The 131,681-nt window shown below is 40.9% G+C and overlaps 1 protein-coding gene and 1 long non-coding RNA gene across 8 annotated transcripts; one reads left to right on the top strand and one right to left on the bottom strand.

Annotated features, from left to right (window-relative positions):
- Nucleotides 1–14,792: 14,792 nt before the first annotated feature.
- Nucleotides 14,793–123,683, top strand: LOC128114775 (uncharacterized). 7 transcript variants are annotated; one of them, XR_008219900.1, is made up of 6 exons: nt 14,793–15,044; nt 108,543–108,696; nt 109,405–109,656; nt 119,035–119,201; nt 119,684–119,796; nt 122,323–123,683. It is a non-coding gene; the product is annotated as an uncharacterized LOC128114775 (long non-coding RNA). The 7 variants fall into 7 exon arrangements; XR_008219899.1 differs by having other exon boundaries at nt 118,869–119,050; XR_008219894.1 differs by having other exon boundaries at nt 118,869–119,201.
- LOC128114774 (serine/Arginine-related protein 53-like) lies at nt 55,982–67,592 on the bottom strand. The gene is given in 1 exon segment (XM_052745001.1): nt 55,982–67,592. A coding segment is annotated over 1 exon segment (1,005 nt). The 5' UTR covers nt 67,057–67,592; the 3' UTR covers nt 55,982–66,051.
- Nucleotides 123,684–131,681: the final 7,998 nt, after the last annotated feature.

Here is a 131,681-nt window from a genome sequence, read left to right as displayed (position 1 = left end):
TCACTGATAGAAAAACTCTTAAAAAGAACAACACAGCTTATTATCTGTGAAACAAGCTGGGATTTTCTGCCCTCCAGACAGCAACTTTCCACTCTTCCCTAGGTCCTGGCTGAAGTCTGAAAGTCCTGGATACAGAGCAGTAGGAGAACACATGGAGGCTCCTATGAAGTAGGAAAGCACATGGGCTTCCCTCCTGGATCTCCTATAGTAGAGCCGAAGTCTTGGAGCACAGAAAAAGGCAGAGTTTCAACTCCTACTTGTGCTCAGCAAGAGGCTTTTGCAGAACCCTGTACCCACACAATGAAACCTGGGCAGGTAGGCTGCTGTGTTAAGAGACATTGCACAAAATCTTGAAAAGTACAGCGTGAAGGATGCAGAGTATTTCCAGTCTGCGTCTACACAGATCAAAGGAAGCCTGCCATGCAGGTGTGTGAAGGAAGGGAGCAGAGCAAAGCAAGCCTTACTGGTTTTAAAACATGAGAAACTGAATGAAAAGGAGGTTGAAAGATGGTTCAGCTACTACAGAGTGCACACTGTTCTTTGAGAGGACCTGAGTTCTGTCCCCAATACCTGTGGCAAAAGGCTCACACCCACCTATAACTCCAACTCCAAAGGGTCCAAGGTCTCTCACCTCTTAAGGTATCTGTACTCATGTGAAAATACAGAGAGAGAGAGAGAGAGAGAGAGAGAGAGAGAGAGAGAGAGAGAATAGATGAACAGGAAGAAAAAAAGCATTCTATTCCCAAATGCTTTGTAGGTATATAGTATACTTCTATGATGTGTCTGTCTCTTTTGTCTGCTCTTACTTTTAATGGCTATTTTTTTCAAGACAGTGGGAATTACTCTTCAAATAGTGTGGAAATTTTGATAAGTATTGATCTCAAAGCATTTTATAACTTTGCAAAATAACTATATTGAAATGTTTTAAAAATAATTTTCACATGTGTCATACCTTTTTGAGGACATGATGTCATATTCACAGCTAAACATTATATATATATATTTGGTTATTATATATATATATATATATATATATATATATATATATATATATATATATATATGGTTTCTTGAGATAGGGTTTCTCTGTGTACCTCTGTTTGTCCTAGAACTTACTTTATAAACCAAGCTGTTCTCAAACTCACAAGATCTGTCTGACTCTGCCTCCCAAGTCCTGGGATTACAGGCTTGCGTCACCATTGCCTGGCTAAAGATTATTTTTTAAGAATCCAAAAGCCTGATGTTACACATAACACACATGACATAGAGAAGAGACAAAAACTTTAACCGGCCAAATTGCTCAAGGAGATGCGGGCATATGACCTTAATAAAATCACATCTTATCTTTTTTACCTACCGTGTGTTTCATGTTACCTTACAGTGTGCTATCAATGGTGTTTTTTCCACCCAGTTCTCCAACCTGTGAGACCATTAAGACTGAGTGGTACCTGCGAAAGCAGAATCTCTGCTTCAAAATCTCAGGCTGTTTTGATCCTGAACCACCTCACCACGGCCCAACAGCAGCTCTCAGGATCTGACAACATGCTGCGTTTGGCTGTATTGGAGGTTTTATGCAGAGTAGCAGAGTAGCGTCTGAGGGGTCAGGGCTTGCCCATAGCTATGGTCTTTTCTCTGCCTACAAACAACCTCCCTGTTTCTTATGCTTAATGCCCAAATCCCCTGATTTTCTGAGCTTCTGCTTCCCTTCCTAGCTTTCTATATAAATTTTTAGAAGGAAGAAAGGAAGCAGTTTCGGTAAGGTAAGGACCAGATGGACCTAGAGATCCACCCAGAGGGGGAACATAGTTTAATGCCACAGGGGGATAGTGTTTGAATCCCATGGTACGTGTAGGCTGCCTATTATGTAGGCTCACACAGCCCAGAGTCTCCACACAACTACCCCACTTGCAACAGAGTATGGAATAAGTCCTCAGCAAATAACATCCATTGGTGAGGTTCTATCTATATGGGAGAAATGCCCAGTTCAACCAGCAGTGGAATGTCCCAGGTCAGATTCCAGACAACACCTTAGAGGTAAATCTTCCACTAAATATTCCCTTCAAGGCCTCCATGGGGAAAGATGAATAGTGCTCTGAGAGTGTAGACACCACACATGAGCTCACCATAAGGTACCCCTCACCCACGTCTCTCCAGACAACAGTCAGTCTTTGCAACCCAGATGTTAGCTCCTTGCTCTCTTTGACACTCTTGTGTGGATTTCTATTCTTTGACCCTTGAGTCTTTGACTGAGCCCAAGATTCTGGGTATGATTTTCTTAAGCAAAATGATCATTTGCAGCCAGGGGGGGGGGCCTTGTCGATGGCTTTCTTAGGCCAATCTCTCTGAACATGACTGAAACCTGGTATTTCCATCTTCCATATGTCTACCTGGAGACTGCCTTCTGTGGCTTTAAAGCTAGAGATCTTCCTAGGGATGCTCAGAGGGCTCCCTGTTCTGTGTTTCCCTAGCTCCATAGATATCAGTCCTTTTTTATTCTTATTTCATTATATTATAAAAACTCATTGGCATTTAGTCCCTTTCCTAAACCACATGCCACATGAAAATGGAGAAAAAGTGGAAGTGTTTCTTCTAGCTCTAGAAATAGATGTGTAGGTACCGATTATTGCAATTAAATACATGTTTACTTAATGACTGTGTGAATGGTGGAAAACTACACTGCCTGATTTGCAAACTTTATGTGACCAGTTCATATCCCTCCCTCCTTATCCTATCAACTAACAGCACAAATATTGCTTTAAACTTGATTTACCATCTTGGCTAACTTTGGAAGCTATTCATTAAACTGAATATAGATGTAAATTCCAAATTTGGCACCCCAGTCACTTTAAGCATCTGAATTTAACTTAATTGCTGCCAGTTGCCGGGCGGTGGTGGCACATGCCTTTAATCCCAGCACTCGGGAGGCAGAGCCAGGCGGATCTTTATGAGTTTGAGGCCAACCTGCTCTGCAGAGCGAGATCCAGGATAGGCACAAAGCTACACAGAGAAATCCTGTCTCGAAAACAAACAAACAAACAAACAAACTTAATTGCTGCCCATTGAATGATCATGTCATAACACAGTGAACCAATTCATAAAGAAAGTGTATTAGGTGTTTACTATACTTACAAGACAGTTTATCTGAAAGAATTAATTAATAAATTAATGAAAGATGTAAACTTGATAATAAAGTGCACATACTGGAAACTGGTGAAGATAAATAATTTATTTGCATAGACTTTTATTGCTGTTTGAAAGGAAAGAGATTCCTATTCATGTATAAGATACTAAGGAGTTCTTTGAGAAAGCTTTCTTCTTTTTTAAAATAATTTATTTTTGAGAGTTTCATACAATGTTTTATTCATATTCACTCTATTCCCCAACTCTTCCCAGATTCACCACCTCCCTCTTCATCCATGCAACTTTGTGTCATTATTTTTAAGCCATCAAGACCAGTTTGTTCTGTCCAAATATTCTTGGATGTGTGGCTATCCACTGGAGTGTGTTTAACTTACCAGAGGCTATACACATTCCTAGAGAAAACTGATTCTCTCTTTCCCAGCAGGCAACAATTGACAATACCTTCTCAGCTCAGGGTTGTCCAGCTCCCTTGTCCATTTTGCGACTTGACTTGACTGGAGCTCACATGGGTCTTGTGCATGCTGTCCCAACTGCTCTGTGTTCATGTGTGCAGTTGCCTCAATCCAGAAAACACTGCTTCCTTCTAGCCATGCACCACCTTTGGCTCCTATGCTCTTTCTTCTTCCTCCTCTGAAATGATCCTAGCCTGAACCTTGAGAGGATGGACTATGGTGTATATGTTCCATTTATGTCTGATCATTCTGCAGTTGCTCATTCCTTTGCATTTTAGCCAGTTCTGGGTCTCTGTGTTGTCATTTACTTTAAGTGAAACTTCACAAATGACAGTGGAGAGATGCCTTCATCTACGAGTGGGATGATAAGTCATTAGGAGTTGATTTAATTATGTGTCCATTTAGCAAAATGATAATAGATTCCCAACGGCAGCATATAACCTGACCTGTCTAGCCACAGGTTTTTGGTCCGATAATGACACTAGGTATGGGTTTCATCTTGCAGAGCTGCCTTAAATATACTCAGAAAGTGGTTGATTTCTCCCACGATGTTCATGCCACTATTTCACAGGTGGGCGTGTTTTTCTTGACCACTCTAGCTTGCTGTAGCTTGCAGGACTCACAACTAGGTAAGACTGATGATTACTTTTCTTTAGCACAATAAAATTGAGCCAATGGGGATGAGGATCCAGGTCAATATCAGCTTGATTCCTCCATATTCTACGACTCAAGAATGTAGTATCTTCAATAGTAGGGTCTTATCAAGTTCTGGAGGGTAACCAGGAGCACTGAAAATAGCCTTACTATTTGGGAATCTGTGGAACCTCACTGGTCAATTCCAAAATAAGTATCCATTCCTGGCACTCAGCTTTTCATTTGTTAGTCTCTGATGTCTAGTAAGGGTCTAGTTAGTGTCTAGCAACATGTCTAGTAAGGTCTAGTAAGATGTCTAGTTAGCTCCATTATATAGAAATTCTATTTTAATTCATTTTATGTATGTCTATCCTACTACTGGAAAAGCTTCTGTGTGTGTGTGTGTGTGTGTGTGTGTGTGTGTGTGTGTGTGTGTGTGTAAAAGTAGTTGATTTCTATAAGACTTCTTCAAATAGAAAGAAGTTTATTTTCATAGTTGAAGAAATAAAACTGCCATGAAATATCATGCTATTTCATAGCTCTGCCTGCTTTTTTATAATTTCACGCTTTCTCTTTGTCTTCTAGTCATGTTCTTTGCAATACTAGGGGTATCCTTGGCAAGAGAGAGTGATGCTATAAGCTGTTGATCAGGACATGTGCGTGAATTCTGTTTTTCTTTTCAAGGGCTAAAAGCTTCACTGGATGTTCTCTTCCCCAAAGGCAGATAACAGTGGCTTGACAGCTGTTAATAAGTAACCGTGTCAAAGGTACCCCAGCTGAGGTGGTTAGAAGACATTGGGGTGTGAAATCAACATTGTCCTTTGCTCTTCATGCTTTCCATGCCAAGGACCTCCTTGCAAAGATTATTTCAAAACAACTTGGGAGATGGCTCAGTGGGTAAAGGGCTTGTCCTGAAACCTTGAGGACCTGAATTCAGATCCCCAGAAACCTGGTCAACCTGGGTGTGGTGGTACTCATCTACATACTTGCAGTGAGATGGGAAGTGGATACAGGAGAATCCCTGGAAACTCACAGACTAGGTAACCTGCCATCTATAGTAGCAAATGAGGACCAAAATAGGTATAATGCAAAGACTAACCCCCCACAATACAATATTGCTTGCCCTCTGAGCTCCTCCTGCATCCCATGAAATCTCTCTCTCTCTCTCTCTCTCTCTCTCTCTCTCTCTCTCTTTCACACACACACACACACACACACACACACACGATTTTACACACACACACACACACACACACACACACACACACACACACACACACGATTTTAAAAGGTTATTTTAAAGAATTCTTCAGCCAACCCTGCAAGAAAGACCTTTGTCTTTCTTTCTGTTTTGTGCATATTCCACACTGCATATTCTTGATCTGGCAGCAAAAATATTTTAACCACAGTCTCATGAACTTGTTTACACATATCTTTTTTCTTTTAACACGGGGTTTCCTCTTTGTAGCCCTGGCTGTCTGGAACTCACTCTGTAGACCAATCTGGCCTCAAATTCAGAGATCTACCTGCCTCTGCCTTCATAGTGCTAGGGTTAAAGGCGTGCATACATGTCTTTTTAAAAATAATTTTTGTGTGTTTTTAGTGCAATAAAAGAATAAACTTCACTCTTTTTATGAAACTGACATGATACTGCACTAAGGAGGCATCTGATTCCAAACTTAAAATTGTTTATTATTTTTGTGTATGTTTGATGTATATACATGGGCATGCATCATAGCACATGTCTCGTAGAGGTCAGTGGACACCTTGGGGCAGTCAGCTCTCTGCTCCAGGAACTGAACTCGGGTTTTGGGACTTACATCATCTGGTGACAAGAACCACCCATTGATCTATCCTGCTGGTCCTCTGATTTTGTTCTTTTTTATTTGTAAAACCATGCTTTCTATTTATGTAGCAATAAACTTACATATTAAATAACTTTATGATAGAATGGTGTCAAACAATTGCAAACATAAGGAAAAAGGGGGGATTTTTCACATTAAAGTCCATCCCTCCTCAAAAAAATTTTAAATCAATCTTTCTAAATGGGTCAGTGACACAGATGCATGTCGGATCTAATTACTATGGGTCAATGGAATTAAAAAGAATTTAGTTCTTAAAAAAATCAAAATGTTTCTTCAATTTCGTAAGTCTTTGTTATCTTATATCTTGTTTTTAATTTAAAGTTCCCATGACCCCTCTAGAAGCAGAAGTCACGGGTGGAGAATGGGATGCCCAGAGTGGAGCGACTCCTCAGAGGGCGACACCAACCACAACTCCAAGCAGAACTCTCAAGCTCTTAGTCTCAGCCCACTACCGTGACCCTAAATCATCTCATATTGTATCTATGAGCATTTTAATTGATGAAAAGCACGGACAAAATCCCCAAGGAATTGAAATCCGCCCTTGAAAGAACAAAACCCACTTCTATCCTGCCGCATTTTTCTTCAGGTCCTTGCATTCCCTATCAGTTAGATTTAGTAACAGGGTCTGTCTTTTCTCCAGAGCATGTGAGTGGAAGTTTTAAAAATAGTTTGGATCAGAAACATCGTTTGCAAAAGAAGAAACTGAGGAAGGGAGTGACTTAGCAGTTTTCTTGGGACACTCATGACTAAGCACAGGCTCACGTGGCCTTTGGAATTTAATTTATTCCGGAGAAGGGCCAAGTTCCAGACTATGCAACTCGCACATGAGAAAGCCACCCAAACAAGACTACTTTCCTGAATTTTAAATAGAAGATTTAAACTGCTTGCAAGTAAGCACAAAACTCCAAGTTTCACGATGTAAGAGCCTTCATCAGAGGAGCAAAATTGACAGAAAATGAAGAGAATGGGCACACACACACAAAGAAGAAACAAAACCTCACTTTTTTAGTAATATTAAAGTTACATTGTACGATGCTTTGTATGCAGTGCAAGATGAAGTAATTTTTTACCTTATGTATATATTTCTTAGTCACTGTTACCAACACTTAATGAAACTATTATTAGATAAGAATATTTTCCTTTTGGAAGTTTTAAAGTTTTAAGTTCAATAATGTATTTTAAAATAGATGTGATCCAGACTCTTCCATGAGTCTTAGAAACATGCATCTAAATACCACAGGTCTGAACAAACCAATCCCAGTGAGTGAGTTTGTTACATGGAAACACTGTACATTTGAATGGGAGGTGATGACTGGGTTATATTTTGAATTCTAGGTTGTCGCTTACCAATAGAAACATGAGCAACGTTTTACCAGGACTGGACACCTGAAGGGTCCCAAAGAAGTGTGGCCTTAGCAATTCAAGTCCCAGGACAGACAGAAGGCTAGCACACACAGAAATAAGTATTAACTTATTTGGATTGGAAATATAACAGATCCTGAAACTCCAGGCTTAGCCAGGAGAGCAGAAAAACAAGATGAAAGAATAGAGTGCCCAGCACAAAGGAAGGGTCGCAGGCTCTTAATGGAAGGCACTGCATGAGCAGGTTGTGAGCAGGGCTGGAAGGGGGATGGACAGTCTTCTAATGTCCCGGGCTTTCATAGAGTACACTGAAGCTCTTACCAGCAGAGAAGCAGCTCTCTAGTACTTTGGCTTTCTAGATTTCCAAGTATATGGATCACATTGCCTTTTTTTTCTATTTTTATGTTGAACTTTACATACATGGGAGTATGTTTGTGTATCTGCTGCAAATCCAACCGAAAACAGCTTAGAACGTTTACATAAAGAGAGAAAAGATACAAAGTTTCAAGGGCTTTTTAGTCGCTCCCACTGAATGTTACTATTCACCCACAAAGGGACTTCCCTTTCCCTTGCTAACATTTGTTATGATTCAGTATATGTGATTTTTATATTCTCAGTGTTGGTTCGTAACAATAACCTAAATATATATATATATATATATATATATATATGTGTGTGTGTGTGTGTGTGTGTGTGTGTGTGTGTGTGTGTGTGTACACACGTAGATATGTGTGTATGTTTAAGTTTTTAAAAGTAGAAATTAAGCATCATGAAAAGACAAATACTTTTGTATAGAAATAATGTAACCAAATTGGGACAAATGCACAGAATACATACAAAAGAGAACTGGACTCCATAATTGGGGGTCTACTATGCATCTCTTCTTCCCCAATTTAAGAAAAGACATAAAATATGTTTTTAGAGCACTGATCTATCTATAAATTCAAAACTGTCAAGGTTTAATATAATTTTATACTATATGATGACTTGAAAGGAAATGGCTGTATATATACACATCCCCAAATACATTACTGAAGGCAGTATTAGTAATGGAAAGATTCTCTACCAAGAATTCTTTCTTTCCAGAATGATATGGACGAATTAACACCATAAGCTTAAAGTGGTAATTTTATGTTAATCATTTCTACATTGCAAAAGGCATCAATACTTTGGGGCATCGAGTGTGTGTACTCGTAAGTGTATGCGCATTTGTCTGTGCATGCATGCATGTGTGCGTGTGTGTGCACTCACATGTGTATACACATAAATATTCTTTGTATGTGTGCTTTTCATATATAGGCTAGGTTCATCTTAGCAAAATCCAAATGAAGAATTAAATGTCCTTGACATTCCATCTAATAGACAGTGGGTGGCACCATCTTAAGCAACACATGATGGAGGTTTGAATCTGGCAGTATTTTCTTTATTTGGGCTACAAACTCTACCCCAATTTGAAGGACTTTCCACATTAGTAATTAATAGGGCCCCATTATGCTAACTATCATCCAACTTAGGACATCTTACAGGAAAGATAAGAGATGAATAATTTGAAGTAATTTTCTTGTAATCATGCCAATCACTTGAGCAAAGTAGTTATTAAAGGAAACGGTATTATGATGAATTATAGGACATCTCACATTGAATACCTTTTCTTATCAGCTCCTTATAGTCTGTGATGCTTGAAAAAGGGCAAACAAGTCGAAGTCTATTCCGAATAACACTCCTGTTACTGTAAATAGAGGTTTGTTTAGTAAACCCTGCATTTTAATGAGGCATAAAAGGCAATCTTTACCTTACTTTCTGCCCATCTCTTTGAGAAGAACCGAGTTCATGGACTTTGCTCTCCCTTGGAAGGAAGGCATATCAAGCATGAATCACCTTTGATGACAAGAAACCCTTCCAGTTCAGATCTGCTGAAGTGATTAGACATTATTTATCTAATTAAATGTTCAAAACACATCATTATTGAAAGGAATAAATTTAGTACATTTGTTGAGCGGTGTTAACTGAAATGTAACTGCACATCATTTGACTTTTTAACATTTTATTATATCTATTAAGTCTTTCTGTGCTTAATTAAATCAACTTATTTTTTACAGTTAATTTAACATGATTTCATTTTCGTTACGGAGTCTGAATCAGATATTACAGAGAAAGCCAACTGTATACACAAATTAAGCTTTGATTCCTCAGGTGTTCCCCTGCATCTCATTCAAGTCTGCTGGCTCAGGATGTGTGCCACGATTTCAGACTGATAGTATTTTTCACACAGAGGAAGTCCCATTCCCCATCTTTGACATTGCTATTTTTTTTTAAGTGCAGACATTTTTATGAGTCGAGAACAATTATATTTACCCTTTTCTGCACCCTAGGTCACGGCCACCATGATCCACATCAGGGAGCCACGTTTTTAATACCTAACGAAAGCAAATAAAAAGACGAATGCAAAAAGCGTGAACATGGCTTCCTGCCTCGCTGGCCGCTAGACTTTTTAATTGTTCCTCTCAGAACAATGGTGTCTAAAAAAAAAATCAATGCTGCGGTTCCTCACAAGGAGTAAGTAATGGAACAAGGGCTGGCCAACAGGAAGCACAGGATACACCACTCCATTCTGACTACTGTATCCAAATGAACACCCATCTGTGATCACATTAAACAGTATTCTTCTTGTCCCCGGAACCCTAAACTATGAAATGGGGGTGAGGAGGGGAGCAAGATTGAGGCCATAATGATTGGTGTCAATCAAGTCCCGTGGATAGTGACATACGGGGTGGAAGGCAGCATTTTGGAACATTTAAATCTGCACTTAGAATCTCAGATGGAGGTTATGGCCGGAAATAAGCGGGGAAGGAACATTCAAAGGTTGTAAATTCTAATTAAGCATTTACGTCAGCTTGCAAAGCTTCTTAGTTTTCCCCAAATGTTGGGCTGCTTCGTATTCTTTCAGCCTTCTACCAAGAACACTAAAAAAGAAGGCTTTTGAACTCTCATCCAACTACCGGGATGGAGAGTTTAAAAGGCAACCAGAGACAAGATTAGGGATTCTCTATCCCTCACCAGAGAACAAGTGGGGGGGAAAAGGAAAAGTTTTTGTTTTTGTTTTTTTTTGTTTTTTTTTTTTTTTTAAAGCCAGAAAGTGAGCTTGTGCTTGCCTAGTTACCCTCCCCCACCACTGCAAGGCCTGGGGACATCACCAGCCATGAATCCCTCCCTGGGCTCCCGGTGCCTACTCTGGGTTTACCCCATGACCACTTGGACTGGCTTTGATTCCCCAGGGTAAGTGTTCATGATCACAAATTTGGCCAAAAGATTTTTCATTACCCTCCAACATTTCTTTTCACCTCCAACCTCTAGGCAGGACCCTGGCTTTCCCTTTGGAGCCAGGAATATAAAGACATGGGGCCATTGGGCTGACCCAGAGGGCCCTGCTGTCAATCACAGCCTCGCCCTCTCCCCCGCCTTTCACACCAGGCAGCTGGACCCATCGCTGTCAACCAGGTAACAACCCCCAGACAATAGCGGCCTGAAAGCCTGGTCTAGACACTCTTTTAGCCACTTATTCGCTGCTCTTGGCAGCTGTTGAAGCATAAATAAGCAGTTTGTAATCAGAAAGCTGACATCATCGCAGCGCGGCTGAGAGGAGAGATTGTTCCTGGGCACTGAGCGGGTTTTTTTTTTTTTTTTTTTTTTTTTTTTTTTTTTGTGTGTGTGTGTGTGTGTGTGTGTGTGTGTGTGAGACAACAGATTCTGGGGTGGGGATGCAGATTTGTGCCATGCTAAGCTGGTCTTTCTTTGATTTACAGAAGACAATTGGATCAGGTCCCCAGCTCCAGGGAACACCAGAATTATTTTGTTCATGTTCAGCTCCTGATGGCCAGTCATATCGAATAATAAACCGGGTACAAGTGGCACATGAGCTCGACAAAGGTGGAGACATGGCGGGGTGGGTTAAAAACTTAGACAACGTCCATGGGGTAACTCATCAGCCTCTGGTGAGGGACTGTGTGATATGGTTTTGGTAGGGGACCAAGGGGCGGGTGGCTACTGCATGAGCTTCTGCCGCCTCTGTGAGATGAATGGTTTCATGAAAGGCAACAGAGAAACCGGCATGCTTATTTCTGCTTCCTGTGTGCGAGTGTGCCCGTGTGTGGTTCAACATCAAGTCTGCCATTCAAAGTGACTGGCAGCTACACTCAAGAAAGGCAGTAGGTATGAGCCATCCACCAGAAACATTGGCTCCCCATCACCTCTACAGCAGAATAGAACCTCTTGTAGATTTTCCTGCTTTCCCCAGGACTGGCTTTGCCACTAGAACTAGGAGAGGTAGTTTATGTGATTCACTTATCATAACCGATGTCTTATAATTGTTTCGAGCTTGCTCCCAAAGGAGGGAGAACTTCTCAGGTTTCCTTTAGCACCACGGTTCTGATTGCTCTGATGTCTGCTAGCGACACCTGACTCAAACCCTGTTGGTCCATAGTGGCCTAATCCGTGCCAGGACGCTACAGACCTTCCCACCTGAATAGCCCATTCAGGTAGTTTTGCCCATCTCCAATTTCCACTACCAAAAAAAAAGAAAAAAAAAAGCCAGTTCTACAAAAATATTGCCTTCCTGTCCCCCCGAGGGCTTCTGGTATTACTTTGTTCTAAGTAGCTCATGATTTAGAATACAAAGGCATTTCCAGAGTGCATGTTTAACAAAATGACATAGCAGATAATTGAAATTTATTTGCAATTTTCAAACTACAATAAACACAAGTCTCCCTTTCTTTCATTAATAATCGCACGGCTAATGCATAGCAATCCCTCTGCAGCTTTTACAAGCAAACTTGAGCTGCTGTGCTGTAATAGCTGAAAAAGTTAATGTAGCTTGAACGAGGTTTCTAATTGTCCCTGTCTCTGTCATATTTGTCTACTTGAATGGTCCTAAATACCACAGCGATTAATTACTACAGAGCAGGTATTACAAGATGTTATCATCTTTCCCCAACCGTCTGGGTGAATGGAGAGAAGGGGAGATTGTTACAGTGTTTCATCTTTGCTCTTCCTGTAAGACACTTTAACCAGAAGATTTAACGTGTCAAAGTTAACAGCGTTTCCTAGCAGATATTCACATTCTAATTAAAGATTAAGAACGTAGTACATTACACTGTGATTTGTCATACATGGCTTGTTAAATAGGAAACCTACCGGGATTCCCTAACATTTTATAAACATTATTCAGGGCTTTTAATGTGGGCAAAGTGAAAGATTGTTCAACTGCATTGCAGCATGGAAAGCAGGTCACCCTCGGTCCCACCCCCCACCCAGCTCCCAATAAATAACAAAATGAGACAACTTGGGCTGTTGGGAGGCTGGTTTGCAGTAGAGGTTCTGTTCAAGCCATGAATCACCTCTGGTTAGCATTGGGCGGTAAAGGGAAGATCTTTATTATTAACCCTAGGCTTCTTTTTTTCTTGTCCTTTTTTTCTCCTTTCTTTTTCTTTCTTTCTTTTTTTTTCACTTCTGCATTTGGCTGTCAGCTAGTGGAGGAAGGTAAGAGTCTTTGTTTGAATTGGAGTGCCAAAGGACAGAATAAAGATGAAACAGTATTTCAATAAGCAGCCAGAGCCTTTAGCTGCTTCTAGGAGCCCTGGTCGCACCAGTTCCAGTACTAGTGGCACAGGACTGGTTCGCATTCGATGATTGCCTGAGGAATAAATTAATGAGGTTACTGAGATACTGAACATTTGCATATTCACGGATGCTTATTAGGTAGAAAGTGAGTGCCAGGTGCACCGAATTTGGGGGTAGGAGATTTGCTAAGAAGTCACATCTTTTTCTCCTCCTCAGAAACGGGGTGTCCTGACAGTAAAAACAATACTCAGGCAGAACTCTTGCTTAATGAACATCTGAGTCATTATAGCGCCAAGGCAAGGCAAAGAGGGTCAGTCTAGCTTGCAAGCCCCAAGAAAACCAACATACTGCCCTAGTTATAGAGAGATCTGGATGCAATAGTTCAGGGCCATAAAGGGAACAAATCCCACTTGCTCTCTCTGGATTTTAGGCTTTAATTATGCTGGTGGTGTGCTCAGCCGAACACAGGATGCCATGGTACCTAATGCAAAATGATCAATTGAAGGAGACCTTTACATTTGTAAACATTATTATTGACTGGTTGCCAATCTAAGTTGGAACAGGTGAAAGCTTTTCTAAGAAAATTACATGCAGACCCAAATAGGGGGGATGGATCTGGGCTGTTTCACTAAAGGGTGTGGGTCTCCCCATTTCCTCTGCTAGTGGCTGCTGCCAGGATGGGGAGAAAGCATATTGTTTAAGGCATTTGTATCTCACTGTGGAGCTAAGTTTCTGTGCAGCTGTGGGTCGTAACTTGGAGACTTCCTCAGAGCTGAAGGGCAGATGACATACTCCTCAGGTCCCCAGGACTATTATAACACAGAATAGTGACTGCCCATGCTTTTCAGAGCACTGCACAGTGGGAAAGACTGTCCCACGTTTTTAATATTTTACTTCCATTTTATACAGATAGATATTTTTTCTTTCAAATGTACTTTCATTTTATCTTTCAAGAAAATAACTGACAGCTTTCAGCCTCAAGGAGCTGATCTATAGAAATGAAAGTGTAATAAGTATTTTTTTTTAATAATGATGGATATTTAGTACCAAGTCGCATTCTGCACTCTTATTTCATAGGACCTCTTGGAGCTTTTCCCATTCCTGGCCAAGGCAGGCAGGAACCCCATGTTAGAAACAGTTTGTGTACACACGGCAAAGTGCACATGCATAATAAACAGAAACCCACAGACTCCACAATGGGTGTCCTCTACACAGCTTAGAGTCTTTTGACTTAATTTAAAAATATTATTGCCAACATCTATGGCTCTTTTAAAAAAGAATTTCTCCCCTTATTTACAAATAGTCTCTTAATATGAATTATTTAAGTGCCTTCCCAGGGAAAAATCAAAGAGGCTCTTAGTGCCTGTTTCAGTGCTGCTTAAAACTTAAGCTTTTAATTTATTTTATCAAGGCTCAGAGGGTATAGTAATCGTCAGAACAAGCCCCTCCACCCTCCTCAAAATAATCTGCACATGTTTGAAAGATTCAATTTCTTTTTCTCATACAAATTTTGATATGCTCACAAATATACAGAAATCAATTATTTCAAGGTGCCACAATTGTATCCAGGAAACTACATATTCTCATAAACTAAAGGAATATAGATGTACTAATATGCATCAATAATATCACTTAAGGATTTTTGAAAGTGTATTTCACCTTGAAAGGACCTGCTTGAAGCCTACACAGCAGCGAAATCACTGGAGTCCAGGGTTTTTGTCACACACACACACACACACACACACACACACACACACACACACAGCACAGATTTTTTTGATTATGTAGATTTCTTTTCCTACTGCAGTTTCATATGCAAAGCATGCATCAGCCACATCCATGCTATCTCCTAAAGCAGTCATTCTGAAACCCAATCTGGGGACAGTGCAGACTAAATAAAATTTCATTTTGATTTGGCCTCCCGCTGCGAATGGGACTGCTTTGTCTCAGCCGACAGAACCAGCAAGCCAGAAAGGTATGTGGCGCTTTGCATGGCTGGTGGTGTGTCTGGAGGCTCAGGATCGCCTCTGTGCCTGGCTCTCACACTTCCTGCGCCTCTTTCTCTCTCTCACTCTCTCTCCCTTCCATTTGCTCTCAAGCTGAGTGCTGTGTGCCTTCTACCTGCGGGGCAGAACGGGGGCTAACCCGAACCAATTGTTGACTTTGGCATATGCTTAATTGCTCCTGTGGCTGTTTGCAACCCCCCTACCCCACCCCCCACTGTCTTTGTTATTATGAGGCTTTGTTTTTTTGGTTTGGGGTTTTGGTTTTTTGTTTTTTCTTTTTTCTTTTTTTTTTTTTTTTACTTTCCTCCTCTGTCTCTATTTTGGTTTTTGTTTTGTTTTGCTTTTCTCACTACATTGGCTCTCCATGTTTCCTCAAGGTGTTGAATACTAAAATACTGACTGAAAGGGAAATTGTTTAAGGGCTGCTCTGATGCTCCAGAGGTTTTACTGGAAAATTTGTCATGCTGGATTTTTATTGTAAATTTGAAGACGCGTTTAACAGCTTTGAAGGACTTTAGCTTTCATGGCCCTTTTGAGTCGCCTTGGCAGAAAAGCAATCGCCCATTTTAGAAAAAGAGGGAGAATATAAAATAAGGACTATCTTCCGAGGGGACTGGATTGTTTACCATTTTGGTAGGCTTTTTTTCCTCCAATGCATTGTGGTGCTGGCCCGCGTCGCTGCTCAATATGGCTCTCTTTTGAACAATGACCTTCACTTGGAGTCATCTCAGGAGAGGCTGCTGTGTCAAAGCTCTTCTTAAACTTGTCCCACCTTTCGAAGCCTTGATTGGCGATCAAGGGACAACCTGCTGTGATGTTCTCAGAGGCTTGCGACACAATGGCAAAGTGCCAGGGGGCTGGCAGTCCTGGGAACTCAGTTTTCAAGTCTGTCCGAAATGTCTCCTTGGAACTGTCACTGCCCTTGACCAATTCATAAGGTGTTGTGAGCGAAAGATGTGTTTCTCCCTGGTTTACATATTGGCATATCATTAATCTAAATTAGATTATAGCAAACTGGTTAAAATGGATATAGAGTAAATGAAAAATAAATTGCCTAAGAGGAGAGCAGGGAGTAACTTCATTCAGACTCAGGAGTTCTGCATAAGTAATTCCACCTAGGAGATGGATGAATGGGTAGAAATACTAAACAGCTTCACAGGGACTTTACTCCCTCCCCCAAAGCAAACACAAAATAGATCATGTCATATAACTTGGTACAGGGTCAGAAATGAATTTTCAGAAATCTCAAATATTGCAGCCTTCTGCCCAAGGGCACTTCCTGATGTGTCGAGGACATTCAGTGGTGAGCTCTTTGCCCCTGCAGAACATGGTGTTGGTGCTGCAATACCTCCAGGCTTGAACTCTACCTCCCTAGCTAACCAGGAGCCTTGGGTGGGGACGAGACACACCAACAGCTCAGTCGTTGGTGAAGAGGCTCCCTACTAGGTTCTCATGTAAGGAAAACTGAAGAACCAAGCAGACGTTGAAGGCATTGGAGAAACTGCAACCTGAATGTGAAGACAGATGGTCATGTGATGTGTCGGTGTCCCCATGTAGGAAGAAGAACATGGCAAGGCCAGGCCTGTCTTGAAGGCTGAGCTTCAAAGATGGGTGGTTAACACTAATGTGTGTCTTTTGGCTGTAGCCTGACTCTGGGTGCTACATGGTTATTTCATAGCTACTAATGATAACAACACACAAATTTGGTTTTTGTCCGACTCATGTGTTTCTAAGGGCCACTTATTGAAATTTTAGGGACTCTTGGTACCAAGTGCTACATAAATTTTCTTTAAATTAAGAGCTATTAAGCAAGAATGCTTTCTTATTAAAAAATCAGAATTTAAATACAAATATTTAAAATATAAAAATGAAAGTGTAAGATATGGAAACAAAAATGTTTATATTTTGAGGACACATAAGTGTATAAATATTTAAAAATAATGTTCACATATACAGAAGAATATGGAAAGAGGCTTAATTATTCATTTAACTAGAGTCAAAAGAGTATGTTGAGGATAAAAGTTGATAAATGTAGCTAGCGGACAATTCTAAACTCTAGTTTACCAGATATGGAGTATGCACCAATGGTTAGTACTGAGCAACAGAATACTATTAATTGATATGCTCACTTGGACTCTCTCTGCAAGAGAAAATTATTACAATATGATTTAAGCAACCATGAGTTTTGGGGGCATTGGAGAACTCAGGAAAGAAGTAGTGCATTCTCCCGAGATGGGATAGTGTACCCCTCCCTCTGGTATCTGCCAAGCCTGAAGCACATCATCCCCTGAGTTCATGTGTTCCATAAACATGGCACCTCCGTGTGTCCTCAAGCACTAAAACACTCGTTGAAAGAAATGTTGACAACAACTGTAATGGGATCCCTTGTGGTACGTGAATTTGGCTCCTCTTTGTTTTGTGATGAGCATTATCTATCCATGCACATTTCATTATCTGAGTCTGTTCTAATACAAGGGGATGAGGGGGGCAGCTAACAAGAGCTTCATATACATTCTGGCCAAAGGCAGAGAATTTAGAGAACCTGTCTATTGTTCCGTCAGTCTTGAAGAAAGTGATGGTCAAGATGTTCAGTGAAGAGACATGTGAATGGAAAATGCCCTGGATGAGAGAACAGAAGGCCCATGCATTCCACAGTTCCTCTCTTCATACTGCCTGGGGGGTCAACACTTGGTGGCCAGGGGCGGGGGAGTGAAGAGATCTAAAATCACAGATCCTCCTCTGTAGGCTCCAGAGACCACCTAGACCTCTTCATCGGCCTGTGTGCTTCCCAAGGAAATTGCTATAGTATGTTTAAACTGTCTAAATAGGACATTGCAATCATAACAACCTGTACATTCTAAGGCCTGATGTAGAAAAAAAATTAAAAAAATGTCCTAAGGGGCAGAAGAAGAATTATGACATTCTCTGAAGGAGTCAGTATGAAAATCTCAGCTGACTTACATGCTGCAACTACTTCCCAGTTACAAAGAAAACATCCTATCACTAAAACTAAAGATAAACTTATTTTTTTTAAACCCATAACAGTTACATAGACATCATTTTATATTTCCATAGGTGAAGCCAGTAAAAGTCAGTGACTAAAGAAAATGCCAACTAGAATCCAGGTCCTGGGCTCTGGTGAGGTACCACTGAAAAGAACAAACTCTTTAGCAGTATTCCTCAAAGCATCACCAGGTCTTAGACTGTAGCAGTTCATACTATCTCAACACAAATAATTACATTCAATAAAAAGATCATTTACGATGACTACCATGACCGTCTTATTTTGAAAAAGAACCACAGTATTTAGAAGTATGTACTAATAAGAGGCAACATTTTAGATCCATTAGCTCTACGAAGAAGCATTCAGATAGCTTCTTTATAATTAGACAACCTTGAAAAATTCCCACAGTTCAGGTGACTAGGGCAAGATTAGATAGAGCTAGTTTTTGAACAATATCAAACCCAATTTTGCTCTTTAAAATGTGGCTTGTGCTTGATCAATCACATCAAATGTGTGTAGTGAGAGGCCCTGCAAACCACAGCTTACCTACCTGTGCCTGCAGATGATCTTAAACTACAGTATTTCATGGGAATGTCCAGCAAATTTTAAAGTCCAGGATAGATAGGACCTAAAGATGCATAGTTATTCTTTACAGGGTCTTCTCTAAGAATGGAAGAGTAGTCTCAGTCTGTCTTCTAAGTTTCCAGGAATTGAAGATTGCCCTTGTCATGTGATTAAATAGAGGGAGGCCCTTGGTCTGAGTTTCAGTGGCTGCTCTTGGCTTTGTAAAGCATAGGTATTGTTGTTACCAGGCACAATAGCCATGCAAGACCACAGACTGAAAGTATGGTAGAATGCCAGTGTCCTGTAGACAAAGAGAGATGGATCCTCTGTGAACAGGAAGAGTTGCTTGGTTTTCCATGGTCAGTCTGCCCAAGACCAAATAAAGGGTCAGATTCTTACCAGTCCTACTTGATGCACAATATGACTCTCTTTTGAAAATTACTTCATTTCAAGTCATTTTATGAGTGGCCATTTGGGTTACCTAAATATAAGACTGGGGGCTGAAACTCAGTGTTTAAGAACACTGGCTGATCTCTCAGAGGACCTGGATTCAATCTCCAGCACCCAAATGATGATTTATGGCCTGTTCATAACTCCAGTTCCGGGGGCTCCAATACCCTCTTCTGAACTCCTCAGACACTAAGAATAAATGTGGTGCACAGATATGTATGTAGGCAAAATACCTATATACATAAAATAAAATCATTGTTTAAATTTTTTTAAAGAAAGATTAAGAGACAAGATTTAAAAATGGTACAAGGACACTCTATGAATGGAAGAATCCTTATTTGTTCCTATAGCCACTAGGCTCCAAAACTTCAAATACCTTTCCCCACCCTCCAGCATATCATCTTAAAGAATGGAAGGAGTGTAGGAAGAAAACATGAGCCTGGACATTTTATCCAATTAGAAGAACGGACACCAACTAAGAAGTTGAAATTATCAGGCGTGACAGCTCAAAACTTGATTGGACATTTAATTAATTTCTCTTCCCTATCCTCACTCATGACTGATTGAGAGCTTGGGAAGAAGCCTAGATGAGCTACAACCAAAACACAGAAAGCCAATTATATTTTCGTCTTATGTACAAGTACTAGTGAGACTGAGATTTTGAAGGTCAGCTACATCTGAAAGATTCCAGGTTTTCACCTCCATGTCTTTGCTCGATGATTCAAAAAAAAAAAGTTAGAAACTGCATATGTCAATCTCAGAAAAAAAAAAAACAAAACCAGAAACAAACAAAAGACAGGAAAGGTGCACCAAATGAAAACTGATTGCACAAGACAAGTTAAACTTCTCAATAGCTCTGTGTAATGTAACTTCAAATCCAGAGAATCAGATGTCCCTGCTGTATGGATTTCTCCCAGCAAGTTCCCCCTCTCTGAAAGGGGTATTTAGCACACAAAAGTGGGCCCAATTGTATTGCCAATGTCTGCTCTCTATAGTCTAGTTTATGCACCAGGCTCAATGGGGGCCCAAACAGAGCCAATGTCTCTATCCTGAGACTTTAGAACATAAACATAGAAACTGGCTTGCTGGAGTTGTTGGAACAGGGTGTGTTCAGTGACATGGCAGAAGACGCAGACATTTTACATTTGTTCCAAGAAGCTAGAAGCTGGCCCGCTCCTTCTCCTTTCATAGACCTGTTTGGTCAACTCATGTTGTGTTCTTTGAAATGCCAGGGCCTATCTCAGCCAATTCCCTCCCTTATGCTTAAGTTGGCTAAAGTTTATTTCAGTTGTTTTCAACTTAAAAGAGCGTCGTGATGCCAAAAACATGTGAACAAGAAATTCTTAGAAATTGCTGTAACATTCTAGACCTTCTACCACTTAGCCTAAGGAAGGAAAAAAATAGAGAGAATGAATGCTCACTTAGTCTTTGCTCATGCATTAAGACAGAAGGGTTGTTGAATCTGATAACGGTTGCAAATTTTCAGGATTTCTATCAGAAGTTTCTGGAAGATGAAATAAACACCAGGAATGCCCCTACCTTGGAGCCAAAGGCTGCCATGTTATAGCATAGTGGTTCCTAACCTGTAGGTCGTGACCCCCATATCAGAGATCCTGTATGTCAGATGTTTACATTAAATTTCCTAATAGTGGCAAAATTACAGTTATGAAGTGGCAATGAAATAATTTTATGATGGGGGAGTCACCTCAACATGAGGAACTGTATTAAAGGGTCACAGCATTAGGAAGGTTGAGAACCACTGTTATCACATGAAATGTTCTAGGATGTAGTTCATAGGATAACTTCCCCAAAGATACCCAAGGCTGCTTTGCTCCTCTGTCATGGTTAGTCTTATAAAGCATGCATCAGGTTGGATGTCAACAGAAAACTGACTTAAAGCTCATGACAACACACAGAAGAACCGAGAGTGGCACATCACTGAAGGATCCAGGCAGACTCAAGCCACTACTAAAAGAATCTAGATTGAGCAGCAGGAACAGTGAGGCCTCATTATTTCTGAAATGGCCATAAAAGAAAAAGCTTGGGACAATTGAAGGCAGTTGAATGGAAATCTCAACTTCTAAAACAAAACCATGTGAAGGTTTGCTGCTAAACTACATATCTTTTTGACACTACCATTAAACCAAATGTGTGAAATGGTCTAAACTTTGAAAAGAACAATTCATGGTATAAATAAAGCATACACAGAGGCTTATCCCTATGAAAAGACCAGCTTGCAATGTTTTGTATAACCACAAGATGATACAAGTTTTAGTAATACTGTATATACTAAATAGTAAAATGCACCTAATTACATATATGATATTTGATATGATACAGTACTAAATATATATGTGTAGTAGAAGAATGAGTATAAAATAGACTACATTGGGGGACAAAAACTTTACCCGAATGGTTCAAGGGTTTGTTCGTGTCTGAAGGGCGAAAGAAGGTGACTCTAACTATACCATTATCACTCGCCCACATTAAGGATGCATTTATTCCCCTCTAGCCCATTACAAACTGCTGTGCTCTCCATGTATAGACTTTTTGTTTTGCTTATTGAGAAAAAATATTTGAATCTTTTAATATCAAGGAAGGCTTTTCAAGAAAAAGTATGTATGTGAGAACTGAGTTAAATTTAAAAAAAAATCTGTCTGCGGTCTCTCTACAAGATGATTGAGGCAGCTGTTTTTCTTTTGCAGCTATTTATTAGTATTTGGAGAATGTAAACACTAATGAGGGTGAGGAACTAGGTGGAACAAGGGGATAGGGTTTGGAGTAATGGCATGAAATTAAGAAGAGGGAAATTTAGGTTGATTACCAATTACCAATTGAAAATCTTCTTAATGCTGAGGTCTATTAGACTGTAGGGTAATCTTGCGAGGGAAGTGGTGGGACTCCCATTGCTTGGATGTTTAAAATTAGAGTGGACAGAGCACCATCAAGGGCACCCTGTGGCGTGCCATCTACCCTGTTGTGTGAATGAGTGAGTTCACCTTGGTTGCCTTTATAGGCTCAAACTTCCATTTGACCTGGGGACAGAAGAGAGAGAGAGAGAGAGAGAGAAAAAGCACGCAGGTCTGTTCCACATAGTTCAGGATGTGTCCAAACAATCATGGGATCATCTGGAAATATTTCTTCTGTTTCTCATCTGGGGCAGTCTCTGAACACTTTGATGAAAGCTCCAAAGAGACAGTTTTGTTGGCAAGAAACACCTTCCCAAGATATATGTTTTCCACCTGGGAAGCCGACATCTTTCTGAGATTCATAGAAACCAATATCTTGTGTCATGCAACACTCTGCTTTTCAGTAAAGTAAAAATTAAAGCAACCAGGCAAGTGACATTTTAATAACACGGCTATTGGGGCATGGTGGGTGTGCATATTTTCTCTTTCCTAAAAGGCAAACAGATGGAAGGAAGGGATGGACAATGACAAAGAAAGTTAGAAGAGGAAGTGGAACAGATTTGATTAGCAATTGATCAGCATTCTGCCATGTGCCAGCAGCTAAACAAAGTAGACAGCATAAAAATGTGAAAATGGCCATTTCTCTTTGTCTATGGGAGATCACCTGAGAGAAGATTTCAGAGAGAAAGGACTTTTACTTAATGGGAATATCTGTGTAAGTTAATATGTCAGTGTTGAGGTAATTCTATCTGCCGATTTTAACCATAGGTATTCTGTCACTCATCACAAAATAAAAACAAATATTATATGCAGATGATACTGGCCTCTTTTTGGAATGTTCTGAGTTTAATAAACATACCCAGATTCATGAAAACTAAAAGACATGCAGTGTGAGCTAATAAGTACCTTGCTATAGTTTGTCTCTATTCAAAATCACACATTGAAATTTAGGTGCAACATGGTGGCGGTGGGACCTTGAAGAGGTGATTGGATCATTGAAAGGGAGGGAGTTCCTGCCCTCATAGGACTAGATGAGCCTCTGTGTTGCTCCATGTAAGGCAGAGGGTCTACGCTGGTCTTTTCAGAGCACCTGCCTGTTCTCCTTCCAATACTCTCTATGCATTGAAGCAGCAAAGGCCCTTGCCAGTACCATCCTCTTGGACTTCCCATACTCCAGAGGAGGGATCAGTGGACCTCTTTTTCTATCTTTCTTATTATTCCGGTCTACAGGGACAGTAATTAGAGGCAAAAAGAGTTCAACACTATGCAGTGCTCAGTCTGTATTCTGAAGTGTGTGTCTGTATGTGTGTGTGTGTGTGTGTGTGTGTGTGTGTGTGTGTCTTTGAGTGAGTGTATGTACATCTGAGTGTATCTCAGTGTGTGTGTGTGTGTGTGTGTGTGTGTGTGTGTGAATCTCTTTGTATCTGAGTGTGTGTATGTCTGAATGTGTGTGTATGTCTGAGTGTGTGTGTGTGTGTATATATATATATATATATATATATATATATATATATATATATATATAGTGTGTGTGTGTATCTGTGTATGTGTCTCTGACTCTGAGTGTGTGTGTATATATTCCTATATCTATATCTATAAAGATATAGATATCTATCTGTATGAGTGTGTGTGTTTATCTGTGTGTGTGTCTCTGAGTGTGTGTATGTATATCTGATTGTGTTTGTCTCTGAGTATGTAGGTATATATCTGTGTGTGTGAGTATGTGTATATATTTCTGTGTGTGTGTTTGAGTGTGTGAAAGTTTGTCTGCCTGTCTCTAAGTGTATGTATATCTGTGTATGTGTGTCTCTAAGCATTTGTATGCATCTGATTATGTGTATGTATATCTGAGTATGTGTTCCTGAATGTGTGTGTGTGTGTGTGGGTGTAGCCAAAAGAGGAGATTTGAACACTGTGTGTTGGGTATCTCATGTGCTGTTCTCTATTCCCTCTCACTTTTTTCTTTGATAAACTTTTTGTATGTCTGAATTTAACATTCTTCATAATACCACATGTCTGTATTCTGACTAAGGCAGTAAAAATACCTCATTCCTGCCAACTGATTCCACACATGAAATTAATATTTTCTAGAAAAGTATGACTCTTTTCTCTCCTTATAGGAGGAACAATTCTTCAAAAACCCATAGTTGTACACAAGGATATATTTGTATATTTGACACCAGACTACATGCAACTAACTATCCCTACCCTTACCCCCTTTCCTGATGCCAAGGATTCAATCCATGGCCTTGCACATGTTAAACAGGTTGTACTACTAATGAGCTACAGCCCAAGGCCGGCATTCATGCAACCTATTCTCAAAACATACTGATTGAGACAATGTTCATATGCTATTGCTTAGGAATGGTGTTGTGAGGGAAACCCACCTCTGCTGTGAGCTGAACTGATCAGCAGTTAGTAGTGTCCTGACTATGAGGCTGTCCCGGACACCCAAAGCATTGACTCGGCCACATCCAGAATGCATCCAGACATGCAGCACACTTTCTACATCATAAGCCCGGAAGGAAATCAAAGGGGCCAGGCTGGCAAGAAAGACAGTTCTCCAATGAGTTGCTCCATCTCTACAGGGAAGTAAGTGAGCTGCTTTCTTGAATATGAATGCATTTGGTCAAGAATCCACTCTTGCAAGTACATGCTCACATCTGAGAAACCCTCCAACCACCAGTCAGAGAACCCCAAAGTCAAATTACAGACCCTGGACACTGACTACCATACATCTGAAATACAAGTCAAGGGTTTGCTTAACAAGCAGTACCTCAGAGAATTTTCATTCAGATTTACTCAGAAAAATATGGCATTAAAATTTCTGGTCATTTTTACTTCTTACATTCAGATTAATGCAATGACTCTCCCCTTGAACCTGAACATTGCAACTTACGTCTACAATGATAATGATAATACTTTCTACGTAAATATAATTTCAAATACCTTCATGTATTTGATCATTTAAATAACACTTATTTTTTCGTTAGTAAAAGACAAGATAATTTCATGATAGCTTAGTTTTAGTAACTAACTGGTGGAAGAAAAGTTGAGTTGAAGCTGTGAAACAATAAAATTCACAATGGCCTTGATCATAATAAGAAACTTTTGACAACTATGACCACTTAACTTGTTTCTGTCACACTGTCAAGGTGGGCTTTCAAATGGGAGTAGAACATTCACATTCCATAAAAATTATGACAGCATCCTTGGAATCAGGAGTTCAATCACCCCATCCCTGCAGTTCTTTTTGTTATCTGGAGCCACGCCTGGCATCCGTTTTGGGGGGACATGATTTATGGGGCAGAGGACTCTTGCAGTCCACCTTCATCCATTGATCCCCCGATGCCCTCTGCAAACCCTCCTGGCTCTAGCTGGGGTCACTTTGCACTTGATCTGGGACCATTTGCCCAAAGTTGACTGCTAAACCTTTAAAAAACTCAGGTTAAGAGGTCTCTCAAGGGTCCAGAACTTTCTTTGCTCTTCATTGATGACAACGATGTAGTGCTGCACAGTTCTCAGAACGCAGTCATTCATGAAGGATGAGCCCGGGGTATTTACAATGGGATCTCTGTCTGACAAAAAATGTGATGACTTCCTTCTGTGTTCTTAGGTACCAAGGGTGGGGACAGAACTCTGCTCCAGGCTGGTACCTCAGGAACCTGCATGGAAACTCAGCAAAGCCCCAGGGTTGACTCCACAGCGCTCTCATTCCAAGTGCGCTGAGTCCCCCATGCGCGGGTCAGATGTGGGTACCCTCATTTGGCAAATGTGGAAAGATAAAGGTGGCTGTCATTTCCAAAGGTCTTGAGCCACTAAGAAGCAAGCATAGAAATAAAACCAACTATCTAACTTCAAGCTGGTGGCAAACTTTGACTGACTGATTTAGTTACAATCCATCCTCTATTTTTGATTAACAAGGCAGGACTTGAATTAATATTTCAAAGCCAAAGGGTTGAGAAGCTGAGGAATGTTGAAGGCCAGAAATACTGCCTTCCTCAAGTTTCAAATGGCATCTCTACTCTTTTCCAAATGAATGAAGAGAAAAAGAGGGCTGGGCCAAAGGAATGAATAAAACATACGGAAGCCTAGAAAATCCACTCTGCAAATAAAACCCAAAAAGATGAAATATTTTGATGACACCCTCCATAAAAAAAATGCAGAAGTTTTTTTTTTTTTTTTTTTTTTCAATCAGTCTCCCAACTGTAAAACATACCTTCAGTTAGGATCAGCTGCAAAGTCTGAAACCCAGTCCAAAATGAAACCATGGGACCCCTGTGGGCTGGTTAGACTTGACTCAAAGCTGGGATCATGTAGAAAGAGAGAACCTCAGCTGAGAAAATTACTCCATCAAATAGGCCTGTAGGCAAGGGTACTTGCTGATTTTGTGTGTCAACTTGACAAAAGCTAGAGGCATCAGAGAGGAAGGAGCCTCAGCTGAGGAAATGCCTCCATGATATCCAGCTGTAAGGCATTTTCTTATTTAGTGATCAATGGGGAGGGCCCAGCCCATGGTGGGTGGTGCCATCCCTGGGCTGGTGGACCTGGGTTCTATATGAAGGTAGGCTGAATAAGTCATGGGAAGCAAGCCAGTAAGCAGCACCCCTCCATGGCCTCTGCATCAGTTCCTGATTCCAGGTTCCTGCCCTGTTTGAGTTCCTGTCCTGACTTCCTTCAGTGATGAACAGCAATATGGAAGTGTAAACTGAATAAACCCTTTCCTCCCCTATTTGCTTTTTGGTCATGGTGTTTCATCATCGCAGCAATAGAAACCCTGACTAAGACAGCAAGTATGTAGGGCACTTTCTTGATTGATGACTGATACTGAAGGTCCTGCCCACTGAGGGTGGTACCACCCCTGGGCAGGTGGTCCTGAGCTGTATAAGAAAGCAAGGTGAGCAAATCATGAGGAGCAAGCCAGAAAGCAGTGGTCTTCCATGTCTTGTTCAGTTCCTGCCTCTAGCTGCCTGCCTTGAGTCCCTACCTTGAATTCCCTCAGTGGTGAGGTATGATCTGGGAGTTGAGAGATGAAATAAACTCTTTCCTCCCCAAGTTACTTTTGGTTGTAGTGTTTAATTGAAATAGTAGAAACCAAAGTAGGACACTTTGTTCCAGGAAGAAGGAAGATTTCAAGACCTAACAGCAGGGTGTTAAAGCAAGCATGGGCCAATGTCAGTGCACAGGTCCTGGCTCAGAAAGTGGCTGTGGCTGGCATTGTTTTTCCTGTACCTTGCCTGGTGCTGCTTCAGATTTCAACTGACTACATAGGAATCCTTGCCTCCATAGCTGCTCAGAAACAGAGCAGATTGATTCCTTACCAGGGTCCAGACCTTTCATAGACATTCAGCCAGAACCTGGCAGACTTTCTGTTTAGGACAGGGAAAGGTGCATGGGTACACACATCATGACGGAGCCTGAGTTATTCTGAAAATGTCCTGCTTAGACCAAGTCTCGGGGAGTCAACTTTAAAAGCAGTATCTTTCGTTAATGCTGCCAATGGAGTCCAGCATGTTTTATCTTAAAGAGATACACAAAGTCTGTAACGGCTTTACCTTTGTGCATTGATCATTTATACTTGGCATGAGGAACATTTATGGGGCTTCATTCATTGCTTGATACTCATTAACAAATTCCAAAGGCAGCTAAGGGGGCTTGGATGTTCTCTAATCACAAACCCTACGTGACCCTGCTACTGTGCAGGTGTAGCTAGAAGTCACATCACCAAAAGAGCCTCACAACCAACATCTCTTGGCAAGTGCATCCTCATGGAGTTATGATGTCACTGGTAAAACAATCTAGTAGGAACATGTAGAAGGGACTGTCAGGGCCATACTGTGAAATGCAAATTAGGGTGATGGTAGTCAGGTTACCAGTGGAGGTGCATTACCCCAGGCCTTCTGGAGTTGATAAGAAAAAGAAAAACAACCAAACAAAAACACCCCCTACACAAACCCCCTGTTTTGAGCAGAAAAACAGTTCAAACCTCCGAGATTCTAAGACCAAAAGCAACAAGAGAAAAGGTGAATCTACAAATATCTTAGGGCTTGCTGAGGGAGAAGCATCATTAACAATGCCAACATCTTATATTTTTATTGAGTGCCTTCAAACTGTTTGAAATATAGTCATGTGAGCTAAACACTCCTGGCCTAGCAGTTAGGTTGCTATGCCCCTGTTTCCATGCAGCGCCATCTCATCATTCAGTAGCATTTGCCATTGCCATTTTGTCAATAAAGTAAGAAAAGCATTGGTTTCTAGCATCCTGGATTTGTGTTGAGCAAAGCAGCACTGTGGTGCATGAAAGGCATGTCAAGAGATCTGACGTAAATGGAAATCATCGCAGCTTCAGAATGTGCACAACAGGTGCACAAGATAGATGTTCAAAATGCTTTCTATTATTTGGCTTTTTTGGAATCAAATCAGAATCAAGAACAATAGTGGCCATTTCAGATAAATTTACTTCTGCACATTCTTGCAGATCGAGCAGCTGTAAATGAGGGAAGGGGGGGCGGGGAAGCTGGGGGTGCTAGCTGCTTAGAAGGTGGATGCAAGTACATCTGTAGTCTATATGCACTATACTCTAGATGCTAAATTTTGCCTTTCATGTGCAATGATAGAACTAGTTTTCCTTCCAGGATTGCATGATTCATTAATACCACACTTTAATAATTAAAGAGCACAACTCTCTGGAGGCAAGAAATAGTCAAGACAAAAGTTTGCAGACAATCCATTATTTTTCTCAGACAGTCCCTCAGAAGAGTCCATATAGATGTAGTCTAATGATTTAAGCTCTAAAATGGGCTGTTTAATAAAAAGTTGGTTGTTTCTGTAGTTTTTCTCTCACAGGTAGCATCTCTTAGGTCATCAGGTGTTGTACTGATAATGGCAGGAGGTGGGTGATGGGCAGCCCTCCCTGGTCCATCAACATCCATTCTGCCCTCTCTGTGGCCATTTTGGTGCCTTACCATTTCTGTTTGCAAGTTTTAACGTTGAGCGGAGAGAGGTTTGTTGCCCTTTCGGTCCTATCTGTTAACACATGCTTTTTTGTTAAACAACACCCCAAGTAGGGAGAAGGAGGGGGGCAGGCCCTAGTTAAAGGAAGTATATAATTGAGGGTGGTGGGATTAAACTATTCTCAGAGTACACTCCTCATGGATGCCCCATAAAGAACTCATGGTAAAAACATCATTGAGTTATGAGGAGGAGGAGGCAGGCAGAGCCCTGTTTTCCTTGTGGTAGTTCCCCTTGGAACAAATTGTTTAGCAGACACCTGGAAGGAGCATCAGGCTTAACAAGGAAGCAGTCATTGTCCTTCCTGATGATCCTATGCTACCTTTAAGTCTCAAATTTCTGCTCTGTAGGATTTTTCTCACATTTCAATCGTGATATTTAGTTTTGTTCTAACCTCAAGGCTTGACTTCTCTCAAAATTTTAGATCTCACATAGAAACAAATATACGTTTATCAAAAATGGCCTCTTCTTTGATTTTTTTTTTTTTAAGCAAGATGCCTGAAAGCCAATGACCCCAGGTGATGGGAAAAGGAAGTAAAGTTAAAGAGCCTTGTTTTTAGGCATAAGTATGCCAAAGTTTTTAAAAAGTAAATTAAATGCAAAAATTCAAATGTGCTTTTATGTTAGTGTTGGAAAGAAAGCCCAGGTCCTTCTGCTGAGGTCCAGGCTGCTGCTGCTGCTGCTGCTGCTGCTGGTGAAAACAGAAAGGAAAGGGGACTGTGGAACACAGCAGATGTCCTGATAATGTGCTGGGACTGGACATGCGGTGGGTTACTCTTTGGCATGAGCATATATCTGACGGACTGCTCTCCACTTAAACTGTGGAAAAATATGCACAGCAAATCCTTTCTTCCATGGGTCCTTTTCTAATATTCTGCCTTTTTCAGTAAAGCGGGATGTTTTCTTTCCTATTTAAAAAAAAAAAATGTAGTGGAGATCTGCTTACAAAAGAAAAGTAATGCCATCAGTTAGGGCCACTTCTGTTGATTTCCAATTACCCTGTTCTGATCATCTCTTCATGTAAGGTGAGACTCCTATACCGTTTTGCTGGAATTTAATATCATATCTCCTTAACAAAGCCTTCACTGCCTGTAGCCGTTCTGATTCCCAGCTTCTTTTTTATTAATCATGTATGTTGTGCTGCAGGTCCCGTCTGACGGTAAAGTTTTAAACACTGTTCTTCCTCAAGTGACAGGCTGTGTGTTCCCGCAGTTGCCTCTATGGAAATCTGCCCCGCTTTTGTAACCTGGAGCAGGCAAGCGAGGAGGGGTGCAGGCCTGAAGGCTGAGCTGCCGCTGCTCCCTTGATGTCACCAGGGGAAGGGACTGCCACCAGGGGAAGGGGCTGTGCAGGAGGCAGACTCGCCACCGAGGCAGCCCCGCCCCTCCCCGTGAAGGCAGTTTCTTCTATGTTTGATCTGTCTTTCCCCCTTTATAAAATGAGCTTTCCGTTCTCATGCATAAACCACTAGGTAGAGAAATGAGAAGTCTTCTGCATGAAAAACTAAATCTGAAGGTGTGTAAGCACTTGATGTTAGAAGTAATTTTTCACTTTCTTTCCATCCATTTTTTTTTCTTTTTTTTTTTTTTGCTTTCCGGAATGAATCTCTCAGAAGCCAAGGGGCCTTTTGGGGGGGACGGGGGGGGGGAGGAAAAGAAAAAGGAAAAAAAAAACCTTACCGATCTCAGACCCAGATAAACCGACTAGGGAGGGTTCTAACGAGACAATTGCTCGCTGCCGGCTACAGTTCCCACTTTTGCTTCCTGTGGAAATCAACACGGGGAAAATTGAAAGAGTGATTTATTTGAAGGCTCCACAGTCTTCCCCTTATCCCGAGTCTCCAGGATTTTCATGGAGAGACATCAGGCTTGACAGTTTCGGCTGGGCTCCTTGGCAGGGAGCTCAAAGTTTGAGCTGTTCAAACAAGCTGCGGAAAATTCTCTGTTCTTTCTACTTCGGAAACCAAAATGTTACTTGAGTATCGACTTCACCTTTACCTATCCCTTTCTCGACTTCCTTTGCTTCCTTGACTTCCTTTCGCTGTGTGATTATTTTAGAGAGGAAAAAAAAAAATAACACAGTAGTTCCCAAGGGTGGTTATGTGGGGGGAAATTCAAACTTTGTTCTGTAAATTAACCCTTGAACAATGGATTCCCGCCAAGCACTGCACCGGTCGGGGGCTGGCTTATCCAGCTGGAGATTTAGTCCAGCCCTTTTATAAGTCTATTGTTTCTTTTCTTACGTACTTTCTAAAAATAAACCCTGCTCTTTATGAGATTGGGGTGGGGGGGCTGGAGTGCAGTAGATATGGTTTGCTCAAAAAAAAAAAAAAGAATTACTATTAGTGGTAAAATACTGAAATTGAAAACTAACATCATCTTTACATGGATTAAACTTGTTCTGGGTTGCATTGCTACCTTACTTCTGTAGGAAAAAAAAACAAACTTTAAAAATCACCATACTTAAATTTTCAGAACAGTATGTTTTCTGACTTTAATCGCCCAGTGCAAGACAATATTTTAATCCAGGATGTTATTGTTTCATAAAATACATCTAAAAAGACCAAAAGACAGAGGACAGCATTAAGCAAGAAGAGGTGACAGTTCTCCGTGTAGTCTAAAGGAAATTCCATGGTGCCTGCAGTACCCATCATTACCCAGTGAATGCCCTCCACAGGGTTTTGAGGTGCCTACTCCCATCCTTATTTTGTAGATGAGAAAACTGAAGCGGGGCTGCATACTGGTCAGACGTTAACGGGACAGAATGGAATGCAAACCCAGGGTGGTCCAACCCAAAGCACGTGTTCCTAAAAACTACTCCTTTTTAGACCCCCACTTACTCATTCCTGGGCGACAGGAGGGTGGGAAACTGCAAAATGTCATTCATTCCTTGATTGTCATTGTAGGCAAAAAAGAAGGCCCCAAACTGCCAAATGGACACAGTGGTCCTCACAGTAGATGCACTCATTATGATGTGGCAAGATAATTAGGAAGACTGAGGGTTGCTCACAAAAAACAGTTCCAAAGAAGCAGGGCTTTGGTCTGCCTTCCCATGCCTTGGCATCCGTGGCTGGGAGAGAGAGAGAGAGAGAGAGAGAGAGAGAGAGAGAGAGAGAGAGAGAGAGAGAGAAAAAGAGAGAGAGACTTTTCTAAGGACAAATCTATTATTTCTTAAAATTCAAATTCCATCTACAAATTGTGCCAGTCATGACAATATACATAAGATATATACATGTATCTACACAGTTATTCCTTATCCATGAAAAATTTGCCCCCAAATCTCCAGCAAATGGCTCAAAGTATGGTTAGAGTCACACCTTACACTTTGTGGGGTTTTTTTTTTACGCTTATACATCTATAATATCCAATATTTCAGTTAGGCACAGTAAGAAGTTAACAAGAGCTTCCATGACACCTTTGTTGTTTGGTGTTATTATTAATTGAAAAAATTATTATGTAGCAAGAATACACAAACACTAGGAGTCAAATATGATGGCACATAGGTACTAAGCAAACAGGGGGTTGATGAGGTATACTCTGTGGATACATAGGACAAAGGGATGGTTTATGTTCTTGGAGGGATAGGATTGGGTGGTGATAGATTTTGCCCAATTCCTTGAAATGACACACAGTTAAAAATGTATAAAGTATTCAGGAGTTTCCTATTTACTGTTTTCAGAATATGGTTGGCCCCTGGGTACCAAAAGTAAAGTAAGCAAAGCCTCAGGTCAACAGGGATTACTATCTACAGAAGCATGCCATGTAGCTGATAGTGGCTGAGCAGCAGAGGCTGTGGCCCCAGGCAGCACTTCGGCTTGGCAACCACCATTTTCTATTTGTACAAGCACAGATGAGCTCAGACTCCTTGAAGCTAGGTCTCAAAGATAGGCAACAAAGATGAGACTCAAGTTCATAGTACAGTGGGAAGCACTATGGACATATTTGTTGAGTGGACAAATATATATATCAGAACAATCTGATGATGTCTGCTCTGCTTTCTCCGTTAGTCTAATAAAGCAGGTCTGGTTTCTCACACTTAACATGGTGATAATCCTAGTCTACCTAATCCTAAAGGCCACATTCTTCCCACAAAAGGCAACACCTTTCTTTAGATGTGTCAGTTGGCTTCCTTTCATGCACATAGCTTATATTTTCTACTTGAAAATATTCATTACATATAGGGGATGCTAGTTGTTACTATTGAGAGATGAACATCTATGTACACATACACAAATGAGCATGTGCAGTCACACGTACACCCAACACACACACACACACACACACACACACACACACACACACACACACACACACACACAAGCACTCATGAGCTCCATTTAAAGCAGCTCTGTCTGAGCTGGGATACCAAATAAGGAAAGAAATGATAGACTTGTCAATGAACAAGTAAGAAGAAAAGATATCAAAAGTTAAAATTAGATCTCTACCTCATAGTATTGCAATAATATCTTGCAGACAGAAGTGTCTCAAATATGAAAATCAAAGCAGACACTTAAGAAGAGAGTGTGTCTTCGACATGAGCTTCTAAGAGTTTCTTGAGAATGGACCACAGAGAAGACGCCACCTAAAACACTGAGGCAACTTCTCCATTGAAAGAAATACCACTGAGAAACACCACTTCTCTGTCCTGGTCACACCATGTCTATGCTCAGCCTTCCATGTCACCATAATGATCTCTCAGATGCCTTTGGTTAAAGCATGCCTGTCTGTATTCCTCCTTCCCTTATGCTCCCCTGGACCTGTTAGTTTTGTCTCCCTGGTTTTCGATTCCCTTTTGCCTGTGTCTACTTCCTGGAGGAGCCCATGTTTCTTTATGGAGCATCCCTTCTTTGGCAATACTTTTCAGTAACAGGTACTCCAGACTCTTGTCCTCAGAATTCCAGTTCTAGTGCCCAGTGACTACCTATATTTCAACTTACTGGTGCTTTTTCTGTATTCTCCCAACTTCTTAACATGTTGTTCTTGTGACCTCTTTCTTTGGGGGCACCAGAGGAATTTCCATGCTATATAGTTCAGCTGCATGTTTGAAAAAAAAATTAAGAGGGGTGAGAGAAATGGCTCAGTAGTTAAGAGGACTTGATGCTGTTGGAGAGAACTGGGGTTGGGTTCCTAGCACCCACAGGGTGGCTCACAACCACCTTTCACTCCAGTTCTGGAGAACCAAATGTCTTCTGCTCCACAGGCTCCTGAATGCATGAGGTATACATAAACTCATTCAAGTACACACATATACACATGACAATAATAAGTTAATTATTTTAAAAGAACTTTAAAATATTTAAGAAATTACACAAGTACCTTCTGGCATCTAGGCTGGGTGAACAGTCCTGTTAGAGTCCTTCATACAACAATGACCAGAGTTCTGAGTATCCCAGCAGACCTCAGCCAGGGCCATGTTTCAGAAGACTAACACAAATTTTAAAGACAAAGATAGGCTTCTATCTTAGAATTCCATTTCTATAGACAATGATATATTTGGGTTGTGTTTTATTTGCATGCATATAATATTTCACTTATCTATTTCTAGATATTTTGTCTTTGGCTTCAGCTGATTGTACACCAGCACTGAGAGATTACAAAGTAGGACATTGGAGAACCTTGTATCCTTCTGTCCTGTGCTAGGTCTCCCACGCAGACTACCCTTACAGGAGTCCTGCTGATGATGATGATGATGAGGAGGAGGAGGAGGAGGAGGAAGAGGAGGAGGATGCTCTTGTTTTTTTCACCCCAGTGAACCACTTGCTGTCGTTATAATCTAGAACAGTTACTGGGATATAGATTATTTTAATGTTTGTTGGATAAAAGGTTAAATCAACAACAATACCATAGCACAAATCCACTAAAGTTCATAAAAACAGTGCACAGAATATATGCATGCAAAGCAATTTCTCATGGGAAAACTAACATGGATATTTTTGAAGGATAATGCAACCAAGATGTTTGTTTTGCTAAGGATGAAAGTGCAATGTCCATGGGCAGGCATGTGTTCTGGGGCTTATATCTTGAGGAAAAAGAAAAAAATCCAGTTTAGAGGAATTGGGCAGTGTTAGAGAAAATAATTTGTAGAGAAGAAAGCATTTTCAGACTAGACAAACCTGACGCTCATCAGTAGAACAGGAATTTAAATCTAAGAAAAGATGTCAGCATATCGGCCCTAGCATGGCCTGCTATAATAAGACATTGACAATGCACAGAACCATGTGAGAATCATCCCCACCATTGCATGTTCTGAGAGCCTATTACTTGTTACTCGGAGGCAGTATCTTATTGCATGAGCAGACTCAATTTATTCATGGAAGCAGTGCATAAATATTCAGATTGTTTCCAGTTTGGGGCTGCTAGGGATAAAGTTGGGTGGACTTTGATGTAAAAACTTTTGTGTGTACTTATGTCTTCATTGCTCTTTTATCCATAAACCCCAACCAGTAATTTTGTGTTGTAAGGCAGACGTTGCTTTGCCTCTTTGAAGAAAGCTGACAATGATCCCTCAAGGAAATGGATGAGGTCAACTTTCTTCTGTCAGCCAAATGGGAGTTCCAGCTCACATCTTCATTGTTGTAGCTAAGATGTCTAATTGTTCCAACACTATTTTGTAAACATTTCATTTGCTTTGATGCATCTAGAATGTGACAAATACCCCATGAAGGGACATCTACTTGTATCATATCAATAGAAAAAAACCCACAAAACTACTATAAAAAAATTTCCACAGTTGCATTTTAAGCTTTGAAAAGCCTGGAATCACTGTAGGCCAAATTATGGGAAATCACATTAAACAGTGGCAGAAATATTGGCCAACTTTTCTCCAATGTAACATTTCAGGTCAGTATTACATAGTGGTTCTCAACCTGTGGGCCCAGACCCATTTGCAGGTCAAATGACCCTTTCATAGAGGTTGCATATCAGATATCCTACACGTCAGATATTTACATTACAATTCATAACAGTAGCAAAATTGCAGTGATGAAGTAGCAATGAAAATAACTTTATGGTTGTGGGTCACCACAAGATGAGAAACTGTGCTAAAGGGTCCCAGAATTAGGCAGGTTGAGAACCACTGGTTGAGCACATGCTATTCTGTTCCCTAATGCAATGTTTTCATCATCTCATTTTCAAGAATGTTCTACAAACAAAATTAGCTAACTCTTCTGAGATTGGCTTTTTTTTTTCAGTCAAATCCATTCACATTGCTGCAGGTAACAAAAGTTTGTTTCTTTTCGTTGCCAAATGGAGTTTTGTAGTATGGATGTACCACAATTCATTAAGCCACACCCATGTCAAAGGACATGCAGGTTGCCTCCAATTTGCAGCTCCAATAACTAAAACTGTTATAGCATTTTAGGTGCAAGTTTTTGTGGTTTTGTTTTTGTTTTCTATAACACAATTTTTTTATTCAAATGTTTAAAAAGAATACACAAGCTGGATCATATAATTCTGCATGTACATCGTTAAGCTTACCATCAGCAGAGACAGATCTTTACCCTCTGGCCTCTAGAACGGCTGATGATACCAAGCAACTTCGCCAACTTATCTGCCATCTGTATCCTCTTCACTAAACTGTTTCTTCCTATTTTTTTTTTTTGCAATTTCCCAATTACATTGTCTGCAAATATCAGAGCCCAGTCTGTAGTTTGTCTTCATGTCTTCCCAATGGTGGTTTTTTTTTTTTTTTTTTTTTTTTTTTTTTGCCCAGTGAGAATTTTGTTTCTGATGTATTCTAATTTACATTGTGGTTCGGACATGATATCCAAGACCTCTGCTAAGCCTCAGATCTGGAAGATTTTCCTTGTATCTTCTAATACAAGGAGTTACATCTTGTTTAGGCTCATGGCTCATTTTGACTTGATTTTTATGTAAGGTCAAAAACACTGGTAAAACTTCCATCATTTTGCACATTGGTAAAACTTTCATCATTTTGCACATCATTTCAACAGCATTTTATAAAATGTCAATACTTTCTCTGAACTGTTTTGGATTTATCTTTGCAAAACAGTTACTAGCAAAGGGAAAATCATTTTCCCCCCAATGGACTGTCACCTGATATATCAACTACACACCAGGACAAGCCCCATGCCCAGGTAGTCGGCCAGCCAAAAACAAATTTCATGTTTTGTGTATGTGGGGGGCTTTTTGTTTCATTTTGTTTTGTTTTGGAATTTTTTGCTTTTGTTTTTCTTTATGTTTTAATTTTAATGTTTGTTTTGTTTTATATTTCAGAGAGAGAGAGAAAGAGAGAGAGAGAGAGAGAGAGAGAGAGAATACTTGAAGTTGGGTGGGGAGGAAGGTGGGAAGACTCTGGGAGGAGTTGGGTGAGGGGACACAATCAAAATATATTGTCCGAAAAAATTCTAAAGTAAAACAATAACAAAAATTCATTCGGGTATACATGCTATGGTTTCCCTGCTTTATTTTATTATGTGTCTTTCCCTGTATTGATTGATACCTTATTGTCTGAAATTACTTCAACAATATTCTCCTATTTTGTTCTTCTAAAGAATTTCCTTTGGTTTAGGGCCCTGAGTTTCCATACAAATTAAAATCATCTATGTTTGTAGAAACCACTGTCAGAGTATGATATGAATTACTTTAAGCAAAGAGAATGAATTGAGAAGAATTAATGTCTAATAGGTCAGGTCTTCCATTCCATGAAATACTGCCTATGTCTTCATTTAGTTAGGTCTTTGATTTAACTCACCAGCAACGAATAATTTTCAGCTTTGAAATTTTATATATGCCCTGCTAGGTTCATAACCTTTTCATTTTCTTTGTAATAATCATATATTGTGTTTGTAAAGTTTCTACTCATTTGTTACTATTTCATAAGAGTATGACTAGTTTTCCTATGTTGACTTTGTATCCTAGAAACTTTCTGAACTTGTTTGTTATTCCTGAAAAATTCTGTTGAAATTATTTTTATTTGTTATTTAGAAAATCATGTGACCTAGAAAGAGGGAGTTTTGACCAATTTAGATGCATTCATGCTCTTTATTGCCCAGCTAGGACTTTCAGCATTATGTTCATTAACAGTGACACAAGTCAACTCTCCTTATTTCTGATCCTGGGAGTAAAAAGTCAGACTTTTGCATTTTGCATAATGACAGCTATTGACATAAGGACAGAGTTGATCCTTACAAATTGAAGCTCCCCTCTATGCCCGATTTCTGAGTTTTCATCATAGCTAATATTGGTATTTGTCAAGTGATTTCCTGCATTAATTACTGTAACCATATCATTCTTTTTCTTTCAACTTATTGATGTGGTGGATTGCATTGATTGCTTGTTGTACGTCAAATCAACTTAGTACATGTGGAAGAAATGCCGTTCAGTCATGGTACATAATTCTTTGAGTGCATTTCTGAGTTCCAGTCATTAATGTTTTGTTGTGGCTCTAAATGACTGAGTTCCTGAGAGATGCGGTCTGTTAGCTTTTTGTCTTCTGTACCTGATATTAAGTACTGATACTAGTTTAAAGAAGTGATTGTACTGTGGAACTCCAACTTAACTTCTGAAAAAGACAGTGAATTGGTATTCCTTCTGTTTTGAATGCTGCAGTAAAACCACGTAGTGCTAGAGATTTCTTTACTGAGAGCCTTTAATCTACCAATGCAAACCCTTTAGAACTTTGTGACTATTTTATTTTTGTTGATTTTTGTTTGTAGTTTTGAAGACTTAGGATTTTTTCATCATTGATACCATGAGCATAAAGCATCATAGTTTGTGCCTGATGTCTTTTCTCTCTTCTTTTTAATTTTCTATCTCTTTCTTTTTTTTTTTCTCGTTTCATTTCTGTTTTCAGTGCCAGGGAATGAACTCAGGGACTACCCATGCTAGGCAAGAACTACACTAACCTCACCCTTCTTGGTGACTAGAGATTCTTTCTCAACATCACTCATTTCCCTCCTGGTGTTGATGCTCTCTGTGTCTTTCTATTTTGGGGGGGGGGTTTCCAGAGCCTACTTTCTTAGTTCATTTTTTCCTCCCACTTTCTGTGTTGATTTCATTTACTTCTGCTTTGTGATCTTACTCCCTTTTCTCAAGGTTTACTGTCTGTTTTCTTTCTTTTCTTGATTCTACTAATCTGGGGTCTTTTTTCTTTTCTAATGCAAGCATTTAATGTTATGAATATTTATCTCAATACTGCTCTACTGATGCCTCACAAATTTTGATATCTTTAATTTTTTGGTCTATTTCTTAATTTTCTTTTTAAACTGTATTCATGAACAGAGAAGCTGGGCAATTTCCAGGACTGTGGGGGATTATATGTCAGAGAACATACCTGCATAATTTCATTTTCAAAACAGTGGACTTGTTTGTGACCCAGAATCTAGCCCAGCTCTTGAAAAATTCTCTGAGTTCTTTCCAGTCTATAGTGTTATTGATTATTTCTATAGCCAAGCAGATTTTCCTATCCTTTAGGTTCAGTGATTATTGAGAGAGCTTTTGAAGTCTAAAGTTACAGTTATGCATTTACCTTCTTTTTGTAACTCGGTCAGTTCTGACATATGAGTGAGCTTGCATTGTAACTGGTGCTTATGTGTCCAGTGTTAAATTTTATTTGTGTATTTATCCTTTCTTTGTTTTTTTGTATGTGCATATGTGTATGCATGTGAGTGGGGTATGGATGTGTGCAGTATATGTGCATATGTTTGTGAAGGTGTGCTATGGGCACTTGTGCTTGTGTGTGGAGATCAGAGCAATGCCTCAGATAATGTTTTTATAACTCTCCACCTTATTCCTTTGATTCAGGGTCTCCCTCTGAAGCTAGAACTTGCAGTTTTTCAATAAAGGTGGCAGCCAGTAAGCCCCAGAAACCTTCCTACCTCCCTCAGTGCTAGGGTTATAGGCAGGTATAGGACCCCATCTGGCTTGTTACCTAGGTGCTGGGATCTGAATTCTAATCCTCACACCTCAACTAGCACTCTAAACCACTGAGCCATTTCTCCAGATCCTGGATCCTTTTTTTATCGGGCAATTTTCTCTTTGCCCTGAGGTCTAATTTACCTTTTATTGTTTTAGTCACACTTGTTTTTATCAAAATAATACTTGCATACTGTCTTTTAAATTCAGTTAATTCACACTGCTTTACATATACTTTTGTATCTGAAGTGAGTTTCTTGCAGATAGTATAATGTTGGATCCTTTTTTAAAAATTCACAGTGCAAATTTTTATCTTCTGATTGACATCTATAGCCAAGTAAGTATTACTAAGGTAAATACTGATATACAGGTATCAACCCCCAAAAGTTATTGCTTTCTGTTATCCTTTTGCTTCTCTTTTCTGCCTGATGAAACCTGAGCATTTTCTCAAGAATTCATTGTGATTTATTAACAATATCATTTACTATATAACTTTCTGAAGTTTTATTACAGGTTGCTTTATTAAATTTAAGTTTTAATGCATGCTGATCTTTTGAATGAAATCCAAGAAAAATTAAAATTTTAATCAATTTCTAACACTAACATTTTTGACTACCTATAAAATTAAATATGATAAGAAATAGTTTTTGCATTAAAAACATTGGAAGAAAATAAAATCTTCATAGTAAAAAAATATAAAAAATCCTAAAAATAAAATAATAAATTTTTTTAAAAGAATCCATCAAAATTTTAGAAAATTGAATAGCTGCAAAAAGTGCAGTGTACATACCCTAAGTTTGATTGAAAAATTGTAACTAATACTGAGGTCAAAAAACACATGAACACATTAGTAAAATTTATAATAATAAAAGATTATGCTAAAATAATAAAAGCATAAGAATGGCGAAACCCATTTAGGACCAGCAAGGAAATGAAAGAGGCTAAAGCAGCTTCTCTACTTAATTATCTTAAAAATTGTAATAATTAAAATGTAATGCTCATCCCAGGACAGCAAGATACATTAATAATAATAAAAAAAAACCAGTCAGGTGGTGGTAGCACATACCTTTAATCCCAGCACTCAGGAGGCAGAGCCAGATAGATCTCTGTGAGTTTGAGGCTATCCTGGTCTACAGCATGAGATCCAGGACAGGCACCAAAACTACACAGACAAACCCTGTCTTGAAAAAAACAAACGAAAAGCACTCCAGAAATAAAGTATACAAGAAGACATACTTGTGTAGACAATCTTATCATTTAATTAAAATTTTTTAAATCATTAACAAAATGGTACATTTTACTTTCACAAATTTGATTTTGAATCTGGTGGCATGTCCTCACTTTGGTTTATGCTTCAAGAGATTAGATCCTATGAGTAATATCTATCAGTTTTATTTTATCCTAGTAATTTATTTTTCTGTAGTCCCTGTTTTACCTCTTATGTTCTTAATGTTGTGATTAATTGTGTTCCATTTGTTGTTATTTTTGTTCTTTGGTATCAACACATGTGTTATAATCTAAATTTATGTATGAATAGAATGGTGACAGTACTCTATATATTTTAGTATGTAGAGTGAAGTAAATGATTTATTAAATATCCATAAAGACCACTTCCCCTACCATTTGGCATGTGTTATCTATGCCTTTTTATTTTTTTAAAGGTATGTTTTTATTCTTGTTGACATTTCAGCCATTGATATCTAATTTCACTGCACCATTGTAAGAGGCCTGTGAGACCTTTCTGTGTAAACAATATTGACTTTTACTTTGTTTCTGGTGTAACCATATTACACTCTCACCACGCACATGGAATGTGTAATATAATTTCTGTTACACACCCCTGGGTGATTTGGACATTACATTAGCATTATTTCTGTCAGATCTGACCTGTTAAAGACTTATAAAGATGTGTCTAGTTGTCTCCCTGATAACAGATTCTCATTCACCTGTTCCCTGAGTCCCCAAAGCTCTCCAGTTATGTGATATGTAGCACATAATTCTAGGATAAACTTTCATAAGCATTATGTTCTCTGGTGAATATGTTAGAAATATTTTAATGTGCCTCTCAATTTGGTTATCTGCCATTTGCATTTTCTTTTCTTTCTTTCTTTCTTTTTTTTTTTTTTTTTTTTGTTTTTTTGTTTTTTGAGACAGGGTTTCTCTGTGTAGCTTTGTGCCTTTCCTGGAACTCACTCTGTAGCCCAGGCTAGCCTCGAGCTCACAGAGATCTGCCTGGTTCTGCCTCCCGAGTGCTGGGATTAAAGGCATACACCACCACCACCTGGCTTGCCATTTTGCATTTTCAAATGCACTGAGCCTGACAATAACAGGAAACACTGATCTATGTCCCTCTCATTTCCCGAGTGATGTACTTGGTCCCTTTCTGTTACTGTGACATTTTATTTTTATTTATGGTTTCCATTTGTTTTTCTCTCTTTTAACAAAGTGAACTTTTAACAAGGTGTAATAGGTCACTTAATTAAGTTTTCCTCTTATAATTTCAAAGGCGATGATCTTGTTTTAACTGTACTACTATTCCCCCACTGCTTCCACCCCTCTCTTTTTTTCAGTACTGGAGATTGAACTTAGGTTTTCCCATATACCAGGGAAGCACTCTACCACTGAAACACACAGCTAGCTACACCTATAAGAGTCCTTTAAACACATGGCCTTGGAGTAAGGTCTTGCTGCTGACACCTTCCTGCATCCAGAATGTTTGTCACACCCTGTGCTCTGTTGGCTGATGTCAGCACATCTGGTCTTCAACCTAAGAAATTTAGATGATGCTATTTTAAAACTGAAAAACCAGGGAGAGCGCCCTATTAATGTCTTTTTCAGGAGTTCAACAGCACAACATTTAACTTGATAAGTTTTTAAAGAGTCATTTAAAGCAATTTTAATTTCCAGAACAATAATTTTCTGCATCTTACTTCTCGATATTGTTCTTTCATTGGTTCCATTGCTGTGGTCTCTGTCTTTTGCTCATCTTAATTAGACTCTATGGACAGAGGATTTAATATCTGAGGTCAAGGTTGTGCTTGACCCAGTGGGCACTAATTCTTGAGGTTTCATGTAACATACATCATGGAAGGAAAACTATGAGGTAGCTTTTAAAATGGCAAATTATATCTTGAGCATTTACTAAAAAAAAAAGAAATTAATTACTCAAACTATGAAACTTAAATAACAATGTGTATCTTAATGTATATAGACTGAATATAAGAACAACCCAAGAAAATAGATTTTTATATCCTGAATGTGGATGGACCTGATTTGTTAATCTTCATATGTTAAATCTAATATTTAAATGTGTGTGGAAGTATTTATCTACTCAGCTTCTTCAGAAAAGGATTTTTTAAGCATTTAATGGTGTACCCTAAATGATGAATAAATCCTACAGTAGAGTCAAGATTAATATTCTTATACTATCCTAAGTACAGCTGTCGATGTGATTTTATATACTTCAGTTTCTCTAGAATCCTTTCAGCGATCCCTTTCCTATGACTTTTGAGGTCTTTCAAAGGGTATAAACACATCTTAACTTGAGAATATTCCTGGCTTATGACCTACACAGTTTACAAAGTGAAAGTGTCTAGGACCTGTGGAAACTGATACAGTTATCTTCCAAAATGGCAGCTGTATCAAAGGTTCTTCCTTTTTCTGATAATTTCCTGAATGCAGGTCAAAGTGTAACATACAAGGGTTCTCTTGGGTAGATTTTTTTTTTGGAAATGATTATAATTATGTGAGTCATTTAAAATAACTATTTCTAAATATCACCTAAATAAAATAGTCCATGTGCTTTTTTTCATGCTTACAACTGAAGCTTAATTTATACTAGAGTTTTGAACTGAAATGTAGGGGTTTGAAAAACCCTTGTTATAATTGAAATTTTATTTTCCTATCATTTACTCATTCTACAGTGGCATGCACCAAATAATGCAATTATAATAAACTTTTGAAGGGACTTTGGATATTACTTGTCAAACTCTTTTATTTATAAATGAGGAGCCAGGTCCCATAGAACACCAGTGATTTGTGTAAGCAAAGAATCACAAGGTTTGTAGCATTTGTGTTTTCCAATTAAAACAAGTTGAAGTGCTTCTCTGAACAGTTCAGGTCAAAGGGAGCTGAGGTATCTGAATGCAAAAGCCTTACTGGGTGCTTGACCTCAAGTAATGGAACAAATTTCATGTATTCATGCTACGTGCTTGTCCTCTGATAAATGCCTAGTCAATTGTGACTATTTAAGTATATGAAATTCAATACTCTTTTTTGCTAACATGTATTATCTATTTATTATGAATGGACACTGTGGTGAGTAAAATACACACAAATTGTCATTCAAACCTCATAATCCCACAAGGGAGACGAGGCTATTAATCTCATTCCATAAATACCCCAAGCTCTTCTGTGTGTGGAAATTTAAGCACCTTGTGCTATCTCCCATTTGTTTCCCAAGAACCCATCTAGAGATGCCTGTGTATCCAACCTGGGTACTGAAAATGTGGATCTGCTTGAAAGCGTTGCAGCCAGCAGATTTTCTTTTCATCTCTCCCTCCACTGGTCATCAGAGAAGCTTCCAAGTACTGCAAATGAATAGTTTGCTAAGAACTTTGGCTCTTTAAACTCTACAGGCTAAGAGGCTTATTTGTGTAATCATTTGCAAAGAAATGATGACATAGTTCTCCTTTCTAGCTTTGAGACATAAAATTGTCAGGTAAGATTCCTTATTGATTCTCAGCATAAATGAGTAAATGAGTTACTTCCATTGTCAGCAGAGATGTACAAAATTAGTATCCATTCCTCCTTGACATTTATCCCAGGACCACTACCTCTTGCAAAGTCTCTCTGAGAGGCAGGTACTGAGAAGCTCAGACTATTGCTCCAACAGGAAATGTGTGAGCCCAACCACCTATGGCTTTCCATATTTCAATGGTCCTGATCCAAGGCTCTATGTCTTACCGTCCACTGCAGTTCCCCAGACTTACGATAAGATCACATCTCCATCCCTGGATGAGTGATGCTCTCCCAGAGCCCTGTCTCTGTTTGGGTGCCTAGGTACATCCCCTGTCTTCTTTGCTTTGTATCCAATCTGCCAATCTTCCCCTATTTCACCAAGTTTTCCATGACCTCTCCTTACTGCAAGAGATTTCTTTCCGGGCCAATCTCACAACAGTCATGGCAGAGATTAATTTGGTCTTTTGCTATAATTCTACACGAAACCCATTTCCTCCATTGAGAGAACTGGGCCCAGAGCAATGTTCTCCTACTGGAAGTGAGGTGTCTACATCTCACTTCAAACTGCTCAGTCAGTTTTGTAAGAGTTGATAAGCTCTGGGTGGATATCGCCTTTTAATGTAAACAGTAAGGAACCTTTATCTTTGCTGCCATAAAGCTAGAGTGTTTCCCTCTAGAAAGAAATTAAACTACTCCAATAAAATTCTATCCATTCCAATCTGTGTGTCTATAAGACACATGGTAACCCTGACTGGATACAGTCAGATGGCTGGAGTCAGAGGAGGGCTTACATTTCATAACCTAGACCAGCCCTTGCTTGCCTGATAGATGAGCTAACCCAAGATCTGGGAATTATACAGCCTCCAAGGAGACCTCTTGTCCTACTAGCATAGGCTGAGAATATGTGGAAGGGGACCAATGAGAACAAGAAAGAACACATCTGTGGCTGATGTTAGAGATCATTAGCACTGTCACTCTGCACTAAGGACAGATAATCAGCTGATTCTGAGTCACGTGTCAGAATATGTCCCTGTTTAGTTGTGTTGTTAGGCCTACAGTTTCATAAGAAATTATCTAATCACATCTTTTATAAAAGCTTAGTTTAAATATCAGCTCTCCAGTTTCAAACGTGGAGGTAAGGTGTATGAGGATTTACCCCACCCCCCAAAGCTACATTAACATTGATATTCAACCAGAATGTATAAATTAGTCAAAGAAGAATAATAGGAAACCGGACTGGACAAGATTTAAAAGCAAGTTGTAGAGAGAAAATAGTCATGTGTGGACAGTGACCCTGGAGCACAATGGCTGATGGTATGGCTGGAGGAATCATGGAGCCATGAGCACTGAGAGTGCAGGAGGCATACATATTTACTTTCAAGAAGGTGAGGTCACATGTTCACTGGATTTGTTCATGCTCTCCCAACAACCAGTTATAACTTCTGGGTGGTGACATATCTCCTATGATAACTTCTGGTATCTGTGATATGCCTGGAATTTGGGGTTGAAGCAAAGACTAGTACATTCTGAAATGGTTTCCACCGTGCAGTCTCTCTGTGTATGCACACTTTGCATGTGGTTGGCATCCTGAGGCAAAGACAACATATGGGTCACAGAAGACCCCTTCAGTATGCTTCTGTAGCCAAGTCAGCAGCCTTGTAAGGGAGGCAGATGCAGGAACTTCTTCATTTAGGACTCATGACTGTCGAAGTTCAGTGGTAAGCACCCCAGAAAAGTGAAGATAGAACAGAAGCCAGCAGTCCCCCTGCCTGCAGCAGCATGGCTTGTAGAGCGGGTGTCTCCCAACTCTGTAGACACAGTGAAGAAGGAAAAGCCAGGAGAAGATGCACATAGGTGCCACAAGAGCCAGGTTCCCTTTTCACAGGACAGGAAAACCAGTTTCTTCATGCTCCAAGTGTGCCTTGTGCATGAACAACACAATCCCATATCTCAGGAAAGTGGATTTCCAGTAACCCTTTACCCTGGTGCATTTGAAAATGCCCCTATGAATTTCTTCTCAGTCCAGGTAGACACCAAGGCATTGAAATTGATTGACTAAGGTACCAACAATGGATGTGCATTCTTTAGCTGGTAGACTTCACACGGCAGTTGTTTAAAGTGTTAATATGTGGGCTTTTGTTCTTGGGGAGGCTTTATAAAATATGTATTTTTCAATAATGAAACAGAAGGAGGGTTGTACTGATAAGGCACCATGCAACCTGTCCCCAGTCCAGCAGAAGGCCACCTGAAACTTTCCTTGCTGACTTTGCAGCTCTATGTCCTCAGCTGAATACGAATGAGGGACAAACGCTTTACCATGTCCGGCATCCACAAATGTAGAACCAGTTAGCAATGGATTTAAGAACAATTGGAAGCTTTTCCTGTTTGAAAGAGGCATCGGAAACAATACCTCGTGATGACTAGAAGTTGTCACAATTGTTCTAATTGATGTGATTCTCGTGTTATCTGGGTTTATTGTGTATTTATATGCATTTGCTTATCGCGGGTCATGCTTCCATTCGGGCTTTCAGCTCCATTCACACACGCAGCTAACAAATCAATCATGGCATGTATGTATATTTCTCAGCCCCACTTGTTTATATCAGATGGGCCTGCCATATGTAGTCTCTATACATTTTATGCCCACATGTTTATATCACACAGATAATCCATCTGAGATTGATTTCCACTTTACTTTTAAGTCCCCGGGACTGACAGGGAAAATATCCCTCCTGAAATACAAGCTGAAGTTGTGATTTTCGCCACAGAAGAACAGAGAGAGCTAATTTCTTTCCTCTTAGAACTCTGTTATGGATCCGTTTAAAGTAATGTTCCTGTGGCTTGTTCCTAGATCGTGCTGGAGAAGAAAGTTGCCATCGGGATGCTGCACTTCTCGGGTTTCACACCAGGCATTTCCCTCTTGCCCCCATCCTCTCCCCCTAGCAGCACTAAAAGCAAAAAGATGGTGTGAGGGGAAACACAAAGACGGTCCCTTGCAGAGAAACACATTCTGACATCAAGCATTTCCATCACGGCTGACGGAGAAATGGCATGTTCAATTTGCACTTTATTTGCAAACAGTAAACATCGAACACACACAAGCCTACCTACCTTTCATATCCCTGGTATCTAAAACACAGACAAGGAAGACAACAAATGCACGAGAAGCTAGGGAGTGTGCTGGTGCTTCACCTGGTGCATTTACAAAATGTACAAGCCACAGATACACAGCAGGGAAACGTGCTTCTCTGAGTGTCAGAATGCCAGTGCGTTAATTCATATTTAAATGCAGTGGTGCACTGCCTCTTCTATGCCTCACCACCTTGGCTGTCCACAGAGGGGCGCCGATTGAAGTTAGCATGCGAGATTCAGAGGGCTGATATTTTTGTACCCTAAATAATTTCCCCATCTGAACTGGGAAGAAATCTCTCTTGTCTGTGTGGCATTTGGATGTTCAGAGGCATATACATGTGGGAAGAACAAAGTACATCCTTCAAGGGCTGCATCCTTAGAAGTTGCCTGGCTCTTGTATTTTCCTTACTAAAGTAGCCCCATGGGAACATCACCCACGGTGGTGATGGTTTGTAAGCAAATATTCTAGGGGATGAGGGAGGATGGCAGTGTGCAAAATCGTCTAAAAAACCTGCCAGAGCTATTAGGGTCTTTTGTGTCATTCCAGCTGCTATACAGGCACACTTCATCCATGTGTCAAAAATGCTTACTAAGTTTTTCTCCTAGAAAAAAAGAAGCCATAAGTACACAATAGTCTTTGTCTGCCTTGAGGCTGGCTAATGCAGGGGCTCCACACACCAGGACCACAGGTACCCTTGTTTCTGCACCTAAATCTCCAACTCACACTCTACTCTCCCTGCGCACCATACAGTGAACTCAGAGGGGCCAGGAAAAGCTCTGTGTGGGGACCCTCCTTTATCAGGCCTCGGTACCCAGTGTCTTGAGAATTCGAGAATGCTCCTGCTCCTCTTCACAAGGCTGTGCCTCCCAGGATTCTCTGGAAGCTTCTCACACATCTTGAGGTTCACTTGAGGTTTATACACACTACCTGGACGGCAACAACCCCCATCCCATCCCTACCCCCCACCCCATCCCCACCCAACCTCCAACCAAGCATTCACAGTGATGCAATTGCTTAACTACAGTTAGAGGCAACAATGAGGCTGGTGACTTTACAAACACACAGGACAGGAAGTAAAAAGATGAACAGACAAATAAACAAACAAACAGAAAAACAAAAAAACAGGAAAGATGTTTTGTTATCGAAAGAAAAATAACCAGAGCTAGGTAGGATAAACTAGCCAAACCGTATTAAAATAGAAACATTCCAACAGGGAGACAGAGGTCCCCAGGAGCAGCATGGTACAAACAGGACTAGAATAAACAGATTTTTTTTTTCCACATGAAATTGCAAAGGCCCAGTTCTCCCAGCTCCTATCACAGTGCTCTTCACGCCAGGAGCTCCCATCCCTTCTCCATTATGGAGCAGGCTATTCAAAACTCGGCGGTTTCTGAAGAAAAGAGGTTGTTTTTTTTTTTTTTTTTCCTTACAGTTCAGCAGACAAGGAAATCCAAAAGCACGGTTCCTGCATCTTACTGGTTTCTGTCATGGGCCTCATGGACCTCATTGTAGTGGTATCAGCCTGTGACCCTGGGCTATACGGCCCGAAGGAGGCAGTGCTTCTTGCCTTCGTACATGACCTCTTAAGAAGAGGAGGGAGATGGCTCCCATTTAAGAGCACTGACTGATGTTCTCGAGGACTCAGGTTCAATTTCCAGCCCAGGCTGTCCCATGTCTGATCATGCCAGGATAAAAGGAAGAAGGAGGCACGTGACCCCTCTCTCCTAGAAGAAGGAAGGAGACAGAACAGGCTAAGTAGTTTCAAAACCTGCACTCAAGACAACTTAGCCATCCATATGGTAACAGCATCTCTGTCCCTTCGTGAGAATGGACTCCAAAGTCACGCCTCCTAAAGGGCCCCAGACTATATAGAGGACCAAGCTTCCACATGAGTTTTGTTAGTGACAAACCATATTTAAGCAATAGTTCCATGTTATACCTCCCCACTACACTCACACAGTTTTTCAATAGAAAAAAATTTTAATGAAATTACACAAAGAAAATTCATTACACAAATTAAATAATGTGGTAAAAATATGTGGAGATAAATTGTGTACATTAAAACTCTTGAAAGAAATTATCAGTAGAAAGATATATGTACAGTTCCCTCCCTATGACCTGAGATGTTTTCTTTCTAAGCTTGGCCTATAGTAACCATTCAACAGAGTTGAAATCCTGCTTTAAAACTTTGAAATAAGCTTCTGTCTTTTCTTATATTTGGGACTAGTGTGGTTCAAATAACATTTCATGTGTGTTCCTTTAAATATAAAATCATTCTACTTCTGGCCTGTGGTCCTCACCTAAATTTATGTAGTTCTAATCTTTTACACTGGAATCCTTTGAGTTTAGGGAATCTGCTTTGGGAGTAGAAAACAGGTTGAAGTCCCCTAAGGAGACATGATTGCATCTGCCTCTCAGCACAAGGGCATGGAAGCAGGGGCCGAGAATTGCATCAGGAGCTATGAGCACGTTTACCTTTGCACTATCTATCTGAAATTTCAGAAGTATTTTAAAATAGGCTATTTTTCAAAAAAAAAATAACCTGCTCTGATCTGTATGCAGGAAAGTTCTTTCCTCTCTTATGGCTAACTCTAATTTACCTTAGTTTAATGAACAATTGGCAGTTCAAAGCATTGAGGTAAATACAACTAGATAACAAATTACAAGAACTTTTCAGGCCATTTTGCTGCTTTCATACTAGAGGGTGGATTTATATTCATCAGGATCACGAGAAGTTAGAAGAATGTGGCATACCACCAGAAATTTGGAGAGGAGTTCTGTCTGGAATGGCACCATCCGGGTCTATGGGTTTCTAGATGGATTCGGTGTGCTGCTGAGGTAATATGCAGGGTGCTTCCAGGGCAGAGTTAAATGAGTCATTACAAAGCTTTCATTACTGCAACTTCACCTAATGGCTCAATGAAAAGATGTATCAAGGGCTAGAAACTTTGTGGCCAATGAGAGAGTAGAGAAATAATGAGGTAAGCTTGTCCAATCTTTAGGTAGATAAAATTCCAATAAGCTTCAGTAGGGGGTAAGTGTTTGGGGATGTATGTACGTTGGTTCCAGGTGTGAAGGGTTTTCTACAGCCTGGCTGAAACAGGAAGAAAAAGAGGGGGGACAGAGGGAGGGAGGGAGGGAGAGAGAGAGAGAATCACCAGTAAAAAGATTTCATTCCTAAAGAGCATGTTTCCATGTTCTTGTCATGTGCTTGTTTAGACAATACTGAGTGTTATGTTTCTGGAAAACACTTCAGAGTCTGATGGAAGCTGTGCATTCCATGAATCATGAAGCAGTACACTGAACTCTTTAATAACAGATGTAATAAATGTATTTTGACATGTGTTCAAGAAGCATTCCTTCTCTTGACACTACAATGTAAAGATGTACAATAGGGAAACCCTCAGACATATAGATCTGTTCACGTTCACGTGGATCCCCACAACAAGGAAAGTGGAGTGAAAAAAAAAATCAAGTGACACATCAGGCTACAGTCATCAGAGAAGATTTGGTTTAAAACCCCACTTAATCAAGGCATTAAATTCAACATCAGCCATCTCTAGAAAAGGTGCCTACTCAATCCCACACTTTGTCCCTAGCCATCTCTAACATCTGCTGGTGTTAAATTCTTCCAAACATTTAACCTAGATCCGACTACTGTACACTATGTCTATTACTTCTTGTTTTGTCCCCATTGACTAATGAAAATAATTGACCTCCTTCATCTGTATAATACCTCTTTACAAGGGTAAAATAGATATTATGTCCCTCTTGGGTCTTCTTTTCTGTGGGCTGTGTGTGTCCAGTTCTCTGAACATTTTCTCAACCTTTTATCAGAAATCCCCCTGGTTAGTTAATTCTTTCTCTGAAAGGCAGAATTATGGTGATATTTTATTTGTGCTGAAATGTGAATTTATTTGTATGTTAATAAATAAAGTTTGCCTGGAGATCAGAGGTCATAGTGAGCCAGGAACAACAGTTAGGTGGTGGTAGCCTACGCCCACCCTTAATCCGATCACATGGCAGGCAGAGTCTCTGTGTGGTCAAGGACACAGCCAAGTGTGGTGAGGCGAGCCTTTAATCCCAGTACCAACCATAAAGAACTGGAGGTCTGTATAGACAGGCAGTGATGAGGAAGTCATATGGTTGGGTTTAGAGCCAATGAGAAGGCAGAATAGGAAAGCAATAAAACACAAGTCAGGCAGAAAGAAACTCTCTCTGGGAAAGCGATGACGGCGAGGTGGTAAGATAAGGTAGTCGTGACTCTCTGATCTCTTTGGCTATTTATCTCTGTATTTGGCCCTGTGTTTCTTATTTACTAAGACTGTTTAGAATTTCGCCTACACAGAATGGTCCAAACCCAGGATCCAGATGAGATATGTCCTCATCAAGTCAAATGGGGTTACCAAGTAAGGTTTATTCATGAGTACCTCTTAGCATAGCATAACCAGGGCAGCTCAGTTTTTCTTGGCTATCTTCTCCTCGACTAGCATTTTATTGCATCCTAAACTGCAACCATCACCTGGAGAGGGAGATTAATTGGCTTTCCTCTGTGAAGCTCTCACAGACCTCTCAGCAGGGTTGTCCTTATTGGAATCAAACCACTAGCTGAGCCCTTGATTCATTACCAGGTTTCTTCAAATGAAGCTCTGTGTTGAGTGGTAAGCTTGTATTTTCCATATTATAGGGTAAAGAGATTCACCTGGTATACCTTTCTATAATCTTTATTTTTCATTTTCAAGAATTGTGTTGAGTTCACAGCAAAACTGAGCCAAAGGCACAAGGATTTCCCAATCCTGCTGTGTACACACGTGCACACATATTCACAACCACAAGCACCTCACAAAGATGGAAGCCAATGCCCCAAGTTTGTGTTGAATACTGCTCTTGGTACTTCAGAGTGTATAGCTTTTGACATGTAAGAACATGTGCCCACCCTGTTTCATATAGGGTGGCTCAATTGGGCTGAAAGTCCTCTGGAGTCACCATAGTCCTTTTTCCAATAACCTCAAGTAGTCACTGATCATTTTACTATCGCCATGGTTTCTGCTCTTCCTGAACTTCTTATATTTGGGATTATGAATTATGTAGCCATTTATGAAGATGAGTTTTTAGTTCTCAAACATGAAAAAGTTAATATCATTTCCAGAAACATCTAATGTTCAGATCATATTGGAATTGGTCTTTGTTATTTTTATCCCTCTGGAAAAGACTAACCCCTCCTCCTGTCTCCCTCCTCTCTCTCTCTCTCTCTCTCTCTCTCTCTCTCTCTCTCTCTCTCTCTCTCTCCCCACCTCATTTTTATTAGTTCTTTGAGAACTTCCCACAATGCCTTTTGATCATATTCACCTCTTCCCCTACTTCCTCCTAGATTTCCCTTTGCTAGCCAACTTGGTGTCTTTTTTTCCCCAGCAAGTACAGTTTCTGCTATCCATATTTTCTTGGGTATGTAGTTTTCACTGGAGAGTGGTCGACACACAGGAGGCTGCACCTTTAAGGAAAACTGACTCTTCCTCTCTCCATAGCCATTCCATGCTAAATAGCTCATTTGGTTGGGAAATGATATTCAAGCCTTTATCATAGTTATTGGTATGAATGCTAAAGAGCAATTGTACAGAATGGAAACTCAAATCTTCAGGAAGCAATACAAAATGTGAATTGACAAATATCACTAGTAGTGAGTCCACAGAGCACATCCAGGACAGGGCTGTTGGATTTCAGAGCCTGTGAGTGCTTTTGGAAGAAGTCTGTAGTCTGGTGCCATTCACCTCTTTGGATTTATTTAACCATTGTTTCCTGGTCTCTCAAGGCAGCATCAGAAACATATAAACATTTTAGTGACAGATGAAGAACCAGCAAAATCTGAGGAAGATACTGATTACTAAAGGCACTATTCTCTGAGCCCTTCCTGCACACTGTTAGTGGATTTCCTCCTTCAATCCTCTTGCCCACCTCGTGGAATAGACTTTCACTGTTGTTGCTTTTGACATTGCTGGTAACTTCCAGTCTATGAAATCAAGCTTTGTGCATATTAAGTACAAAAGGTGTTTATGTCTCATAAGTCATGATTTAAATGAACTTTACAAAGTGTTAAAGCCTGTGCTCTACATAATGTATTCTCTTTGCCATCTGTCAAAGAAAAATGGCAATACCCAGAAAAGCATGTGTTAAGTATATCTAACAATCGCAGATGTAGTAAAAAAAAAAGGGGGGGGGATGAAAATAATTATAATAGGATGAGGTATGATTTTTCTCTAAAATGTATGATAAAAGTTCGTTAATTTTTCATAAATTTGCTTTTGTTCAAAGAGAAGAAAAAGCTAGATAGGAATCAGTGTCCTCTGGACACGACGTCATGATGTGGCCTTTGCCACTGTGAACTCACAGCAGCTGTGGTTATCAGCATGGAATCCACACAACCTCAAGCAATCAGCATTTCACCATGGATAGGAGAGAGGCTCATGAGATCCCAACCCTAGTAGAAGAGCTATTGGCAAATGATGGCTATTGGAGAAAGGAGACTAATTTTTTTGTGGGGGTGTGCCTGTGGTCAGTGCCAATGATCCTGTGTATGGCCCCACACCTGTGGACATACGGTCAGCTCTAATTAGACTCAGTAAAGAGAAAAGACATGGAGTTGGGAATGAGGGAAGGAGATGTATTGGGAAGAGGTCCAGGAGGAGCTGGAGGCAGGATGGCTGGAGATTTTGTTCAAAATGCAGTACATACATCTATGAAATTGCCAAAGAATAAATAAAAGTATAAAAATACTAAAAATAAAAATGAAACAAGTTGTTCTCAGTGGTATACTAGGTATTTAGAAAGGGGCAGTATTTAAATGAAGTCAAGATACAAATACAGAGACCTGAGATGTTCTACCCTTCCTCCATCAACCATTTCAGACAGGACTCTGTACATTGGCTCATTTCAGGGCTCAACAATTCCATTCCACAGTCACAGAAAATGACAAAGCCTCTACTGTCAGCCATGGCTCTTAACTTTATGATCTTTCAGTAGTTGCATTTTTGGGTTTGAAAACAATGTTTGTATACACACACACACACACACACACACACACACACACACACACACACACGCCTTACTCTCCTTTTATGTAAAAAAAAAATGTGAAATCACCTTTTAAATTACCAAGAGTTAAAATAAAAAATATAAAGAGTTCCAAGCCCACCCAGCCACAGCCTCTGACTCCAGGGAGCAAACAGGCATCCCTTGTATCCCTCTGACCTCCCTACCACAGAATCTGCACGCATCATAAAATGAATGTTTTCAAGGACCTAGTTTGGGAGAAATATTCTGGGTAGCCATAAATAACTGGGAATTTTACCTAACCATTTTTCAAGAGCATCAGTGTACGTAAGATAAAGCAATGTTACAATTAGAATTCAAGCAATTCCTGGCTGCCCAGTGTAACTTTCTCTAGCAAAATACACCACTAAGGGAAAGAAGTAAGGAAATATTCACAGTGGCTTAGGAATGTCTAACTCCCCTCAATATCTGTGAAATGACTCTTGTCTCAAAGCTAAGCTAAAGTCCCAAGGAAATTGCAACACACCAAAATATTTATTTATTTTTTCTTCTTGTAGTGCTGGGAATCAGACCTAGAGCCTCAGACAGGCTCTGCTCTGCCTCTGAGCTACATACACCCTCAGTCCTCCCACATACTCTTTATTGCAACTTTTCTTCTTAAAAGCACTACTAATCCCAAGACCATTACATACACCTCTCATTTTCTAAAGCTCATTTCCATGAGTCTCGCATTGGCCATTGGGTGCAATGCTTTTTATTTTTCAAAGACACACAAATTCAGAGTATCATATTAGTCCAAAATATTGACTTAAGTAATATATATGATATACATATGTTAAAAACTAGTCTTTAAAAACACTCATTTTTCTGTCCACTTCTTCTGTTATTAGAATGCAAAATTCAGAGAACAAAACTCTTATCCAAATCCTGAGAAGGCTGGCTCTCAGTTGCCTCTGAACACTGCCTTGGCCTTAGTCTCCTAATATCTCCTAAGACTGGCATGGAAATGGGCCAGCCTGTGCTGGGATGTGACTCATTAGAGAGTTGGCTTTCTGCACTCTCCTCTCCTCTCCTCTCCTCTCCTCTCCTCTCCTCTCCTCTCCTCTCCTCTCCTCTCCTCTCCTCTCCTCTCCTCTCCTCTCCTCTCCTCTCCTCTCCTCTCAGAGACCTGAGATGTTCTACCCTTCCTCCATCAACCATTCCAGACAGGACTCTGGAAAACATTGAAAGCCTAGGTAGTCACTATTCCTCTCAGTCACTGAGAAAAGGAAGATGGCTCCTCTTTCACCTTCTTGTCACACCAGCTATTCTCCAGAAAATTCGTCTTTAAAGATAAGATGCAAATTCTGGTCAGATGTAAAAAGGGCTTTTCCTTTTGGCTGCGGGCCTTGTGTGCCGTGCGGTTTTAGTTTTCTGAGCAACAGAATCACTTGCACGTTTCTCTTTCTTTTCATATATCTCTGTTCAGTGTGTTGGTGTGACTGAGCTAAATGCCAAGCCAGCCCCTGCCCCCTGCTGTGTGTGGTCCACCACCTGCCACCATCCCTTGGCCATAGAGATTCCAGCTATTTAACTTTGGAAATGACATTTCTGCACAGTTCTTCCAAGAGAGCAGTGCATGTCAATCACCAGGAGCTCTGCCAATGGCAATGTCAATGGATTTGAATTTCCCATTGATGCCGGGGTGACAGGGCTATCTCTTTGACTTCTCTGACTGGTACCTTTCATATCACTCAGAAAAGTTTATTTCCCAAGGAATTTTCTTTGTGATCTCAAACTCAACATGACCTCCCTTTTATAGTCTCAAAGACCACCCAGTGTTTTATTGCCAAGAGGCTCTTCCTGGTTGACTTATGGACTAGTGGGCTCCTGTAATCTTGTTCTAGGGAACCTTGAAACTCAGGGAGAAGACTGAGGAGAATGACCTGGTTTCCATGTTTGGGAACACTGGCACACCACTGACCCCTAAGAGTAGATGGAAAAGTAACCTGCAAAATACGAATTCTAAAAAACACTGTGTTCATACCAACAGAAAGGTTTCTCCAGCTATGAGAGACGGTGAAGTTTTTCAAAATGGAGTGTGTATTGTGGGGTCTAGAATGACTAGACCTACTTTTGTGGCTACCTCCCAGATGCATAGCCATGATTCTCCATGTGCCACTCACACCTATCAGGTAACTGTACCTGAATGACATAGGTGTGGTTGGCAATAGGGCAATTACCCAGGAGAGGAAGAAAATCTGAATAATATTCATGTTTCACTCATACTTGCCCATACTTTAGCCTTTAGGTGTCCTGAATGCTTTTATTCCACACAAGCAGTTTGCAAATTTGGTTTTGAAAGGGTGAGAGATGCGATTGTCATCCCAGGGAAGGCAGTGTTGGGGAATACGTCTGAGATGATGGCTAGACGGGAGCATTCTCATTGTCCCTTCTCTTCCCCACAGCCCAGGGAGAAGGAAGGATCCCAGGCAGGCCTCCCCAGCTTGCCTCCTGTCCTGGCAGAGTATCTAAGAGCAGTCTACAGCTGCCTCCACCCACCTGGCCAGCTCTCACCTCAGGAAGAAAAAGACACGGCTTGTCTAATAATAAAACTTACTGTCCTGGAAGGAACTCCCATTTTCCTCTGCCTGGGCCAGGCTAGGCTTGCAGACTATCCCGGGCATGGCTGTCCTCCCCTACATGGCAAAGGTCTCCAATCACTTCTAAATCCATAAGTGAAGATTTGGAAAATCCCTATGTTCCTCAGACAAACCATGTCTCCTGTCTTCAAAAGAGGAATGTATTAGTCTGCTTCCTGTGGCTATGATGAAATACTTGAGACTATCAACTTTAAAAGAAAAAAAAAGATTATTTCAGAGGTTCTAATCCATGGTGGGGAAGTAACTATTTGGGGGTGGGGGAAGTAACACATCATAGAAGAGTAGCAGATGATAGAGCTAAAAACCGAGAAATGAGAAACCCCCTTCCAAGGTGTGCCCTAACTGACGTGAAACCTTCTAGCATCCAGGAGCCAGGGATCCTCCCTTCTAACCCACAGGACTTTGGAGGACACCTCAGAATGAAGCTAAAGGATATTTGAGAAACATCCTCTAAAGGCCCGTGTCCTGTCTGTCCTTAAGGCTAATGCAGACTGATTCGCACATTTCTCAGCAAGTGCTCTGTCCACCTTTGGGCTTCATGGAATGTGTTGCTAGTGCAAAGTCAGTTTTTTTCAGTATTTGATTTTCTGACTTGTGTTTTGGTCTGGTGGTTTAAGGTGGCCACTAAGAACCCCACCTTCCCCTCCTGCCTTGGCAGCTATGAAAAACTGCATTTCTGTGCAGAAATGCAAACGAAAATAACCAGCTGCAATGTCACTTCTAAGCTGATGATTTAAGAATCTGGTTTCCCTGCTGTCCACACCTGGTCCTTCCCTGGGCTGAGTCCCACACAGTCATTGCCTGCTACCATCACGCTCAGAGCCATCTCCCAAACTCTGCCCACATACATCACCGCTGCCCAACCCAGAAGGAAAGTGGGAATGTTTCTCCTTTATTTTTCCTACACTGGAAAAGTGAAGCAAGAGTTCCTTCTTTCCAGGGGAAGACATAAAGTTAAAACTGAATCGTACAAACCACGTGCTTACCAGAGTACCTGCCACACACAGTAGGCTCCCAACTTTTTTCACTTTATTGTGGGTCTGGCTGTTGAGACCATTGTTGAACATGAAAATTGCTAGTACCTTCAGATTCTAAGGTATTTATTTCTAAACACAATGAAATAGTCGACTTGCCAATCTGGAAATGATACTTGGTTTATTAGAAATGCTTGCTAACTCTTTGGCAGAAGCCCTGGGTAAAAAATTGAGAGTACAGCCACAGCTCCTCGATCAAGTGGACCCACTATGTGGGTTCCTCAGTAAGCAGACCTACTGTGCAGGCTCTTGAGCAAGCAAAACATCTACACTTCTGCCCTCACCTCTCTTCCTTCGACTCCTTCACTCACTGTCTTCACAGTCTAGAACCGGAAGGCCTTTGATTTCAGCTAATAACGGAGCATAATAAAGCAACAGACCACAGTGCCTTCTTCCCTCACTTTACCGGGAAACTTCCGTGATAATAGTTTGTGTACAAGACATCCACATTGCTTCCCACCAGTGCCTACACAGAGACTGCTGGGAGTAGACTGATGTGCAGGCAGAGGTGTGAGCAGGCTGTATGCAGAGGATATGTCTTTGCCATACACACGTCAGACGTGCAGTGATCCCATAGACCCCTGGAATGACATGCAATATTATTCCTAAGAGCATTCTGTGGACTCCACAGTAGTATCCATGGCAGCATAGTGAGTCTTGAGAAATCACAGCTGCCTTGTAAAAAAATGTCACTGCTGTTAATTCCAGTTGTGTGTGTGTGTGTGTGTGTGTGTGTGTGTGTGTGTGTCTGTGTGTGTGTGTGTGTCTGTGTGTGTCTGTGTGTGTATGTCTGTGTGTATCTAAAGTATGCCACGGTGCATGTGTGGAGGTCAGAGCACAACTTGTGGAAGTCAGTTCTCTTCTTGCACTATGTGGGATCCACAGGCCATCAGATTTGGTGACAAGCACCTAGCCATCTCACTGGACATCATAGTTCATATTTTATAAATAGATTACGTGAATCTCTGAGAATAGATATGATTTCCTGGAGATTCAATGGCAATAACAGGGCTGGATCATACCTTTCTAGTTTGGAATAGGGTTCATTTTTAAATATTTGAGGCAAAACATAGATACTTTGCAGGTCTTGTGGAAGTGGAAGTTAGTGATGTTTCTTTAATCATCATCATTAGTACATATGCATGCACCTTTGTGATGAACCAGGTCCCAGGAACATGTGGGCTGCTACGATAACTGCAGGACAGCAAACGGTAGTACAAAGGACAAGGGGGTTTAGGAAGTCTATGGCCAGAGAAGCACCTCTGGGGGATGATGGGTTTGTGGAGGGCTGCTGATATTGATGAGAGACATCCTAGCAGAGGGAAGCATCAGCAGCATTTAACCAGAAGCAGGGACTAGGATTTTGGGAATGTACATTAGAACAGAGGGTACCAAGGCAAGGGACCATTATCGTGGAGGAAGAAGTAGCTTCTGAGATGTACATATGACTAGAAGCAGCTCAGTAGATCCAGAGCCAAGGACAGCTACAGGGTGATTGCAGAAACAGGACCACAGGAGGAGGAAGTAAGCAAGGATTCAGTCTGAGGAATATTGCCTTCACCCCATAGGCAATGTGGACGCCTGAGATTATGTGGGCTGCAATAACTGTGAACTGGAAGCAAGAGCCAGAGAGAATACAGACCACAGGGGATAACGATATTGACAATTATATCCTGTCATCTGGATCTTTGGGAAACAAAGAACTGTGTCTCAGGTGGGCACATTGGTCTTTAAACTGGATTAAGTTGCTGTCCATGACACATGGGGATTAACCAGTAAGATCACACACAACACTTATCAAGCCTGCCATCTTAAGATGGTTTGATTTATCATTCAGTGTTACATATTGTGGAAGCCATAAGCACTCAGTGGAATCCATGTGTGCTGGTTGTTTGGTTGTGTTTGTTTGTTTGTTTTGCTTTGCTTTGCTTTTTGTTTTTTGCTAACTTGACACAAGCCAGAGTCATCGGGAAAGGAAGAACATCAATTGAGGAATTACCTCCATCAGATTGTCCACAAGCAAATCTGTGTGGAATTCACTTTCTTGATTCATAATTGATAGGGGGTGGGGAGCTCATCCCACTGTGGGCAATGCCATTCCTAGGCAGGTGGCCCTGGGGTGCATAAGAAAGCAAACTGAGCACACCAGGAAGTTGCATTCCTCCACGATCCCTGCCTCAGTTCCTGCCTCCAATTTCCTACATTTGGCTTCCTTCAGGGACAGACTGTGAATAGGACAGATGAATAAACCAAACAATACTCTCCTCCCTCTCATTTTTATCACAGCAATAGGAAGCAAACTAAGATGCTGCATTCTAATTTTGAATTTGGATGCTTTGCTGAGCTGATCCCTTCTTGCAATGCTGAGCAATGGCAGTAAGCCTTGGTGCTCATTCAGCCTTGCCATCTTGAGGGGAAAGCAAGTCACCCTCCAGTGGGCTTACGCTGTGCATCATGGAGCTTGGTAGGGCAGGAGTGTTAGACGTACTTTCCACTAAGTTTTCCTTTTGAGAGTGGGTTTGTCAAGTCAGAACATCATCCTGCTAAGGGGCTGAAAATCGAATACAGTTTAAAGCTTGTAAATTGTACAGGAGATCTTTTGACTCTGCCTAACACTTGAGCAAAGGCCAGGATTGGGCTCCTTGGGTTGTCAGAGAACAGGGCTGCTTATAAGGACTTGGGAATCCTAAACTGAAGAAGGCTTTCATCTGAATACACTAATTTCTCCCCTCCAGAGAACCCAAGTTTCCTTTAGAAATCCTGATTCCAAATTTTTAAATGTGGTCTAGAGTTTGGACCTTCTTTGGGTATCTCAGTTCTTTATAAAGGTGATTTGGCCAAACAAACACTCAGGCCAATTCTGTTTCAAATTCACTTGGCCTCCACAGAGCCATCAATTTAAGCTACCTTCTGTCTGGATTTCCCCTGCCAACAATTCGCTGCTTGGTCACTGTTTCCAATTGCTAAAGTGACCCTGAGCTGCGGTTGCTAGAGAATGCCCTGGTTCAGGCAAGGTAGTGGAGACACCCTAGAACACAAGGCTGTTTCATTGACCTGGTAGCCCCAGCAAACACTTAAGTAGTTCACATTTTCTTATGCCCTAAGATGTTAGTGGTGTGGCATTGGAGACAGGATGTGACATCAAAGACAAGAGGCCATCTATGAGAGCTATTTGCCTCAAAGTCTGTCCTTTGCCACAAGTTCTTAGCTTTAGCTCAGTACTCACAATATATATATATATAGAGAGAGAGAGAGAGATCTGTACTTGAATGGTCCTAAAGGAACTTGATAAGGTTGTGTATGTAAAAATCCCTTCCTAATTCACAGGGATGAGCTCCAAGGACCTGGGCAGATGTCTAAAGCAATGGGCAGTATGTAGTCCCATTTACATTATGATCGTTTACACACACACACAAACCTGTATTAACTTCAGGTTTTTCACTTACATCAGATACATCACAGTTCTCCATAGCATGCCTGAATTTTGAGCATGGCTACATCATGTCTTTGAAGAGAGAAGTAAGGATAACTTGCACATAAGCACATTAACACCCTACCATTGCACCCATAACTGTGACAGCTACCAAGTGACCAGTGAGCAGGAGCTATCCAGTATGGGTGTGCTGAACAAAGAAGGGACGTGCCTCCCTGGTGGGATGCTGGGAGAGAGCACATTCCTGTCAAAATAACTGAATGCTTACAAATTCTTCATATCTGAATTTTTCCACTTAGTATTTCCAGGCCACAGCTGACGTCAAATAACTGACATTATGAATGGGAGGGAGGGGCTACTGTACTAGTTTGAGCATACCATCTGTAAATTAAGCATGTGGCTTTCCTGTCAGCTCCAAGCTGAAGCTCAGCAAAGAAGCTTAACACTTGAATCAAGAGTGGAAGAACACAGCAGGGTGTGGGGTGGCCCGGCCTGTAATCTCAAACTCAGTCTCAGAGCAAGTCAGCAGATCACCACAAACTGAGGCCAGTTTGTATAATGAGACTCTGTCTCAATACATTTGAAAAGATTCAGAGAAGGTACTCTTTTGTTTGTCCAATTCCCTACCAGGGCTCTTGAGGTACAGCCTTGCCCCCTCTCTCCAGCTTCTATGGCTCCTTGACAAGTGATGGGGGAAACGCCAAATGAGACAGCAGTCATGGCACCTACTTCAGTGAAATGTGGGGAGAAGTTGTGTCTTGTTGTGGCTGTTATAAATGCCAAGAAATGAAGTTCAAAGACAGCGTTTCTGGATGCTGAGAGTGGACAGGAAGTTATAATTTCATCGACTCATGGATCTATCCATTCATTCAACAGCTACTGATTATCTTCCCCCCTATTACAGATGGCAACGATTGCTGGGAGCCATGCAAAATAAAAATCTGAGTCATCTACTATGGGATTATCCAACAACTGTGTGTATGTGTGTATATATATGTGTGGATATGTGTGAGTGGTTGTGCCTGGGGGGGGGGCAGAAGGGGACAGTGAGGTGGAGTTATAGGTGGTTGTGAACCATGTCACTCTGGAAACCGTACTCTGGTTCTCTGCAAGAACAGTGAGATCACTGAACACGGAGAATTTGAGCTCATGACTATCTAGAGCCTTCACCCCTACTGAAAACTGTTCATTGTTCCAGATGGGACTCTGCACACAACCAGAGGAGAAAGTAGACACCAACCCAGTTACAAACACTGCGATCTCCAATGGTGATCTGCCTGCATGATACACTGGTACATTAATTCCACAAGGTTGTGGGGGTAGCCAGCCATTCTCTGAATGGAATTAAAGCCCCACTCCATGAGATGGAACCCATGCCAGACACTGCTCAAGGTAGTCAAGAATCTAAGACTAGACAAGCTCTGGTACTAGGGGGAAACTAAACACTGCTGTTCTGCTAAATGAAAATAGAAATAAAATTACTCCTAACAACATTCTGCTATACTCATAGATCAGTTTCTTACTCAGCTATCATCAGAAAATCATCCTCCTGCAGTAGATGGGACCAAATGCAGAGGCCCACAAAAGAAAAATGTGTAGTGAGTGAGAGACCATGGAACACTCAATCCGATGTGGAATGTCTCCACCAAATCCCTCCCTTCAGGCCTCGGGGAACCTGATACAGAAGAGGATCAGAAGAGGATACAGAAGGAGTGTAAGAGCCAGTAGGGCTGGAGGACAACAAGGAAACAAGGTTTTCTAGACACAACAGTGCTGACTGATGCACATATGAATTCACAGAGACTGTGGCAGTGTGTACAGGGCCTGCATGTGTCTAAGATAAACAGGGTCCCAGTGCAAAGAGGGAAGTAGAAACAATCCCTTGTCCTTAACACAGAAATTATCTCCAACTGATAACCACTCAAAAATGGAAAAAAAAATTTCTCCAATGGAATCTCACTGAGTAAACAAACCACACTTAAGGGCATGATTCATGTAGATGATCAACACAAAACAAAATTGATGACATTTTTGGAGGATTTGTTGTCTCACTGTACTGGCTAGTTTTATGTCAACTTGACACAAGCTAGAGTCATCAGAGAAGAGGGAACCTCAACTGAGAAAATGTCTCCATAAGATCCAGCTGTAGGAAATTTTCTTTTTTTTTTTTTAAAGATTTATTTATTTATTATGCATACAATGTTCTGTCTGCATGTATTTCTGCAGGCCAGAAGAGGGCACCAGATCTCATTACAGATGGTTGTGAGCCACCATGTGGTTGCTGGGAATTGAACTCAGGACCTCTGGAAGAGCAGTCAGTGTTCCTAACCTCTGAGCCATCTCTCCAGCCCAATTTTCTTAAATCGTGATCAATAGTGGAAGGCCCAGCCCTTGAGGGTGGTGCCATCCCTGGGCTGATGGTCATGGGTTCTATAAGAAAGCAGGTTGACCAAACCATGAGGAGCAAGCCAGTAAGCAGCACCCCTCCACGGCCTCTACATTAGCTCCTGGCTCCAAGTTCTTTCCCTGTTTGAGTTCCTGTCTTGACTTCCTTCAGTGATGAACATTGGCATGGAAGTGTAAGCCAAATAAACCCTTTCCTCTCCAAGTTGCTTTGGTCATGGTGTTTCAGTGAAGTAATAGAAACCTTACGCTCACAATTCTTTGTCTGGGATTTTGTTTATTCCTTAAATAATTTTCCTTGGCTCTTGTTTGTTTGTTTGTTTTCTTTGTCCTAGTCTGGTTTATTTGTTTTTATTTTAGCTTATTTTTATTTTATTTTACTTTTTTTTGGTTTTTCGAGACAGGGTTTCTCTGTGTAGCTTTGTGCCTTTCCTGGAACTCACTTGGTAGCCCAGGCTGGCCTCGAACTCACGGAGATCCGCCTGGCTCTGCCTCCCGAGTGCTGGAATTAAAGGCGTGCGCCACCACCGCCCGGCTTTATTTTTATTATTTTTAAGGTGTCTATTTGAATTCTTTTTTTTTTTTATTTAGGACCAAGTTTATTTGTTCACTTAAAAAAACAACAAACTTCAACTTGATTTTGTTTCCACAAAACATTTTCTTTAAAATACAACTTCAGCCTGTTGAGAGAGTTACTGGATCATGAGGACTGTAACTCCACCAATGGGTTAAAGCAGGAGTCCACAGCTGAATGGGCTGCCAGGAGGGAGGGAACAGACGGGAAGCAGGTAAGTGGAGTATATCTCTGAAGGGTATGCTGTGGCCTCTTCCTGTCTCTTTGCTTCCTGACAGCCGATAGTGAGAGGCTTTCCTGTGCCTCGCCCTCTTGCTGTGTTTTTGCTGCTACAGGCCTGAGAGCCGTGGAACCAGCTGACCCTGGACCGACACTTCTCAAGACATAGACAAAAGCCTTCCCTCTGAAGTCAGGCCAGGCCTTTCGTCACAGCAGTGCAAAGGGACTAATGCAGTGGCATGTGATTTCTAAAGGAAGAACTGCGTCTGCTTACAGCACTTCATACAAACTGATCTCTAATTAAAAGTTTTTTCCAGACAAGGTTCCACCATGTGGTCCAAGTGTCCCATCACTAGCTGTGGCGTGCAGACTGGAGTTGAGACCCTCCTGCCTAAGCCTCCAGAGGACTAGGATGGGAGGCTGGACACCACACTTGGCATTAGAAAAAGTTTTAGTTCAAATCTATCATGGTCATTGCTTACATCTCATAAAAGGGTACCTTTTGTGATACCTAAAAATTTTAAGAAAGGTGGGATAAGAGATTCAAGAAGGGTTTTACAATACATAGGAGATGAACTCTTATACTAAATAATATGGCTCTTATATATATGTATAATTATCCAATATTGGGTCAAAAACCTGATTTTGTAAAAACTGTAATGAGATACACTACTGAATATTCATTTACTTCAACACTGACATTTTTATGATTAGCTTTATTAACAGGATATATGTTAATGCACATACACCTTTTTACAATAGATTCACTATTCCCAATATTTGATTCGAACCAACAAATATTCAGTTGAACACGAGAGAAGAAATGAGATTTTCTTTCTATGTAACTGGCTAAATTGTTTTGAAGAGTAAAAGTTAATATTGGTATTTAAAAACCTAAATTTTTCAAGGCTTCTGTCAATTCAACCGTGAATCTCTTCCTCAGGCCACAGGACTGCCCATTAGTCTTTCCTGTCGGAGAGCAATTAATCTCTTGAACCACTTTTCTTCAGCTTCAGCTTTTTCAATAAATAAATTTGGATGAGCCAGAGAATTGTCATCTTGGTACTTGATGGCCATGGGGATGCTGTCAGGGTCTATTTCCTTTCCGATGCTGGGTGGGTCAGCGGCTACTGATGCTGGTCCTGATGCTGGAGTCACATGCTTCACTTCACTTGGTTCTACTGATTTTTTGACTTCTTTACTTGATCTGAACGTCTGCTGAACAAAAGAATCACTTTCAGTGGCTTCAATTTCTTTAACTCTTTTTACTTGTTCCACCGGGGTGACTTGGTCTTCCTCTTTTCTTCTCTTTGCTTCTTCTTCATTCCTTTCGTTGGCTTTTAGTAATTCATCAGCTTTTGCAGCAGCTTCAAGAACCAGTTGTAGTCTGGCTTTGGCCTGCTCAGCTGGTGGCAGATGTTCTAATCCAGCTTTGATGTTTCCAGATTCCCCCCGTTTGATGCTGTGCACTTCTTTGTCCTTGCCTTTCTCCTTCTCCTTCTCTCTCTTCTCTTTGTCCCGGGCTTTCCGTCGTTCTCTCTCCCTAGACCTGCTACGGGTTCTTCTGTGACTGGACCTTTCACTGCTTCGACTGTGGGAACGTGGATGAGGTCTTGATCTGGACCTTCTTGTTCTGCTTTTGGACCGAGACCTTTGAACTCTATAGGATTTTCCTCGAGCGCTGGATTGCCTTCAACTTCGTTTTCTTCGGGAGCCGTAAGAAGAGCTGCTGCTTGACCTGTGCCTGCGTCTTCTCTCATAAGAATGTGAGCGAGGCTGGCGGTCTCTAGACCAGGACCTGGACTGGGACCGTGGCCGCCTCCCGCCCTTCTTGCGGCTGTACGTCCTGCTATCTGAGGAACTACTCGAAGAGGAGCGTCTCCGGTGTGTCTTTTTTCTCTTGCTTCTGCTCTCTTCCTTGGTGTCTGATGACCGGCGTCCCATTTCTGGGTCGACCTTCAGGTTCGCACCTCCTGACTCGGGGGCCTGGAACCCCCTCTTCAAACCACGGCGCCACTGGCGTCCTCAGAACTTGCTTCAGTTTAAGCTCAGCGCCTTCCCGGTTCCCGCCTATTTGAATTCTAATGAGAGAGAGAAAGAAAGAGTGTGGATTTGGGTGCGTGGAGAAGTGATGAGGAGCTAGAAGGAGTTGGGGAAGGAGAATCAGAATCAAAATATATTGTATGAAAAAATAGTCCATTTTCAATAAAAGGAAAAAGAAATTGATACCACGGAAAAAAAACACAAAAAAGAAAAAGAACGTAACTGTGCTTAACCACTGAGCGCTATCTTTCCAGTCCCATGGAAATGGCTCCTTTCTCCAGTCAATATGAGTGGATATACAACTGGTGTATCATTCAGTGTTCCTCACACCCTAATTACAGGTAGAAAATCTCACAGAAAGATGAACCATTTTCAATTCTGTACAGAACAGGCTTCTCTTCTATTGTATAAATTCTGTATTCACTGAAAAATTGTAGCTTAAATAAAAGATTTATTTCAATTTTGCAAGTCAAAATATCATCTTGCTAACAACATTGATCACTCTTAAGAATAAACTACCAATACATGGAGAAGGTGGTTTGTTCACCATCCACATTAAGTTTATATGGGACATATAAAACTTATCCTATAAATTTTACTTTATGGACAATAAATATCTGTTGTCAAGAATTTATTATCAAAAGTCAAAAACCTAACATTTTGTTATAGGGCCAATACAGTACCAGGTTAACATTAAAGAGTCATTAGCTATTTGTGACTGGAGAGATGACTGAAGGTGAAGATGCTGCATAAAGATGAGGACTGGAGTTTGGATTTGCAGAGCCTAAGGAAAGGGTGAATGGGTGTGGCAGCCTCCAAATGCAGAGACAGAGGATTCCCAGAGCAAACCGGCCATATCGGCAGTTCTAGGTTTGATTCAGAGACCTGTAGCAAGGAATAAGATGGTCAAGTGCAGTGGAAAGCTTTCTAGATCAACCCTAGGCCTCCACAGGCACAGGCACACACAGGCATGACACACATGCTAACATGCACACATACACACACACACACACACACACACACACACACACACACACACACATACACACAAACATGCACACCAGACACATATACATAAAACTGGAAAAAGAAAAATACCACTAAATATTACATTTATGGGACAGTTAGTGCTAAATATACATTATTAAAAAGACATTCCTTGGAGAGCATATTGTTTCAAATTTTCCAAGTAGCAATCACCATGATTTAGTTGTTAATGCCTCTTCCCTCACTACCTATGTGCTGAAGACTTGATCCAGAGAGTAGTAGTTTTAGAAGGTAGTGAGAACTTTAAGAAGTGGAGCCTAGGGAAGTATCACAGGTTACAGATGGGGTACCCCCAAAAGAAACTGCAATATTCATTTCCTGACAAGAGATAAGTGGTTTTGCTGTGTCCTGTGCCCCCGCCATGACACACTACCTCACCAAAGCCTAAAGCTGTATGCCAGTTTCCAATAGACAGGAACCACCGAAACTGTGAACCAAAACAATCTCTCTCACTTTATAAGGTGATTAACTTGGGTGCATTGATACAGTGGTGGAAAGCTAAAACAGTTACTGAAGTACATTCAGTTAATATTGCCCTTAACCAGCTCAACCTTCTGTCCTGTGGGAAGCCATGATCCTCACTTCATGTGAGTACTACAGGCTCAAGAGTAGTGAAAGCAAAGTGCTTGATTTTTCCACCTTGTAAAGTGGAACACTGGACTTAAGATAAGGCAAAACAGCAGGTGAAATAATGTAGTGCCAAACAGTGGTTTTCATCGTCCCTGATCATGAAAAATTCCTGCCATAGTTTTCCCTTTGGTTGATATTTAGAGTTAGACCCTTTCCTTCTCATCTAGCACAGTACATGCTCTAAATTTCCCATCTTCTTGGAGCTGAAGATTCCATTCCTCTTTCACGACATGAAAGAGGAATCATATAGCAGACTTTAAAGTTTCAACTGTAAGATAAAAGAGAAAGTTTCCAGGTGAGCAGGATCCCAGGGAAAGACAGACTGAGAGGGCCTCCCACTTATCTGTGATTCACTGATGAGCTCCTACTGAACAAACCTCATATTGAAAATGAATAATGATGACTGATCTCTTACATCTTGAATCTAACAAAAAAAGTCACCCAGTCCTTCCAGTTGTTCAGACCCAAATCTCTCTATTTGTCTTCCTTTCAAGTCCCTCACTTAATCTATCAATAAGTCACCCAATCCTTCTAATTGTTCAGACTCAAATCCCTCCATTTGTCTTTCTTTCAAGTCCCTCAACTAATCTATCAATAAGTCCTACCTGAAAATACAGAAAATAAAAACAAAACAAAACTTCTTATAACACATTCACAACACAGTTCACTTCTGAGATTCCCAAAATGCATACAAACTCTTGGAATCAATAATCAAACAATTCTTAACTGTCAGTGTTGGAGCCTACTCTGGCCACTTATACGTGTAACACCCTCAATCCTCAGACTCCAACAATGCTTGTTCACAATCTACAAACCCCTGGTGTACCATATCCAACATTTCCACCCAGCCAGATCACACTTTGTGCCAGAGTCCAGCCAAGTGAATCTGCCTGTTCCTCCCTTCAAAGGTAGGCTACCTCAACTCAAATATTCACCCCCAAACTCTAGGTTGAGAACAGAGTGCATATCCTACATGCCAGCCCCCTATGTCCACTTGACTTTATTCTGTTTAAGCCATATCGAACCATCAGGCCCAACCCTGCAGGTACATCCTGGGACATCTGTACCAGCCTGCTGTCTTCATATCAGACACAGAACTTATGAAAGAAGTCAACATGCCCATATCTCATCACAAGAATATGAACAATATAAATGATTAAGGCAGTATCTAAGCCCCCATACATCCATCATTCCTATAGGAATGTTCTACAATGAGAATTACCTACATAAACCCCAGAACAGATAATTTAAAAGAACAATCCTCAACTTCATTAGAGTATTCAACAAGTTTAAAGAAGGCACAGAAAAGTCTATCAACAAACTTACAGAAAATTAACTTAAAGAGAATAAATGCTTGAGTGGTGTCTAAGAAAACACAAACATAAGTAAGACTGCTTGAAATGATGAAGGACATGAGAACTGAGTTCAATAAAAAGATAGAAACATTGAAGAGAACAGGCTGAAATGAAGGTGGAATTGAAAAATGCAAGAATCCAACTAGAAAACTCAAGGGAAAGCTTTGAAAAAGTACAATGAATCCAGCAGAAGACCGAGTATTATGACTTGACTACAAAGCAGAGTAAATAGAACAAACAATCAAGTAATATGATTGTAAAATACAGAGAAAGAAGGGGACATACAGGAAAAGTGGGATGCTATGAAAAGACCAAACTGTTAAATTATAAACACAAAAGAGGGACAAGAATTCCAGGTTAATGTCATAGACCAGATCATAGATGGAAACTAAAGAAAGCCACACCCATACATACAGAAAAAGAACACAGAACACGAAATAGACAAGACCAGAAAAGAAATTCCTCACAGCACATCATAGCTAAAACACTAAGTATACAGAACAAAGAAAGAATATTGAAAGCTGCAAGAGAAAAATACAAGTCACACACAAAGGAAAAAATATTAGAATAAGAGCTGATTTCTGAGTAGACATGTTGAAAGATTCTCTAACAATGCATTTCAAGTTCTAAAAGACCACAACTGTCAAGCTAGACTATGACACCAAATAAAATGGTTTATTATATTTGAAGAAGAAATAAAACTTCCCACAATATGAACAGCCTTTTAAAAAAAAGTTTCTATCCAGAAAAACCAAGCCTGAAAAAAAAGAGAGAAAGCAAAACTTTAGGCTGAAGAGAGGAAGAAACATAGGCAAGAAACTGTAGAAAGAAAACAAAGTTATAATAACTAAACACAAAGTACTACTGAGATAAACATAACTATGCAATGACTACAATCAACACATGCCTTCCAATAATAACTTTAAATGCAATGGCTTCAATTCTCCAATTAAAAGATACAGGCTTGCTGAATGGATCAAGAAACAATATTCATCTGTCTGTTGTTTACAGGAAACTCAGCTTTAAAGAGAGACACCAATTAGGGTGAGAGGTTGGACAAATAATCCAATAAAAGGGAATCAGAAAGCAATCAGGCTTCGATATTCTGATATCTGAAAATAACAACAACAACAAAAATCCTCAAACTAAATCTAATCAGAAGAGATAAAGAGAGACACTTCATTCTAATCAAAGAAACAGCCAAGAAGACAGTACAATCTTAAATATATGTGCCAAACTCTGGGGACATCCAATTTCATAAAATGTGTACAAGTGGAATTACAGACACAGACTAACATCAATCCATCAATAGTAGGTGATTTCAGTACCCCACTTTCTTCATCAGACAGGTCATCAGGATAAAAGCCAAGCAAGAAACACTGTAATTGAAGCATGTTATATATCAAGTGGGCTTAAAGAATATCTGTGAAAAATTCCACCCAAAACCAAAGAACATGCATTCTACTCAGCAGTACATGGAAGCTTTTCTAGAATAGACCACATTCTTGGAAACAAAACAACTTTTAACAAATTCCAAGATATATATATATATATATATATATATATATATATATATATATATATATATATATATATATATATATATATATATATATATATATATATATATATATATATATATATATATATATATATATATATCTCCTCTCTGACCATAATACAATAAAAACTGAAAATTGAAAGTAAATGTATCTCTAGTAATTATACAAACTCATGGAGCTTAAACAATTTATTTCCTTTTTTGTTTGTTAGTTTGTTTGTTTTGTTTTTGCAAGACAAGGTTTCTCTGTGTAGCTTTGGTGCCTTTCCTAGAACTTGCTCTGTAGCCCAGGCTGGCCTTGAACTCACAGAGATCCATCTGCCTCTGGCTCCCAAGTGCTGGGATTAAAGGTGTGCACCACCACCACCCAGCTAACAGTTTATTTCTGAATGATGAGTCAAAGAAGAAATCAAGAAAGAAATAAAACATTTCTTGAAATAAATGAACATGAAAATACAACACAACAGAACCTCTAGGACACACAAAAAGCAATCCTGCCAAGGAAATCTGTATCTCTGAGTGCCTATGTTAAAAGATCAGAAAGAAGACAAACTAATGGCTTAATGATGCACCTCAAATATTTGGAAAAACAACAACAAACCAAAACCAAATCAAGTAGATGACAATAAAAAAAAAATCAGAGCAGGAATGCTGTGGGATATCCTTCAGTATGCTGTGAATGTGTGTTGTTCTCATTGGTTGATGATAAAGCAGTTTTGGCCAATGGCCAGGCAAGATAAGGTTAGGCAGTACAACCAAACTGAGGGTGGAGATGAAGAAGGGAGGAGTCAGGGCAGATGCCAGCCAGCCGCTGAGGAAGACATATAGAAAATGAGGTAAAAAGCCAGGAATCATGTTGCAAAGCATGGATAAGAAATATGGATTAATTTAAATGTAAGAGCTAGCTAGTAATAAGCACGAGTCATCAGCGAAGTATTTATAATTAATATAAGCCTCTGAGTGGTAATTTGGAAATCGACTATCTGGTATAATCCGGTGTATGGGAGAGAAAGCACTGCCTCCAGTTACACGGGAATTAATAAAATATAAACAAAGTAAACAATGAGAAGAATTAACTAATCTTAGAGATGGTTTTTTGAAAAGATAAAATTGATACGAACATTGGCCCAGATAAAATCAAAAGAAATAAAAACATGATCCAAATAAACAGAATCAGAAATGAATGTGGAAGCCTCACAGCAAACACCAAAAAAAAAAAAAAAAAAATCAGAATATCGTAAGAGAATGCCTGCATGCCATTAAGTTGAAAAAGATCAAAAAGAAGTTGATTAGTTTTTAGATTAATCTAACCTACCAAAATCAATCCAAGAAGTTATCAACAACCTATACAGACTCATAACAAACACTGAGCAAAAAGAATAAGAAAACATCTAATTTTAAAAAGTCCAGGCCCAGATGGGTTCACAGGAGAATTTTTTCTGACTTTCAAAGAAAATTTACAGCCAATCATTCTTAAATTACTTTTTAAAATGGAAACTTCTTAAAATAAAAGGGAACAATCACAAAGTCCTTCTTTGAAGCAAGTATTACTCTAATACCAAAAACCAAGTAAAAACACAAGAAAAATAAACAACAGGCCAATACCCTTGATCAACATAGATTCAAATATCCTCAATCAAACACTTACAAACCAAATACACACATATATCTAAAAGATTATCTACCATGATCAAGTTTGCTTTATCCTGGAGATGCAGGGATGGGTCAACATTCACAAGTCAATGAATATAATAAATCACGTTAGTGGACATAAAGAGAAAAATAACATGATGCAGAAATAAATAGATTCAGAAAAAGCTTTTGACAAAATCCAGCACATTTTCATGATAAAAGACTTCAAGAAAGTAAGACTATAGAGAATATACCTTAACTCAACAAAGGCTATATGTAAGAAATCCACAACCAACATATTCTAAATGGAGGAAAACTTGAAGCAACAATCAGAAAATAGGAGCAAGACAGGTATGTCCACTATCTGACCTCCTTTTTAGTATTGTGCTCAAAGAACTATCTGGATCAATAAGTCAGGAAAAGGACATTAAAAATATACAAGTAGAAAAAAAAGAAGGCAAGCTACCCCTATGTGCATATGATATAATATTATACATAAGAGGTCCTGAAAAATTCTACCAGATAACTTTTAGAAATGATCAACAACTTCAGCAAAGTTGTAGGATACAGAAGCAACTTGTACAAATGAACAGCTTTTCTGTACACTAACATCAAATATACAAAGAAAGAGATCGTGGATACTCTCCAATTCACAGTAGCCTCAAAGAAAATAAAATATCAAGGGATAAACCTAGTCAAGGAGATGAAGGACCTCTACAGTGAAAACTTAAAATCTTTGAAAGAAGATATAAAGACATTAGACAATGGAAAATACATATCTTCGACTTAGTAGAATTAGTATTGTAAAAATGACCATTTTACCAAAAGCCACTTACAAATTCAGTATAATCCCAAACAAATCCTCATGTCATTATTCAATATATAGAAAATAACTATTCTAAAAATTTATGTGGAAACACAAAAAAAAAAGATCCCAGGTATCCAAACAATTCTGAATAACAACAAAAATAACACTTGAGAGATTGCCATTGCAGATATCAAGATACATTAAAGAGCCATGGTAATTAAAAAAATATGCTACTGGAGAGAGAGAAAAAACATGGTACTGGTTTTCATCTAGATCAATGTAAGAAAATATAAGACCCAAACATAAATACAAATAAATACAGCTATTAATATTTGACAAAGATGCAATAAATGGTGCTGGGAGGACTAGGTGTCCACATACAGAAGAATGGAATTATACCTATATTTATCACCTTGCATAAAAACTAACCACAAATGGATCAAAGACATAAGCTTGAAACACTGAAACTGCTAGAAGAAAACACAGACAATACCCATATGACACAGGTGTAAGTATGGACTTTAGGAATAGGACTCTATTTCCTGAAGAGTTAAGGCCAACAATTGACAAGTGGGACTTCATGAAGTTAAGAGGCTTCTGCACAGCAGGAAAAAAAATTAATCAACTGAAGAGGAAGTCCACAAAATGAGAGATAATCTTTGTAGAATCTGGTAGAAGTTTACTATCCAGAATATATAAAGAACTCAAAAACGAAGAGTCAAAAAAATCACATGATCCATTTAAAAAATAGACTGAATTTGCACAGAGATTCTCAAAAGAGGAAATAAAAATGGCTAAGAGATAAATCAAGAAATGTCCATCACCCCTAGCAGTTAGGGAAATACAAATCAAAACAACTCTGAGATTTCATCTTACCTCAGTCAAAAAGGCAGAGATCAACAACAAAGGCTGGAGAGGAGTGGGGAAAGGGGAACACTCGTTCACTGTTGGTGGGATTGCAAATGGTGCAGCCACTCTAGAAATCAATGTGGATAATCCTTCAAAAGCTAAAAATAAATCTCCCATATGAACCCTATACCACTCCTTGGTACATGGCCAAAAGGACTTGACATCCCACTCCATCAATGCTTGCTCAGTCATATTCATTGCTATATTCACAATAGCTAGGAAAGGGAAACAACCAAAATGTCCTTCAGCTGATAAATGGATACTGAAAATGCAGTACAGAATGCTACTTAGCTGTAAAATTTCAAATCCTGAAAATTGCAGGTAAATGGATGGGACTAGAAAAGATTATATTTAGAGAGCTACCTGAGAGCCAAAAAGACAAATGTTGCATGTTTTCTCCCATCTTGGTTCCAAGCTCCAGATCTTCAGATGTGAGTATACAGCTTGGAGTAACAAAGGAAAGTAAAAGGGACCATGGGAGTGTTGGGGGTGGGTAAGCAATGGAGAGGCAAATAGCAAAGTACAAATGATTTTAAGGTAGACACAGGAGGAGGGCTTAATTAGGTATGGAGAGAGAGTAACACAGAAGTAAAGGAGGAGTGTGAAAAAACAGTAAGAATGTCTTCATAGATATTAATATCTACTTCTCTAAGATACATACATACATACATATTATATATAATATATCTATAATATGTATATGTAGCATGAATCTTAAAAGTTCTAATTAATAAAATCAAACCTGTGGCCAGTTATTGGGGTGAATGCTGGTAGATCAGATGCAGAACAAGTCACAGCTAACCTCACCTGGCCAACTTCTCAGCTGGTCTTGTTTCCTCAGACTGGAAGCCTCTGTGTCCTCATTCCAATGGCTCTCAGCTGAACTGTGCTCCAAAGCCTGAAAGCTTAACCAGCCAAATGCTTAACCAGCCAAATGCTTCTAGTTTCTGGTCTCCATGCCTTATATATCTTTCTGTTTTTGCCATCACTCCCTGGGATTAAAGACTCACTTCTTGGGATTAAAGGCATGTGTCTCCAATGCTGGCTGTATCCTTGACCACATAGAGATCTACCTAGCTCTGCCTACCAAGTGCTGGGATTAAAGGCATGCACCACTACCGCCCAGCTTTTGCTATGGCTCTAATAGCTCTGACCCCCGGGCAACTTTATTTATTAACATACAATTAAAATCACATTTCAGTACAAATAAAATACCACCATATACATATATATGCGTGTGTTTGTGTGTGTGTGTGTGTGTGTGTGTGTGTGTGTGTGTGTGTGTGTGTGTGTGTGCATGTGTGTAGTTTAAGTGAAATTTCCCTACCTGGGCAGACAATGCTGCCCCCAAAAGCCATGTGCTATCTAACAAAAACTCCAACACCAGGTATGAACAAAATCTCATTTTGAGTTGTTGGTCAGGGGAGTCCAATAGACTTATAAAACATCACAGGCTATTGATGTTGCCCTTAGTTGCCCCCCAGAGTTTGAAGGGAAGTCCCTATTGCTAAAGACACTGTGTCTTTTATACACAGGGCTCAGAGAATCTGAGCTCAGTCTGACCTAAAGCCCTCTCCCTGAGGACTAGCTTTGATGGTACCAGAAGTGTCCCTGCAAACTTTCAAAGGAGAGCAGCAACTAGAAGTCCTACCCAGTTATGGACAGCATGGCACAAAGAACCTTAAGTGGCACACACACATATCTTGGCAGTAACTCATAGATCTCTGACTGGACTTAAGTCTCACCTAACAAGAGGTAAATCATACTTGTTACTGGAAACCTAGCCAACTACCTGGGCTAGGGAGGCCATGGATCTTGGGGGAGAACCTACCAAACCAGCATAATTTTATCTGCATTCTGAACTGTAGCTCTCACTTCTCAAGAGACACTTCTCTTTGCAACAGATGGAGATCATTACAGAAAACCACAACCACTAAAAAAATGCAGAGAATAATTAATTATGTGGTGGTGCCCAGCCTCAACTGACACATCTATAATATAATGCCTTCACCTAAAGCTCGAAGATCATAGAAAAAGAGAGTTGGAAAGTGTGGTGATACTTTGTATACCCAATATATTGTGTACCCTAATAAAATTATTTGGGGATCAGAGGACAGAACCAGCCACTAGATTAGACATAGAGGCAAGACAGTGGTGGCACACATCCTTAATCCTATTGCTCAGGAGGCGGAGATCCATCTGGATCTCGTGAGTTCAAGGCCACACTGGAAACAGAGCCAAGATTGGTGGCACACACCTTTAATCTCAACACTTGAGATCTCATGTCTTTGTTACCAAGTATTTGGGAAGCACACATGCCTTTAATCCCAGCACTAGGAAGGAAGGAAGATGGCAGGGCACAGAAAGGTATATAATGCATGAGCAAATAGGAAGTCTCGTTCTGAAGACTGAGGAGTTGGTAAGGTGAGGTTGGCCATGGTTTGTTCTGTTTCTCTGATCTTTCAGCTTTCACCCCAATATCTGGCTCCAGGTTTTGTTTTTATTAGTAAGACCTTTTAAGATTCATGTTGCAGGAAAGATTACAAAATCTAGAGAGAAAGGAAGTCTGCTGTGACATTGTGTCTCATCAAAACATTAGAGAAGCTATACTTAAAAAGTCTCATATGTAACATTATATGGACTGTTTGGGTTTTATTTATATATAATATACTTTATATATTATATATTTATATATCTCTATGTGTGTATCAACAATTTAAGAAAGTCATAAACTTTAGAATGAAGGTACATAGGAGGGGTTGGATGCAGTAAGGGAAAGGGGAAATGATATACTTATATTTTTAATTCAAAAACTGAAAACAATTATAAATAACACACACAAGGCTATCATGATAAAAAAAAACAGCATGGTACACAAAAATGGACATGTAGATTAATGAGCATATACAATTGCAGCCATCTGATATTTGATAAAGATAACAGAATTCACAATGGAGAAAACACAGCATCTTCAGAAAAATGGTACTGGAAACTAGGTGACTACCTATGGAAGAATACAACAAAGTTAGATCTCTACCACCATGGTCATATCTTGCTTTCACTCCTTCCTTCCAGCTCCTCCTGGTGAGTCCCTCCTCCAAGTCTCCTTCTCAAGTTTTTGTCCTCTTTTAAAAAAAATATTTCTTTTTATTTTTGAGATTATAATACAATTGCATAACTTACCTCTTCTCTTTCCTCTCTCCGAGCCCTCCTCTGCCTCTCTGAATTCAGTCAATTCTAGCTGCATATATGTGGGTGTAGGGACATCCACCGGGGCATGGGCAACCTACCAGAGGCCACACCCCTAAGAAAAATGTCTTTCCTCCCTCACCAGCCATCAACTGCTGTCTTCAAATTCCCTGACATTCAGATCCTGGAATCTCTCCACCCCATCTTTCATGATGTTCACTCATCCTGGGGTGAGTGTGTGTGTGAAAGAGATGTACCTGACATCTCCACAAGTCACTTAATCATGGCACTTTGACCAAGTCATGGGTCTCTGTATCAACTACACAGAGACTCCTCTGTCACAAGGATTGGAAGCTGCACTAGTCTATAAGTATAGAGATACATACTTAGAAGGCAGTTTGATACTGTGTTCACTTAGCAAAATAACAGTAGAAGATTCACACTATGGCCTATGACCTCCCCAGCCATGGGTTCTTGACCACGTTTACCATACAAGACATGAGATCCATATAAAATGCATTTTAAAGGTCGAAATGAAGGGATTCATAGGGTAAGGTCTGGAAGGACCCCAGAACACAGCCTTTCCTTCCCAGGAAGCTGGGGTAGGTATTCTTCATGGCCTTCCTGTACAGTGTTCATTTCTCCAGGGAGGGAGCAGGACCCCTCCTGAGCAAAGGGTTTCATGATCTTCTATCAGACAAGATAAGTCAGAGAATCTCTGACCCAGGTCCAGGACATGCAAGTAGGGAGAAATCAGTTTCCATGACCTGCCCTTAAAGATAAATTCTAGTATTTCTGCCTTGGAGGTGGGGGGAGTGGGGAGCAAAGAGAAGGATAGAGAGGGGGAAAGGAGGGAGAGAGGAAAGAGAGGGATGGAGGAAGGGGAGGGAGAGGGAAGTAGAGAGAGAGGAAGAAGGAGGGAGAGAGAGGGAGAGAGAAAGATTTCCAAAGTCTGTTCTGTTTCTGGAGTCTCAAACACCTCAATATCTAAAAACTATCTTTCATCTTTATTATTCTGAATTCATTTTGACACAGTAAGAGCAAAGTCGGCTAAGAACCAGGAACCATGACAAAACATACTCACCACAATATCAGATCCTTTAAGCTTCATCCTCAGATTATGTCCACGGCATAACCTGTCCACTTCCCAGCAGGCTAACAGAATGTGTAGTCCATACCCTCCACTCTGGGATGGCTCCCTCCCACACCCAGAGGCCAAGCACCACATCTTCAGGATGGAGGACTTGATGTCCCTTACTCTCACCTCTTCCTGCTAATCTCCTTTCATCCCTCAGGCTGCTTGGGCCTGGGTCCACTTCCTGTTTTCCACAAATGGGACCACGTAGACAGAGCATGGGGCTAATTGTGCAGCACGTTTTTCTCCCCGAGATCTACAGGCTCCCTCTCCCTTCCTCGCATGACTAGAACGCCTCCTTCCCAGTTCTCCTTTTGATCCCACGAACAGCCGTCTGCCTGCTATCCAAAGACCCCTTAGGGTCCCCAGTCTGTCTTTGAAGCTGGTAATGTCCTTCTATTGCGGTGTGATCTACCTATTCCGTGACACTGTCAGCCTGCAAAGGTTGGATTCGGGTCTCTTTTCTTCAATGCCATGCCTCTAAAGCAACTCCTGGTCCCTGGGCAGCGATTGCCAAGTCTTTGTGGAACACGAATAACCTGTCCTCTTATTTCCTGTCTCCACTGCTCTTCATCCCACTGCAGGGACCCTGTCACTCTGTCTGAGTTCTCATAGCTAGCTCCCTGCAGCCCCTGACCAACCTGTTTTTCTCTTAGAAGTGAATGTTTGCAAACCCAAGAACGCTTCCTGTACCTGCTGCCTCTACTGGCCCACTCTGGCCTTGCTGACCTCACCCAGTCCCCATGCTACCAACACTACTCCATGCTGTCAGCCCCCACCCTGAGATGGCTGACACAGATCTTTCCCTTTACAGTCGAGTTACACTGAGCTACCACTTGGCTGCTTAACATTGCCACTCCCATGTCTAGTAGGAATCTGCATATTCCCTGGGTGAACTCCTACTCCCCCAGAACAAGCACTTTCGGGTTCTCTTCATCTTCGTCAGTGACATCACACACTGCTAGCTGTGAGGCCAAACACTGATCCTGGATTTCCCTCCTTGTCTCACCTCTCATGTTTATTGATTATAACTTTCCAATACACCCACCCAGTCTGTGACCATCCTCATTACTGTGACATTCAGTCTGATCTTCTTCTTCAATGGCTTGAATGACTGCCTTTTGTCTGACTGTTCTCCACTCTTTACCAATGTGGCCTCCTAAAACCTAAGCTGGATCGTTGGGTACCTCTACTCACCACTCCCCAATCTTCCAATCTCATGCCAACATGTCTACTGAAACCTGTACAGTTCTAAGTGAAATCTCCCCCACCCACCACCACCAGCACCTCTCTGTTCTCAAAGTTAGGTTCTTCTCCTCCCAGTTACACTGGCATCCTCTTGGCTCATCCACCTTAAAGCCCTTGCATTGATATGCCTGGAACCTACCATCCCCCACCATAGCCCTGGGTCCTTCGTACCCTCTTCCAGCCATTTAACTAAGAAGTTCATTATGACAACTTAATAAAGCACTCTCCTACAGTTCATAGTTAAGTGAATGTACAGTTCACTTAACTCTGTTACACTAACTTGTTTACATCTATTACCAGAAAAATAAGCCTCCCTGAAAGCTAAAGATTGTGATTTTGCTCAGAAAAAATATGCCTAGCACAATGTAAGTAATTTTTGACAAATGAACAGTATTTTTCTGAAAACAGTTTTACTAAAAAGAAAATATATCTCCTTCTTGGGGGAATAAGTTCCCTACCCAAAGTAACACATGACCCTACTTTACACTACATACATAAATTAACTCAAACTGGGTCAAAGACAAAGTTGGGGTAGTTAAAATTATAAAACTTAAAAAAAAAGAAAATGTAGAAGTAAATCTTTGTGACCTTTGATTTGATGGTAGGTTCTACAATGTGACATTCTAAACACAACTACTAAAAAAATAAGTAAGTAAATAAGTAAGTTGTTCTTTAAAAACTGTTTTCAAAGGATTCCATCACAAAAATAGAAAGAAAACATAAGAAACAGGAAAGATTCATAAATCATATATCTGACAAGAGGCATATCTATAATACATAGAGAATAAAGAACTCTTAGAAGTGAATAATAAAAACATAAATAGCACAACTAAAAATAGGCAAAAGAGCTGAATGGACACTTCTCCAAAAGAAATACAGGTGGAAACAGATCTAAGAAGGATGCTCAGCATCAGCTGTCACTAGGGGATAAATGTCCCTGTCACCACAGGGAGACACAGTCACACCCACTACCACAGCTACAATGAATAGGGCAGCAAGTGGCTGGTGCTTGGGAGCATGGGAAAGCTGAATGCATCATACACTGCTGGAGGAGTGTGCATGGACACAGAATGAGTCACACACTGCTGGAGGAGTGTGCATGGACACAGAATGAGTCACACACTGCTGAAGGAGTGTGCATGGACACAGAATGAGTCACACACTGCTGGGGGAGTGTGCATGGACACAGAATGAGTCACACACTGCTGGAGGAGTGTGCATGGACACAGAATGAGTCACACACTGCTGGGGGAGTGTGCATGGACACAGAATGAGTCACACACTGCTGAAGGAGTGTGCATGGACACAGAATGAGTCACACACTGCTGGGGGAGTGTGCATGGACACAGAATGAGTCACACACTGCTGGAGGAGTGTGCATGGACAGAGCATCTCTGCAAATAACTAAGCAGAGTTACTATATACATCAGCAAGTCCTATGTGAAAAGTCATTTAAAAAATCTGATAGTTGGTGTGATAAGTTTTAAAAATTAGAGAGAGTTTGAATGGAGGTGGCTTGCAAGGGCAGATTTAAAGATGACCCAAGTAACTATGAGTTAATAAATGAAAATCCCAATGTCCTGGTGGGATACCTCTAAAGTTGTTAGACAGAGAGGACTCTGGACCCCCCAAAACAGTATAGGTAATTGCTGCTATTATGGATTGATAACCATAAAGATATGGTAAGATATAATTGTTGAAGACACCCAGGGATCTGGTCACAGGAATGAGAAATCAAGCCAGAACTGGCCTAGACTTTTCCTTCCTGGGGGATAGCCCTTATAGCCCTAGAGCATGCTACGTAGGCTAAGGGAGAATTGCCATTAACAGCCATACATAGCTATGGACCCTGTGTGCAGTACTACCAACAAGCAAGGGAAGATATGTCTACTGATGTAATAATGACATACCTGTCATTGAAGAAACCAAACACTTTCTGTTTGGATTCGATGCACATTCCACAGGAGGAAATTTATATCTTGTACTATAAAGCCCGTTAAAATCCCATGTCTAGGAATGTCAAAGGTCCTAGCTTTTGGAGTAGCTATTGCGTTGTTTTGCTAAATTGGTATGATGAGTCCCTTAAACTGCTTTCTAAATAACCATGGCCATAGAGTAGTGTTGCTGTTAGGTTTGGTCAGAGAAGCTTTGTAGCATGAATCTTAACAGTTCTTATTCATAAAAACAAACCTGAAGCCAGGTATTGGGGTGAATGCTGGATGATCAGAGAGACAGAACCAACCACAGTTACCTTACCTTGCCAATTCCTCAGCTGATCCTGTTTCCTCAGACTGGAAGCCTCTGAGTCCTTATCCAAATGAATCTCAGCTGAACTGCTTCTCGAAAGCCTGACTGCTTAACCAGCCAAATGCTTCTAGTTTCTGGTCTTCATGCCTTATATACCTTTCTGCTTTCTGCCATCACTTCCTGGGATTAAAGGCGTGAGTCACTATGCCTGGCTGTTTCTAATGTGGCCTTGAACTCACAGAGATCCAGAGGGATTTCTGCCTCTGGAACCCTAGGATTAAAGGAGTATGCTACCACTGCCTAACCTCTATGTTTAATATTGTGCTTGTTTTGTTCTCTGACCCCAGATAAGTTTATTAGCATGCACAATATTTCAGGGAACACAATACCACCACATTGCTTCCTTTGGTCGTAGTCAGTGACAACTAATTGTAGAGGCTCATATCTGGCCAAATGCTGAGAATAACTGACAGTTGAATGCTCAGACTTAAATGGGACGTCAAACCACTTGCTCCAAGGCTCAGGGAACATCATAAGCTAAGAGACAGAGGAGTATCAATTCAGGAGGAAGATTGAGGAATGATGTAGAACACTGATTTCCAGTCATGCACTCTTGAGCTTATAACAGCTGAGATTACCTGCATGAGACTTTGCCCATCAGAATACAGTAATGGGTGGGAGAGGGGCTTGTGAGGCTCAGCTCTTTCTGAGGATTCATACGTTGTTACAGTTTTGGAGAGATGTTCTTCAGTGAGGTAGCCACTGGTAAGGTTGCCATGTTCCTCTCAACAACCCGCCACTCACACCCCCTAAGCAACACCAATGAAGCTCATTTAGTCACTTAAAAAAGAAAACATGAAAGTACAAAAGAGACTCGTTGGGGAAAGGAAGGGAGACGAGAGACAAGAAAGTATAATGGAAGTAAAATATGAACAAATGTATACCTGTATGAAAGTGTCATAATGAAACCCATTATGTATAATTACTATATGCTAGTAAAAAAAATAAAACACATATTCATTCAAAAATCTATGCATTAACGTTCATAGCAATCATAATAAGATAAAAGGGACACAATGAAAACGTCCATCAACTGATGAATAGGTAAATAAAATCCACACCACAGGTTGTCTTTCAGCCGTCAAAAGAAGGACGTATTGGCACGTGCTATGGTGTAGATAAATATTTAAAGCATGTCAGATGAAAAAGAAGTCATATATTGCACATTGTATTCTAACGAAATATCTAGTATAGATAAAACTATAAAGGTAGAGAACAGATTAACGGTTGTAAGGACCAGGGGGACAATAAGACTGAGGTGTCAGCTGAAGGACGAAAGGGTTTCTTTCTGGGTGAGTAGAGTTCTGGACTTGATTGTGGTCAAGGCGAAAGTAAACAAACTATCTTTATTTATTACCTGACTCAAAGCAGGAGCCTCGTGGTGATGTGGCTCCTTTATCCCATTCACTTTTGCTTGCCAAGAGCTTAGAGTAGTGCTTGGCACACAGTAGGTGCTCAGTCAGTGCTATGGTCACTAACCCTGTCACGGCACTGTAGAAACAGTAAGCAGAGGTACAAAACAGCAAGCCGCCAGACCTGGCCTGTGTACACAACCGTAGCAGGGGTGTCTGGGATTTTCCAGAACAGGATAAATATTTTAGATTGAATCATTTTATTAATTGGAAAAACTTGGGTGGTTTTTTTTTTTTCAGTGAGCTGTTTGATAAGCAGGGGTTGCTGCATTATTAAATGTTTTAATGAAGTGTCCTCTCACAGAAATTGTTTCGTCTAAACACGCTGGAATCTCATCTTAATTTTAACTTCACTAATTAAGTTATACAGAACGATCTGCAGTGGGGCTTTTCGAGAAGACCAATGGCATTACACACTGGATACACTGTGCCTTCGGTACTTCCTAACGACTAGGTAGATGCCAGCCAAATCATGCTGCTAACGCAGCCCACAGTTCATACTTATCTTCACAAACTCTGTAGTCGATTTCCTAAGGAATCCAGCTATCAGAGCAACATGTTTGTTTCTTCTGTGGTTTGTTACTTCCTTTTAATTTTACTACTGAAAGCAAAATGGCATGTAAGCCTCTTTTATTCAAAATTCAGAATGCTCTGTTGTGTGCTGTGGAGGACTGCTTCCTCTCACCTTGTGTAGTGCTACAAGGCTATTTGTAGATGCTGCAGGGTTTTTTTTTTTTTTATTTTTTAAAAAATGGTTAGTCCCAGGAGGCTACCTTGAAAAAAAACACAAACATTCAAATAGCCAGGAAAGTCTGGGGATTGACCACAAGGTCAAAATGCAAATGCACATTTGCTACCTACAGTATCCCACAAAGCCTTTTATTGAGTTCAGGATTTTAAAAAAATATAGTAATTTCCCAGTAATCCTAAACTCAAGGCATTTGAATCATACACACTTATATTTTACACCAAATATTTTCACTGCTTCGTTTGTTCCAAGCAAATGTAAATTTCTTTCTCTTCCTCAAAAAAAAAAAAAAAGAATGTACAGATGAGATGCTATAATAAATGGCATTTAATTGTTGTTAACCAAACATGTCATCAATTGTAAGGATTCATACAGACATATCTTTTAAGAATTTTAGAGGTGTAACAGGCTATGTTAAAGCCCGTGTTTTTCTATACGAAATGTACTGTAATTGGAAATGACACAATCAAAAACACCTTTGTGCCTCATATTAATATATTTCAAATGAAATGGCCGTGTGGAAAGCTAGCTGTGTTTGGGTTTTCGACTCTTAGTCTAGGGTTGTCATGGTAAAGAAAATATTTTTACCCGGGACTGGGAAGTAGTGGTCTGGCACTGGCCCCTGTGGTGCCTGCAGATGGATGAATGGTGTCTGCGTTGGCTCTGAGCACAGCCATCCTCACCGACAGCAGCCGTGGTCCTTCTGGGGGTATCTAGAGGGGAATTTAGGGGAGGAGAGAACAGCACAGAATAGCACTGAACAGGAATCCACAGCAAATATTTAAGACATCAGTGTGAAAACAAGTGTAGGAGTGTAGAGACCAGGATTTCACTAGCCAGCTACCGTCCTTTTATTTAATCAAGAGTCACAGGAGAACTAGAAAAATTCCACTGCAAGCTACTTTGTAAATTCTAGGACCAGACAGGAGAAAATACACGGAGCAATTCTTAGTTTCACCTGTGCTCCCAGCCAATACCACATGGGCTGAAACTTAACTCCAGCGTCACAGTGTTGAGAGGGAAGCGACGGCACTCAGATCATTGTGAATTGGTGCCCTGATTGCAGAAGGCGCTGAGGCCTAGGGAGATAGCTAAGTTGTTGGGCAACTACTGGGCAAACGTAGGGATCTGAGTCAGGATCCTCACACCCACATAAAAACAAAGGCAAGTGTGGCAGTGCATCTTTGTAGCCCCTACACTGAGCAGAAGAAATAAGCATCTCTAAAGGCTTCCTGGCCAGCCAGTCTAGATGAATTGCCAAACTCCAGGTTCACTGAGAAACCCTGTCTCAAAAAACAAGGTATTGAGAAACAGAGGAAGATTCCAAACATCAATCTCTAGCCTTCACAGTTACATGCATACATGTGAACACAGTCCTGCACAAACACACACACACACATGCACACCCCCTCCCACAGGTAGACTTGACACTATGATTTTGATTGCATGCTTGCACTCAAACTTGGCCCTCTTGCCTTCTACCATGAGATGTCACAGTCAAAGCTCCTCCTTCATATGTGGCTTTCTCCAGATATGGGCTCCTTGATCTTGAACATCCCAGAGTCCAAAACTGTAGAAATGAACCTCTATTCTTACACATTGCTCAGCCTCATATATTCTACTACATAAGCATATAAAAAGCCTAAGACAAACCCTTATTCTTTCTACCTCAAAAAAGGCCACATGGTCCTCTGGCTAAAAGAAAATTGGATACTTAGCTTTAAGCTATGATGATCATATATCCGATTTATACTTGTGTGTGGCATATTTTCTGTGGTGCTCTTGGTTGGAAGTGACAGCTACTTATATATGAATGTATTTTTAAAGTTACACCCAATTATCTTTTTATGTAGGTCTAATACTTTTCAATAAAACTCTCCTTTGTTTCACAGCCAGAATTCTCTGAAGTCCCAGACAGGACTACAGCTCTGATTTTTCTTGTGATGGGCAAAGATTCCTGAGACAACTTTTCCAATAAAAATTGAACTCCCATTCCAGACCTTACAGTGGGTATACTTTCAGCCCTATATTGATTTTCTTTTCCATTGCAGGAATCTGGAAAAAAATCATTCCTCCTTGAGATGTGTATATGCTTTGAGGAAATAGTTGTCTACTGTCCATTTTAGAATACCTGAGGTCTCAAAGGTTGGGAGGTAGATCTTCACCATGCAACAGGACAGCATGTACACTGGTCAGCTATGGTCTGACATTAATGCTTGCTTTACTCCCATTTTACGCATTTGGCTCATTTTTAATTGCTTTGGGGTATGCTTTTTCTAAATTTCTCCACTTTGTCTACAAGCCAGAATAGAGAAAGTATAACAACAATAAAAAATGTAGCTGGAAAGAAATTCACTTCTCTCAACTCAGAAATACAACCTCAAAATGGCAGGGTTGCAAAAAGAAAATATTTATAAAAATTCTAGTGTCCAGGATAAAAATGTGGGGAGGTGGTGGGAGGTTATATCCATCACTCTCTATCCTTCAAGGATATTCTATGTTCTAAAATTACATATATGTGATTAGGAGATTTGACTCAAGGGCAGTTGACTTTTCTGGCATTCACAAATCCCTGGGTTCCATCTCCAACACTAAGCAAATAAATGAATATGCATGCTCACCTGTATAATGTTTTCTATCATTAAAATTATGTCATTCCCCTCCCTAATCACAATAATGGTATTTTAAGCATAATAACAACTTATCCAATGTTAACTATTTCTGCACCAACATTTAGCATTCACTAGATCTGTTCCTATTCTCTTATTTTCAATATTTCTGGGTGGGTTTGTTTCTCATAAGCAAAAGATGTTTATTATAAACTCACCCTTTCAATGCTAAGGCTGCATGCAGTGAATGGGTTTCCCCCTGACATTCATCACAGGGATTGGCATGTTGGAAGTTGGTTTTGCTAATGGAAGTTAGCTTTGCTAATGTTGTGCATCCCCTCTTCATCTACTCCTAGTCACAATTCCCATTTGTTTTTTCAGAACATTTTCATATTAGTTTTTAATTACCTGCGAATGTTAACTAGTTCTGATGAGATTAATGGTTTGTCTATTCTTGAAAAAGCAGTGGCCTGGCTCCCATTAACCACACATCCAACGACAATCTCTCTTCCACAGTCACCCTCCCCACACACACTTCTTTCAGATTCCATGTATGAATAGCAGCTGCCTTTTACTTCTTCTATCCCTACTTGAATTTCTTTCCTTTCTTTCTCTTGTGCTATTACTCTGGCTAAGACTCCAATACTGTGCTGACTAGAGGTGATGAGGTCAGCACCCTTACCTTGCTCTAAATAGTAGAGAAAGCTCCATTTTTCATTATCAAGTACAATGTCAGCTGTGGGTTTACTGTCATACCTTCTATTGGGTCAAAGTATCTTCCCTGTATATTTAATTTGCTGAGTTTATTTTAATTACAAAGGGATATTGAATTTTAACAAATGCTTTTTTTTGCATCTTATAAGATGATCTCATGTTTCATACCAGATCTGTCAATGCTTTGTAACATATTTGTTGTTCTGAAAATATTGCTTTACTGCTGTATTCCAGGAATAAATCACAATTGGTAATGACGAGCTTTTAGAGTAGTGTTGCGTTTGTTTTGATATTGTTTTATTGAGGATAATTATACCTTTATTCACCTGAGATATTGGTCTATAGCTTCTGCAATCCTTGCTTTGCTCTAATAATGGGGTAATATTGGCCTCATAAAATGAGCTTGAAGGTGTTCATTCCTCTTCAAACTTGTGTAAAATTGATGGGGAATCGTAATGGATTTCCCTTTGAATATTTTGTAGAATTTACTAGACCAGTATAACTCCTTACTACATTCTAACACTAATCCTTATGAATTATAGATAAAAGTAACTCTCTCACACTACCAAAGAGGTTTCTCTTTACAGCAAATGAAAACCATTGCAGAAAACCACAACTGGACACAAAAGCAGACTTTCATGGCTCATGGGGAGCCTGGGTCCGGTGGATCCATGTCCAATACTGCTACTGTACCTAGGGCTCAGGGAACATCACAGAGAAAGAGATGGAAAGACTGTAGAAGCCAAAATACCAGGAAGTCTTAGGTGAGACTGTGTCTCTTTGAATGGGCTACATAAACAAGACCTGAGTAATGACAATGTCAATAGACATGCTAATGCAGAACAGGGAAAAATCTCATGTCATCCCACTCCTAGACAAAGAACTACAGACAGCCCATGACTGCTGAGAGAGGAAGAAATAGTCTCTCCCAGGGATGACCTCCCTAATTGGTTATCCAATCAATATCTAGTATGTCCATGAAAAGGAAGTATTTTGTAGGAGAGGAATGTTAAATCAACTGTTTTTTTTTTTTCTAATTGTGTTGTAGAAACTTTGTTGTGGTCATTACCTGATGATTGTTCTGCAGTTTGATGGATTTTATTAAAAGAATAATTAGAATGTTCTGTGATTTTTGACTTGTGAATTTCCCATAGATTTTTGCATTTTTGTTATCACAGGTCTTACATAAGAACCCTGTACTTACAACAGTTGATTTCATGCTGATAAAGGCTCAATTTGATTCTCACAACAACTTCACATTTTTTGTTCCCTCCTCTACATTTTATGGTGTTGATGTCTGAACTTATATCATTTTGGTGTGTGCAACCCAATACAACTTATCTCATATTTTTTTAAAAAAAATAATTTAACTTCAACTCTCCTGCTATTGACAAACTCTAAACAAACATTGCAGCCACATAGTATCCTGAGCAAGGAACTCTACCATCAGCTTTGATGCTTCTGTGAATGTTATGTTACCAAGTCTTTGGCTTCCATTTTAAGGATTCCTTTTGACAACTCCTGAAAGGCATTGTGTTCCCCAAAATATTGTGCACCCTAATAAACTTATCTGGTGTCAGAGACAGAACAGCCACTAGATACAAAGGCTAGAAAATGGTGGCACTCACACTTTTAATCCTAGCACTCCAGAGGTAGAAATCACTGTGGATCTCTGTGAGTTCAAGGCCACGTTGGAAACGGCCAGGCATGGTGACACACGCCTTTAATCCCAGAAAGCGAGCCTTTAATCCCAGGGAGTGATGGTAGAAAGCAGAAAGGTATATAAGGCGTGAGGGCCAGAAACTAGAAGCATTTGGCCTGGTTAAGCATTTGGCTGGTTAAGCTTTCAGGCTTTCAAGCAGCAGTTCAGCTGAGTTTCATTCTGGATAAGGACTCAGAGGCCTCCAGTCTGAGGAAACAAGACCAGCTGAGGATCCGGCAATGTGAGATAGCTGTGGCTTGTTCTGGTGCTGGTCTTGTTCTGGTTCTCTGATCTTCCAGTTCACCCCAATACCTGGCTCAGGTTTGATTTTATTAATAAGAACTTTTTAAGATTCCTGCTACAGCGGGCCCAGTGGTGATGTTCAGCATTGTTTAGTGTAAGGAAGGGATTTGTTCCTTCTCTACTTTGGACCTTTCATTTCAGTCTCTCCTGGGTTAGGTTGGCTCTCTTGATAGTGCCTTATCCTTAAATAAAGTTGTTTTACATCTTTAATCAGTTCTGGAAATTTTTCATCTATCATGTTACCTGACATTACTTATCTACTATCACTTTTGGTTTCGTTTCCTGGATCCTATTAGATCTATGTCATAACTTCTTGACCTATTCTCCATAAGTCTACCAGCTTATAGTTATAGTGAATATTTTCCTTACAATAAACTTATAATACAAATGGAAAGAAAATAAGAAAATTAACTTCTTATTAACTTCTGTATGTGCTTAAGTAGGTGTACATATATATATATATATATATATATATATATATATATATATATATATAGTTGGATAGCTAGGTAGATAAATGCATATATACACAAAAAGAGATACATAAATACATCTAGGTTAAAAAAAACTGTCTTTCGGTTTTATAATTTTCTCATGAGTGTGTTCATTGTAGGCTGTCTCATCCAATTTTTTTCCAGCATAATATTTTTATTTATTATCTGGTAGTTTCACATAACGATCATATTCACTTCCCAGGCTTCCCAGGTCTATCTCCTGACCTTGTGACCTCCCTCAAAGAAAAGAAAAAGAAAATAACAAGTCCAATTTGTGTTGCCCGTATACTCACTGGAGCATGGTCAAACTCTTGAGTGGCCAGCCCGTTAAAGAAAACTGAGTCCTTTCCCACCCCAACCCCTGCCCAAAGCATTCAACAGTGAAGAGTTGCACTTCAGGATTCCTATCACAATTTTTAAGAGCTCTCTCCAATGGCTTCCTGTATAGACTGTCTTTGGGGGGTGGGGTGAGGTGGGGATAGAAGTTGTCACAGAATACTTCTATGTCTCTCATTCTCAGCAGTGAGTCTGCAGTCTTTGTCCTTTACTGTCAATGGAAGCACAGATTATGGACTTCCACATGGTTGGTTTTTGGTGACAGCAAGGACCGTGGACATCCACATGGTCTTTGACATCAGAAAAGACCACAGATCTCAGCATGGTCTTGGCATCAGTACAGACCATGGTCATAAACACATACCTGGGCCACAGAGTGGATTATGAACATCAGCATGGCCTAAGGTGGCAACACAGACCACAGGGGTCCTCCTGGCCTCTGGTGGTAGCATGGACCACAGACATTGACATGGTCCCCAACACCAGACAGCAGCACAAAACAGGAACATCCATATGGACCTCGGACATCACCAAAGCCTGGGGTGGCATCGCAGACCACGGACAGCACATCCGTCAGCTGTAACATGGATCATAGATACCAACATGACCTCTGGGAGCAGCATGGAACCTGGAGGTTTTCCAAGGAGTCCCAATCCAGAAAACAAACTGTTATCCATACCAGACATCCTGTCATTGCTCAAAGCCAAGGTGATCTTGCAGCTGGTCAGTGTGTTCAGGGGCAGACCCTACTTGGCAATGCTCTCCATTCTACCACAGCCTTCTTCCACATCTGTCAACATAGTTGCAACTCTAGTTCTGCCTCTCTCCTGCCACGAATGGTTTGTTCCATTCTTCTGTATTTCCCACCTCTCCATGGTATATTTGCTCATTGAAGTGGCATTGCAAACATCAGTGTGGGGGATATATATATATATATATATATATATATATATTGCCCAAACAGCTTTATATGCAGATACTCATTGCAAGGAGACATTGGTCTGGTTCCAGGTTTCTGGTACCATAAATATTGGACCAGCCCTGACCAAGGATAGCCTGCTGTTGCCTAGAGTCAAGGGGATCTCGCAGCTAGGTGGGCATCCAGGGGCAGGATCTACATAAGCCCCAGGCTGCCATTCACCTCCCTGTCCTCAGTGCAGGACACCCAGAGGCTCACCGAATGGCCATTGCGTTTGCAGTCTGTGGGCAGCACTGTGGCCCAGCACTGTCCTTCTTCTGGCAGGGCAACGAGCAGTGGCAGCTCCATGCTGCGGGCCGAGGACCAGCCCTTTTCAGTAATGCCAGGTTCTTTTTCAGCTGTGATGGTGCTCTGCCATAATGCTCCCATACACTTTGCCGCCGTGTCTCTAGTTAAGCCATTCTCCACCTGTGTGCGGCTCCGCCATCTTTCCTTCCAATTTTGTGAGATCACTTCTTAAAAGCATCTTCCCATGAGACCTGCTTTTTGTTTGTTTGTTTGTTTCAGTTGTTCCAGAGAAACTGCAGGCTCTGCAGACTCCTTCCCACGGTTTGAGTTCCAGCCTCACTGGGGGCTCCTCTTCGGTGGCTGCAGGGATAATGGTGAGGATGGGAGGTAGCTGGCTTGATGGCTGTGTCTCTCATCCATGCACCAAGCTGCAGCCTGGTGAGGAGTTGCAAGGGAGACTCATCCCTACCTCTGCCTATAACCATATTGGAAGATTTGTTTTTCTTGTTAGTATCATTCTTTCATTTACCCAATTGATTAATAAATATAACCAAAACCCCTTCTCAAGATTACGTTACTCCTTTTATTTCCTCTAGAGTCAATTTATGTTTGTATTATTCCTAGCTTCGTTTATTCCTCAGACCTAGAATTCTTCAACACAGCTTGAAACTCTGACTTGCAGGCCTGTATGTTCACAGGCCCCTCTGCAGCGCTCACTTGTGAGCTGAGTATTCTTGGCCCTTGTCTGGCTCCCCCAATGGACTCCACATTCAAGGATGCAGTAGTCACAGGTGCCTCTGACCTGCCGGTGACACTTGGGTCACTCTGTTCACGGAATGCCCTGTCCTACTCGAGTCACCTAGGAAGAGAGAACCTCAATTGAGTAATTACCTCTACCAGACTGGCCTGTTGACATATCCGTGGCCATTTTCTTGATTAATGTGGGAGGGCTCAGCCCACTGTGGGTGGTGCCACCTCTAAGCAGGTAGTCTAGGGCTATACAGGACAACAAAGCAAACAAGTGTTGAGAAGTATGCCAACATGCAGCATTCCTTCATGGTGTCTGCTTCCGTTTCTACTCCAGGTTCCTGCCGAGGTTACCTTAACGCTGGAATATGACAGGAAGTAGTAACCACATAAATCCTTTTCTCCCCCAAGTTGCTTTTAGCCATAGTTTTACCACACTGTGGTGGTATTGTGTTCCCCAAAATATTGTGCACCCTAATAAATTTATCTGGGATCAGAGAACAGACAGCCACTAGATACAAAGGCTAGAAAATGGTGGCACTAATACCTTTAATCCTAGCATTCCAGAGACAGAAATCCCTCTGGATCTCTGTGAGTTCAAGGCCACATTGGAAACAGCCAGGCATGGTGACACACGCCTTTAATCCCAAGAAGGGAGCCTTTAATCCCAGGGAGTGATGGCAGAAAGCAGAAAGATATATAAGGCATGAAGACCAGGAACTAGAAGCATTTGGCTGGTTAAGCTTCAGGCTTTCGAGCAGCAATTCAGCTGAGAGCCATTGGGATGAGGACACAGAAGCTTCCAGTCTGAGGAAACAAGACCAGCTGAGAAGTTGGCTAGGTGAGGTTAGTTGTGTCTTGTTCCAGTTCTCTGATCTTCTAGTTCACCCCAATACCTGGCCTCAGGTTTGATTTTTATTAATAAGAATTTTTAAGATTCATGCTACACCACACCACTAGAAAGATAAGTAGGACAGCAACTTTGACAATCATTCTAGTTGCACTTTAGTCCACTGTGCTTTCTGGGGTGTTGTATTGTACTGTGTCAGTGACAGTTTGGTTATATCATTGTGCTCATTGTTTGTTTGTTTGTTTGTTTGTTTGTTTTTAGCTTGAGGCAAACTAGAGTCACCTAGAAAGAAGAACCTCAATTAAGACATTGTGCCCCTCAGCTTGGCCTATGAGTATAACTTTAGGAGAATTTTCTTGGTTACTAATTGATGGAGGAGAGCCCCACCCACTGTGTGCGGTGACATCACTGGGAGAGTTTTCCCTGAATATTTTTTTCTCCATTCTTCAGCTTGCTTTTCCCTACAAGATTCAAATCCACTGACTTTTCCTCTAGTCATATGAGCTACTAAACCTATCTGTTATTTTTTCTCTGTTTTCATATGGCATAATTCTAGAATTTCCATTTAGCTCTGAGATATAATTTCTGTTTTCTGCTATGAGTTTATGCATTCATTCATTGTGTATACATCTTCACAATATACATAAGTATGATATATGTATCATACTTATAATGACATTAAAACTTCATTTGTCATAATATTCTCAAAGTTTGTTTCCATTGATGGTGTCTTTCTTGATGTTGATTATATTTTCTTGTTTTGTTACACATTTAGTAAGTTTGTTTTAATCCGATGTTAGGCACTAAAAACAACATGCATAGAGGCCCTGAACTCCATCTACAATTGCATATTTGTTAGGAAGTCTGATATCATTCTAGGGATCTCTAAATCTCTATTTTCCTAAACCATTTTTCTCTGTTCTTCAGCTGGCTTATCGTTAGAAGGTTTTAAATCCATTAACTTTTAAGGCTCATTTCTGTGGCAGCAAGAAGTTAATTTGGCTAGTCAAATTAAAATATGTCCCTGGGTAATAAGTTAATAACCAGAATCTCTGTTGAATTAGTTCGTCTTCCAGTTGTTGAGATGTTTTGTTGTTGTTGGGGATGGTACTGATGGTGAAGAAGGTGCTGATGTGCTGATGTTGGTGCTGATGTTGGTGCAGATGTTGGTGCTGATGGTGGCAGTAGCTGTAGGGTTGTTTTTGTTTTGTTTTGTTTTGTTTGTTTTGTTTTGTTGCTGGGAGTCCAACAGTCTCCAACTATCTGCTATTAGAAGGGAACTGAAGGACTTGAGAATGATACTGATTTACGGCTCTCTCCTCTTGCAACCATATCCTTGCATACTTTATACCCTGGTTTCTGGCTACTTGTCCAGCCTCCAAAAATAGTGTCCTGACACCTCAAGTCCACTAGCCTATGGCTTTCTGGTTAGGGAGTGTCCTCAACAGTACCACATAGGCGTTTTAGTCCTGCTGCCTTGGTCTGTCTTTCCTGGCTGTATCACACTCTGTCAAATCTGCTCTTCCTCTCCATCTCTGAAAGGCTTCTCCAGCCTGTGTGGCTGCCTGTCCATCTGTCTTAAACTGACACAGATTTTATCACTGCCATCTCCACGGGACAGTCAATCCTCCCAAGCCACTTTACCTACACTGTCAATTCAGAGGCTTTGTATTGATGGCCACAGATGTGACTGTGAGATTCAAGTTACCCACAACTTCTCTAAACATCTCAAGCACAGGTAAATCTTGAGAGCATCAACAAATGAATGTAATAGCAGGCCACACAAACAAAACCTAAGGAGTTAGCAATACTGAAAATCAATAAGACTGTTTATTCCTGTCCATACAGTCAGCCTTCCAGTGTCTTATGTAAATGGCAGAGCATTTGCATACACCCCATGAATATCGTGCTTCTAGACTTTAAATCTTCTGTACATTCCTTATATTGCCTAACACAACATAAATGTTATGGTAACATTATTTTGCTCTGCTGTAACATTGAGGAAATAATGACTGTATTAAGCACTAATGATTCATGTTCTTGAGTAGTCTCTGTTTTCAGTTGGTTGAATCTATGGGTTAAAACCCCGGATGGAGAGAAGAGGCTGCAGCCACAGAAATGCAGCATTCTCTGCAGCAGTTTGAATGCTCCAGCCAGAACTCACACTGAAATTTACTCTCAGTGGTGCAGCAGTGAGAGGCAGGATCAGGTGAGGCCTTCAGAGGTGATTAGATTATGAGAGGAGTTACCATTCCCCTGAGAGCACTCCCTCTCTGAGACTACACTGATTTAGATGGTGATCATGGGGGAGCAATCTTGAGTGCCCAGCCCTGCCTGCACATAGCTCCTTCTTCCTCTTTTTCTCATTGTGAGTTGAGCCGTGTATGCCCACAGCAAAGCCGGGGGAGACTCTGGTTTGCTTTTGGGCCTTCAGAACCGTAACTAAAGAACTTCTTGTCTCTACAAATCACCTGTTCTCAGCTATTCTGTTACTACCTAAGCCATATTTCATAACAATAAATTCATTTCATCATGAAGGGGGAAATTAACTTGATGATGCAATTGAAATGTGAAATTGACCCACATTTCAAATCACCAACACAGAACTTTCTAGAGAGAAGCAAAGTTGGGGAGCTTTTCATTCATTCTCTCATATTGGTACCTACTAGACATGTGTAACTATTGTGTGCTTGCGATATGATTGGTGCTAATAAAGCACTGAAATCTTCACTGTATTTATATTAAAAGTATTTGGTTTTGACATGTTTCTCAGGCCTGGTATGCTCCATAGCAGGGGAAAGCAAATGAAAGCAGAGAGACTGAAACATCTAAAGTGATTCTTGACACGATAATCACCATTAATGTATTTTATAAATCAAGAAAGTAGATAGTAGAGATGTTATGATACCAAAACAGTATTTAACTTATCTTTAAATATATACACACACACCCAAAAAAACACTTACATGACAATTGTAGTTTTAGGAATAAAACCAATGATAAAAAATTCAAAATGAGAAAATGGACTTATTAATACATTCAACACTCCCTCACAGAAGGGGTGCAATAACATGACCCCAAGTCAAGAAAAAAACCCTTACTTGTATTATACCTTATTTGTGTCGTAGACATGTACATAAGGTGGAGTCAGAGCATGCACAGGGGATAGCATTTCAGCTCAAGAGAAAAACAAGAAAACTGAAAGCATTTCAAGGACTTCCTTTATACCTTGCCACAGAGTAAGGAATGGTACCATCTCTCAATAAATTCATCCAGAACTGGAGGTGCTTATGAGTCCATATCCACTTATATTTAGTGTCTAAGCCAAGTAGATGCATTTCCTGGATCTTGATGGCAGATTCTTCTTTGAAGAGAACTGCGCATGCTCTGGAGTGGCAGGGCCTGAGGGAAGAGTCATTGGAAGACACCAGGCATTCCCTTGTCATGCCATTATGCACAAAGTTACCTCAAACTATTTTCCCTTGGATTTTGCAGAACTCATATAGCTGAATTCCAACAACTCATATGCAGATGCAAAATTCTAGCAGAACATATTTGGGGAAATTATAGAAATGGCAGGCATCACTGAGTAGCTAGGGAGACAGCTCCGTTAAGTGCTTGTTTGGCCAGCATGAGGAGCTGAGTTGATCTCTAGCACCCACTCAGGAAAGATGGTGTGTGCTTGTCACCCTAGTGTTAGAGGGGTGGAGACAGCAGGATTTGGAGGCTCATGGCCAGACATCCTACCTAATCAGTGAGCCCCAGGTCCCAGTAAGAGATCCTGTCTCAAGATACACTTTCTGAGGAACAACACATGGGGCTGACCCTGACCTCCTCACACACTTGCTCATGAAGACACACACACATACACACACACACACACACACACACACACACACACACACACATACATGCACACACACACACACACGAGAGAGAGAGAGAGAGAGAGAGAGAGAGAGAGAGAGAGAGAGAGAGAGAGAGAGAGGAAATCCAACTCTAGTTCTAATTATTTATATTTCAGTCGCACAAAGCAAATCTAAACTACCTTTTTTGTTGACCACACCAAATCATTTCCATCTTAAACTATCTTTGGAATCATGAGGCAAACAGAGTAAGAACAGCAGAGCATCTCTGCACACAAACAATTACCGTCTTTGCAAAGACTGGCCAGCTGAAAGCTTGTCCTAATTAAGGTGTCAACACAAATTGTCTGCCACTGTCCAGTTCTAGAGTGCATCCAATCTGATGGGTTTCCCCTGTCTGTATGTTGCTATTTTTGTGCAGAATGGAATAATCAGACTTACCTGACTGATCCTGTCACTGCCATGCTAAGGCAAAAGCAAATAAAAGCATATTCATTAGCATTGTACACTTAGAGAATCCCTGAGTCATCACAGTTCCAAATATGTCAGAGAAGAGAACAAAACACAGCTTCAAATGTCATTGTACTAAACCTGGTCCAAATAGCAATATGTGGTGTTTGGATTCTTTAGAAGACTGTCATAGACCAGCCAGTCTAGTCTGTAATACGTTCCTTTCTTTGACCTATTTTTCTCTTGGACCTTCCATCCTGGAACTAGTAGAGATGACATCAGGAGTACCAAACAGGCCTGATGCTTGACACAGCATTCTGGGGTGCGATCTTTGCTACAGAAACAAGTCTCCACTCTTCCTGCATGAATCCTTTTGTATCTGAAATTGAACTTCTGCTACAGTGGCATCCTTATGCTGCCGGGAACTGTTGGTGCTCTCTGCTACTTCATAAGGAGAGTTGTGTTTTTATTTGAGGATGGGATGATTTCTCATTTTTGAATCATTGTTTGGTTTGCTTCCCATACAATTCCATTTTGAACCACCAGTGCATGCAAATTGCCTTATTTATTACCCCGAGATCAGGGTCCTACAGTTTGTGTGTTTGCTCAGTTCCTGGACGTTATTGACTTATCCCCATAAAGCGATTCCGTGACTTTCCACTCTCTTTCATTTCCTTTTGTTAGTCTTTGTGCCCCCCCCTCACCCTCCAGCTCTCTCCTGTTGTCTTGCTGTTTGCTACATCTCAAACACTTTGCTTTTATTTCTTCATCGGAGTCTGAGAACTGATATGTTTAGAAAATTGCTTTTCCCTGTTTACCAGCCTTCCTCCTCCAAGCGCTCTGCAAGGTGTCTCTTTTCCCCAGGCAGAGCACGGTGAGTGAGTACCTGGGAAGACCCTCCGGAACCAGAACTGGTCCAATAACTTCTGGGAAGTTTTGTCTTTCTGAGAAAGAGGCCTGGCTGTATCTGGGACTTGTCTTAATCCTCACATAACCCAGACTCTTCTACACAGACAGAGATACAATAAAGTCCCATATAAACTGAGCCCCTGGAGTGGTTTCAAATCACATTGTTATAAGATGGCTAAGTGATTAGGAACACTTGCTGCTCTTACAGAGGACCTGCATTATTCTGTTCCTAGCACTGGCAATGGGATCCAACACCCCTCTGTCTCCTAAGAGTATATGCATGCATTTTGTACACATATAGACAAACATACACACACACACACACACACACACACACACACACACACACACACACGAATTAATTTTTTAAAATACTTTAAGATAGAGGTGAGGGAGAGTCAACTATGGGCCAGCAAGGTGCCTGCCACTCAAGCCTGGTGACCCAAGTTCAATCTTTGGATGCCATATAAAGGTATAAGGAGAGACCTGACTCTACAACGGTATCATCCACCCTCAACATGCATGCAATGGCACATGTGTCCTCAAAACACACTATGCAAATAAAATAATAATGGTAATAACTGACTGTATAAAAAGTGAAAAAAATATGTGCTAACAGTGTAGAGGGTCAAGTCAAGAAGCTGGGACAGAAACTAGAGGGTGCCACAGAGTGACGGAGCAGAAGGCAGGTTTGGGAAGCTGGCTTGGTTGGTTTTCTATCACCACAGAAAAATACATCTAACTGGCTAACTTATAAAGTACAGAAGTGTATCTGTCTCATAGTTCTAGAAGGTGGGAAGCTCGAAAATGTGGCAACAGGATCTGCTTGACATCTGGGGAGGGCTTCCATCACTACGTTCTAGTATGGCAGAGGGTACCATGCAGAAAGCCAAAACAAATGTACCATGTCAGGTCTTCCATTTTCCTGTATTTACACAGTCACCAGTGTCGTTGCTTAGATTCCACCCTCATGAACTCAGCTAATCCCCATTACCTCTGGAAGTCACCCACTTCCAATGCAACTGACACACAACTGTGGAAATTAGGTTTTCAGTGAATGAACTTCAGTAAGACACATCAAGGCACAGCAGGGACACAATGTGAAACTCAGGAGTGAGTGACCAAAGCAAGATTCCCTCGAAAAGACAAAGTCTACAGACTCTGGTTGGTGACATCTCGTTTGCTTCCTGGATCTCCAGATCTCATAACTGGTGCCTGGGTTCTAGGCTAACAGTCTTCCCATGTCATCCCTGGGTCAGGAGGACTTTCCAGGTGAGCCGAGTAAGGAACAAGGGATTTTCATTGAGATGAGGTTCCACTGAGAGTCCAGGCAGCATCAGTCCACCCAGGTCTGAAATTTATAGCAAATTTATACAAAGGTGGCTAAGGACGACTTCATGTTTCCCGGGCTTTGTGGTGACTGCCATCAGACCACACTGTGGTCTGTAGATGCTTGGATAGCAGTCCACAAGATGAGCATACACTGTTGGGCATGCAAAGGAAATGTAGCTGTGAACAATTGGTGCAGTTACCTACTACTGTACTACCTCTGGCCCTCCACAGTGCTGGGACTGGCCAGGTTATCATCAGCCCTAACGATCTTCCCCTTGGATGCTCTGGTCCCACCCTTAATGACAGCCTGTGATGAATTTTTCCTAGACTAAAGATAGAAAATGCAATTGTTCTGAACCTAATAAAGAAAACCAAGGCAAAGGGTTGGTAAATATTTAAATGTAAGTCATATTTAGCTGTTTCAAAGCAAGCAATGTGCTAGCAAAACATTTCCTGTGTGTGCTTTAATTAAGCAAAGATGTGGGACGCCTATACACACTGTATCTTACAATCCACTTTCACGCCAATAAACAGAACAGCTCTTATTAGCCATGTTCCCTGAGTCAAGAAGCAGAAGTTTCACGTCAATGAATTTGACTGTTAAGAACAAAGTGTTTCAACTTCAAAATTGTCATTCAGGAAAGATTTCTGAGTACTCTTTTAAAAATTGGCAGTTGTCATTTAATATATGATGTGATCTAAAGCGTATTATTTTTTTAATGTCACCTAGGAGATCTCAACAGCTTCATGACATTCTTAATCTTTGGTATAATTGTCTAAATTGATGGAACATCTTTTATTAACTGATGGAGGCACATCCTGCCCTTTCAGAAGTCAAATAAACAGGTGTGATTATTCAGTTCTCTGAGTTCTCAATTCTTTTGTCTTCTTTTTCCCTTTCTTTGAACCCTCCCCAAACTCTCTGGTAATGATAGAAGGTTGACATTGTTTTAAAAGATAAGAAGCACCCAAATTACTTTCTCTCTGACCTTTGTAGTTTTAAGGACAGGCAGATTCTGCTGGCAAACCGGTTACAGTTTTAGCACGAGGAAAGCATATATTGTTCATAATGAGGAAATGTATTAGGCCCTCATCGCTTCTCAGAAAACAATTGAACCAAAATAATGTTACTGGGTGTTTTAGAACGACTGAGATAAAGCAAAGGAAGAGGGGGATATTTTTCAGAGTACATTCTGTGTAGGTTTGCAGAGCGTGTTTAGAAATTTGAACCTTAGACCAAATCTGTTGGGCTTCAAGGATACCTGGCAGCCTTCTGATACAAGCTGCCCATTGACACCAGTGAGCTTTAACAGGATAAGAATAAGTCTCATGAAAAGAATTATTGGGAATTCAAGGAAAGAAAACTACAATTAAAAATTCCTATGACATGGTGATGGTATTTAGATCTCTGAAATTGGCTACTTGTAAATGGAAGTGCTCTGATTCTGTTCCCATTTCATTCTAAACTTAAATCTGCATGTCTTCATTTAGACTGTCACTATCCTTCCTTCAAAATGGCCATGTGCACCAGAGGCGAGGGTCAGTACTAGTCAACTAAGCATCACCATTTTCTCCTGGGAATTAAAAACAAAATGCACATTCTACACATCCCCTTGAGGTCCAGCTGCCATGATAACAATGGAAGACTGCTGTCATTAACTCTTGAGAAATTGTGAACTAAACAGCACTAAAGGCAAATTTACAATAAAGCGTCTTCATTGGTACCAAAAATTGGGTCCTGTGCGCACACTGTGTTTCACTCAGTTGGAAGTACCACAGTGTGTGTAGTCGGGGGAAAGACGCCAGCACATGAGACCCATAGCAAAGGAAGCATACAGTAATAAATAAAAAGATTCATTAAGAAAAACAATAGAATAGGCAGCCACAGTCATTGGCTCCAGATTCATAATTCTTCAGATTGCTTATCCACAATAAGCTTTGTGGTGTGCCCCAGGTTTTAATAGTCTAGCAGTCTTTTAAAAAAAATTATTCCTTTTCTTAAAAGACGGTTGGCTTTGAACATTGGAATATGCAAATTCATGTAAAAGACTGGCTTTACTGACCATTTCCTTGTGTTTGGGTATACATTTCTGTATGTCATGATATTTCCACACGCACTGGCTTCCTGGCATGAAAATGTTTATTGCGCTCATTAGCTAAGAGGGTATCGGCACTGGTCCAATGAACACGGATCTCCCTTCTGATTTCAGCCATTAAATTGCAATGGGATTCACAAGCTTAACATTGTGGGTGTGAGCATAATAAAATGGAACTCCATCTTTAGCCCAGTTACCATGGATGCAGCTAAAGGTCATGGTGGCACCTGCTAACTAGTTGCCTTTTGAGCAATGTCCCTCCCCCCCCCCCCCCCGCCCATGTTTTCCAGCACTTTCCTTGCTACAAGTTGGTTATGGAATACCCTCACCACTTTGATGATACACTAACCCCTTCTTTAAGACAGGGAACTCCTGTTTTCCCAGACAATAGTTGCCAGAGCCCTCCACTTTTATTTACATATTATGGAAAGGTTATCGAATCAGGAAGTAAAAGCCCTAATAAAAATACACATAGCTGTTGCTGCAGCATCCTGAATTACTTTCTCATTTTCTGCACACCACTCTACATTCCCAACCCAAAGGAAAAAAAAAAGTGTATAGTAAATTCCCATCTCCGTTTAAACTGGTAATGGGTTCAGCCACTGATGCATTCACGACGAGAGACATCAACTTCTTCATTCGGTCCAAAGTCCTAGGAGTTAATTCCGTGTACTGCATGAGGTGTCAGGGTAATTACCGCTGATCAGCCCTATTTCTCCGAACTGCCAGGGCTTCTGGGGGAGGGATCCCCCCTGTTTACAGATGCATCACCGCAGAATTGCAGCACTTTCATTCAGCCAAGCTTCTTAATCGAAAGCGTTTGGACAATGTTGGATTTGCAAAGAGAAGTGAGGGAGGGGGGTGGAAAATTAAAAGTAGCCAAGCAAAATAAAGTGCAAGGCAAGAAAAGGCAAGCACGACAGAATATCCCTGATGTCAGTGCTACATTTCAATAGATTCTAAAACTTCTGGGTTGTTTTTTTTTTTTTCATAGCCTTGCCTCAGGCAGCCTCACTACAGGGCTATATTTTGAAACATTTGAGAGGATATATTGCTTTAAAAAAAAAACATTTTAGGAAAACTTATTATTTTTGTTCTGTTTAGCTATGTCATAACTATGTGTTGCTGCATAAGCCAGAATACAAAGAAATTTACTGAAAAAAATGTTGTGCCTATTTTAAACATACATTTATATAACGTGTCATTTCATAAAAATAAATTAAGTATTATATGAGCCAAATGTTTCAATTCCATACAAGAGTGGTTTCTGGGACTCTTGGCAGGGTGCCACTATATTCATTTTTATTTCAAACACAATGTGAAGTCTTTAATTTTAACGTACTTGGTAACTATAATGGTTAGATGGCATTGCTACACTAATTCACCCTCATCCTCTCCTGATCCTGTAGAGGTTTCACTCAGGAACAGAAAAATATTTTAATAGAAAATAATAATAATAATAATAATAATAATAATAATAATAATAATAATAATTCTGAAGCCAGATACAGGGACCCGTGCCCCAAATTTGTGGCTCTGGTTTTGGTCGTTGACCTCTGAGTTCAATAACAGCCAACTAGAAAGACAGAGGGTGGATGATATCGCTGCCACCTGAGGCAAGTTTCCAGCTTTGGACTTTATTCTACAGCTGAAACAAGAACGGTTTCTCTTGGCCTATTGATGGGAGCTTTTTTCTGTGTCTGCCCCATTTGATGGCAGCCAGGTTCTGGGCCATATTTATGCCAGCTCCTTCATTTTCTGCAACAACCCCGGCCAAGAGTCAAAACTAGACATAGACAAGAAAACTGTAAAAGACCCAGGCCCCCTTGAATCTGTCATGCCCCGCTAGAAATGGGAAAGGCTGGTCCCAGGAAGAGCGGACAGTTTGGCAATGACAAATACATACATAAATCTATTTCTGCCCAGAGATGATCCTGAGGGTTCCAGTGACCTCAGTGGCAGAGTGATATTTCTTCATTAAAGGGGTTGGGTGGAGGGGGCAGGAGAGAGAAGTGATTTTCATTTGATGGGTGGCTGTGTTATGGGGAACACCACAATCACACGTTTCAAGCGATCACAGAGACTTCAGCTCCCCTCTTCCGACGCTGCACTTCAAATCAGAGACTTTCTTCCTGTGCCTTGTTTACTGTTGATATTTTCTGGCTGATTGGAGAGGAATGACATTTTGACAATTTACTGTAGCAGTAAGCACTGTGCAAACAAAAGGTGCTGATGAGAACTGGAACCCATTATTATGCAAATGACGGCTGAGTAACACAGAATCCATCTCCCAGTCACCATCATTGAGACCAGTTTTACTCAATGATAATAATTTTCATGATTGCAGACTTCAGAGCGATCAGAAATATGCTCTAGCTGTTGCATTTATCTACTGCTGGTACTTGACCCTTAATTAAATTCCGAAACTTTTTTATATAATAAAGTAAAATACAGCTGACATTTCTGTTCAAACAAAGAGTCTCAGACACAGAGCAGCCAAATAAGATAAAGGTGTTTCAGACTTACCTCACTGTATTTATAGTAAACACAATTGCACGGTGTGTTTTGAGAGGGACCCTAAAGTTTCAAATGCAGATGTGCATTTTCAAGTGATTTCAGTTCTATGCCTGGGCTCTGCTCTCCTTAAATGATTCAAAATCTCTGCAGACTCATCCCGGACACGTCATAAAAAAAAAAAAAAAAAAAAAAAAACCCACACACACAAAAAAAACCTCTTCTTGAAAGACATTTAAATGCGCTCTGAAAATAAGTTCTGTGCATTCTTTAGCCCGTCTCTGTTAATATCTGGACAAATCACAGCAGGTCCTCAAAACTGTACCAGTTAATGGGCACCACAACAGCTTTGAGAACTATCCGGGTTTTGTGAAAGTGTATTTTTTCACGAACTTGTTCTTGTCTTGAAAAGAGAAAGCCAGGGCAAATTTTAAAATAGCATCTTGACTTCTTTAATAAAAGAAATTGATTGCCTTAATTGGACAGATGTCCAGCTAAAGCAACAACTCCCAGCATCATGCAGGTATCGGCTTTTTTTTTCCTTTTCTTTTTTTTTGAGGATGGCTGAAGCAGAGGAGCCTTTGCTTAACATGACCTTAGTCTCATGAAAGCCTGCCAATGCTCCAAATCATTGGTTTACCTTGGAGTTCCTTCTCTGTTTCAGTGCAGGAGGGAATTTAAAAAAAAAAAAAAAGATCTTCATCTTGAATATGTTAATAAATACAACCCAGCTTAAAGGGGGCAATTGTGTGAGGCGGGTTTTTAATATTTCCTTAGATATAACCCTTTCTAAGCAGGCAGCTCACAAAGCCAATGAGCTAAGAAGGTAATTACTTAAGTGGATTTCACGAAGGGTAGAAAGATGATTGTGCCACATTAAATAACAATTGTGTCCTTAATGATGTGTTGGGCTATAATGCAAACATCCCTCCGCCATCCATCGAAGGCTGGCGCTCTGGTGGACCTTCCTAATGACTCTGGGGGCTCGCATCCTGCACTGCACCAGGCTTTCAGAGCCTATGTAAACACGAAGGGTGAGGTATATATTTTTTTTTAAAGCTGCACAGCCCGCAGCTGCAAGGTCATTGATAGATTAGCTATGAATTGCTAAAATACTTGGTTGGAATGTAAACGGGGTTGTTGATTTGTAGCTTTAAAAAAAAAAGGAAAACAAAACACAGAAATGGATTTGTCATGAGAAAGGGACATCAATTCCAGAACAGAACTTTCCAGAAGTTTCCCTATTTATTACATTGATTCATCCTGATTTCCAGGAAACCAAGAGAGTGGCACAGGGGTGGGAGTGGGAGGGGTTATTTAAAGAATTTCTTTTTCTTTTTGAAGATGGAAGAAAGTATAACTTAGTATTTGGTGTGACTCCTGAATAGAAACAGGAAACAGCATGGTCATATAGCAGGTTTCGTTACATACCATAAGCCTCACAACCATTGTAGGAACAAGGAAGAAAGGCTAGTGAATACAGTCATATGTGTGTTGGGACTCACCTAGCTGCTACCTAACTTAGAGGAAAACTTTTCATAATGATGTAAGCGTGGTTCCAAAGATGGTTTCCTCCGTAATCTGCAACAGTATCTTCTCACAGGCATGCATCTCATAGCTCCACAAGGTCACTCATTTCTTGATGTTAATGTTAACAAAATTGAATAATAAGATTCAAATAAAATGTGCAAAATGAAATGAACCATTCAAATATAGAAAGAACACTTTGTACTAAATTGTAAGAATTTGATTAGCATTTTTACCCACTTCAGAGAACAAAGATATAAGATATCTGGAACCAGATCCTCTTCTAAAACTACTCAAAAAGTGATTTGCTATAAGAACTCAAACAAATTTCTTATTTTCTATGTTTGTTTGTTCGTTTGTGCTAATGGAGTGAAGACTCGTAGGCAACAGCAGAGAGACTCCTGGGCCAGAGGGAAGCCCTTGCTGGGTGGCTGGTGTGAATAGATACTTATGAGTGTTTCCAATTCAGTTTTATATGAGAGTCCACAGTGACCCCAGTTTGTGGCTTGATTCCATCTTGACTCAAGGTCAGAGAGTTCAGCTTGTCTTTGCCCTTTAAGGCTGGATAACAGAACATGTGGCCAAAGGCATAGTTACCAGATGTCTTACTCTTCAAGGCCAAATAACAGGATGTTTGGCCAAATGTGTGCTTACAAGATGTCTTAAGAATTAAGGAGGTGTTTACAATAATTGTTTGTTCTTTGAACCATGGTGTCCTTGGAGGGGGAGGTCTTTTGCCCTGCTTGCTTTGGGTATAAAAAGGCTATGAGAAACAAGCTTGGGGCTACTACAATATTGACTCAGAACCCTCCCAAACCCATCCTGTCTCTGTCGTTTTCTTTTACATCTGCGTCTCTATTTTTCCTATCTGTTACTTCTCAATCCTCACTCCCCTATTCAGGACTGTTGGACAGATCGGGCAGGACCTGACAGTTTTGCTAATGCCTTACCACCAAGTGCCTACAATGAGCCAGGCTTTGCTGATCTGAGTCCCCAGTCTACCCTGAGCATAAGAAATAGCAACAGGTCTCTGGTTCCAACCATGTGGATTACAGATTGGATCTTTACTCCTCAGCCATACCAGTCTGGTGAGACAAAGAGCACCTCCCTGTCTGTCTATCTGCAAATCAAGGCCTATATTTACAGTATGAGAAAGCGAAGCTCAACTGGAGAGACAGACCAGTCAACACTGAAGTGTACGGGTCTCAATCCCATGTAAAGGAACACTAATGCCATGGTCACTATGGCTACTCCTCCCTTCCATAATCCTTTTAACCCTCTTCAGATGGCAGGTCTCTGAATACCATGGAATCTACTTGTTATAGTGAGCAGTTTGCATGGACCTGAAGAGTTCACTATTCTGTGTCCATTTTACAGGCATGAAAAATAATATGAGTAACATCAAGTATTCCCCAAAGCCAAAAAGGCTAGAAATTGCAGTCCGAATACGTAACTATTGAGGAGCAGCAGACATCTCAAAATGCTTCCTCCTTTGTTGGGCTCATGATCGTCCAGTAACACTATCACCTGGGAGGAACAAAATGCACGGTGCTTGAATCTGGTGTTTGAGGAACAAACCACCTCCAAATATGTCGCTTATGCTTTGGTTTCTAGGAGAAATGCACTTTAACAATAACAATTGTACACATTTGATCATGAGCAGGATGCTATTCCCAGCATCTAATTTGTGTGAACTTCTCCGAACAACCCTGGCAATTGGGTTCTCTTATTTCCATCCCCCATTTCATAGGGTAATTTGAGTCTCTAAAAGCCAAGTGACTTGCATGAGATCTGGGGAAGGGAAGATGAAGATCTGGGCCTAGTCGGGGCTCCCACACCTGCATCCTTGAGCTAACCATCTACCTTCTACCTAAGCAGCGATGGTCAGAGCAGCCCCAAGGCAGGTAAGAATGTAACCAAGACAGCTACACACTCTTATGAATGCCTATGTTTAGTCCTTCAAGATAAGGTGTTGAGATGTTTCTGTCTTCTCATGATATGTACACAGATTTCCAATTAATATTAGCAGTTTTACTCCTACCTTCTCACTAAAATACCGTAAACTGCAACCTCCGTCTAATGGCCTCCATGTACAGGTGTTTAATGATGCTCTATGCTGGGGCAAAATTATTCCCTAACTTTTGGATATTAGCAAGCTGATTCATATGTAAGATACTTGAAAAAAAAGTCTGCTCTCAGAGCACTTCAACAAAAGATATAAAGTGTTAGGATAAAATGCTCAACACATAGAACATTGCTATGACATTAAGAATTGCAAGGTTGCTTGTTGAAAATGGTTGTTTTGCTTTTTTCCATTTCTAAATGAGGCTCTCCTAGAGCGATAGTTTGTGTTTCCCAACAATACTGCTAGATGGCCCACTTTCCCCTTACACTTTTCAGGAACATAAAACAGGACATCTCTCTTCAGCCCCAGATAACTCTTAAATGGAGGCTGCAATGGGAACATCCGGAGAGACCCTGCTGGCCTGCAGTTTCCCTGGGCCTTATGCGAAAATGAGCCTCTTCAGCACACAGACAAGGCCCTGGGCTCATGTGGGACATCAAAGGCACTTTCTTTGCTTACACCTGGTGCTCTCAAACTGTGTTCCCAGGAGCCTCAGTGACAGTTATGGAGCAGGAGGCTGAAGGGAAAGACCTACGGAGACACCCAGTGCAGAGGAGAGTGCGGTAGAACAAGCTGAGACAGGGGGACACATCTCAACTCAGTCTCAGCTAACCCACGAGCTCAGGAGCTGGAATAGTCCCTTCCTTCAGAGTGGCACTAAGTTGATGAAGGCAAGTCAGATCTCCCTCCATCACCCAGGAGCTGGTGTGGGATGCCCTTGGAAAAGCTCTGGCTGGAGGTAAGCCGTTCTCTCCAATCAAGGGCAATTTCAAGGGAGGGCGATTCTAGATAGCTGTCAGCTCCCACCACGCCCTTGGTAACTGGAAGGGAGTTCCAGGGTGCTAAAGGCATGTGAGGACTCAACATCTTGTCCACCACATGCCGTGCCATGTCTTACCTTAAACCTAGAATGCAGTGCCATACTTCTTAGTGGAGTAAATGAATCCAGAGTCGATATCACAGCAATACCACATGAGAGTCGGCGGGGAGGTCCCCAATGGTTTGTACTTCTGCTGAGTTGAATCTTCTAGGTAGAAATTGTCCTTTGACAACAATGACAAATTGTTGGAAGTGCACTTGAAACTTTCAAAGAGAGAGTGTGTTCACGTAATTCAGTTCTGGTCTAAGACCGAAATAATAGAGCAGATATTTAAGGCATTTATTCATTTTCTCAATGTGGAATAAGGCATTTTCCTCAGAGTGACCAAAGTAGTGATTTTAAAGGTTAAAGGTTGTTTTATGTGTGTATGTATGTTTGTATTTGTTTTGGAGTGTGTGTGTGTGTGTGTGTGTGTGTGTGTGTGTGTGTGTGTGCACGCGCGAGTGCGTGCGCGTGTTCAGGTGAGTGCAGGTATATGAGGAAGCCAGTGTCATCAAATGCCCCTTGGAGCTTGAGTTACAAGCCGTTGTGGTCTTGATGTGAGTTCTGGGTATTGAACTGGAGTCCTCTACAAGAGCTCTGTACATACTCTTAACCACTGAGCCATCTCTTCAGACTCAAAATGGCTTTTGTACATGAAGGTCAAATTAGGTTGCTTCTGTGCTCAAAAATCTGCACAGTTGGTATGTGGGTAACAGCACGGAGCACTGGCTGATGACCCCCTCTCATCTCTAGACTTTGCCTCCTGCAGGTCACTCACCTCTTCTGCCATGTTGCCACAGATTTTGGCTGTTCTTTAGCTACTCCAACTTCACTCTGCATTCGGCCTCTGCACCTGCTGGGCATCCTGCTCTTGGTGTTTTTTCACCCAGACACTTTTCAGCCAAGCTGCCTGAAAAACACAGGCCATGTCAGGAAAGCCCTCATCCTCTCAGCCCTCTATCCTGCCTGGTTTCTCTTCACAGCTCTTCTCAATTCCCAACAAGAAAGAGCTGTGTGGCTGCATTCTTTACAAATACACGAATACATATATGTGCCTATATACAGGAATACACATGCACATAAACATGCATGGTCACATATGTAAAATATATGTACACACATGTGTATACAGATACAGGCACTCATACATTGTGAAGGGTTGATTCACATCCTCCTATATCTTTTAAATAATCTCTATACTATTTGTAACATCCGAAGACTATATAAATAATTATTATACCATTTTGGTTAGAGAATAATGATGGGGAAAAGTCTGTATGTAGTCATCACAGATGAAAGGTTTTTCTTAAAATAGTTTTGGTCTGCAGTTAATTAAATTCATGATCTAAAGACCCACAGATTCCAAGGGCCAACTACATATAGTTATGTGTGTTCATGTGATTATATCCCACACATATATGCATGCGTGCATATTAAAATGTATGTGTGTACTGAACTTCTGTTCTCTAGCATCTCAATAAGTCTCGGATCAATTCTTGGCACATAGCAATTAGTCATTAAGTGAATATTTGTTGAGGGAAGTGTGGACCAAGATTTAAGCTTGTACTGCACCAATGGACAAACTGTGACTTGCTGAAAAAAAAAGGCACAAGATTGACATTTGAATGAAAGAATGAGAATTCATCTCAGCTAAAAGAAAAGCATCTAATAAGAAGAAATGAAAACGTCTATCTTGAAACTCACAATCAAAAATTCATATCACATCTCATTGCTGAGCACTATATTCTGAATCCTTGAAAACAAGGCCCATGTTCCATACTTGTCCATTTCCTAAACTCCTAGTATTGTGCCTTAAACATCTTGTACACTTACTAAGTATTTGTTAAACTCAGTTGGCTCATCCCATCAATAAATCCCAGTTGGAGGCCGAGGCTCTGGGTACCTGATGCAGCGTGAATGCAGAAAGCCCGTGTGTTCCCAGAGTCATTACACTTTTTTAAAAAATCATTTTTAATAGCCTTAGACTAGTGCACCAATTTTCCCCAGTAAGTTTTCAGGCAATGACTTAGAAAAAACATTCAATATTACATTGCTATTTAAGAGAATTTGCTAGCTTTCCTAGGAATGAAAGGCCCATTGACAGGGATTGAGGAGCAAGCTGGTCAACAGCATTTATGGGGTGGACTCTGGGCTTAGCCTGCCATGGGCTGAGCCACTGTCTTAATGATCCAGAGGAAGGCTCAGGAGGCACTTGGCCTTGGGAGGGAGGTGTGTGGGGAGCTTGGCTGAGTTCCTTTATTTTCCTTTGGTGAACCAGCCACTCTACCTCCTTAGGAGAAATTGGTAGTGTGCCGTGCAGTGGGTGAATGATTGCCCCTCCTCTTTTAGAATAAATCCTTCCCCCGGAGCCCTTGGAAAACCCAGTTTTTCAGCACTCTTTGACACTCCACACCCAGCTGCCACAACTTGAGGACATACTGACATACTGGCAATGAGGATGCAGAGTTTCAGCAACAGGAATCCAGCTTAGCAGAAATGAACAGCCACCCTGAAATGCCCTATAGGAAGTGCCCACCATGTATTCAAACACAAACCAAATGGCATTAAGTCCAGACCAAAGCTTGAGGGGAAATCGACAAAGAGTAAGAAACACAGAGAAGAACAGGAACCAGAGAAGATGCCATCCAGCACATGCAGCAACAGTAAAGCTGTGGCCAGTGGCAGAAAGAGAGTTTTTAAAAAAAAAATGAGTGACTTGTAAGTGCTCACTCTAAAATCTATGCACATTTGTGAACATGAAAGTAAGATAAAATCATCTCTAATTTCACTATACATTCTAGTCCAAAATCTCTCTCCTTCTCTATCTATCTACCCATCTCTCTCTCTCCCTCTCCCTCTCCCTCTCCCTCTCTCTCTCTCTCTCAGTCTCTCTCTCTCTCTCTCTCCCTCTCTCTCTCTCTCTCTCTCTCTCTCTCTCTCTCTCTCTCTCTCTCTCTCTCTCTCTCTCTCTCGTGTGTGTGTGTGTGTGTGTGTGTGTGTGTGTGTGTGTGTGTGTGTGTGTTTGAGGCTAGCACAGACTAACCTCAGTCTTTCACAGCCCCAGCATAGTCTCCCAAATGCTGGGGTTACAGGCTTGTATTAGCATACCAGACTTGTGTAGTGAATGTCTACAAACTTTTATGGACCCTGCAGTTCTCCACTATACCAGAACAAGGAGTGGAGCTTGTTCTGCTCAGCATGTCTTACATTCTTTCGTTCATTATTTCATAGACGCATGCTCTGAGCCATTCACTGAGGCTGAATTAGAATGCCTGAGTATCATTGCCTTGCTTGATACATGAAAGATCACATGCGGTACAAGCACTTAGTATATGGACCAGCAGGAGGTGAGCAGATCCGGAGCCAGGCAAGAAGGAAGGATGAAGAAGAGAGTTCAGCTGAGGATGGACCCTGCCAGAAAGTGTCAACTTGGTCAAGCATGGGACTCCAGAGAGTTCTGTAGAGAGTGTGCTGGCTTTTCTTAAGGTTCCTGAGCACACCCACATCTCTAGATGGGTAATTCTTAAGTGGATGGCCCTGAGGACCACAAACTCATCAGAAACACAGAACAAAGAGAGGAGCACTGAGTACTGGCAGTAGGGAAGAAAAGGGGGGAACACAGCACCAGGGATATGGACAGTGGATGGTACAGGGGACAAGAGCTAGCCATAGAAGACTTACACAATTTGGTGTTCCATAGCCCATGCTTCGACTCACTGGAGAATCTGATAACACACCACAATGACTGGAAACCTAGTCTCAGGAGCCGTGGGACAGGAAATAGTGAGACACTGGAGGTTAATGGGTCTGTGTGCACTTTTAGGCACAACTCAAGATAAGTGGGTCACCAAGATAGACACTTTCTTTTAAATGTTTGGCTTTAGAAGGCTATGGTGCAGGTATGGGGTCCCCAAGGTTTTCCTGTATTTTAGCACTCAGCTGCCCTAATACTAGCAAAGGTGTGCTACCTCCTCTTCTGGCCCCTCCTCCTCCACCTCTTCCTTCTCCTCGCCTTGTCTTGCCCCTTTCCCCTTCTTTCTCTCCCTCCCTTCCCCCCCTCTGTCTGTCTGTCTCAAATATATACATGAAAATTGTCTTTGACCTTTTCTTATGGCTGCCAGTTCTTACCAAAAATTCATAGGATGTCATCTCTTTTTCTATCTCCTCTCCCCTGATTTACGTTTTTTTTTTTTTACAAATCTTTATGTTAAAGGTTGGTGCAATGGAATCCAGCAAGGGAGACCATACCTTCCATGGGGGTCTTTCCTTTCTCTCCTAGAAGGAATCTCTCTCTCTAATGCAGGCTGTGGAGGGGCGGAGGAATTTGGTAGGTTATTGGCAATAGTATGAGAAGGCTCCATAGGTACCAACACATTGGCATGTGCATGCAGGCAGGCACAGAAGTCTAGGTCTACAGCCTCAATTAAGCCATGCGTATTTCCTTGAGCATCAACATTTTAGTTCAACCCTTTCAAAAAATTTCCAAGTCAATTTTATCATTTTTTTAAATAGTTAATGTGACTCACCAACCTGTCAGCCATACTGACATTTGGCTACTTTTCCTGGAGCCCATAGCATTCCATTCCCAGAGCTGCAGTGGAGAAAAAAGGATTGTATAGGACAGGTCTAGAATGTGACCTGCGTTTATATTCATCATAGATATACTCTTGTATAATACAGCCCTTTGGGGAAAGATACAGTGAAATCCTAAAGCGGGATGTCAAAACATACTTCAGACTAGCATACAGCATTTGCCCTCTAACAGTCTTGCTGTCTGGAGTTCCCTGACTGAGGCCAGGGGCAAGCCTATGACAGTGTATGTAGGTAGAACTCAAGAAGCTGGCGTTGTGGTAGAATTAAAGATACCCCTGCACAGGCAAGGTAATCAGCACATTTTTTTTCAGTTCTCTAAATGTTTAGCATCAGGTGCAAAACTATAATTACTAGACAAGGCAAACTTGCTTTGCCTGGCATGAACCTTTCTATAGGGAGCCTGTTAACCTGGGTCTTGGAGTGAACAGCAGGAGTCAAGGTCAAACAAGCTTGTGGATTCCAAACCTGAGGACATTCACCATCAGCCACTGGTCAATAGTATCTCCAAGCTAAACCAACGCTTACTAACAAAAATTAGAAAAAAAAAATAATAATAGATTTACAAACTGTTCTCTGCTGCCACACATTAATCTTCAGGCCAAAATATTCCAACCAGGAATTTAGAAAAACCTATCCTAAAATATATTCTGGAGGGAAAAACAAACAAAATACAACACAGTGCCCTTCTACGAAGCAACACTTATTCTAGTACAAAAGAAAGCTGTGACTGGGCCAGCTAGGTTTGGGCATGCTGAGCTCATCACAGTTGAACAGGTTTCCTTTCCCATCAACTTCTCAGAGCCTTCGATATTTGTACATATGCTGTGAGTGTCTAAAGGGGGCCGTGTGCACTCAAACTATGTGTGCCTCATAAACATGGGGATTTTTTAACCCAAATGCCTGTGTTGAACACAGGAAGACTTATCAAAATGGGTGAAAAATCCTGCCTACTGCAAAGTTGTACTGGCATTCAAAGTAGGATGCAGGTGTGGAGAGATGACCAGCCATGTCCCCGTGCAATGCTTCAAAAAACAAGGGACCCCACACACCATCACTTCATCTTTGCTTCTCCAACAGATTTAAAGCAAAAATGGGGGTAAAATAAGAAAAACTCCCTAAGACTATCCATGCTAAAAGGCATTGTGTTCTGAGGATGAGGAAGGGAAGGTGAAGGTCTGTACTGCACCAGAGGTCACTGAAGGGGAAGAGCAGCACACAGGAATAAATTTGGTGCTCATGGACACATGACCATGTGGCAAATTCTTCAGATGTTCAGTTTAAACCACCACAGGGTTTGGTCTTTCCTTCTGAAAGCCGGGCCTTATCGTTCCACAATGATGTGGCCTCACTTTTTGAATCAGTATTTAATTCATTTAAGCTAACCCTGAAAGCAGCGAGTACTGTCAGAGTTGGCCAAGGGGGCTTAAAATTTATGTTTTAATTACTCGGCCAGTTCATCAGAATGTAGACACGGTGTCTGTGGTGAGGGCTTTGAAATGATTGCTGAAGAGGAAAGGCTCCCGGCACATAGAGCCCATTCACGGCATGTTTATGGGCTCTACCTGTAAAGGAAAGGCTCTGAGAAGGTGCAGTGGCAGGGAAATTGATGCAGATTTCTTGTTCATCAGATTCTGCCCGAGCACATTTGATTCTGCAAAATGGAAAGCTGGAAATGGCCTTGTGAATTTGAAGGGGAATATTGCTACTATGCAGAAAAATAAAAAATAAAATAAATTCTGAATTGGTATAAAAATAACACATTGACAAGAAAGTTTCTAGAGGAAATTTAGTAAGTTTTTTTTTTCCCCTCTGCTTTTTTTTCTGTGAACTGTATAATCTCAAGTGCAAAGGATCAAACTCACAAAGGCACAGCCTGTTGGAAAAGAAACCCCAAGCTATTGCTAATGACACACAACGGAGCTCCTATGGGCCCTAGAGTAAGGACTCAGTGAAATCAATGAGATTGATTGTCCTCAACCAAAACCTTGACTTTGTATCGTGAAGTTGAGAAATTCAAGTTACGCATGGCTTTGGTTCCCCTCCATAAAAATCCTAGAGCTGGTCAATACACGGGGAACATGGCTCAGCCTAAAGTGATCACGTGCCCAGCCTCCAGCTCTGCTCTCCTGGGACAGATGGTCCAGGAGAGTAGAAGGTCATTAACGGCCTCATCCCCATTATTGTAGGCCCAAAGACCATCCTGATGCACTCTGCTCTAGGAGGCCTAGGAAACCCACATCTTTCATAGTAATGACTTCCAGTTTACAGCCTTCATTTGTTATATTTCCTCAATAGCTGTTGTGTTGAGATTAACTGCATAAATGGTCTGCAGCTGTCTGTTATGAATTAAGGGAGTTTAATCAAAGTATTTCTAATGTACAGCATAATGATAATACATGGGGGAAGTACTATTTAAGAGATAATGATGGCTTCAGAAGATCACTGTTGTAATGTTTAGTGCATATGCCTTCAGCATTGAATTTGTTGTTGTTCTGAATATGCTTAATGGATCACTGAAAAGCTGCCTAATGCGGGATTGTTTGATGGGGCTGACAGAGCTGGAATTAGCCCATTGCTGTTTACTGCATACAGCCATTAAGATTAATTGCTGCCAGATAATTTTGACTGTTTTTATCTTCTGGAAAAAGTGTCACTAATGGGTTTATAAATTGGTTCACTATTACTAATAGTAAGGCCAGTGTAACAGGATAGAATGTCAGCTAATTCCAAAGATAAAGGTAAAAAGTATAAAGTACTGTATGGCTTGCTGGTTTTAAGGGATACTGTTATCTAATAACAGACAGACTGATATATGATGCTCATTAATGCTACTTCCTGAGATTCGGGTTGAACCTAATAGATGCTAATAAACTCTTATTTGATGTCCCATTAAAAAGCTCAATCTGCTTTCTGCATTAATGCCCAGTGTTGTTTATCACAACTTTGATGACTGAACCCCAAATTCTAATCTGTTTTGTAACCAAGTGCTGTCTGAGCACCTGGGCCTTAGTGCTGGTAGATATAAAATTCATAGAACCAAGCCAGAGAATTAAGAAAGTGCATGAATTTATAAGCATGGTATATGATTTGAAGTTCTTCTTGCATATTCCTAATTCAGATATTTTTGTGCAGTGCAAACTTCTAGAAACACTATATGAATATCCTACTCATTGTTTAGACACCATTCACAATTAAATAAAATTTCCAACACATAGGTAATTTAGCTTAGTGACTAGAAAAACACTTCTCATACTTAACTCTTACCACATTATAGGGTTAGAAAATTCTGTGCATACTTTTCTAAGAAAGTAAAATGAATGTAGGCATTTTCCAGTGGTATGATTCTTACAAATTACTTGTGGATGATCATATAGATGCCAGGGGAACCTTTCAACCTAGCTTCATGCATTTCACTGGAGAAGTTACTTAACACTGAGTAACTTTACATAAACTTTAACATAAAACTCAACAGGTCTGTAATTTTGCCAGTTTACCACAACTGATAATGAAAGTCCTTGAGTATTGAATTTCAAGTATATTCTTTACATCGGAGAGAGCTGGGAGTAAATGGAAAAGAATACAAACAGACAAACAACAAACACTTAAATCGAGTAAGGAATAGGTAATTCCAGGGCTGTGAAGGTGTTCTTTCCTCAGTAATGGATCCTGTGAAGTGATTAAGCATTGTTCTGCAAATTCAAAAGCATGGGTTTTTTAAAATATCTTTTGTAATCCTTATATTGTACTCAACGTTTTACACTGAATAACTGATATCTTAAAACATATATAAAATTATGTGTGAAATTGTTTCTTTTCCTTTATCAAAGAGGGAGGGAAGAAAACACAGGACTTCTTACTAGCATTCTCTACAGTATGTAAGAGGGCAGTAAATCAGGTGCTATATGGATAAGTGATTTCTCTCCTATGCTTTTCCATCTGGAACTGGGTTTCAATAGCTAAGGTAAAACACTAAGTCCTACTGACAGAGCTTGCAAAGACCCTGCATTCTGCACATAAGGTCTTCCTGCCTCTCCACCCTATCCTGGTCTTGTTCGTTATTCTAAGCCTTGGAGAGGGTTTCAATAGCTAAGGTAAAACACCAAGTCCTACCGATAGAGTTTGCAAAGCCCCTGCAAGCTGCAGATAGGGGTCTTCCTGCCTCTCCAACCTATCCTGGTTTCATAATGAATGGACTCTAAGCCTTGGAGAAGCAGGCAAGCGCCTCCTTTGGCTTCCACTTTACAGGGGGCATACCATCTCCTATCCAGGGCTACAGTACTGCAAAAGTAAGGCACCTCAATTCTCTCCAGAGTGTCTTAGAACTCAAAGATGTCCTGTGAAAACTCTTAGCTATGTGTGGTCAGACATCCTGGTCAAACACAAAGCTATTTTTCTGCTTGAGAAACTGCTGGTCTCAATAACTGTCTGGGGTACTCTGTGGTGTTTAGTGGTCAGGTGATATACTCTCAAACTCTGTTTATTTCTGTCACCTCCAGATGACCCAAGCCCATCTCTTTGCCCCAAGAAGGAAATGCTGCTGAGTCCTTTACCAGCTGATATTGCAGTTCTTGGAGCCAACGAAACATTGCAAGACAGTTTCATGCATCTCAATTTGAAGAAAGACCACTGTTTATCTCCCACCATACTTCCATTCTCTTTCAGAATCTGGAATGCCGAGGTTGGGGCTCACATTTCCAACACAAGACCACCAGAACTTCACATATGGGCCTGCATATTCCTTACCTCATGAATGCCTATACGTGTTGGACTGAGAATGAAAACCAGCCTCAGTTATAGTTGGACGCTCTTTGCAGTTCTAGATAGTGAAGGTGGAGATCCATGTGCTTATGTGAAGAAGCAGATCTCTCTCTCTCTCTCTCTCTCTCTCTCTCTCTCTCTCTCTCTCTCTCTCTCTCTCTCTCTCTCTCTCCTCCTGCCTGGGGTGGTTGAACAGGAGACTATAGACTCCCTTGAATACAACAATTGAAAAATAAGAGAAGGATTTCAATCTAGCCCTGGGGCTTTAAACAATCTCCAATAGCTCATCTCAGTCACAAAGAGGAAAGCACTGGGCAGGTACTTCAGGACCCTCCGCCGTGGTAGGAGGGGTATTTAACAGGGATACTGCAACCACAGGCACACAGCCACTGCTGCTGGAAAGGAGCTGTGCTTGCAGCATCCCTTGACATCTGCCTCATTTCAATAATTTCCAGCCGTCAAACCTCTGTCTGAATGAGCATTAGGAAACAGAGCCATGTTTGGTTACTAATTTCAGTCTCTCCCTCACTCACGCCTCTCTCTTTCTCTCCAGTTTGAATTTTATACTTGTGAGGGGGCTCTGGTGATGATTTGGATGCCTGCAGCTTTCCATCCCTGTGACCAGACAGGACATGTTCCTATCATCTGCATCTTCATGAGGACAAGGTAAGACCTGGTGTGAGTGTCTACCATTTCCTTCTGCTGGCTGTCAGCTTCCTGAGCAAGGCAGACATTTCTCTATGAAGAAGCGAGCTGAGACTGAAGCCTCATTTCATATGAGGCCATGCAGGGTCATCCGAAGTCTCTCCCAGGTGCGATAATGCTCTTCACTTATTACAAACCCGAATTTGAAACTGTGACCTGTGAGTTTGCTCCATGCCAATGAACAAATGCTCTGAAATTGATTTGCTGTAAGACATGATGAGCTGCTCTAACTCGCCGGAAGGAGAGGAATATTTCACCTGTGGGTGAGGCGCCCCTCACTGTCTATCAGGCTTACAACTGTTCTGATGGAGAAATGTCTCCAGAGGGGAACTAGCAGGACCAAATCGGATCTACCTGTCACACCAGAGGAGGATGTAAAGTTCTTGATGCTTCTGTCTCTCATTCCCACCCGCCGCGAATTTTGCCTCACAGTGGGTTTACTGTCATGGTGGTTGGTCCATTCAAGAGAATCTTGAATATTCAGAATCATCCCAGTTTACTAATATATATTCACTAGTGTCAGAAATCTGCACATACTATTCCTGAACTTACCACAGTTGCGAGTGTCTCCAGGGCGGCTGGTCACTATGCTTCAATGTCTATTTCTAGAGTATAGGCTCAATTTTATATTACATCCTTTGTTCCTTTGCATTCCCTGTGTTTGTCCTGTAAAACTTATTCCCTTTGCATTGTCGGAAGTCTGGAGAGATGGGAGTGCACTCCACTGCCCAGCCTCTGATGCGTTTGGTGTTACTTGCTCTTTCTTTGCTCTATGAAACTCCCTAGCATTCTGTGATAGATGTTGGGGTTCTGGGAGCCTGCTTAAGGATTAGTGCTCTGATGTTCAGTGAATTTTCTCTCAGCCACATTCAGGTTGGGCTGTTCCTCTCTCCTCAGTGAGGTGTGCAGCACTTCTCCCTCCAAAGCTGAGGAAAGAAATGGGAAATTAAAACTGCTCATAAACCTATATCATTCCCTAATCTTGCAAGGAGTTCCTGAGCAGGCACAGTAGCAGTATTAAAACACGATAGATGATTACATGGGGTGAGTTTTGGGAACTGAACACTTATTTCACCCTTTGTTCAAACCAGAGTCCCTTCGGAAGGAGTGGTTCTGCCCACAGATTGACAATAGACACTTGGAAGGAAGCATGACCTCTGAGAAAACCCCCAAAGGCAGAGTTATTACAACTCAGTCCAGTTCAACTCTCCATCACTTCTTTCTAATTATCTTTGACTCCTGGAAGCACAGAAGGTTCTTTCCTCTGTGGACAGACACACCAAAATCCCATGGCTCTCACTTCAATGGGAATAAAAGATAGTTTATTCTGGAGCCAAATGTGTGTGACCATAGCTGGGAAAACCTGGAGCTAAGTCATCCCAGGTTCCATATTCCTACTTGGAAACTGCTTCATGGGGTTTTATAGAAACAGGGGCGGGGAAGTCCTAAATTATGGCAATTTTAAAATACAATGGCGGTACATCAGAGAGGTGGTTACAGCAAGATGGAGGATTCTCTTGTATAAAACTCAACGCTATCTAATGACTTCCCTTAGCTTTGGGGTTGGTGGGAGCTAGTTATCTGATAAGATAATAGATTCCAAAAGGTAGATATCTGTGGATCACAGGATGTTAGGGCTGATACAGAGGAATGGCTATTTAGGGAACTAAAATTAGAACAAGATAAGGCAATATGATCTGGACCTGCAAGGTTCCAACCTCTCCACATCATTGCTGTTCCAATCAGTCAATCAGTCTTTTGTTTCTTTCCAGGCATTCTCATTAATACCTCCTTATTTCTTGTTCCTAATACTATACCCTCCTCAGTTTATCCCCTATCCGGCAACAAGGAAGTATGAAAGGCACAATGCTTAGCTTACGTACAAAATATTTTCCTCTTTCCTTCAACCCCAAAGTATCCAGAAGAGTTTAGACATATCTGACCATTGGTATTTTTCTCTCTGAGTATTCACGGTCATCCCATTCTGTATCTTTGGTAGGTATTTATACAAACTCCCTTCACTTTCATTGTTTGCCACTGGTTTATGAAACATCATAAACACAGGATGTTTCCATCTTCCAACCACTGTGATTCAGTCTATAAAACAGTGCTTTGTGCAAATTAATGTTCTGGTTATTCAATGCTGTACCATTCACTCAGAAATGTTCCTGTGTGTCAGGAACTAGGGAAGGTCATGTGTTTGACCCACAGTCTGGGTTTCTGCCTCAGGATTGTTCACTCCATGGCAGGAAACTTACCAACTGGAGACTTTCTGGCCTTCCTTCTCCCTTGCAGAACCCTAGGCCTCCGGAGCATCTTCCTCCCTGCAGCTAGTTGAGCTTTCTCACAGCATGGCTAGCCACCTAAGAAAAATGGAGGATTATCTGCATTAAAGGAGAAGTGAACTAGTGAACAGTGAACTAGTCCAGCAGCAGGACCAAGCTAAAATTCCTTTCTGACCTCCTGCCTGTCTTTGTACTCTCTCAGTTACAGGTGACTCCCAGTCCCTTGGACTGAAGGAGAGGAGAATTCACCTCCTTACAGCTGGAGAAAGAGGCAAGATCACAGAAGAGCTGCAGTGACCTTTCAGGCCATTCTTTGAAATCACACCGAGGGTGTTCCACACGGTGGCTAATGAGCCTTATGAATGACCTCCTCACTGAGATTTCCTTCAATCTCCATTTTAATGTTTATTTCTTTTTATTTTGTATGTATGAGTGGTTATCTATATGTATGTATGTACAGCACATGTGTGCCTGGTACCTGGGGGGAGGGGTGCCAGTAGAGGGCACTGGATCCCCTGGAAGTGGAGTTACAGATGGTTGTGAGTAGACATAATCTGTAAATAACAGTTCACTGCTGAGTCATCTCATCAGCCCCATCCACCCCCCATTTTCAAAGAACTGTGTTTCCATTCCAGTATTTAAGATTTCTGCTAGGAAGTGCATTCTGCCATATCTGGAAGAGCATGCTGCATGTTCAGAGTCTCAGTCTTCTATACCTGCTCTTCAAAAGAGCACAGATTCTTTTTTTTTTTTTTTTAATTTATGTCATGCACTTTCTTACAGTGGTGACCATCAAAAGGATTCAGTGTGGTTTAACTCTCTATAATGTGTCTTCAGGATGAGTCTAGAAATTTTAACTTATCCCCCGCCATACCAGCAGTCATACTCCATGCCACTGTCATTAAAATCCACTTTCTGTGAAATGTTATAGATTTTCTTCGTTCACAATTTTTGGAATTTGGTTTTCGAGTCTGACCTCTCCCAAGGCATCCATGGTGACATTTCTGCTCCTATTTCCAGTGGCTTCTGAGGTGCAAGTAATCCCTTCAAACTGGGTCAGATTTGCTAAAGAAACTACCAGAATAATGGCCACTAGATGCTGGGAAGAGGAAGAGATAGGAGGAAGAAGTTCAATAAGGGGCAGAGGAGGAGTTAGTTCTGGCTTTTCTAAGCAAAGTAGGTAAACTATTGATTTGAACAGTCTATCAGATATTTTCAAGGGCCGTAACAGTACAAAATTCCCAACATACCAAAACAGTGCCGAAAGATATAGAAATGCTAACAGCCTTGTTTTGATTGCTATGTATTGTGCACACACATTGAATTACTATGATATATTTCAATAATTATGTTGGAAAGCTCCACCTCTGAGCCTGCCTTCAGTAATCTAATCATCGCAGTATGTGTCATCATCAGCCAACAAAATACGAAGTATTTCCACTGTTGCCATGAGTTGTGTATCCTTGGTATGTGCATGTGCTGCACCCCTTTGTAAAAAGCCAATCCCTTCTCTTTGCCCTCTTTCCCCTTCCACCTAATAAACTTTTCACATGAGATCTGTCACATGGTGTGACTTTGTGGCATCCTTGGCTCCAATCCCCCAGGATACCTTTTGCTGTTTAAATCATAATGAATTCTATATTTCGATGTATAAATAATTAATAAAAAATGTGTAATGCTTCATCTTCTAACAAAGAGGTAATAAAGTGATGAAGTAGTTCTAAAACCCAGAAAAAGAATAATACCGTACAGAAGATAGTAGAAACAGGAAACAAGGAAGATGCCACTGCTGTTGATGTTCTGCACTGCAGGCTGAAAAATGGATAGCAGTCTAATTCCCCAGGAAAATGCTGCTGTGGAAATTACTCTGACCTTCTGTCTTAGTTACTTCTCCCATTGCAGTAGTAAAATACCCTGACGAAAACAACTCAAGCAAGAAAGGGTTCTTTTTGGCCTCCTTACTCAAGAAAGAAAAGGGTTCATTCCAGGGTTTGGTCCACCATAGTGGAAAGTCCTGGTAGCAGGAGCTTGAAGCAACTGATCCCATGTACCTACTGTCAGGAAACAGAGAACAGTGAGTCATCTAACTTTCTCCTTTCTGTGCAGTCCAGGACCCAAGCCTAGGGAAACCATATTTTGGACAGGTCTTCCCACATTAGTAACCCTAATGAAGACAATCCCTCACAGTCATGCCCAGGGACTAATCTGATCTAAATTATCCCTTAATGGTATGCTTAGAGGCTTGTCTCCTAGGTGATCCTAGAGCCTATCAAGTTGGTCATCAAGATGCGAAATATCACACCCTCCCTTCTCAGATCTTGGGGCAAGGTATGTAATTGCAGTCTGGCTTGGAAGAAGAATGAATTCAGATTCCGTCAGATTATTTGCACTTGCAAATCCACTATGTCTTTTGAGAAGCAAGGAGGAAGAGGATGGGAAGAAACAAGGACAGAAAGGAATAAGGAAAAAATAGGTCAATGGGTGAAAATTTTCAGAAAGTACTTCCATTGAAGAGTCCAGTTCTGATTCCAGGATGTTATCAGACAATAGACCAGAACTCGTCATTTGGTGAACCTATCTGGACTCCTGTAAAGACAGAGGCTAAGAAAGTACGTGGATGCAAATGATTTCCTAGGGAAGGGTAGTCTACCTTGGAACTGTGGGGGAAGTGAACGAAGCTAATATGGGCTGCATTTGAAAACATGAGAAAAAATGTCAGATATGAGTTCAAATCTACTAGACCCCTGGATAAGTCTATGTAGAACACCTCAGACTCATCTCTTATCTCCTTTAGTCCTTCTTATAGCTAATATCTGCTCTCCCAGCAATGTGTGACCAGATCCTTTACTGAATACCAAGTATTTGAAATACCTAGACTGAGACAATCTCAGGAGTACAGACCATTGCCTCAATGAAACACTGACTCTGATGTTTTCATCCCCATATGATTTCATCTGACTTCGTCCAGACCAGGTATCATATGAGAAAATTATTCACCAAATCTACTTGCTTACTTAACTTGTAATGACTGGTAATAAGACACCAAAAAAACATAACATAACATAAACATTCATCTGAATCCTCTGGAGGGCTGTGGAGTCCCATTCCCAGAGTTTCCAGTGTCAAGGATGTAGAGTGCAGCCTGATAATTGAATTTTTCTAACAAAGTCCTTGGTGACGCTGATGTTGAATGGAGCCACACTTTGAGGGCCATAGATTACTATCATGGCATCACAGTGGGCATTGCAATAAGCTGGGCAGTGTGTAGGAGGACGTGGGCAGCTGCAGAATGAAGAGTCCAGAAGGAATGAAAGACAAATGACTCAAGTATCCTGAGCAGTCTCCAAGCAAAGGGATCTTGTTTTCTTAGACCATGGCAAGGCCAGAAACGGAACCAGTCTCCAAGCAGCCACTGTGCTGTGACCAGTTGACTTAACAGAGGACAGGAGTAATGTGGCCACATAATAGAAGAGATTCATCTCTACACAAGCAAGAGTAACCGGCTTTCAAGTCACCAGATCAGATCAGTAAGACTTATTATGATTTTGTTGCTGTTGTTGTTGTCTTACTGTGGCACAACATGAGAATCTTTGACTCCATAATTTAAAAAAAAAACAAACAAACAGGTATGAGAGCTTAAGAAACACCATGGAAACAGTAGAGAGGGGGAGCCTAATGATTGAGACTATCTTAAACGGCAAAGAGAGACATCACTATTGTGTTTTCATCAACACAAATGGTTCGTAATTACGCTGTCACCCTGAAGTGTGATGTCCCCATCAGGGACAGGCTGGAGGGATGGACTAGAGAGGACAAACTGCACAGAGCCCCAGAATAAGCTGCAGACCTCTCTACACCACGTGACTGGTGCATTTGGTGGAATATCTTGATCTTTTGAGGGCCAGGTTCCTTTACTTGTCTGTAAACTAGGATAACAATGTCCACACCACTAGCGTGTTTCAAAAGATCCAAAGAGATAATAAAAGAGAAGTGACTTTGCGGACTGTAAGGTGTTCTTGGAGAGCTGCCTTTGTCTGAGCAGCATGGAGAGGAGGAGGCCTGTCCCTCCCGGGTGCTTCGGGATTACACTGGAATGTGGTAGAGAGGAGTTCCCAGGTTGAAGTTTACTATCAATGCAAAGATGTTTATGTTTGGGGCTTCAGCGGTGGCAGTTCAGTCCATTTCACCGGAGACTCAGTTTTAGGCAACCATCAGAGCAAGATCATTCTCTTGTCTCCTTTACTTCCAGTCTGCATCCCATCCTCCATTGCCCAGCCCAAAAGGTTTGGCGAGTGTCCTTGATTCATGTGGATCTTTGCAACAGCGAGAACAATTGCAGACCTCTGCATGACACTGTGATGTGTCTGTGTTTGAGCCGGGTTTTCACTCCACCCATTTCTCAATATGATCCCCAGTGACTGCTTTACATTAACCACTTCCTAATTAGATTCCTAACATCAGGTAATAAAGATTTTATTTTTCCAATTAAGAACCAAAAAAAAAAAAACCAAACAAATAACTAAGGAAAAAAATTACTATCTACTTATCATTTTATCAAAAAGGAGCATTTTAACAACAAAACACTAGACAAGGGTAGAATTTCAGGCTACAGGATGGGTTTTTTGTTCTTATTTTATTTTATTTTATTTTGGTTTGGTGGGTTAGTTTTTCTTTGTTTTGCATTGAATACATCTCAGAAAACCCCACCCATTCCTCACATCTGTGCACAGCAAAGTTGAATCCTGAGCTGCAAATGGGAAGGCATGGAAGTGGGCAAAATTATTTTGTAATTCCAAGTAGAAACGGTTTAGCGCTGCCTCCACAGGTTCAAGTGGGACCTACACAGTCGCTCAAGACCCTGAGCTTCCAAAGACTTTGTACACTCTTAACTCTATACCTTCGCTATTTTGAGGGTTGTTCTTCATTACTTCTGTGCATGAGGCCCTGTGTTTTCATTTTGTACTAGGCCTAGGTCTCTCTGTTGGACAGTAGCTTTCCAACACACTCTCTACTACTAATTACAATTGTAGCCCTTGTCCCAATGATCCACAGCAGGTAAACTGAAGAGGATAGCTATATATTGCTAAAGCTATTTACAAATAGCAGACTGATCCCATGGACCACCATTGGTTAATCTCTGTCTGGTAACATAGGTTTAGAGTAGGTAGCCTGGATTCAATAATGAACCAGGCTGTGGCTGCATGACCCTGTATGATTAACCCAGACCTCTCATAGTGTTACTTGCCCAATTTTGTAAACTTAGATAAGAGCATGGCTGCTGTCAACATTTCATGAGATGGTGTGCATGAAGACCCTCCTACTTTCATATTGTGGTGATATATTGTGTACCCTGATAAAATTTGCCTGAGGATGAGAGAACAGAACAAGCCACTAGATTAAACATATATGCCAAACAGTGGTGGCGCACACCTTTAATCCTAGCACTCTGAAGGCAGAGATCCCGGATTTCTGTGAGTTCAAAGCCACCCTGAATTATATGAAATTGATTCAGTCTAGGAGAGAAACAGAGCCAGGCAGTGGTGGCACACACCTTTAATCCCAGTACTTGGGAGTCACATGCCTTTAATGCCAGCACTTGAGATCTCATGTCTCTGCTACCAGTATTTGGGAAGCACACGCGTCATTAATCTCAGCACTAGGAAGGAATTATATGGCTGGGTGGAGAAAGGTATAAAAGGCATGAGGAGACAGGAACTAAAAGCCCTTTTCGACTGAAGCCCCTTTTGGCTGAAGCCTTTTTGGCTGGACCCCTCTCGGCTGAGGACTTAGAGACATTCAGTCAGAGGATTCGTGGAGTTGGCAAGGTGAGAAGTAGCTGTGGCTTGTTCCTTTGTCTCTCTGATCTTTCAGCATTTACCCCAATATCTGGCTCCAGGTTTTTTATTATAAGACAATTTTAGAATTCATGTTACATCATACAAACTTAGAAGTAGAATTACTCTCATTTTTATTCTTACAGAGAATTTTTTGTTTTATTTTTGTTGGGTATTTACATATGTTGGGTGTTTGGGTCTCTGTGTGTTGCCTAGACTGGCTTCAAAATATCGGTTTCACACAAAATATCCTGCCTCAGTTTCCCAGTAGCTAGGGCAACAGGTGTGTACTGCACCTCACTCTAAATCTGCCAGAATAGTGACTCTCTCTATTCTAAACTCATGTTATTTGCATATTCCATCAGGAAATCTCTCTGAGAAGCTTCCAGAATATATATTAGAACAAGGAGGACAATGTATTTTAGAACAAGAAAGAGGAATGTATAGTAGAATAAAGAAATATTTGAATTATATCCCTTTTTCTTCCCTTTCAAAATCAATCCCTTTTGGCTAAAATTAGTGACACTTTGAAAAAAATGAATATAAAGAGGGAGAATATTAGAGCAGAAAGATTTAAACATGTGGGGTGATACAGGGTCTGGGAAAATGAGATATGTAGAAGATTTAACCAAAAGAGAGGTAGATGAAAAAGCATATATGGAACCCAATTATCTTCTAACCCAAGGGATAAATTCATTTATAAGAAGCAGTAGAATATGGGTGATATGAAAGGAGAGTTGAGATAATAGTTGATGTTTGCTCCAGATTTAAGTGGAAATAAGAGTGAATAGGAATAAGAGAGGCTAGGGAGGTAGTCAATGTGAAAATAATACATGAAGAAAATATGAAAATACACTACTCTGTAAGTTAATTCAAATATATAACACATATATTTTTTAAAGGGAGGCTGAAAAGAAGTACCCTGCATGGGTCTACAATGATCCTCATAGAAGACATGGGTTATTAAATAAAAATCTCAGTCTCAATGAGTGTTAAGCATGTGGTACCTCCCTATGAGTTTTTGGCCAGGGAAGTCCCTGAGTTCATAACTAGCACAGGCTATTGGCATTGCTCATAACTAGATGGTAAGACCCTGTTGTTGAAGACACCACTCACTTTCAATGTAGAATTTAAGAAATCAACCTCAAACTGACCAGGAAACTTTCTTCCTTCTGGCTGGCTGACATAGTACCCAAGATGCTATTTAGGTTTCTGGAAGAGAAAAGATATCAATGGTCTTACCCATTGCTGCAGGCTGCATGTTATAATACTGACTGGTTATCAAGATGCACCAGTTATCAAGCCAGTCAAAATTGGATGGAGGAGGGATCTTTGAGCCCCTACGCCTCTCAGATGAGCTATTGGCAGTTTATGTCTGCTAAGGAAGAAAGAGCCACTCTCCTCCGGGGATGTGAGTGCTAGTGAGTTTCTCATGTCCCCAACCCATGAATATACAGTCAGTACTAACTAACTCAGGGTTATTAATAACACAAAGGAAAAATAAAAAGAGGGTATGGATTGGGGAGGGAGATACACTGGAGGTACTAGGAGACTTGGAGGGAGGTAATGGCAGTGTCTTAGTTAGGGTTGCTATTCTTACGTTGAAACACCATGACCAAAAGCAAGTTGTGGTAGAAAGGGTTTACTCAGCTTGCTCTTCCACATCACAGTTCATCATCAAAAGAAGACAGGACAGGAACTCAAACAGGGCAGGAACCTGGAGGCAGGAGCTGATGCAGAAGCCACAGAGGGGTGCTGCTTACTGGCTTGCTTCACATGACCTGTTCAGCCTGCTTTCTTATAAAACCCAGGACCATCATCCCAGAAATGGCATTACCCACAATGGGCTGGGCCCTCCCCCATCGATCACTAATTAAGAAAACACCTTACAGCTGGATTTTTCTGGTGACATTATCTCAATTGAGGCTCTTTCCTTTCCAATGACTCTAACTTGTGTCAAGTTGACATCAAACTAGCCAATAAAGGTAGACAGTATAATACGTTGTATATATTGTATATATGCACAAAACTTTCAAAGAATTAAAAAATACTTACAAAGAAGGGAGAGGAAGAAAAAGGAGGAGGGGGAGGACAGCTTCTTTAAGGAAGCTTGGGGCTTGAGCTATTGACATCACAAGTTGCTGCTATACTGGTAAGAGAACAGAATAAGAAACAGACACCTTCTTAAAACTATGAATTAAGGGCTGGAAAGGTATTTCAGTGTGTGAGGCACCCACCACCAAGCCTGACTCAGGACCCACATGGTAGACAGGACCCACACAATTTTTCCCCTCACCTCCACACACATGCAATGGCATGAATGTACACCTTCCAACTCAGACAATAAAAGATAAGCCATATGAGTGAACTAAGGCAAACGCCTACGCATCGTCTAGCCCTTTTAAGACCTAGCGCTAAAGAATGAATGGCCTGTAGGAAAGAACATCACGTCAGCTGTCCATCAATGTAACTTGTGTTCCCTCATGATGCACTCTGCTGATGGCTTTGCTTACTTTCAGAGTGGTGAGTTTTGCTTTGGAAAGGGTGATTGATGTGGGCAGGCCTCCATGGAATGCATCATTAGTTGGTGGTGGGGAAGCTCAGATGGTCAGAGCTCCATGGTAATGAGGCGAAGGTTAGGGGTTCAGTGCCCATGTGGGCCACTTAGTGTTTGTCTCATTCATGTCCACAGACTATTCCCAATATGAGCCACCTGTGCACAAACTGTATCTCTGGGAGGGGAAGCAGGATGTATAAAGAATTTGGCTGGATCTCTACAGATCAGTCATGTCTCGAAATCCACCCTTCTGGGAGCCCCTGGTGGCTAATGAGGAACAGGGTAGCATTCAAAATATTCCTATGGCCACCTTGTGCAAGTGTCCTTTCATTTTACACCCTTGGAAAATGCATTGTCAAATGAGGTGGTGCCAGGCAGAGCAGTGGTGAGAGCCCCTACACTGCTTGCTTTTCACTGTACAGAAAACAACCACCAATGTGTTTGTGAATTATTTAGTCAGTGGAGAGTGTAGTGGCACATACCTATAATCTCTGCTCTCAGGAGATTGAGATGGAACCCTGTCTCTGACACAGCAAGGAAGAGAAATATTCAACTGGAAAATACTTCGTTAAATGTAATCGAAATTATAGTAGGTTGGGGGGAATGTTTTCTAGCCTCTTAGATAAAACAAAACGTGTTTTACATTCAAAACTGTTCTTCTTAATTCATGATGTTGTACCTTTCCTACTCCAGCCACTATCATTTCAGCTTGAACCTAGCTCTGTCCATAATGGACCACTAGTGCGCACAGCTCACCAGTCTCGCATCCTTCTCCAACACTAAGGACAATTTCTGAGGTGGGGGTGAGTTATAACACCTGATGTTAAGTTTTGAAACCCGAAGTCACATGCATGCACTTGCTATGTGGATTATAAGCTGTGCCTCAGTTTCCTTTCTTTGTTTTGACCATCAAATTCAGTATGGAAGTAGAAACTGGCTCCTGAGGTTTTGTGGATAATGGAATTAGCTAATTTAGAAAACTCTTTAGAAAATTAATGCCTGGACATGTTACTTGCTTAATACATACAAAACATTATTCATCATCATCATCATCATCATCACCTTCTCTCTACTTACAGAATGGACTTGGTAGGTAAACTGTTTAAGTACTTCTGTAGCCATACTACCCAAGTTCATCTGAGCAAGTTTCTTTCCCTTTAACTGGGACTC

The sequence above is a fragment of the Peromyscus californicus genome, unplaced genomic scaffold (genome assembly GCF_007827085.1).
Source record: "Peromyscus californicus insignis strain IS unplaced genomic scaffold, ASM782708v3 Scaffold_19__1_contigs__length_69161282, whole genome shotgun sequence".
NCBI classification, from domain to species: Eukaryota; Metazoa; Chordata; class Mammalia; order Rodentia; family Cricetidae; genus Peromyscus; species Peromyscus californicus.
Note: the sequence above shows the minus strand (reverse complement) of the source record. Positions and strands in the feature narration are given on the sequence as shown.